This window comes from Drosophila albomicans, chromosome X, assembly GCF_009650485.2.
Source record: "Drosophila albomicans strain 15112-1751.03 chromosome X, ASM965048v2, whole genome shotgun sequence".
Classification (NCBI taxonomy): Eukaryota; Metazoa; Arthropoda; class Insecta; order Diptera; family Drosophilidae; genus Drosophila; species Drosophila albomicans.
In genome coordinates, this window is record NC_047627.2 from 3,072,085 (window position 1) to 3,216,263 (window position 144,179).

At 37.6% G+C, this 144,179-nt stretch overlaps 2 protein-coding genes across 2 annotated transcripts; one reads left to right on the forward strand and one right to left on the reverse strand.

The window, feature by feature from the left end:
• The first annotated feature begins 9,412 nt into the window (after positions 1-9,412).
• Positions 9,413-120,164, forward strand: LOC117567051 (hornerin). The gene is made up of 6 exons (XM_034246778.2): positions 9,413-10,266; positions 67,428-67,464; positions 92,903-92,996; positions 101,623-102,327; positions 103,146-105,023; positions 120,026-120,164. The coding sequence occupies exons 4-5, from the start codon at positions 101,731-101,733 to the stop codon at positions 104,970-104,972; spliced, it is 2,424 nt and encodes an 807-aa protein (XP_034102669.1). The 5' UTR covers positions 9,413-10,266; positions 67,428-67,464; positions 92,903-92,996; positions 101,623-101,730; the 3' UTR covers positions 104,973-105,023; positions 120,026-120,164.
• Positions 75,305-77,445, reverse strand: LOC117568923 (uncharacterized). Its single transcript, XM_034249836.2, has 3 exons — positions 76,507-77,445; positions 76,293-76,438; positions 75,305-75,671 (listed from the first exon to the last, which is right to left on the reverse strand). Exons 1-2 carry the CDS (start codon positions 77,373-77,375, stop codon positions 76,423-76,425), a joined length of 885 nt encoding a protein of 294 aa, XP_034105727.2. The 5' UTR covers positions 77,376-77,445; the 3' UTR covers positions 75,305-75,671; positions 76,293-76,422.
• Positions 120,165-144,179: the final 24,015 nt, after the last annotated feature.

A 144,179-nucleotide genomic window follows, 5' to 3' on the forward strand; every position in this document is an offset into this window, starting at 1 on the left:
AATTCCAATTCGAATAGTTTTGAAAGTGCAGCCCAAACGCCCCCCGGAGCTACTTACAAAAATCAAATGACGGCCGCCTCTCTATGACTATTTGCACCCAAACCAAACCAAAAAAAAAACAAAAAACATAAACGAACAAAAAGAAATATTCGAATTTGGATTCCGAATCTGAATCTGAATTGAAATCGAATTGCAAATCACAACAAAAATACTGAAGGAAAAAATGAAACAACAACAATCAAAAACACTCAAAAGCAGTTGGCAAATGATTCATAGGGCTGCCGATAAGCGATTCGACAAGCATTCAGTATCATAGGCGCACTCTGACTCACAGTCCATTCACAAAGGCTTCAATAATAATAATCTTCTCAGTTCTTCAGCTCAGTTCATTGGAAGAAGACTAGGAACTTCAAACATGTTTTAATAATTCTATACTTATTTGTGATATATGTACGTATAATAAAGATTGAATAATAATAATAATTGCAAACAAGTTAGAATCCATTTTCAAGAATAGCGAAGCAGTGCGGTATTCTTGAGAAAAATATACCAAAATCAAACAGCACGGTATTATTCTAAAAATATACCGAAATTAAAGGAGTGGCATTATTCTGAAAATATACCATATTGAAAAGGGCGATAGTATTCTAAGAATATACCACATTAAAACAGAACGGTATTGCTCTGAAAATATACCAAATTAAAAGGGTGCAGTATTGTTTTGAAAATATACCGAAATTAGAAGAGAGGTAATATTCTAAAAATATGCCAAGTTAAACTGAGCGGTCTTATTCTGAAAATATACCATATTAAACAGGGTAAAAGTATTCTAAAAATATACCATATTAAACAGGGTAAAAGTATTCTAAAAATATACCAAATTAAAAAGAGCGGCCTTGTTCTAAAAATATACCGAAAATTAACAGATCGGTATTATTCTAAATATATTCCAAATTAAAAGTGCGTTATTATTGTAAAATATACCGAAATTAGAAGAACGATAATATTATGAATAGATACCAAAATAAATAGAGCGTCATTTGTCTAAAAATAGACTATATTAAACAGGACGGTAGTACTCTGAAAATATTATATACCATATTAGTGTCAAAAATATAAATATATAAAAGGAAACGCAATTAGAAGTTGGATGTAAAGTTAGGAAACAAATGATATAACATAATATAATACGAAATTATAAATATATATGATTAAAATGTTTAATACTATACTATATAGAATATACTATAATATACAAAATACAATAAATTTGAATGTCGAAATAATGGTAAAATACTTTGCCATATATATTTTTTTAAATCCGTAGAAATATAAACTAAAGTTTTTCTTAAATGTAAAATAGAGGAAAAATTAAAGGAACACCTATTTTGTTCAATAAAAAATTAAAAAAAATAAATGCAATTAAATTAAATTATTATATACAGTCCCGAATTTATTGTATTAAGAATATGAACTTGACAATTTATTCGTTTCTTTAAAATTCTATACTTTAAAATAAATAATAATAATTTTATTTGAAGTTAATGGTACAAAAATTTGTAATTGGTACTTAGTTTTATGTAAATTATTACAAATAAAATAATAAAAATATACCAAAGACTATATTTGGTATATTTATAGGTACAGCACTTAAAATATAACATGGAATGCTAAATATACCAAACATAGTTTCTAACACTATTGATTTGTATGTGTTTAATGGATATGCGGAGAATAAATAAAGCTACTTGAATAATGTATTGTTTTTTACATTTTACTTAACAATTATTTTTTTTTGTAACAACAATTTAATGCTTGAACGAAGGTTCTTGAATTAAATTGAAGTAATAAACTAAAATGTAAACTTGAGTGAAATTCAATTTTAGGTAAATATGTATTAAGTGTGAGCGCCATAAATTGATTGTTTGAAATTACTGTAGAGCTTGTTGCCACTGTGCCTTGCCACAGCCTGTGGCAGTTGCACAAAGTGCCCTTGAAAATGGCAAAAACACATGCTCCTCGTTTTTTTGTTGTTGTTGTTGTTGCTTTTTGTATTTCGTATTTTGTGTTTTGTTTTGCTTTTCTTTTGTGCTCGCTTTGCGAAGTGGAGTTGAGTTGAGTTGAGTGCGGTGGCGGTGGCGGTGGCGTATAGAGTGGATCGAGTATTGAGTTTGTCGGGGAGCGGGAAGCGGGGTACATCGAATGGAGCACAAAAGCGGCAGCCTGGCAGCCAAGCCACAAAACGGCAATTACGTCGAGACGTGGCAATGTCTCCACGTTTCCAAAACTTGACCGTTCTTCTCCCCTCTCCACTCTTCTCGCTTTCCCTCTCCCTGGCTTGTCTTTTGCTCGTCGGCGTCTGAAAACAAATACAATCATAAATAATATGATTATGATACGTTTGGTTTTTTGCCGTGGACAGCACTCGATGATAATGATGACGACGAACATGATGAAGATGATGATGACGATGTTGACTGAAAACATTTTGCGCATGCGCATGTGAATACTTCGCTTTATATTGTATGTGGCATGAGGATAAAGATGAGAATGAGCAGCAACAGCAACAGCAACAGTAACAACAACAACAACAACAAAAGTTGCGTTGTTGGCATTCTAAAAAGATCTCGCAGTGAGAAGTCGGATCGAAGTTTGGAGTCGTTTGACAAAAGGAATGCGCTGCGCGTTTGTTGTTGCACGCTGCAAGTTGCACGCCGCATTTGCCACAGCAGCAACAACGACAATAAGAACTATGCCAGGCACCTTCAATAACTTTATGACCTGCTTCCCTCGCTCCCTCCCTCGGTCTAAATGCAACTGCAACTGCCACAGCAACAAGCTTATTTCATTATCGTGCCGTGACAATCAGTCAAAAAAAAAAAAAAAACAGCAAGTAAGAGTGTGCTCGACTGTGTGATACCCGCTACCCATTTTAAATGTAACAAGAAGAATACTAAGAACATACCAAATTAATATACCAAAAAATATACAAGCATTAAAAACCTAAGCGTATATTTTTTTCATCGAAGGGTATATTTTGTTCATACCAAATTAATATACCGATAAAATACTAAAATGTACCGATTGGTATATTTTATATATGGATATCAAGGTGTTCATACAGAGAGACAAGTGTGCTCGACTGTGTGAGATATTTTTAATAAAAATGCGGTGTTATTCTAAAAGTATACAAAAGTCATATACCGAACAAATACTAAAATATTTCGAATGGTATATGCTGTATATCAAGATCTAGGTGTTCTTATGGAAAGACGGACTACTAAATTAATATATAAAAAATACTAAAATATACCATGGGAGCGTATTCTAAAAATATACTAGATTGGTATATCAGAAAAATACTAAAATATACTGAAAGGTATATTTTGTATATCGATATTTAGGTGATTTAGACGTAACCGTTACCAATTTTTAATCAAAGAAGAGTAATACTAATAAGATACCAGTTCAATAAACCAGAAAAATACCAAAATATACCGAAGCCTATATCTTAAATCTTGCTCGACTGGGAAATATATATTATTCTAAAAATATACCAAACTATTATACCGAAAAAGCACTAAAATATACCGAAGAATTAATTTTGTATATGAAACAATCAGTCAGTCAGACGGTCTACATTGTCTAGGCTAATCAAAAATATACATACATATATAAGTATATACTTTTCGGGATCGGAGATGCCTGCTTATAATACCCTTCTATCATATGGATAACGGGTATACAAAAAAATACGCAAACAACAAAAAAAGCGGTTGCGTTTTCGACGCGTTTTCTCAGTTTTTAGTTGTCAGTTATTTTTTAGTTTTCTCAGTTTTTTTTTTTTTTTTTTTTGTGGGTTCGTTTTTGGTTTCGGTTCGGTTCGCTCGTCGTCACGTTGTTCTTGGGTGTTAGCAATGCTGTACAACATGGCTGGGGCCAAGCTTCGGGCCAGTTCCACTTCAGGCCCGGCCATGAGTAATATTTGTTTAACAACTACACAAACCGCAACAACAACATGAGCAACGCCCTTTTTTGTCAGGCCGCCGCCCGCACCAAGTTTTTTTTTTTTTAATTTTTTTTTCGAGTTTAGTTTTTAGCCCATTAGCAAGTTTTGGAGCGCCGGCCGCGTTTCGATTTGTTTACGGCTCCAAAAACTATAATTTTCGATTTTCATTTCTGCTGCTCTCGAGAGTTTTATATGCGGGCTGCCGCTGCTGCTGACCAAGCATATTAGCTATTAGCCAATGTTTGTGTGTGCGACGCGACAATCGAGCAATAATTTTACATAAATTATTAGTCATTCATTCATTCATTGGAAGCCATTGGCTGCGACGTCTGAGCTACGCATAAATCATAGATTAATAAGCTCCATTAGCTCTGCAATATTTATAATAAAAATACCAATCAGCTAAATGCTACACAATAAAATCAAAAGCAACAACCGACAAAGCAAAATACGTGTCTTAAGCTAAGAGATAAGTAAACACAATTTCTCACACGAATAGTAAAGAAATAGATGGAAATAAATTCACAATACCCAATAAACATTAAGTAAAGAAATTCAATTTCAAAAAAAATTTTAAAATCAAATGTTTTTCAAAAACTAATTTTGTGTTATTAAATAACAATTTCAAAAACGAAAATAGCATAAATTTTTATTAAGATTTTTTTGGTGATCATATAACAAATTGTTATTATAATAAGAACTCTTAATGAGGTTTTTTATGCATGTATAATTTAGTTATTTCTTTATGTAACATTTGAATAAATTGGAATAATTGGAATGCATTTTTTGGTGATCTAACTAACTAACTAATTATTCCAATAAAGTTTAAAAAAAAACAATTTTTTATATATTATTTGGTTTTTTTCTTAATGCAATAAAAGTTAAATTCGAATAATATATTAATATATATATGGATAGTTTATAATGGACGATTCTATTCTATTTAATACAAGTAAATATTTATATTTTCATAATTTTACCTAAAACAGAAATTAAAAAAAGCTTAAATTAAAATTAACAATATGCAATCTAAATATTTTCTTTCTGTATACTTTTGTATGGCAAAAAACTCTTACTGCAATTGGGCCGACAGTCTGATACATTTAAATGTAATACTTATCGATATACTTAGTATGTAATGTAAACTTTAGGTTGAAGTGTTATAGAAAATCTTTAATATAATAACGCATTAAATTTGTAAGAAATTCACATGGCAAATTTTATGCATTTTCCAATAGTTTTAATATAAAGTTGTTGAAGGTAGAAATTAAGTAATTTATGTGGCAACTCCCATGAGCGCAAAACTGAAAACTATTTAATTTAATACTATATACCATTTAAAAATACCGAAGGATATATTTTGAATGTCGGATAGACAGACTATTTAAATATTTCTTCTCATCTTTTTTAAAAGTAGAAATTAAGTAATTTATGTAGAAACATGACCGACAATATACCAATTCAATATACCAAAAATGCTCAAATATACTAAAATATACAGCAGGACAAAGTTTGATAGTCAGACAGGCAGACATCATATATTTAACTATTTCCTATTCACTTTTTTGGAGGTAGAAATTAAGTAATTTATGAAGCAACGCTCATGAGCGAAAATCAAATATATACCAAATGAGTTTATTAAAAATATACTAGAATATACCGCAAGACATACTTTGATAGTCAGACATCATATATTATATTTAACTATTTCCTATTCACTTTTTTGAAGGTAGAAATTAAGTAATTTACGAAGCAACGCAAATGAGTGAAAAACGGAAAATATACCAAATGAGTATACCACCAATATACTAAAATATACCACCAGACATATTTTGATAGTCAGACATCGTCTATTTAACTATTTCCTATTTACTTTTTGTAAGGTATAAATTAAGTAATTTATGAAGCAACCCCCATGAGCGAAAAACAAATATATACCAAATGAGTTTATCAGAAATATACTAGAATATACCGCAAGACATACTTTGATAGTCAGACATCATATATTTAACCATTTCCTATTATCTTTTATTTAAGGTATAAATTAAGTAATTTATGAAGCATCACAAATGAGTGAAAACCAGAAAATATACCAAATGAGTATATCACAAAAGTGAAAACCAAAAAATATACCAAGTGAGTATACCAAAATATACTAAAGTATATCACAAGAGATACTTTGATAGTCAGACATCATATGTTTAACCATTTCCTATTAACTTTTTGTAAGGTATAACGCCCATTAGCGATCTGAAAACTGAAATGCATATCAATATTTTTGCATAGGTAAAATATTGCATTTGAGCTGAGAGTGCGGCTTTAGGGTATTTCGATTAATATAATTTATAGTATATATCGTTTTGTTTAATTTGTTTTTTTTTCTCCCAATGACTTTTAGACGCCAGTAACGCCCGCACTTGGGTGGAGGAAAAAAGCACAGCTGTTGTTATTGTTATCTTTTTTTCCGTTTTTTGTTTTTTTTTTTTTATTTATTTGTGTGTTTCTCATTCTTATTGTTGCTGCTGGCATTTATGTTTTTTTCTTGTGCTTTTTCAAATTTGCGCATTTGTCTGCGCTTTGCATAATTTTCGCAGCACTCCAAGAAAATGTTTATTTTATTTGCCGCGTACATTTTTTTTTATTCGTTTTTTTTTTTTGGGTCAAATTTTTGCTGGTCGAGTGTTTTGTTGTGCGGTTTCTAAGCAGCGGCAAGACGGCAGCAAAATGCAACAATGAGAAACCCAATCTAGGCCCCAGCACACTAAAATCACAAAAATCAACAAGCCAGCAACAACAACAACAACAGCGAAAAAAAAAGAGAATCGAATTGAAAAAATACAAAAAAGTTCAAAGTTCGCATGTCAAATGAAAATGCAAGAGAACAAAACAAAACTGAAGCTGAATCTGAAGATCTATCGAGCTGAAAATAGTAAGAGGAACAGCTCAGGGTCGATCCACCAAAATGTTTGCAATTCGACTCGACTTGACTCGACTCAACGCTGATCTAATCTATCGCTCTGGCCAAGTTTGTTAAGCTAATTGCAGTGATCAGTGATCGCGCCAGAGAGCGATGGATATACATATATATGTATATATATCTGAATCTGTTTGTGAATGAGAATGCATTTAAGTGCCTCACATTTTAGTCGAACTTTGAATGGCAACCGTAAATGTAGTTTTTCTTTATTTCACATTTTCAATATTATAAAATTTTTCAGATCTCTTCGATCATTTAATTGAAAATTTATAGTATTTATTATTTTTTCACAGACTCACGCGCTGTTTAATGAAATTTTATATGTAGATATTTCCTTCTTGTTGCATTGTTAAACTTTTTTAAAATAAATTTCTTATATCAACGATTAAAACATCGATTTTACAAAATTTATTTTTGTTTTAATGTTTTATGAAGTTTGTTGCTCGAAACAAAATTACAGTCTCAAGGGCACAAAACACAAAATCCATACCAAAACAAAAATTTCGTAAGCTTTTTAGTTTTTTTTATTATTTTTATTTTTCAGTTCATACAAAAGTCAAAATTTTTTTTAAAACAATGAAATAAGGAACGCAAAAATAATTATTTTTTGTTTTCAGTTTGGGCACTAGAGGGTTAAAGAGTTTAGTACCAAGTGCTCTATTAATTATTTTTAATTCTATTATAAATTAATTGAAATTTAAACTGTAGCTTCTTAAAAAAATATATGATAAAATTACATTCATAGTTATACATAGAAAAATAAGAAAAATATATAATTAAATATATATATATCTTTTCGTGATGTAAACTATTTGCTGAACTATGAAAAACAATAAATAAATAAAAGAAAAGAATTTTATATATTATTCTTAATCAGAATGTTGAAGAAAAATATAAATAAATGATGATTGGACCGCTCTCAACATTTCAAATACATATTTTTTGATTAATTAAAAAGTAAATGGAAAAAGTTTTATGTTTAATGCTTAATCAAAAATAGAAAAATATTGAAATATATTATTAATATTAAGTAAGCAATTAAAATAACACAGAAGGAGTTTTGTATTTTATTCTAATCATGTAATAAAAATAATAATAAATAAATAAGTGATGATAATTGATAAATAGTTTATATATTTCGGTCTCTTTCAATACATGTAAAATATTTCCCTAACCATGAAAAATTCAATCCTTAGAGTAGAGAAATAAAAGTGCTGCCCAATTGCTTTCAGCTGACCCTTTTTTTTTGGGCAATGATACTTGGTACCGTTATGGTCGCTAGTTGGTAGTTCGTGGTTGGTAGTTGGCAGTTGGCAGTTGCCATTTGGCCTGGCCTGGTGTAACAGTAATCCAGTTGCAGTCGCTGCTGCAAACATGCTGCAGCAGCGCCACGTTCGTCGCTTAAGTCTTTTGTTTGCCACGCAGATTTATGTCATTTAGGCAACAACAACAGCAACAACAACAACAACAACGGCAACAGCAACACTACAGAAGCCACTTAGGTCCCAACATCCAGATTCCACAACATCCACAAGCAAAGCTCGTAGCCGTTTTCCAGTTACAACTTCCAGTTGCGAGTTTGCAAACTCTTTGATTTTTGTTTGTTTTTCTGTTTGCTTGTTGTTGTTGTTGTTGTTGTTGTTGCTATGTTTGTTTGTCCGTTTTCGGTTTAGTTCATTGCATTGCTCCCGTTGTTGTTGTTGTTGTTATTGCTTTTGGTATTTTGTACATTCCTGGGCTGCGTGTGAACCGGTTTTTCCAGCCGCAGTCGCAGCCGCAGCGTTGCCATTTTCGCAGAGCAAAAAATTGTTGCCCGGTTACTTCACTTCGAAAACCCGAATAAAAATTAAAAGAACTCTGCAATTGCTGCCGTTGTTGTTGTTCTTGCTGTTGTTGTTGTTATTGTTGATATGGTTGCTATATTTTCGTCTTTTGTTTTGGTAGCATATTTTGCAGTCTATCTCACTCTCACTCTTGCTCCTGCTCTCTCTCTCTCTCCCTTGTTTCCTTCTATCAGCTTGCATCCTGTTGAACCGGTTCAGTTTTAGCCTCAAACACGGCGCCCACATTCTATACAAACTCCTAGCAAAAGAGTGAAAGAAAGAGAGAGAAAGCATGCGATGCTCGCTTTAACATTTTCATAATTGAATGTTTCTTAAATATATTAAAATAATAAACGTGCAATTTACAAGCGCTATTTTTATGCCACTTGCCGCAACATGTTCGACATCCACACACTCAAGTTCCACAGCGAACTCGAACAAGCGAGCCGCCTGCTTAGCATTTTGTTGCGTTCGCTGCGTTAACAGCGTCGCCACGTTCGAAGCGAACGCATTCAAACCGCAACAACAGCGGCTTAACAGCGCCAAGCGACGCCGCTCAACAGCACAACTGTTAACGCGGCGCGAGCAGAAGCAAAAGCAAAGCCGAACGAGGCGGTCGTGTGCAACGGACGCGGTGCGGTTATTGAAAAAGAAGTTTCCCAAAAAGTGAGAGAGAGTTAGTTGTTGATGTGAAAGATTCTCATATCGTTCTTTTTGTTTTTTTGTTTTGTACACACGCAACGAAACTGAATTCGAATTCGTCGTCGGTGCAATTGTAATAAATGCCGGTCTCGCTGCTGTCCATGTAAAAACCGGTTTATTCTGCCGCGACGCCTTTTTTTTCGTCCCAACTGCAACAGCAGCAGCAGCAGCAACAACAACAACCACAAAGAAAAGAAATTCATTTATTTACACATTTTCGGACCGTCTGCGAGTGTGTTTGTGAAAGTGTATGTGTGTGCGTTGACTCCCACGCCAAGGATCGCTAGCGATATATTGAAAGAATCGAAATCTAAAATCAAAATCAACAAAATCGCGCAACGTTTAATCGGTAAAAAGATCCACAAATATTTTTTTCTGGTGTGTGTGTGTTTTTTCTAAATGAAATTGCCAGTGTAAAAAAAAAAATCAAATCAAGAGTCCAAGAGTTGTAGCAAGGCAAAAGCCAAAAGCGAAAAGCAAAAAGCGCAGCAAAAAAAAAAAAAATAAATAAATGCAAATCAAGAAGTCAAATTTGTAAAAGAAAAATAAAGAGAGCAAAGAGTCAAATGCAAATATAACAAATGCAAAACATGTGAATTACAAAAACACAAACAGACCAAGTAAACGAAACAACAAAAGAAAAAAAAAACAACAAACAAATAGGAGTGTGAATTAAAAGTAAAGGCAAAAAGTACCAGAAATCAAACACAACAACAGCAAGGAAGAAGCACGCACGCACAAAACGAAAAGAAAAGGTAAAAGCAAAATGCAATTTCTAACTGTTGTTGCTGCTCATTCACTTTGCGTGGGCAATGAACAACAACAAGAACAACAGCTAGAGTAAAGGCAATGGCAAGTGAGCTGCAGTTACCTGAGCCCATCAGGCTCTTTCTCTCCTATTGCACTCATGTTGTGCTGTGCAACTGTGAGGCTGTGTGATTGTGTGTGTGTGTGTGTGTGTGTGTGTGTGTGTGTGTGTGTGAGTGTGGCGATCAGTTCATGTTAAGCGTCGGTATTATCATATTGTCATTACAATATATCATTTGTGTTCTTGTTTTTCTTGCTGTTGCTGCTGTTTCGTGGTTTTTGCTGCAGCCCCTTTGGAAATAACAACAACAAGAACAACAACTGCAGCAACCACGACAAACACAGCAATTACAATAGCAACAACAACAGCAATAGCAAAGGCAAATGATAGTACAGTGAATAGTGGCAAAAACATATAATGAATAAGAAAAATTCGGTCGCATTATAAATATTTTATGAGTTAAGCGGTTATTAACATTAAATACTAATTGCTTATTATTTAATTATTCAATTGCTATACAATGCTTAAACATTTGCAATGCTTGCTGCATTTTTGCTGTTGTCTTTAAACGATATTCACTGTATTTTCTATGCTCTGTAATTGAGCGTCAGGCCAATAACACTATCTATCTCGCTCACTCGCTAGTTTAGTGTAGCTGCACTCACATTCACACACACGCGAATACATACGCGCTTTTTAACGGTGTTTTTGGCAGTTTTGCAGCATTCGAAAATTGGTTTTAGTTTTTAGCCGCGCCAAGTGCATGACATTTTAATGTTTCTCTCTGGGACGAATTAGAGGGATGGAAGGGGGATACAAGCGTTTGACAATGTTAAGTGCCTTGCATGTGAGTGTGTGTGCGTGTGTGTGTGTGTTGCGAGGGAGAGGGCTCTTGGAGCCTCAGGGGATTGGGGGTTTACTCCTAATGAGCCGATGCATTTCAAGTGCCGCTAAAACCAAAAAAAAAACTTCAATTTTAGTGGCACATAATGTGGTTCGGTTTTAGTTTCAATATCGAGAGTTTGAGTTTTTTCCCTGCGGTTTTTTGGGCTACACGATTTTTGCTATTTAATCCAAAAAGAAAAAGAGAGAATGAATTTATTTAAATAGGGCTTCAAAGCATCCAATACCATACGGCTAGCAGCTTTTTATTACAGTTACTTTTCCAGCTTACAGTTCTCATAAGACTTCTTGCATCGACTTATTTGTTTACGTATTTTCCCGTTGTGTGCTTTCTGTTGTCTTCTTTTTACTTATTTGCTAAGCGCTTTTTGAACTTTATTTCATTACTCGTTGTTTCCGTTGACTTGAAAACAGTTTCAGAAATATGGTTTTCTTTTTTTTGTGTGTTTTTAAAGATTACAAATCATTTAGAAATTTATTGAGATTTCCAATTACTCGGAATTGAGTCGCTTGCCGGAAACTTTGCTGCTCATTAGCTACCAAAAGATGCTCAGCTTATATTTCACTCTCGTAGAATCTTCTTGCCATCATCGCATCCCTTAACTCTGCTCTCTCTCTCTCTCTCTCTCTCTCTCTCTCGCTCCCGTTTCCCTTCCCCTTTCTGGCCTTTTTGCTCGGTCTTCACTGTGGGCCCAGCTCAATTTCAGCTGCAATTTAACTTCTTTTCAGTTGATATTTCTATATATAATTTTGTTGTTGTTCTTGTTCTTGTTGTTGCGCTTCTTCTCCTCTTTCATTTTTGTGTTATTTTTGTCTACTGCTTTTCCTTCCGCTTAACGACTAACGACTGTTTATCCAACTTTTATTACCAAGCGCCGCGTGCGACAAACTAAAAATTCTCTATTTATGTCATTTTATGAAGAATTAAAAGCGCCATCCATTTTAAATACCCTTTTGGGCAATAGAGTATATGCGATTGCTGCAAAATGTGCGTCCTGAAGTGCTTTTACTGGAATTATATAAAGATTAGCGCTGCATTCGCTCAAAGGCACAGAGATGAACAATTTTATGAAGAACTAAAAAAGCTACCGACTTATAAATGTGGTTACAGAATTACTTTTTGTAGAACTATATTCAAATTATAGCTGTGAACCAATTTTCTAAACCGGTTAAAAAGTATCTCGATTAATAAGTCTGGAAAATTTGTAATTTTTAAGATCTTATGATGAACTAAAAGTTTTGCTAACTTATGTGTCTACATTTGCTTTCTCTGATTCGGAATATAGCTGTGAACCAATTTTCTAAACCGGTTAAAAAGTATCTCGATTAATAATTCTGGAAATTTTGTAACTTCCAAAATCTTACGATAAACTAAAAGTGTTGCTAACTTAAGAATGTGTTTACATTTGCTTTTTCTGATTTGGAATATAGCTGTAAATCAATTTTCTAAACCGGTTCAAGAATATTTCGATAAATAACTCGGGAATTTTTGAACTTCTAAAGCTTTATGATAAACTATAAAAGTGTTGCTAACTTGTAAATATGTTTTCAGTTACTTTCTCTGATTCGGATTATTGCTGTGAACCGTTTTTCTGTACCGGTTCAAGGGCATTTCCACAAGCAATTGACTTTAACTTCAAGTCACTTGACTTAAGAGAATAGACAACAAAGCAAACTCCTCCCGGAGTTGAACCGGTTCAAGTGCAATCCTTTAAGGAGCTTATGACAAGCGACTTCTATCATTCGTAGTTTTACTTTAAGTGGCACAATAATTGGTTTTGATTTGATGTCACTATTTTAGTGCCACAATTGCAAGTAGCTTGGCCCAAAAGGCAAAAGGCAGCTCGATTTGCAGCTGCCCTTGGCAACAAAACAGAAAAGAGGGTAGCGAGAGGGTAGTTGTTAGAGAAGTTGGATGGAAAACGAGGGGGGGGGGGAAAAAAAAGGGTAAAGTATTTGTTTGAATGCCAGTTAGCTGCAGTTTATCCTTTTAATTGAGCGGACTTGGCTTATTACGGACATTACGAACGACGGATATTACATTTCAAATGATTTTTCAATCAGTCTGGCAAGATTATAGAGCAGAGATTGCTTGTGCATTGTCTGGATGGGAAGTGAGTTGGCTTTGATTGCTGATAACACAAACCGTTGAAATTTTCAACTGAAAAAGGCTCGACAAATTGTTTGGTGGCAAAGTTGCTGCATGCTTGGTTGCCCACAAAAGAGTTTTGTCATCTTTCATTCCCCCCTCTCGTTCTCGTTCTCACTCTCATATCTTATATATAATTTTTTTTTTGCCAATTCACTGCCAGACACTTGACCAAAGCATTTTCCCTTGTTACTGTTGTTGTCCTCCATTGTGTGTGTGTGTGTGTGTGTGTGTGTGTGTGTGTGTGTGTGTTTTCTATGTTGATGGCATAATAAGTTTGTCATCGAGTTGGCAACGCATCTGCGGTCGCTAAAGTTAAATAAATGTCAATGTCGTATTCAATGACAAGCAAAGCAGGATCTGCTCCCACCATCACCATCTCGTCGCGTTGACAGGAAACTTGAAACGCCCCGTTGAACAAATAGACATTCTGTTGAGTTGTTTATGCGAAAGTCATTTAAGAAAATACTTGGCATCTCATTTTATGCAATCATCACTGTTCGAAAGCGAAATTTTAACAAGAGAGCAGCATAATTCCTGGGAAAATTTAATAGATTAACAACGTTGTGGCATGAGTTTAGCTTTGAGAATATGCGCTACAAATATAGAAAATGTATTTCTTATGGCCATAAATTAAGTTTACTTTTGATTTTTAGATAAAGCGTAGAATATATAGTATAATAAATGTATTTAGATGTTGTAAATTCCGCATGTAATTATGATTGATTTCGTATTCTTTTCTTTAATCAAATTAGTTAAACGCAATTCAAATAACTTAAAAGCTGATATCGTTTGGCTGAACAAAAAAGAAATCCAACTGTAAAATACTATATAAAGAAGAGAGCGAAGAGAATTCGTTGCGCTTTTAAATTAATTTTGTAGTCAAATTTTCGATGAATTTTTATGAATTGTTTTGTGATTTTATCTCAACGCGAACAAAGGCCGCTGCCATTCAAATACAAATCTATCGATTAGCTAAATGGCCATATCAAAGCATGTATAACGCTTATTAACATCTTTATGCTGATGATGATGATGATGAAGTTGATGCTGTGCGATGGCAAAATGAATCAGCGTATGCTTAAAAATGTCACCCATGTGAAATCACAGAGAGAAAAAAATGAAACAAAAGAAAAGCAAAGCAAAGCAAAAGCGACGCCAAAAGAACTCTGAATGTAATAAAAAAAATAAATTGTATAAAGTGCCATGCCCGACCCTGGTAACATAAGAAATCACAGCGTTTAATCATTTAAAAGCATCTTTGTAAGCCAAGAGCCAAAAACTGGCCGGGAAAAAAAAGCTAAAAAAGCAAAAAGAATCGAGCGAGTAAATATATGAAGCAAAAAAAAAAAAAAACAACAAAAAAAAAAAAAAAGGCAGCAGCAGAAAAAAACAAAACGCGGCGAATGAATGTTCAAAGCAAAGCGGACAAGAAGCTGCGTCTTGATCTGGAACAGAAATGTTTTTTAAACACGGAAAGGGCAGCCGCATTCTACCAGGGGGTGGTCCCCTCCCCTCCCCCTCCAGTGCTGCAACAAAGAAAGCCAGCTCGATTTGTATTTTCGGGAGTTGCGACCAACGAACGATTGAGGTCAGAAAGGAAATGCGTGGCAGTCAGTAGGCGCGTGTCGTGCGTCTCCTAAAAACATTCATCTGCCTCTGCCTCTGCCACCTCCTCCCTTCCGTCCATGTCCAAGTCTGAACCCGCCCCCCGGCATGATAGTACCGCTCACTCCTCACTCCCTGTCAAGCCAACATTGTCGTCGCAGCTGCGGGCAAAGTTACAATAACTTTTGCCACAGTTTAAGCCGCTGTCGCAGTTGCCGTTGCCGTTGCCATTGCTGCCACCATGTCGGGCTGCGTATCTTGTATCTGTGTATCTGCCCCAATGCCCCTTGCCACGCCCCACGCCCCTTGCCAGCCTTGCCGCCTTGCCGCCTTGGCCACGCACACAAATTTCTTTTTGGCAGTGTCAGTGTCATTGCTACTCGAATGCATTTTAATTCGATTGAGTATCTTTTGGACAGTTTTCTCTCCTCGTCCTCCTCCTCCTCCTCCTTCCTCTCTTGTGGCTTTTTTTTCTTCTCTCTTCTTTTTATATATATCGTATTATATATTTCTTTTCTTTTTTTTTTGCGCTACGAGTTTGGAAATTTTCGCAAGGCTAGCAAAAGTTTCAACTTTATTTTGTAGTTTTTTTTTTCGTTCTTGCCTGCTTCTTTTCTTCATTTTTTAAATGGATTAAAACACGAACAAAGAAATTGAACTTGAAGTTTTTTCTGCATTTTTTTCTTTCTGCTTCTTTTTTGCGTTGTTGCTTAGTTTATTTTATTTGTTTCACACAAAAGTCATGGGTCAAATGGGCATTCTTATCCCCGTCACAGCGTTTGCTTTCGAACATTGTGATACTAAAACTATTCGGCCCACCAAAAAAAAAAAAAAAAATGAGAGAAGATCGAAGTATTGGCGAATTCCAGCAAGTCAGAGAATAAGAGAGAAAGAGAACAAATTTAATTTCGAACCCCGAGAAGTTTCTTGGAAACCAGAACTCAATAATTTTGCTAAACGATCCAGTGGAAATAAATTTGATTTGTATAACTAACAGTGAATTGAGAAAATATTACACTAATGTAAATAATTTCCATATGAAATTATTCCTTATGTATTTATCACTTATATTTAGTAAGCGTTATTTACAATTATTTAAGGGATAGTAATAACGATTGTATATAAAAGAGGCCTTGAGAGAACTCAAACTATACAAAGAATAAATTTGAAATATTTTGATATAAATTTGTTCTTAATGAAAAGAGATTCTGTGGAAAAGTGCTTAAATATTTAGAATAGCCAAAGAAAATAAAAATAAATTCTACGTTTTTGAAATCTACTTACTTTCACAGAAGCTGTTATTGTATTAGAATTATTTCTTTTTTGGAATTTGGAATTTTGGCATTGAGAACTAATATATTTGTGCTCCTATATTTATAATATTTATTAATTACATGATGTGTATTACTATATTAGAATACTTATTTATTATAATAATATACTATTATAAAATACTATATTACTGTATATTATTATATTTTATTCGTATTGCATTTCCGCAAATTGTTCTCACAATTGAATATTATATTGAAATTATTTTCTGAATAAGAGCTAATATTATATATTTCTACTCGTATATTAACAATATTTATTTATTTCATGTTCTCACAATTTCTTGACGCTTTTCATTTATTTTAGACATAAGCTTAACAGAAAATGTCAAGTTACATTTCAAGCTAAAAGTGCATCTATTTTTCTTTCATCTTGCAGGTAATTTGACCAACAGCAACACAAAAAACTAAACTAAGAAAACGAAAACGAAAACCTAAGCTAGGGGAAAGGAGAGGAGAAGTGAGAGAGGGAGAGAAACTCATTTGCAGCAGCCAAAGGTAAGTGGACAGTGGGCAGGTGGTCTGATATCTTGAGTCTGTTTAGAATTGCCACCTGTTGTCAACCAGCGACGGGGGCGCCGCCATTTGCCATTGCCATTTGCCACTTACCAGTTTTGCTCGTGTTGCCAGCTTTTGCCAGTTGCCCCGTTGCCCGGTTGCTGCTACTTGTCAGTTTTCTTGCCAGTTGTTGTTGTTGTTGTTGTTGTTGTTGCTGTTGGAAGTTGGCAGTTGGCAGTTGGCTCGCTGTGTATCTTCGTTTGGTGTTTTTAGTATCTTTGGCGCCGCTTTGTTTGCTGCGGGGTCTATCTAATGGCCGGGGCTAAGCACACGTCAAAAGTGAGCGCAAAAGTTTGCGCTTCAACTTGTTCGCAGCGTTCGCGTTCTCAGCGTCTCAGCGTCTTGGCGTCTTCTTATTTCTTTTGCTGTTAAATGGGCCGCTGCTGACATCCGTTCGCTTGTGTTTCGGTGGCTACACAGATTTTGTATCTTTAAGTTACTTTTGTGGTTCGCCCCGTGTCTGCATCCAACTGAACTTTTGCCACAGCTTCTCTCTTTCCTGCAGCTGCTCTTCTTTTTTTTTTTTAGGTTTTTTTGTTGTTCTCTTTTGTTTTATCGTAACTTTGCATCTCTAGCATTTTGTTGATGTTGTTGTCAGTTGATTTTATGATTTCAGCAAGCAACTTGATCATTAATTATTTATTTTGATTTCATTTAAATGCCAGCGTACAAATTACTTTTGATTTCATTCGACAAAATCATTCTTCTGTTCTGTTATGTTCACTTTGATTGTTTTGGCTTGGGAACTGTTTTCCCATTTGCATATCACTCAAAAGGATTTCATGTCGTTTGTTGTTTAGTTGATGGTCAAAAAGCAGCACGATTTTTGGAGAATCCAGCAGCAACCACGCAACAGGCAAATGGCAAAGTCAAACTCAACTCTGAACTCTGATCTAACAATCGCTGGAATTATTCCGACGCGACTGAAGAATTACCTCAATTATTTGAGCGATGAAAATACACATAACATATAGTACTTATGGAGTAGGTGTCAACGGAGCCAGCGGCAATTAGCATGTGCATGTTATGGAAAATGTGTGCTTCCAACCGAAACACCCTACAAATTATATGGAAATTTCACTTATATTTCGATTTTCGATTCTCGAATTGTATTTATTTTTCCGTTCGTTGTTCGTTTTTCGTTCGTTTTTTTGTGTTCATAACAATGCGAGCAGCAGTTTTTCCGTGATTTACATACGGATATTTACATACGGATAAAATGATGTGAATTTCGTGTTTAAATAACTAAACGATGGACGACGGTGCTGCCAACTTGTTGCAAAGTGAGCGCGGGGTATGAATAACAGTAATACGCTTGAAATGATTTATGCCAGAGCAACTTTTTATGGTATGGTTAGTTTCTCACCCACCTATATCTACATATAGTATATCTCTTTGGCTCTACCTGTCTCTGTCCTTCGATTTTGTTTTGTTAAATGTTATGCAAATATGCATCAGATATCTACCTTTATTTCTTTCCAAATAGTCCAAACACACAAACAAACAATTGGCTGCCCCTGCTTATCGCTTTTCTCACTTTTCCGACTCTTCTCCTCTCTCCCTCTCTCTCTCTCTCTCTCTGTCTCTCTTTCGATTGCCGCGCACTTTACTCATCGAACCATTCAAATTTAAATCAATTTGATTCTGATTAGCCACACACGCAGTTTCTGATCAACTGTTTTGTCGCCCATGCTTGAGGTTGAGGTTGATGTTGAGGTTCTTTCTTTTCATCTCCCTCGGCTCAGTTGTTTTCGGGTTCGTATTATGTTTGTATATTTTTTTTTTCTGGTGTCTGTCTTTTCTACTTACATATGTGTGTTTTGTACCTACTACACCTAGTAAATAAATTAGTTTTTATTATTGAGAACTGGTTTCTTTTGCTGCCTTTTTACACACCATCGAGCGAACTCCCGACTCTCGGACTTCTTTTTTTTTTGTGTGTGTGTGTTTGAGGCAGGCAAAAGGCAGGTTAAAAATTCTTCACAGTTCGCTGACAGAACCTGTTTAGAGTCCGGTTCTCTAGGGTTTTATATACACATACTCGTATACATATGTATTCTTATTCTTTTTGCCTGTTTGGCTTGGTCGCTTGACTGTGCCTCGCCTGGCCTGGGCCTGTTCGCTTTCTTAACACTTTCATGATTTGAATTTCAAAGTGGTTGTAGGCACGAAGACGATTCAACTCCCCCCCTCCCCTCCTCTCTCTTTTTTGTGTCTCGCGCGAACCAGTCAAGTTGTAAAATCAATTAAATGGGGGCCTCATAAATCGATGACCATCGATAGCTGCTTCCTTTTCGCTCATAAGTGCTGTACAAATTATGAAATATTATGAGCCGAGAATCAAGAATGACAAAAAAAAAACAACAACAACAAAATAAGCATACACGAACAACATTATAAAAGAATGTTCGAAGCATAAAAGAACTATGCGCTCTGTTTGCTCTTATTGTTGTGGTCGCTGTTCTTTTTGTTATTGTTGTTGTTGAAGTTTATGCGCCGTGTCTAATGACAATTTTGTAGTCATTAAATGTAATATATAGGCCCCACACACACACCAGCACACACACACACTTCATACATGTGTAAATACTCTAAAATATGCAATGTTTTTTAGGCTCGTCGCGCATCTGTGCCAATTTCTTCTTGAAAGGACAAATTTGCAATTAAATGTTGGCCATAAATTATATGGCGTCTGGGTCAACAATAAATAAATAGCAAATAAGCAATGAAAAAACACACACAAAAAAAAGAACAATAAATGAAACGAAGCTGCTGCTGATGAAGAAGTCAAAATACTCTTCAGAAAGATGCCAAGAAATTGCCATTTACTTTTTTTTGTATTAGAAATTTTAGGGTGAAAATAGCTCAAAAAGATTCTTTATGCATATTCTGGAAAGATATAAAGAAATGATAATTTAGTTGCATAAGTTGAAATGATATTTGAAATGAAATACTTAAAAGTTGAGTAAAGTGTTCGCATGAAATTTTATTCTACTTAAAAGACGATTGCTGAAGAACTAGCTCAAAATGAGTTGTTGTGTTTATTCTGATAAGAAATGAAATAATATTGAAATCAAAATATTTAAAAGTTGAGTATGTTTTTAATGCAATTATATTCTTCTTAATTGAAGATTGTTAAAAAACAAGTTTAAACAAATTTATTGTGTATATTCTGGGAATAAATTAAAAGAAAACTCCAAATTCTTTGTAAAAGCTTAAATTCCATTTCTAACATATTTTGTAGTAAGAATATGTAGTAGAATATGGAAAACGAAATGCTAAATTATATTATGCTTAAACGAGCAGTTCTAAGCTGTTAATCTTTGATCTGCTGCATGTATAATTAAATGTTTATAATATGCAATTACTTAAACAAATTTCAGCGCGTTTGCTTCACAACAAGCCGAGTTCGCATAGTTATATTCAGCGATTTTGACTAATGTTCTATAGTTAATAAGTGCAACACATTTTGTTGTTAATGATGTGAAAACTTGATATTGCTCGGGCGTTACCCCTTTATTAGATCAATTGATAATACTCTAATTGGTGAGGGTATAAAAAACACAGCACAGAACACAAGAAAAAACGAAAAAAAAAACTCGCTGAAAACGCCAAAAACCGGAGTCGATAATAAGCATGTCGCCCATGGCCAAATAGCGCACTATATAATCATCATCTACATATAACATATACATCGAAAAATAAAGTTTAATACAAGTGTGTGTGTGTGTGCGTGTGTGTGTGCTTGATGTCGATGTGGATATGGATGTTGAGGTTGAGCCTATGCTCTCTATAAATGATGATGCTGCTCATTTCTTGTGCATTGACGCGTAGTTTGTTGTAGTTGTTGTTATTGGTTGTTGTTGGCTGTTGGCTGTTGTATGTGGGCCGCTTTTGTTGTTTGTTGTTTGTTGTTGAAATGCCGCTGATAAATGAGTTTTGGCTTTTTTGTTGAAACGACGTGGGAAAATGTGCGTTGATTTACATACAAACTCGCACATACAAACAGCATAACAACATGCCAACAAAACAAATTCATATGCGACGAGCGAGCGAGTATTGAGTAGATTTATAAACACACTCGAAACACACGCACACACACACACACAAACCTTTTCGACACACTCGAACACACACTCGTGGGCATCTTGAGACTGTCTAGACCAAATCATGGAGTTTGGCTAAAAGGCATTGAACAACTTGATTCAATGAATCGCATTGCTGCAATTGGTTTGATATACATACATACATACATGTTCATGTACTCGGTATGTTTAATGCTTTTGATTTAAACCGAATTTGCCAAATAATTGCGATTGAATGGGCCAACGAGTACCCAAATGGATGGCCCAATTACTTAGCTGTCTCTCTGTCTGTCTGTCACTCGTGAGTGTGCGAAGTGAGTGCACTTCACTTTTATTTTGTGTCTCTTTAATTTTTGTTTGGCACATTGATTGCAACTAGGGTACTAGTGTATTAGTTGGTTCATTCGTTCATTTATTCGTTCGTTCGTTCGTTCGATTGTGCTGCACACTACATTTCGTTGAGTGCACTCATGAATAATGCGAGTGCACTTGTGGATGCATTCACAGCTCATTCATGTATTTAAATGTGTGTGTTTTCGAGGAATTTCTAGTTTATTCACAGCATTAAATAGTAGCACAAAGCATAACAAAATGGGTTATCAATGAATCAATGAATGCGCTAATACGACATTAAAACTATTTTTGCAACATTTCTTTAAAATCAACAAGAAAAAAATAGTAGCAGCGATTGTTTGCATCCAATATTTAAATGTTTTGTTTTATATTCGTTTGAAATATCGTAGAAGGAATGCCACAGAAATCGCTAGCGGAACGTTTTTAGCAATTTCACAAGGCTTTTCGAACTTGATTAGTATATCGATATACCAAATGTAGCCTTTGGTATTATATTGTATTTTTTTTGTGTAACAATATAGTATATTTCTTAGAATTATGCCACACTGATTCGGACAAACCTTTTTGAACTTGACTCAAATATCGATATACCAAATATGGCCTTTGGTATATTTTAGTATTGTTATGAAAAATTTTAATACTACCACATTGTTTTGCACCAACATTTTGTATGTTGACTAGTATATTGATATACTCTACATATCCTTTGGTATATTTTCGGTATATTCTCGGTATATTTATTTAGTATATTTTTTTAGAATAATACCGCACTGTTTTGCACAAACCTTATCGAACTTGACTTGTATATAGATATACTAGATATAACTTTTGACATATTTTTAGTATATTTTAAGAATGCTGCCGCACTGTTTTGCTTTTATCGAAAATGGGTAGCTTTCTTACTTATTATGAATTTCTAGAGCATTCACAGTTTATTCATAAAGAATAGCAACATATAAATAAATAAATAAATAATAAAAAAAATTCACTAAAAGGAAATTGAGAATCCGTATTTTTGCGTAAGTTTTTCAAACATTGACTTGCATTCAATTCACAAAGTACATATAGTACTTGAATGCTTTTGAGACACAATACAAACCGCTAACGCTCTGCCACGCCCACAACCGCCCACACAAACTGCATTTGCGATTCGCGGAATGTTGGCCACAAAATGAAAGCAATTTTAACCAAAACCAAAAACCAAAACAACAAAAAACCACTTAAAAAAGTGGCAGACGCATGACTTGACTTGACTTGGCTTGGCTTGGCTTGGATTACTCAATGCCCATCGCTTGGCCATTTGGCCATTAACCATTACCCATTACCCATTACAGCATACCCATTACCCATTAGCATTGCCATTACCTTATTACCTACGTGGATTTAGCGCTGCACGCTTCAGTTCAAGTGTCTGCCGCGCCCCTCATCAAATTTCGCACTCGGTTTATGTTATGGTTTCAGTTGTATTTCGTTGTTTTTTTCATCGAGTGCGAGTGGGAGTGGGAGTGGGAGGGAGCAGAGAGGGAGGTGCAACACCTTGGGCAACACCTTTTGAGCGAACAGTCGAAGCACTTAACATTCCAATCCGCCGCAAAATGTGCCGTCAAACGTGCGACGCACGCGCACCAAATCGCAAAAAGGGTTTTCCACTCTGCCAATAAATATATATGTATATGAATACACTCAAATACACTCAAGTGTGTGTGTGTGTGTGTTTGAATGGATCGTATATGGGCAAAAAGCTTTTGAAATTCCATAGATTCTCTCGCATTCGCTCTCGCTCTCTCGATTCGAGTTGAGCTCGGCTAATTAGCCGCAAATGAAGTGTGAGAAAATGTGAATGAATACCCATGAGTGTATTGAATACTCTTATAGCGTTGTAATTGAACCAGGATAAATAACCATATACCATATACGATGAGCAGAGCTGTGAGCATTACACTAGGGAGCGCAGTGTGGCGATCGAGTAATTAATGGGTAATGAGTTGGTGTCTGTCAACTTTGCTAGCGACTTGCTGGCGTTTTTAATCGCCAACTGATTTGTGTGCCAAGCGAATCACTTGCCCCTTCCATACCCCCCTCAACTTCTTGCGATTATATCCTTTGCCGTCTTGCAGTCGCTGTCAGGCCATAAATTGCGCACTTTCACTTTTGTTGTTGTTCCGTATGCGAAGTTTATCATTAGTAGCGCGCATTTTGGCCGTGTTTTTCTTCTTTTTTTTTTTTTTGCTCCCTGTATCCCTGTCTCTGTCTCTTTTGGCTGATACGCTTGTCTCTTCCTGCGCCCAGCGCCAACAAAATTGCCATTTGCCGTTGCCGTTGTTGTTGTTGGTGTTGTTGCTGTTGGCTGTTGCCGAAACCGGAAATTTTTGTCATTAGCTGGAAATTTTATTTTCGCTTCGTTTCGTTGGGATATATTTCGGTTTCGGTTTTTCTTTGCCTGCTTTTTTTTCGCCCACTTTTCGACTGTGTTTTCGAAGCTTTTCCTGACCTTTTTCTTTATTTGATTTGCTTTTTTTTTTCTTTTTGTCCCGTATTTTTGATGTTGTATTTTTTTGCTCTACTCGTTTTGTATTAGCAACACGAACAAGTCGCGCATGACGGGAGAGAGAGAAAGAGAGGGGGTACAATAACTTTATAAAGATGTTTGCACACATAATTAAATGAGAATTAAAAACTTATTACCGGTAATTGCATATATTTTTTAATTACTATTACGCAAGTAATTGCAATTTAATGTGCTGTCCACATTAATTGTCGGCCCTAAACGCTGTCCAAAATAATTGTGCATGAATTTGATTTAGTTGTTGATTTTGCAACTTCAATTTTTATATGGTTTTCGTCTTTTTTTTTGCTGATAACTTGAGAAAATCTTTTTGTAAGCTGTGCAGTTTTTCAAGTTTTCTTTTGTTACTTGCAGTTCAACCTGCAATTGATACGCAAGGGTATCAGAACTTTAGAAATTTCTGGGCTTGCTCTTTATACTCGATACCCAGGTAAAAGGGTATAATAACTTTGCACCAATACTTGAGGTGATATTTAAGAAATACTTTTAAGTGAAAAAACCCGTCTGCAGCTGTTGGGTCTTCATTGGTTTGGTATTCTTTGGTATATTATGAATGCAGTAGTTGAAATATGGCTTTTGGTATATTTGAGCATTTTTTCGATTTATAAATTTTTGGTATGTTTTTACTATAATTCCGAACTGTTTCGTAATATTAGGATATCAATAAAGAAACATAAAGAAACAGCTTTTTATATATTTCAGTATTTATTCGGTATATTATTTTGGTATAATTCCGAACTGTTTTGTATTATTAGGGTATAAATATATGAAACATAGATTTTTATATATTAGAGTATTTATTCGGTATAGTATTTTGGTATATTTCCACGGCAATATCAGACTGTTTGGTTTTATTAAGATACAAATACACGAAATATAACTTTTGGTATATTTTAGTATTATTTCGGTATATTATTATGGTTTATTTGCACAATAATACCACACTGTTTTTCGTTGATTGTAATATAGAAATACGAAATAAAGTTTGTGGTATATTTCAGTATATTTTGGTATATTTTAGTATTATTTCGGTATATTATTATGGTTTATTTGCACAATAATACCACACTGTTTTTCGTTGATTGTAATATAGAAATACGAAATAAAGTTTGTGGTATATTTCAGTATATTTTGGTATATATTTGTATATTTTCACGATTATTACGAACTGTTTGGCTTAATGAAGATATAAATATGCTAAATATAGCTTCTCGTATATTTCAGTATTTTTTGGTATATTTAATTGATAATACCGCACTGTAGATCTTTTATTGCAAATGAGTAGCGGGTATCTCGCAGTCGAGCACACTTCAATGAAGCTTTCTTACTTTTTCCTGCTTGTTTTCTTTTCGTTTGACGTTTTTTTTAATGTATTTTTATTTTGGCTTGCATTTGCTGTTGGCTTGGGATTGGGTGCTCTTGCTTTTCCGCCAACATTTTTATCGAGCTATGCGAAATAGAGCCGCTCCATCATCCCCTTGCAATGCAATGTTGGTTGGGCTGTTGCTTTATCATTTTTCTTCGTCTGCCTCCCAGTTGTTTTCTTTTTTTTTAGGGCTTAGTTCGTGGCGACTTCCTTTTGCTGCTGCTGCTGCTGCTACTGTTTGGGACACATACTCGCATTCACACTCACATTGCGATTCAAATTCACATTGCTACTGTTTGTGTGTGTGTGTGTGACGACAAATGATAAATGAATTTGTGATAAATGAAGCATGTGGCCAAAAGTTGAAAATACTTTTTACACAGTCCGACAGAGCAGATAGAAGAAGACAGAGACAGAGAGCGAAAGAGTGGATGGAGATAGGAGCCAACTATAGTGTGTTTAGGTCTGGTCGAATCCCTCTCAGCTCGTTGCACAGTTTATGATGGCATCTGTATCGAATTATGAATGGAAAGCGACGTTTTTCCTCCTCCCCAAAAACAATGACAAAGACTCATTAACATTGCCTCGCTCCACTTACCTCGTCCTTCGGCTGCTGCTGCTTCATCTTTTTGTCTCTTTCTCCTCTCCACTCGACTCACTTATTGGCCATTACTTTTTTATCTATCATTTCGTTTCGTTGTGTGTGTGTGTGTATTTTTTTCGTGTGTTTCCTGTGCTTTTGTGCTTTTGTTTTTGTTATGCAAAACTTTTGTCGAGTGATTGGCGTGATTTACTCTGGAATTGTTAAGGCGGAGATGGAGATGGAGACGGAGACGAAGGTAGAGGCGGAGGCGGAGGCGTTGTCTTGCTTCTTCCTCTCTCGCTCTCGCTAGCTGTCTTTATTTTTATCTAACCATTTATCTTGCTGTCCCCCTCTTTCTGGTCCAGTGCATGAATAGTTGCGCCACGAGAAAGTAGCCAAGCAAGTGACTCACATTTCAGACTCCAACTCCAACTCAGACTCCGAGTCAGCCTCAAACTTCGACTCAGTCAGGTGGAGGAACAAAGTCAAAACTATTCGCTTTTTGGGGGGAGTGAATGCTTTTTGAGTAATGCGGGTACCCATTAATATGAATGGTAGTTAAAGTTGTAGTATATTTAAAAGTGACTCACAATTGTAAGCGAAGTGAATAATGAATAAAATATGCATCATTTGTTACAGTAGATTGGATTTTAATGACATCACACACAACACACAACACACAACAGACAACACAACAAACAAATATTCATTTATTTATTTGTTAGATTCATGCATGTCAAGTATGAATACATTTTGTATTCAAGCCAAATGCAAATTTTTGGTCATTTCATGCATTTGATTTAAATGCTATTCGCATTCAGATCACTGAATATAGCTTGAATATTTTGACTCAATTTCATTCATACGCATTCATAGCATGGCAATTAGCTTAAAGCAATTCATAATCATTAATAACGAATACATTAAAGTCACATAAGTTATACTTTATGTGTACTGCAAAATGGTTTTAATAAATTCCAATTTTAAAGCTTTGAGACAAACACAATAAATCGAGATTGCAATTTTATGCAATTTATTTTAAAGTATTTTTTGTTTTTGAATTTTGTTTAATGTGGCGAATAGTTGAAAATGATTTATCCAGTTTATATTATCAGTGTAGAATAATTATTTTTAATAAGAAGAATACAACTAATTATTTGAATATGGATGTCAAATACAATTTTATTCAATTTATTTTCAAGCATTTTATTTTTGCATTATTTTATTCAATTTATCTTAAGGAATTGGTTCAATTTTATAAAAGTTTTGTATAATACTTAATTTTTGTTTTTTATATATGAAAATCATATAAAATATTTATGGCAATTGTTTAGTATTATACAAGAGATTTCTGATTTATAACTAAATCAATTGTCATTCATATATTTTTCATAGTTTTTTTCAATTTATTTTCAAGTAAAATATTTTACAAAAATTATAAACTTTGTTTAAAGAGACAAATACTTATTTTGACACAAGAATTCGCCAAATAATATTTATAAATAATGTCACAAATAGTACATAAAATATTTATGGCATCCGCACTAGATTATTTTCCACAAGAGTTTTCTAATTTACACAATTATTAATTAATGAGACGAATTCATATGCATTCACATCACATTTTCTATACAATTTGTTGTAAAGAATTGTATAACTTTTACTTAATGTGCTTGCAATATTTGCCACAAGTATTTTTGGCTTTTTATTTATTTTTATTTTTTTTTTTGCTGTAATGCGGTGTGTGTGGCGTGTGAATAGTGTAGCGCACTCATTAACATTCATACGAGTCGTGCATTCACGTTCATTCACATTCACATTCATTAACAATGGACTCCAATTAATGTCAACATCTGTTGTTGCCAATTTAGAAAACAGCTTTCAATTTCGGGGACAGAGCGAAGCTTTTGCGCTACGTTTGTATCGTGTGCACACACACACACTCACACACACACACACACTCACACACACACACACGCGCGGGCGTTGACAAAGTTTCCCTCTCATTGCAGTAGTCGCTGCACTTAATTTTCATAATTAAAAAAGTTTACCTTGACAACCCCAATGCTCGGAAATCCCCCAGCATAACCCATACAAATACAAATGCTGCCTCCGCCTCTGCCCCCTCCCCCTCCCGCACCTGCCCCTGCCCCTGCCCCTGAATGGACGGTGTGGTGCCCCATCCGATATCCAATTCCGCTTTTACCGCTGCCAGTTACGCACATTTGGACTTGGACGCAGTTAATGCTGGCAGCGACTGCGGCAGCGTTTTGTAATTAATTTATGCAAATATTCCAATGTGTTGCAGGTGGAGAGAGCAAGTGAAAGAGAGAGAGGAAGCAACGTAATGAAACACGGGCCAATTGCTTTGTGGTGTTGCTGCCGTTGCTGCCGTTGCTGTTGGGGTGTTGCTGCTGTTTGCTGGCCATGCGTGCATCGTGTGGCATATTAAAATGAATGACCCTTTAAGTTTGTGCCTTGGTGTTAACTCCCCCACATTGGATTAAGTAGACAAGTTGGCAAAACAGTTGCCCTCTCCCTCTCTCTCTCTCTCTTTCTATATTACCCGGAACTTGTCGTCGTCATAATAATATCGTGTATGTGTGTGTGTGTGTGTGTGCTTGCTGCAAGGCAACGACTTGCAACTTTTGCCTTTGCCACTTGCAGCACACATAGTAAATATGTGTGTATGTGTGTGTGTGTGTGTGTGTGTTTGGCAACCGCGCCCTTTGCGCCAAGTATTTCTATGTTTCTCCTCTCTTTCGAGTTTTTCTATTTTTACTATTTTTTTTTTTTTTTTTTTTTTGAATTTATTATAATATTTTTTATGTAATTCTCCCCTCGACTTCTCGGTGGCTCGCGACTTTGGCTCCTTTCAGCTGGCGTTCTCGCATGCACACAAAATTAAGCGCGCTGACATTTGCTTCCTGGCCACGCCCACGCCCACAACTACACATACTCCCCTTTTTGGCCAGGTTAAGACACACACAATGACTGCACGGTTTCGTTTGGTTTCGTTTCGTTTCGCTTTCTTGTTTCATGTTGTTGATGTTTTCGCTTTTTTTCGCTTTTTTCGGGCACAAAATTGTCAAACAAAGGACGACTAGGAAGGACTATCCGTACATTGCGAGCCTAATGACTTGAGTCCGGGACCCCAAAGCTGAAGCAGCAGCAGCCGAGTCACAGGTTTCCCCAGCTTTTGTGCTGGGGCTGACTGACTCTGACTCTCACTCTAGTTTTGGTTCTGGCTGCTGTTGCTGTTGCCTCTCAATCAAAGCCACGACTTTGGGCTCTCCCCCAAAGTGAAACAACAAAATACAAAAAAAAAACAACGCACATACCGAGAGTTGGAGTGAAATGGCAAAAAAAAAAAAGAAAAGTAAAGCACAAAAACCGAAATAAAGAAGGGAAACTAGCGAAGAGACCTGCAACTGCGGTTGTTGGCCCTTTTTATAGCCCCCGGTTGGGTATTATGATGGTGTCAGGCAGCAGCAGCAGCTGCAAAAATGCACACAACGCAAGAGGCAAGTGACAAGTGGCAAGAGGCAAGAGGCAAGTGGCATGTGGAGAGAACAGAGTCAGCTTTGATTTCATGCAACGGACAAATCTCTGCTAACATCATCTATAACTCCTTTTTAACAGTGCGATGACATTTTTTAAGAAACGCCAGTTTCTTCATCTTTAGGTTGCAATTGCTAAGCTATGAGATCGATTTTGTGATCGACATATGAATTTATCCTTAACTTGCTTAAAGTTAAATGAATCTTGAAAGCTTAACAACTTTAAATTTTATTATTATTAGCAATTATTTTTACGGTAATTCTAATATCTGAAGAGACTTGCATACAACAATTTTATTACTCGAAGCGTTCACATAACAAAATGGAGACATCTACGATCAAATTAATATTTTATTTTATTTTATGAAGTAAACTCTAATGTATGTCATAGCTACAAAGTATTTTATGAGTTTAAAATATTTTATGAGTATAAAGTATTTTATAATTATAAAGTATTTTATGAGTATAAATTATTTTATAATTATAAACTAACACATACATGTAAAATGTTTTATAAGTATAAAGTATTTTATAGGTATAATGTATTTTATAGGTATAAAGTATTTTATAGTTATAAAGTATTTTATGAACATAAATTATTTTTTAGTTATAAACTATTTCATAAATATAAAATGTTTTCTGAGTATAAAGTATTTTATAGGTGTAAAGTATTTTATGAGTAGAAATTATTTTATAGGTATAAAGTATTTTATCAGTATAAAAACTTTTATGATTTTTAAGTATTTTATGAGTATAACAACTTGTATGATTTCAAAGTATTTTATGAGTATGTGGTGCTCTACATGTATAAAGTATTTTATGAGTATCAAATATTTTACAAGTAATAAATATCAAACGATTTAGGGGATTACATACATATGTAACATATAATGCATACATTACATATGAACATAGCTATAATTTGTGTTATATGCAAGAAAGCTAATTTATTTGATAAACCATCAATGAAGACTAAAATATAATAAATGCTTCCATCTATGCTATTCAATATCGTAATATTTAAAGTAATATATCTTCTTTTAATATTATTGATAGCACAGGATTTTAGAGTAGAGTAATGTTTCATATATTCCTTAGAATATGAATAGTACGAAGAAAACAAAGAGAGAGGGAGAGAGACAGAGAGAGAGAGAGAGAGAGCAACCAAAGTGCGTTGTGCAAAACGAGTCCTTTGACAGTCCTTGTGGTCGCTTTGTTAGCCCCCCATTCAGTGGGGTTAATGCACTGCACCCTCCCAAAAAAAAAGCGAAAAAAAACACAGCAGCAGCAACAACAACAGCTGTAAAGAAGAAGCAGTGTAAGAAGGGCAAGGCAACGAGAAAGGGAAAGGGAATGGGAATGGGAATGGGAAAGAGAATGGGAGGAAAGGTAAAGGGGAATTATATAGCTGCCGCTTTGAGTCAGTTCGAGTACTTGAAAGTGTGTTGCACCCAAAATGGCAGCGCCCCTTGCTGCTAAAGAGCAAAAACAGCAGGCAGGCAGAAAGAGCGAGCGAGAGAGAGAGAGTGATTGAGAGGGGGAGAGTTGCAAACAGGACTCATATTAAAGGCTAGCAAACTATAGTTGCAGCTCGCAGACGAACGGCGAGCCAATGTTTATTTTGCGTGCCAGGGCACTTAGCGCAATTTCCGTTCACAGGCCGAGCGAACGAACTGTTTGTAAGTGTATCTTTATCTTTGTATCTCTAGCTGTAGCTGTGACTGTGTATCTTAATGTGAAGTTGTTAATGTTGTTGTTGCTGTTGCTGTGGTGCCGCATCCGCATCCTCTCAGTCTCAGTCTCAGTCTCAGTGTCAGTCTCATCCTTGAGGCCACTGCTTAATGCTTCATTAACAATTTCGTATGTTGCGAGTATCTTTCTCTGCTCTCCCACGCATCGCTGACTACCTGACTACCATCAGCGTATCAAATGGCAGTTAACCATTGCCGTTGCCGTTGTCGTTGTCGTTGTCGTTGCCGTTGGCATAAGCATAAGCAAATCGTCCGACTATTTCTGCGACTGAGACTGAGACTCAAAGTCTACCTCTCTTGTTGCCATCTTTTGCTCAAGTGGCTGCCACATATTTTGAGCAAGCAGCGGCTCATTGTCAGTGTGTGGTGTGGCACTCATTGAAATCTGAGGCAAAACGCTGCAGCTTCAAAGCGACATCAAATGTCAAGCGACAGACGCCGCAACAAACCGCCCGCGGCCTTTTTTCTTTTCTCCCAAAAACGCCGAGACAAAAAAAAAGTATGAAGAGAAAAGAAGAGAAGAGTAGAGAGGAGGAAAGAAAGCAAAGCACAGGAGGGGGCAACAAAATAGTAGAGAAAAATCACACAAAATAAAAGGGCAGGCTGGGAAGAAGAGGAAGAAGCGGAGCGAGAGTCGCTTTGACAAAAGGCTCATTGTTTTGCCATATGGCCCACGTAATCAAATATCAATGAAAAGGGATCCACCCTTCCTCCCCTCCACTCCACTCTGCTTTTAACCAAGCGTCTCTGCCTCTGCTCTCGGCATCAGCTAATTAGGCCCCGAGCCTAACTAGCATTGAGACAGCCCCCCCGAAAACAAAAAGAAATAAAATAAAATAAAAGCAAAGCCTTGCCACAGCATTTGGTTTGCCCAGCGGCAGCTTTTTGTCTTCCTAACCCAATCTCTTTTGGTCTCTGCCTCAGGCGGAAGCGTCTGTCAATTTGCCCCATGTGTCTTCAATACAACTTTCCATATGTCGCAATCGAAGTAGTGAATTTCCTCATGACTCGCACTTGAATTTTCCGCCGCGGTGCGAAACTTCGTCGTCGCAGTATTAAGTGTTAAAGAGGTGGAAACTGTGTTGATTATGCGCCTGTCCGCAAAAAAACTTTGCATGCCAAACAAACGCTTTAAATTTTACGAAACTTTTGCCAAAAAAAAAAGAAACAAATCTATTTCTGCTACATATATTGTGTATATACAAAAATAATAATAAAAGTAAAAAAAATAAAAATAAATGTAAATGTAAATGTAAATAAAGAAAGCACGCTATGAAAATTGCAGTCGTAAAGTTTAATTGTGGCTACGCAGACATGAAAGTAGCGACAGAGCAGCGAGAAAGAGGAAAAGAGTATGCAAATTTTTACAAACAGTCAACAACAACAACAACAACAATAACAAGCAGAAGCACTACTGTTGGAAAAGTTAACAACAACAGCGTGGAAAAAAAAAGAAGACTTCAAAAAGAAAACTGCATAAAATTTGCACAAGAAGTGTTAAAATTGTGCACAAGACGCATGCAACTTTAGCCAGAAGTGCAAAATCCCAAATGAAGAACGACACAACACTGGCGAAGGGGGCGAGTGAGTGAGTGGGAGTGGGTGTAGGGGGCGTGGCATGGTCAAAAGGGCGTGTCGAGAATTTGGCTAAGGAACTTTTGCGATACAATGCAATGAAAATTGTCAAATAAATATTTTCGAAATAGACCAAAAGTGCCATAAACTCGGACGATGAATGCGCAAAGGTGGAGAAAGGGTAAGGGATTGGTAATGGGGTTGCTAATGGCTAAAGGGGGAGGCGGCGCCGGTCATGCGGCAAACTGGGCAAGAGAAAGTGCCAAAAAAGAGGCAACAACTAACCAAAAAAAAAAAATATATATATATATGGGTAGTAAAGCCAAATTTTCAGCAGGTGCCTCCATCATGGACTTCGTGTCGATAGCTGCAGCTAAGGGTTGGGGGAGGGGTTGGAAAAGCACTGCCTATGCAGAATTGTTGAACATTTGTCCAGTGACATAAAAATGAACGAGTCGAGCGAGCTGCAAAAGTAAACGAAACAAAACTGGGGGATGCAACGCGACGACGACGACGACGACGACGACGCAATGCGATGCGATGCAACTCTGAACGGAACTGCAAGCGGTGGCACAAGGGGGAAGGGAAGGGAAGGGAAGGGGAGGGGAGCGGATGGCATCTTCTCTTGTGGGCCATGTGCAAAGTGCTGGCAAACAAAGTTGGCTATAAGTGCAACTGACCGTCCCAGAGTCCATAGCAGGCGTTGTGAATGCCAAAAGAGCAAAAAGTAAATCATAAAGGCATTGCCAAAGGCAGCCAGACGTCCAGAGCCAGCATTTTTCAAAGGGGAAAGAGAGAGGGGACATCGGAGAGGGAGGGTCAAGGACTGCAGCCAAGGACTGCAAACTGCGAATTGAGTTAGTACGTAAAGCAGCAGCAAAGCTCGTTGCTCGTTGCTCGTCGTTGAGGAGAGCTCACAAAACTCAACTGACATTTATGGCCCCGCATTTATGTAATATAACGAAGCTTCGCTCTCTCATATTTATTTGATTTCATTTGATTTGATTTGATTTTTTTCTTCTTCTGTTTTTTTTTTTGCAAATACATTTTACGTATGCATAAAGCTAAAAAACGAAAAATACTTATACTACTATATATAGTATGTATATGCAGCAAAAATAAAACAGAGAATTGTTGAGCGTGAGTGAAATGCATATTTCATGTGACGCTTTCAGTCTTTTCTCCGTGCGAGTTGAGTTTTTAATGCCAACTGTAAGTTGCAAGACTTATTTTATCAATTGCGTTTTAGATTTGGCAAAAAACTTCAGTGTAAGCTCCAGCTTGCTAAGCTGCTAATACTGCATTTAAGCTGTCAATGCTCTCGACTTTTCTACTGAACTGATAGCAAATTGTCAGCTGAAAATTTGAGTCTCAAATATTGCGTCACGGATTTCCATAAATAATTTGAAAGAACTAGAATTTTGTACTGCATTTTATTTGAATTTATTTAATCAGTAAATATCATTCACACTATTTTTTTCAATCTTTATATTCTGAATGATTTATATCAATTGGCTTACAGGGAGATACCCTGAGATATAGTTGATACTACATTTTATATTAAATATATATTTTATATTTAACCCCTTAAAAAGTAAATAGCATTCACAATTTTTATTTAATGTTTATGTTCTGATAGTTATGTACAAATCAATTGGTATCTCACAGTTAATACTATACACAAAAGAATTATTATTTTGTTTTTGAGTATTTTTTGTTGTATTTAATTTGTATTAATTTAATCAGTTTTAAAAGTAAATACACATCTCTATTTTAGTTTTGTTTACATATTCTTAAAGCTTCGCATTCATTGATTTACAGGGTATGTCACAGTTGCTACTGCATATATATAAAAATATGATTATCTTTTATTTAATCAGAAAATATCATTCTCCATTTTATTTAATTCTTCATATTCTAAAAGCATCATATCAATTATAGGGTATCTCAAAGTTGCTATCATATATATATAGAAATGATTTCACTTCATTCTCAAATTCAGTTAAATCTTCATATGCTGAAAGTTACAATTTTTGTTTAAAATTGATATTCAGCAAATTTTAAGTATAGATTTGTTTACAGGGTATTTCTTAGTTGCTACTGTTTTGTGGGTATCTGAGCATTTTTATGTGCTCGCCGCTCTGTTGTGCTTATAGTGTTTGATTTGCGCTTGATTTATGCGCTTTTTAAATGGCAAAGATTAGACATTTGTTTAGCAATTAATTTCAGATGACACTTTGCCATCGAGCATAAACAAAAACGAAAACAAAAACAGAAACAACATCAGCGATGAACTGCGACGCAGGAAGAAGACCCACGCGACATGCGACGCCCACAGTTTGGTAATGCTGTCTTGTCGCTGCCACACAAGCCACATGCTGCATGCTACATGCTACATGGTACATGGGGCAACATTCTCAATTCGGAATTCTCAATTTCTCCTCGCCACTTTGCCTTTGCCTCGTTCATTCTTCATTCTTGAACGTTGCCCAACATCTTTCTTTCCGTCTTCATTTTTTTCCCCTCATTTTTTTTCTTTTTTGGTGACTTTTGGTGGCAGGCCAAGCGACCAGGCGCTAATTAATTTTCTTTTAAATGGGCTGAAAGGGGCGGAAAGGTGCTGCTGCTGCCTGCCTGCCCTGACAAGTGAGTGTGCGGGGGAGTGAGATAGTGGAAGAGGCGACAGTCAGTGCCACACCTCATCAATTTGGAGTCCCTTTTTTTATGACTTTGTCGCTGTCGTTATGATTGAATGCCCCTGCAGGTGGATGGCAGTCGGGGAACACTTGATGATTATGGAGATGAAGCGACGCGAGCGAGCGAGAGAGAGATAGAGAGATGGCTATAAGAAGTGGTTAGAAGGCGATTCTGCTTTAAAGTGAAATTAATTTAACCAAAATTAAATAAAATAATGCCATGGAAATGGAAGTGGAAATGGCAATAAAAAACAAAATGGGAAATTGAGTGAAGTAAATACAATTTACGAAACATTTTACAATGTTTGCATTTGGCTTAATTAGCTTAAAAGCTGCAACATAGCACAAACTTTTACCATTGCCCGCCTCCTCACCGTTCCCTTCTCCATCGCACAGTGTGAAGAAAACAACACAACTGTAACTCTGACATTGCATAAAAGACAAACACAACAAACAGCGATGTTGCCTCTGCGCACAGTGGAGAGAAAACGCATAAAATACAAAATAATGTCACTCACAAATAAATAAATTAAGTGTTGAAAACTCTTTTATTTGAAAATCTTGCATTTCCATAGGAAAACTGCATGGAATTCCCATGGAAAATCATAAATTGTTCTGTTATCTTAATATTATTGTGAGAATCGTGCAGAATATTTAGGCAGAATCCAAAATCATTCAATTCCAAAGGAAAACTGATCGGAATTCCTATGGAAAATACAATTTTTTCTATTAATTGAATATTATTGTTAGAATCATGTGCAATTGAAAACATATTTGAAAATCACACAACTCCATAGGAAAACTGCATGGATTTCCTATGGATAATTCTTATGGAAAAGTAAATATCTTGTAATGAAAAAAATATTATTTGTGCTGATTAGAAAATGATGGAATTCCATAGGAAAACTACTTGGAATTCTTATGGACAATTCCTATGGAAAAATAAAGACTTTCTATTCACTTCATATTCATTATATTTTTGGGCCTATTATTTGGGCATTAAATAAAAGAATATTTTCGCTTTAATTTCAACACATTTTCAAGTCTACATTCTTGTCTTTTAGCAATTGAAATCTGAGCAACATGCGACTCAATGTGAGTTGACTTGAAGTCAACGCTGACGTCAGTTGCTTGACGCAGTCGAAACTCATACAGAACTTCAATTAAATAAATTATTTTATGAAATTAATTATGTATGAGCAAAAGGTAAAGAAACAAAACGAAAGAAAGCTAAAGCACAACACATAAATGCAAATAAAAATCAAAATACAAGAGATGCAAAGAATAAATCTAAAACAAAACGAAAAACGAAATAAAATGCAAAATGTTTTAAATGAAAATGTAATTAACTATACGACTTTATGCTAGAAAATTGTTTGAAATTTGATTTGAACGAAGAGTGAGATGAAAACACACAAATTACAATCAAAATGAAGTGCAAGTCAAAAAACCAAAAACACTAAAAACAAAAAAAAATAGGTTGGGGTGAATAGACTTCCAAAAAAAAAGAAGGAGAAGAAAAAAAAACACTCGTATCAGCTTATTTCATGAGAATTCAACAGTTTTGGGATTGCGCATTTGGAATAACTGTGAATCGGACATAAACTACAATCAAAAGCAGGCGATTGACTATCACAGATTCCATTTCGATTTCCATTCGCAGACGCATTCGAATTCACATTCCCATTCGTATTTGTATTCGAATATGTATTCGTATTCGTATTCGTATTCACATTGCCAATTGCCACTTGTCGCCAAGCAGAGGGTGAGAAAGAGATAGAGTGTGTGTGTGTGTGTGTGTGTGTGTGTGTGTGTGGGAGGGAGAACGAGAGTGAGCGGCAGTAAAGATCCATTGATAGGCTACCGAGAGGCAACCGCAATTCCAATCCCAAAATGCGAATGCCTTGACCCTTTGCTGTCGTCTCCCAACCCATTCCGATTCCGATTCTGATTCCCATCCCTTTCCTTTCCTGTCCCCACCCTTTGCCTGCGCTCGCCCACATTTTGGGGCATGCCAACATTTATTTTTACACAACAAAAATGTCAATGTACTGCACACAGCAGAGATAGAGACAACAGCAGCGGCAGTCGGAGTCGGAGTCGGAGTCGCAGTCAAGTGAGTGAGAAAGGTTGCAAACATTTTGTTGGCAATTTTAAAAGCGGCTTCGGATCGGATGAACCATTATGCACACATTACTTTGTGTATATACTCATATCGTATTTGTAATGGGAGTGGAATGGAGTGGATTGGAGTGAAGTGGAGGGTGTCGAAGTGGAAGCGGTAGACGAAGTCGTAGTTCAACTGTGTGGCGTGTAGTTTATTTATTTCATAGTTTTTGTGCTGCATCATCTTCATTTCCGGCAACAGCTCGAGGCCAACAACTTCCTTCAGACCCCGCTCCGCTCTACCTCGCTCTCTACTCTCCGCTCTCCGCTCACTTCTCTCTTGTGCTTGGCAACGAAAACATTTTGTTTTTATGCGCCACTTGCGTGTAGCAGCTGCATTAAGCTGCGGCATCGGGCTTGGCCATTTTGAAGTAGGCGAAAAACAGAAAAACAGAAAAGCAGGAGGAGGACCCACCACAGTCAAACACACACACACACAAACTGGGTGGGTGACAAAGTGGCTGTGATTATGGCCATGGCCAACAGTCGGCAGTCAGCAGTCGACAGTCGACAGTCGACAGTGTGTTTAATTGAAATTGCCCAACGCACGCCATGACCATTCCAAGGTGCCGCATTAGTCGTCAGGCCCAACGCCAAAGCCAAAGCCAAAGTCGAAGCCGAAGCCAACGTCGTCGTCGTCGTTGTCGGTTCTCGCTGTAATGACAATTATAAACAATTTTGATTGGCCTGGCCATTTATCAACAACAAGTGGAGCAGCAGTTAGAATGCAGAGGTAGAGGAAGACGGGGAAGACGGGGAAGGGGAAGGGGAATGGGGGGACCATAAAAAACAGACATCGAAGGCAATTTTCTAGGGGCAATTTCTCGCGCTTTTTGGCCATTTTTCACTTTTAGGCCACAAAGCTGCCATCTCACTAGAAGATGCCACAACAACGACAACAGCGACCAGCGAGTAAGGAAAGGCATAAAGCAAATGACAAATATGCTTTACACTTGGGTGGTTGCTCCTGCTTCAGCTGCTCTTCTTCTTTTTGTATTGCTGCTGCCAATGATGTTGCAATAAAATGTGTTGATGACGGCGATTATGCGGCGCATTTTGCCTCAACGCCAACGCATAAATTTTCGCCTCCAGCTCACAGTTTTCTGCTTTGCCGTGGGCCGTGGGGAGGAGGGGGGAGTGTTGTGCCGCTGATAAGCATGCAAAAAGTTCAGTGGCAGCTTTGAAAATTCAATTAAAACGCAGCAACAACATTGAACAACGGCAAACAGCAAACGGCAAACGACAACGAAGCGCGTCATGCATCAATCAATGGCATCATCAATCATAAACCAAACACAATATACAACATATACCAAAAATATATTTTATACACACATACAAATTTGTGTGTGTGTGTGTGTGTGAGTTGGTGTGTATTTGATATCCATTCATGGCTCGTGTCGCGTGGCAAAACTTTTACTAAGCAAGTCATTGCCCACAGTCCCAGTCTCAGTTTCAGTTTCGTTGCCAACAGCTATCAGCTCTCTTCCCTCCCACTTCTCCTCCCCTCTAAGCGCTGCTCAAATTGATTAAGCCTTGTCCAAGTGTTGTTGTTGTTGCTGTTGCTGTTTAGCATAGTGCATCGGCACTCGCTGATAACCTTTTTAACTTGCCGCACAGATTTCGTCAACTTGACACGCAAAATAACGCAATTTTTATGACAACATTTCAAAGGCACGTACTAAGGTGTGCACAAGTGTGTGTGCGTGTGTGTATGGTGAGTGTGATGGGAAATGAGTAATAAATAAGTCATACTTGCTCACAATTAATGAGTAAAGTCATTTCACTTGCATTGCACTTTTCAAAATGCCGGATACGCTTGCTATTACAGTATTTTTATTAGCCATTTTAGGTATTGTTGTTACAGGTAATATACAATCTGGTATATTTTGTACTCTATGGTATATTTTGAATAGCGTACGTAGTATATAAATATATATGGTATTTTGGTACATATTAGTATATACCATATATATACGTATTTATATACATTTAATGTATTTAAGTTTTGTTTGGTATACTAATTCGGTATATTTTAAGGATAATACTGCATTCATTTGCTTATACTAAAAAACCATAAATATAGGAAACCTTAATAATGTGTGTGAGCAAGTGTATGGTTGTGTGTGTGGTGAGTTTGCTGGGAAATGAGTAATAAATAAGTCATACTTGCTCACAATTAATGAGTAAAGTCATTTCACTTGCATTGCACTTTTCAAAATGCCGGATACGCATGCTATTACAGTATTTTTATCAACCCTTTCGGCATCAACTTTCTCTTTTGGCATTAAATTGTTCGATATCTTTTGATTTTAATACAGGATGATACACAATTTTGTATATTTTGTACTCTACGGTATATTTTGAATACAGTAGTAGTCAAATATATTATTAAGCACTGGTATTTTGGTATATTTCGATACTTATCATATATCTAAGTATTTATATATATTTACACATATTTTATCTTAAGTACACATATTTTCATTATATGAAATTGTGATTTGGTCTAAATATGTTTCCCAAAATACGTTATTATGGCACCTTAATAAACCTGTAGAAACTAGATGAACTGCAATTATGATAATTATTTTATGAGTTTTTATTACCATCAATAAAAAAAAAGAAAAACAATTACTGTTAGTTTTGAGCGAATTTTGAAAAACTTTAAAATAGTTATTATTATCGTAGCTTATATTCAAATTTTGTTTAGTATTTCGATAAGCGCCAAAAATTGCAAAACAAACTTTATCTGGAAACAAACGCTGGGTAAAATATTCTACGCAAAATGTTGTAGTCAAACTTTTGAAATACCTGAGATAATATTGTTGAAATATGCGAGCAGACCGTCGGACTTTTGTGTTGATACAAAATGAATATTGCAACAATTATGCATGTAGACTTTAGTCAATGATTAATGAGGTGATTATAACATAAAGAGTACAAAGCTAGTCGTAGTTCTCTCTTTGGATTGTCACTTAATTGGCTTTGTCTTTTTGCCTGCAAGTCAATAAACCGATATCTGGCAACAATTAGTGGCAAATCGAACGGAAGCCATTTGATATGCTTTTGCTCAGTCAGCAGATAAACATTGTATTTGCATCTCGTATGTTTGTATTTCAGATTTGTATCTTTGTGTGCAACTTTGTGTAACTGTAACTGAAAACTGTGAAGCTCAACTGTATTAACGCATGATTATTTCTCTTTTCTCTCTCTATCTTTGCAGGTATGTTACAAATAAAACAACATAGCAACAAAGTTACGCAAATATTTTCATGTAAGTATTCTCTTTCTTTGCATGTGTGTGTGTGTGTGTGTGTGTTTGTAACCAAATTAACGGCAAAGTGTTGTGTGTAAGTGCAGCTGGAGAGATGAAACGTCGAGCCAACATTATTTTTTTTTTGCATTCCTTTCGTTATTCTTGTCGCTCTACGCTTCGGTTTTTTCGGGTTTTGGGCTCTGGCCATCATCATCATCAACAACAGTAACAGTAACAAAGAGAGAGAGGGAGAAGGGGCAAGAGCTTGGGAGGGAGCGAGCGAGAGGCAACACAATCTTTGTCGCACACAACTATCTGGCTTCTCACATCGTTTAGCTTTTGTTGTGCTGCCCAGACACTCGCGGTTTTAATGTGTTTTTAATGTTATTTCCATGACATGCCGCCAACATTTAAGCTCGGGCTCGGGCTCACAGACGGACAGTGGCAAGAGCGAAAGGGGGCAAGGCGAGTGCAAGAGCGAGAGCGAGATGAACGCATAGTTTGTTGCACGCTTTTCGCATAGCATAGGTTTTGTTTTTTTTTTTTTTGTGTGTGTTTTTTTGCCTTCTTTTTTGCTTTAGCTGAGCTGCGCGCCCACATTGCCACCGACAACTGAGTGAGTGACGACCTGGCCCCTATGCCACAATACGTTGCAAGTGAGGCAGACCAAAAGCGAAGCACGAAGAACGAAGAACGAAGCCAAGTCAGCCAAGCGAGTCTGCAACTTCTCTTCTGATGCATTAATGTGCTACGAGGAAATATTTTGCATATTTACTTTGAAATCTGTGAGAAATAAGTTTACATTTCGTCTGTCTTTCTCTCTCTCTCTCTCTCTGTCTGTCTCTTGCTTTATCCAATCTCTTTTTTCTCGAAAAAGACAAAAATTAGCAACAATTTCAATTTATTGGTCATGTCTGTTCTGTGTTCTGTGTTCTCCGACTGTCGCCCGGTTTCGTCTGCCATTTCCGGCTTCAACATTGTCAATTTGTGGCAGCCACTTCAAAGGCGCCCCCAACTACACACACACACACGCACACAGTACAAATCTGTTTCTGATTTTCTGCTCCACATCGCTGTCTCTGTCTCTGTCTCTCCCTCTGCCTCTGCCTCTGACTCCTTCGTCTGTCTGTCTGTCTGTCGGTCCAAGGCTATTTAGCATATGCCCAGGGATTTGGCTACGCTTCGCTGACTTGAAGATGTCAGCCTCTTCTGACTGCTTGGCATGCCACCAAAAAAACGGGGGCGGGGCAATGCGGGGCGGAGACAACGCCTCACATATTTATAAGCTGTAAGGCAAATTTGATTAAACAAATTTATTATTTATTAAATTCATTATGCATTTATACATATGCTGCTGCTGTTGCTGCTGCTGTTGCTGTTGCTGCACTTTGCTTCGCTTTAAAATTTGCGTATCATTTTAATATATTCAATTGAATTTGCTGTGCTGTAAAATATTTGTGCACTTTATTTATTTGAGAATTCATTTCACAATTATAATGATATTTTTGCCGTATAGCAGCGAATGACTTCAAGTTGAAATTGATTTCAATAAAAGCGCTTATCGAATTGATTGGCGAAACCGAACAAATGCGCAACTTTTGTGCCAGGGTTGCCACCCCCACTCATTCCACTCTCTGATGGCTGTGTTATTGTTGTTCTCTCGAGTCCTTGCAAATTGCCTACAAAAGTGTTTATCCAACGATTTTTTTTTTTTCTTCGACTTTGCGCTTTCGCTTTTCTCTTTTTTTGTTGTTGTTGTTGTTGTTGTTTTGCTCAGTCTTTTGGTCAGTCACGCAATTAATTTTGCACGCTACGTTTGTGGCTGCCCTCGCTGCATTGTGTGGCATGTCCTTTTTGCTTCCCCATCCTTTGTGCTCTTCAGTTTTTGTGCTTAGACGAAACGAGCCCATTGCCAGCTGCTTATCCTTATTATTAGAAAAGTTTTATGCACATATTTTTCTTGTTCTTCGACCTCCCCCTGTTGTATGTGTGTGTGTGTGTGCTTCACCTACAAAATGTTAACACGCCCCCAGACTTCGAGAACGCCTCTTTGTCGTTTGGGCTACGTGACTTGTTTGCCAGATGAATGCAAAACAGAAACAAACACACAAATTCGAATAGAACGCAACTGGAGAGAAGAGGAAGAGTAACACATATCTACCATATGTGTGTGTGTGTGTGTGAGTGTGTTTGTGAGTGTGCGACGGCTGGAAAAACAGCGGAAAATCAACAGCAGAGACGACGATGATGTCCCTCGTTTTCATAATGAGTTCAAATTGCGGCCCAATAATTGGTGGCAAGTCGATAACTTGCGGCGTCTTAATCATTTTATCGATTATTCACATATTCGCATTCACATTCGCATTCGCATATTCATATTCATATTCATATTCGAATAAGTCGTTCAGCTTTTAATGCATATTAAACAGCTGTTAAAATATACACATCAATTGCAACAACTTGAGCGTGAAATAAAAATACAACCATCAAGAAGAGCAAAAAGGATAAGCACAACAACAACAACAACGACATGAGGGCGGCGGCTGGATAATGAGCCTAAGGATACTTCAAGGAAAATCACATTTAAAGCGAAAAACGTTAACAAAACAAAACAAAACACAGAAGAGAAGCAAAAGAAAGAAAAAAAAACAACACAACACATTATAGAACAAACAAAATACAGCAGCAGTAGCAGCCTTAATGTATTGAAATTAAATAAAGACAGCAGACAGACAGAGAGAGAGAGGGAGAGCGCGAGGGAGAGGGAGATAGCTGGCAATTGGCAGGATAGCAAATGACAGGAAAACGCTGGCAAAGGATGAAACATTGTGCCGAGGCGTAGCTTGCATCCCCTCTTTTGCCCCTTTTGCCAATGGTGAGAATTCACGCATACATGCACTTTCACACACACACACACACATCCACATACGAGCAGGAATGAGCCGATAGTTAGAGATGACACTCTGATCGTGAATTACTATTTTATTTAAATATGCATTCGAGTTGGAGTATTTTAGAAACTTAACTAACTGCTAAAGAAAACGCTGACTGATAAAATATCGATAGTTTTTCCGATTACTCTAAATATGTTTACAGTGTTAAGTCGGTTTTACTTATTGATCGTATTTATCAAACAGTAATGTCAAGATACATTCCCCATAAAGTAAAGCGCATATGTATAATATCTCATTCATTTGATACTATCGATAGTAATGTATCACCCTTTGTATACTCCCCTTATTTATCCAGTTATCTATTAATTATTATTAATTATTAATAGTTATACATATCATAAGAGAATAGAGTATAATCGATACACATCGATAATGAGTTATATAATATTTGCTTCATTTGATACAATCGATAGTATTCCATAACACTCTATGAATTCCCCTTAAGTAGTCTATAGCTCACAAAAGTTGCACATATCAATTGAGTGAGGAGTGTTATTGATACACATAATGGGTAGAGCCACATTGTGTAATACTTTCGCCATTTGATACTATCGATAGTAATCGATTACACTTCGCAGTGATAGCAGCATGTCGGACGTTTGATAACAGCATGTCTGTGATTGAATAAACATTAAACCATCTAAGATTTCGCTGCGTTGTTTGTTTAATTTCGTGTGACATTAAACTAATAATCGAGCCACAGAGAGAGAGAGAGAGACATTGATTGGCTAGCGATAGTCTCACGTTACCATCTCTAGGCGATCCGCCGTTCCATTTACCTGTTCCTCACTGCACTCTCGCTCATAAAAAGGGAACGCTTTCAAGTTTCTGTTGTTGTTGTTGCGGCTAAAATTACAAGTAATTGAACCGAGGCAACAACAGCAGCAGAAGCAGCAACAGCAGTCGATGGGACGAAACATGTGTGCGGCATCAGTTAAAAACAACAAAAAAATGAAGAGAATTAATGTAAAGAAAAGAAAGAGGAAAAACAGCAGGCACAGGATGCAGTTGATGCCGCCTCTGCACTGAGCTCAATACCCCGTGACCTGCGCCCTCGCCAGAGCTAAATGTAACAACAACAACAACAGCAGGAACGACAACAAGATAAACATGCATAAATAACCCAAAACGGTGTCTGCTCACAAGGGTGGCCAAGAGGCAACGTCCCAGAGGAAGGGGGAAGGGGGAGAGTTGCTCAGACTCGAGAGCTGATTTCGCAAATGCAACGCAACGCGATCAATTAGCCAAGACACGCACCAGCTGCCAAGGATTGTGTAACGGTAACACTAAACCCAAGCTCAAGCGCAAACCCAAACCCAAAGGCAACGCCTTCTGTAAGATGAGCCACTTCGATGCACTCAAACACACACACACACACAATCCTATCTGTTTGGTCTTGTTTTGTGGTAATAAACCATCAGAAAACGAGGTGCGAGCTACACGCATTTTCAATATCCAGGTAACTCGAGAGGTGCAAGAGAATGAAAGAGAAAGATTTTATAAAAACAAATCATTGCGATGTTATTCTTAAAATATACTAACAAATATTTAAAATATACCGAAGCCTATATTTGGTATGTGGGTATAAAAAAAAGGAACAATTTTTATTTTATTTTGTTATATAATGAAATATTTTTCTTTTAACTTTCCAAAAAACGTTTTTTTTAGATAACTTTGTTATACTTAGAATGCAAGTTGAACTGGGATTTTATATTAGGTTTATTTAAACAGATTTTTTTTCAAATCAAAAGTTTCCAAAAGTTTGCAACTAAAGAGAGTATATGACTAGGTTTTCTTCGAAGAATGATATAGATCATTTTGAGTATAGTGCAAACGAAATATATATTTCAATCAATCAACATTTTTTCATTAGAATTCATAATGAACACATAATAAACACCATTTTATATTCGAAAAGCAGAATTATAATGTTAAACTCGATTATTATGATATTCAATTTGCTTCAGGGAGTAATAATGTTTAATAATTTACAACGAGAGTTGAATTAACTTTCATATATATAAATATCTAGGTGTTTTTCTTGTTAACTCTGGCAAATTATTTACACTAAACTGTAATGCTTTCATAGAAACAACAATACCTCCATAATAATAAATATTTGTTGCAGAGCATTCAATTGCTGGATTTTATAATATTGAAAATGCCTTTAGGAATTCCTCTCTTTCTCAAAATATAAAAATATAATAATCTTCTGTTGACTTGCTGAAGAATTTGTTGCGGTTCTCTCCACTGCCACCCAAAAAAAAAAAAAAAAAAAAAAAAAAAAAAGAAGGGCTAGTTGGGAGTTGCAGCTTGTGCTGCACTATGGCCACGCCCATCGACTGGCGATTGCTAGAATGAGGGCGCATATTTCACGCTCAATTAAATTGCCGGCCAGTTTTTGTGCAACATTTTTGCGGCCACCCCGTTTGACCCCAGCGAAGAACTGTCGACCCAAGCGCAGTCAAAAAGCGCAACCTGTCGGAGATGCCACAGCTGACCATCTGACCAGAGCTTTTCCAGCTGCAGTCTGCCAGTCAGCCAGCCATCCCACGTGGCCCAATTCACAAACCCAACCGCCCACCACCTGCCTTTCTGGTTAGTCTTTCTCTCTCTCTCTCTCTGTGTTGTTCTCTGTCTCTTTTTGGTAGTGACTGCAATTTCTTTGGCTGCAAGCGGGGAATTTAATTCACATTGATTGCATTTCGAGCGTCGCATTGCGTTGCATTTTAAATAATGCCAACGGCTTTTCGAAAATATTTTGTGGCTCTCCCAATTGCAAAAAGAGGTGAAGAGGTGATGGGGATAGGGGATAGGGGAATGCGGCAATGCGAAATGGGGCCTGTGCATCACTTTAATTAAACAAATGCCAAGCCGAATGGCGTCAATTCAATTCAGGCATACCAAAAACGTTGTGCAGCAATATGAGCAACGCGTCCCACTCTCAATCCCAATCCCAATCCCAATCTCAAACCCAATTCCAGGCACAGATTGCCAGCAACAGTATGCGTAATTATGAGCTGTTGCCTCTCATCTTTTTCTCTCTCTCCCTCGCGTTTCTTCGTTCGCTTTCGGGATTAAAGCCAATTGCATAATCGCTGTCCAGCACACAGAGCGAAAGGACCGGATAGACGTTATCATTTATCAGAGGGCGTAGACGTTTGCTGACGACGTTGTTGCAGGCGCTAATAAACAAAAGTCCTTTTAAGCATAAAACAAATTACAACGCCATGAAAAATGTTTACTTGACACCGCCACGTCGAGTTGACGATGCTCTGTAATCTCTCATTTCATGATTAACTAAAGTGCAGCTGCAATTTTTGCAGTTTTCAATAAAATAAATATAAATTTGCAATTATGAATTTATGCTTGAATTGCAATTGACAAATTTATATATTCATTGCATTCGGTTATTTCTAATATTTCTTTGCATATATACTTTAAATATCTTAATAAATTCTCCAATATATCCTTAGTTTGATCTATCTTGACTTTTATCTAAAATTGAATTTACTGTTGGCAAACTAACTTTTTCTATATGTTTTGATTTTTTGAAGTATAGCTGCAATTTTATGTACTAAATATAAATTTATGTTTTCTAAGTATGGCAAAATGTTCCACTTTTTGCAGTTTTCAATACAATAAATAGAAATTTGCGATTATGAATTTATGCTTGAATTGCAATTGAAAAATTTATACATTCAATGAATTGAGTAATGTATGTTTGGCTTATAAAATTGTTGTGTAATTATTATTTTATTCGTATAGATATAATTTTAATATCTTTACAAATTCTCCTTTTGACTTTTATCTAAAATTTAATTTTAAATCTAGACTTAAATTTGCAATTAGTAATTTTCTCTTTCATACTTAATGAATAATAAAAGTGCTGATGGATTAACAAATATAAATTTATATTTACAAATTCTTGCCTGAATTGTAATTGAGAAGTTCTAATATTTGTGATCTCACAGTCAAGCACACTCAACTTTAGCTGTCTTACATGTTTGAAACTAAAAGAAATATAATAAAATTATCTCAGTTGAGCGTAATCTTCACGTTTCTCGAGATAATAAATACTTTTTTGATACTCAACATATCTTTGATCTGATCTAGCTTAAATTTCATGTTAATTTTTCAAATTTTCATTCCAATTTAACGAAGCATTTAGCTAAACTTGGCTTATAAAATTCATACACTTTACTTAAAATAAATATGTAAAATATATAAATATAACATCTATAAATATTGCATAATCGTTGCATCGTTTCTTCAAAATCAATCCTTAGTTCGATCTTAGTTCACTTTAATCTCGAGTTGAATATCAAACAAAATAGATTTAACGAGACGATGGCAGGAAATGAATTTCCCAAGAAAAACTGTCAAGTCTATTGAGCTAGACAAAGAGTGGCTGGCCTTGACAACGAGTCGACTCAACTCGATAGATTGTATTACAGTTAGAGTTACTGAGAAATGGGATCTTGGGGTGCAATGCTGGATGGAATGCTGGATGGAGGCTTCTTCAGTGCTTAACAGCTCATGAAAAACGAAACGAAACGGGGAAACGAGCTGCTATAAAATGCACTTACACAGAGCTATGGAGCTACTCTTTAATAAGATTATCTCATGGATTCCAGGGTATATAATTATGGGCATGCAAGGCAAGCCAGGCCACAGCTTGTTCCATACTGGTTGGTCAAAGTTGGAGTTCGAGTTGGAGTTGGAGTCAGAGAACCAGTTCGGGCAGCTGTCTACTTGGATTTTAATTATGGACATAATTATTTAATGAATACGTATGTGTGTCCCAGTGTGTGTGTTCATGTGTGTGTGTGTGTGTGTATGTGAAATGTGGGTGTATAATTATACGCTTTGGGCGTTGTAAATTGGCGAGTAAAAAATTGTACAAAAAAGCAGCACGCAACACACAACAAAAAATACAAAAAAAGCGGGGAAAATCAATTTAATGTTGATGGAAATGAAATCATCTTAAAATTCATGCAACGTTTTTCATAAATCGACGGTCGTTGTATAATTTTAATCATCAGCAACAACAATGCGAGAGACGGCAGCAGAAGCGACAGAGAAATAATAATAAATAAACATATAATAATTGAAAATACAATTAGCATAATTGCAACGCGGCAGCAGCAACAGCAACATCAACATCAACAATGGGATAGGCGTCAACACGCCCACAAAAGGCCCAAAAAAATATAATTAACATAATTTATATTTACACATATTTAGCGAGAGTTTTCTACATTATATTGTAGTACATTTTTTCATCATCACTTTTTGTTGGAAATAATAATAGTGAAAAGCAGCTATATGTAATTGTTAATAAGCAGAGTTAATTAGCGAGGGTTACGATTACCAATACTATAAACTATTAAAGGGCTGTTAAACATTTATGCAGAAATACATTTATTTTTTATTTATAATAATTTCATTTGAATCGCTTTTAGTTGTTTTGTCATTGATATTGTTTATCTTGCAGTCAGCTTCGAAGCACATATCAAGTTAGTCATTATTTTTGCAACAAATACAACAAATTTTCAGACAGCCAACAAAAAATAGAGAGCAAAAAAAAAAAAGAAAAACGACACACCGAAAGGAAATAAAAGCAATAACTGTTGGAAAATAAATACCACGAAATATTGCCATAAATTTTGCGCATCGGTTTTTTTTCTCGCTTTTTTCCTTTTTCCTTTAGCCGATAAATTTTTATGAAATTTGCCTTTGCCGCTAAATCAACAAATCGCATATTGAACAGTTATGAACCGCACAGAAAATAAATAAATAAATAATGCTATTTTGCATTACAAAAGTGTAACGCAAAAATTGATAATGCTATCGATTGAACCAAACGAGCGAATGAAATAAAAACCAAACCAAACCAAACACAAACACAAACATTAAATGCGAGTTTCAACTTTTGCAATTCGTTTTGTAAAGTTGACACACACACACACACGAATCGTTCCCATTACCGTTAAGTGCATTAAGCGATGTCATTGGAATTTGTATGGAAAATGCCATTCAATCAAAATCATTGTCAAAGGGGCATTAAAGTCATCAGCATCAGTTGCTGTTGCTGCTGGACGCATTTGCTGCTCATTTAGCCACAAGGCTAAACCTGCTCGCTCTGGACTAACGTACGTCCAAACATTCCTTTTCTCTGTTTCTGTTTGTGTTTGTGTTTGTGTGTCGCAGTCTGAAGCTGTACGTGAGCCAAAAATACCAACAACAGAAACAACAGCAGCAGCAGCAGCAGCAGCAACCAAAAAAAAGGCTACCAAAAACTTTTGAATAACAAATGAAGGCTGCGACTGCGGCACTGCCAAGACCTGAGCGGACTTTTTAAGCAGCCGCAGCAGCAGTAGAGAAAGATTTGCAGTTGTTATTGTTGCTGCCATTGCCGCTGACGCTGCCGCCGTTGTTATTGCCACAGAAGCCACATCCAAAGTCAAAAAGTTAAGCACACAACGCGGCGTATACGTAATCTGCGGCTGTCTGATCACTCACACAGCTGCTGCTGCTGCTGCTGCTGTGGCCTCCGTTTGCCATTCGTCTACCAGTCTTTCCACTCTGACTGTCTGTTTATCTGTCCCCCTCATCCCCCCTCTCTCCACTGTCTCGGCAGTCCGTCTGTCGGTCTGTTTGTTTGCTCGGTGGCATGCTGCTTAGCTTGATACGCCACTGAGTAGCAGATTAGTAGCGCTTATGCTTGCACCTACTACGTGGCCGCTACGCAAACATACTACACACGCACACACATATACTTGTACACACACACACAGTGGCAGACAGAACTGTGCACACACATATGACTGAGGAGACAACAAAACGCGAAGAAGAACTCTGGCAGCTGGAGCTGGAGGAGGCTAAGAACTCGCCTGCATACTCTTCTCTGGCTGCCCAAGATAATAGTCCTTCAATCGTGCTTAGCTGCAACTTCTTGCTATCGATAGGCATAATGCGCTTATCGATTGCATGAAACATGACTTTGCAACGCTTCATTATTGCCTACATTTAGTGGCCAATAAAAGTTGTATTTTTGCAAAATTACCAAATAATGACACTTTACATATTCATTATATAAACAGAGTTCAACTTAGTGGCCTATTCTTTATCGCTTAATGGCCTCGTATGGAAGTTAAAGCGAAAAGACGTTAGGAAATCCTCATGAATTTGACCATTAAGTTAGTTTTAATATTAAATATATACCAACAAAAAAAAGGAAGGTTTCTATGCATTTTTTTTGTTAGTATTCGTATTAAATGTCGTGATGCCGCTAAGTGCAAAAATATGTAATTTCGTAATCATATCTTTGTGTGTGCCGTTAAGTGCAAAAATATAAAAAGCATTTTCCAACTTGTAAAAATGTTTTACAAGTATTTTTATTGTTTTATAACAGTGACTGATAAGTGAGTGGCCCTTAAGTGCAAAATTACGTTACGCCAATCTATGACATTTTATTAAAATTATTTGAATGCGTGTTACTGCTAAATGAGTTTTCCTACCTAATAAAAAGTGGCTGCTAAAATTATGTAATTAAAGTGGCCGTTAAACGAGATATTGCTTAAGTTATTGAAACATTTGTTTACAATATTTTCAGCTATAAAGCAAAAAGAAAGATTTGTTCTCTTTGACAGTAAGAGCATTAACAGTGGCGCAGTTACGAATGTGCGATTTGGTTGGATTCGTTGCTTTTGGCGCTTTTTGCCTGCCTGCCTGCGTGCCTGCCTGAATGCCTGTTATCCTGCCACGTCGGCGACGTCTTCTTGCTGTCATCTGATCTCTGGCGTTGCTAAGTGGCCCGTTTCAGGCCCCTCCCTCCCCTCCCACTGCTTTGAACATACACCCGCCATGACATGGCTGCTGCTGCTTCTTCATCGTCTTCTGGTGCCTCGTCTTCATCGTCGTCCTCGTCGTCGTCGTCGTCGTCGTCATGGTTGTCTGTCGTATGCGTTTGGAATTTTTGATTTTGCCACATTGCAGACTGCAGTCAATATGCAGTGCTTGCTGCCTCCCTTCCCCCCACTCTCTGCTTGGCTGCCGCCAGCATTGACTACTGTGTTGGCCAGCGCTCTTTTTTTTTACTTACTGTGTTTGTTTTTCGCTGTGTGTGTGTCGTTTTTGTTGCCAGCAGATTGAATTTTGATTTGGCGGGTAATTGAACTTTTACTACAGCAGCAGCAGCACCAGCAGCAGCAAACGCTCCGATTCCTCAGTGGCTCTCTCTCTGGACTTGTCCCCTCTCCTCTCCTCGAGCGTTGTGGTTCGTTGGTTGGTTGGTTGCTTGCTTGCCTCAGTGGCTGTTGTCCCAACTCTGGCGGCATGATTAATGGCTGGCAATGCGCAACGCACGATCTACGTTTTTGGCCTCATCATAAATTATTAAACAAGTCCACTTGACACATGCACACACACACACACACACACACGTACACTGACACATAAGGAAGAGAGCAATATAAATGACCAGAACGAAAAACAGCAGCTCAGCAGCAGCAGCAACAACAAAACTGTACAAAACGCTGAGACGTTCACAACATTTTTGGCATACCCCATGCACCGAAAACGGTAAAAACGACATGGCTAAGTAGCCAGCTATATAGCTATACTATATAGCTACAGATACTGATGGCCACCAGAGGGCCACAAAGAGCTGCAGTTGGAGCTGAAGATGGACTTGGGCCTCGTCTCGATTGCAAGCTGCATGTATAAATGATGATATACTTACTTATAAAGTGATCAACGTTTTGTATAAATTGGCAAAAGCGAACTAAAGGCAAGCCCAGGCAGGCTGCAGCTCAAGGAATCTATATAGGAAGTTGCGACTCGCCCTGTTGCTGCAAGTTGCATGCTCCCAGTTGGCAAAATAGCCATGCGCAGCAAACCGGCCGTAAAAACATACATTGAGAACGTGTATTTATCTCTGCTTTGTGTGTGTTTGTGTGTGTGTATGTGTGTGTGTGTGTGTCCAAGCTAATGTCATTTGATGCCACTTCTTGTTCTGCTGGCGATCTCCGCTGCTCGCCAGCAACAGCAACAGCATCTTTAATGTGGTATTTATGAAAATGAACTAGACGTAGATGGAGATGGAGATGGAGATGAAGATGACGATGAAGATGGAGAGGCAGATGGAGACCAAAAGGGAGACAACAACAACACACACAACAGACTCAAGTCGAGTCCCCAATGCCAAAAAGATGTCAGCTGTGAGCTCAGCCTCAGTTTCAGCCCATTGTTAGTGGCAGCTTAAAGCTTCTTGCCTCATCGTTGCTTTGCTTGCTTGCTGGCTACACGATTAAAGTACAAATTATGTTGCACATGGGAATCACAATTGGCAGCGGCAGCGACAGCATTGGCCAAGTTTACAGTCTTAGATAAGACAAGCAGTTGATGTTGGTTGGGGCCACAAATGATTAAGGCCAAAAACACGCGCACTCAAAATTATGGCACAACAATAACAATTCAATTGTTGAATTCATTTAACCAAAATGCAAGCAATTAAATGAAGTTTTAAGAGAGAGAGAACAGCAATTATGGCTGAATATTAAGCGGAGTTTTAATTCTTGGTGACTTTAATTGCAGAGAAAGTCACGGCAAAGTTTTGATAAGTAATGCAAGAGTTAAAGAAATGCAAATATTAAGTGTAAGCGGAAAAGCTTTTGAGAAGTTGTCGAAGGCGTAAAAGAAGCAGAATTATATAAATAAAATAATGTATATACTAACAAAACGAAAATTAATACATTTGTGCTGTGGAAAAGACCATAGATATACCAAATTTAGTCTGTGGTATATATTTGTGGTATATTAATTTGGTAAATTTAAAAAATAACGCACTGTTTTGCTTTTAATGAAAATGAATAGCAACCTTCGGTATATTTTAGGGTTTTTAGTATATTTTTTTATTTATTGAAAAATACCGCACATATAATTTAGTATATTTTAATATATGATTTTTATATATTTTGAAAATACCGAAATGTGTTGCTTTTATTGAAAATGTATATTGACCTTCGGTACATTTTTAGTATTTTTAGTTATATAAGATTGATATATTTAAAAAATACCGAAATGTTTCGCTTTTATTGAAAAAAGAGAGTGGTATACCAACGATAGCTTTCGGAATATATAAATATTTTTATGGGTATATTAATTTGCTATACTTTAAGATTAATACAGCACCGTTTTAATTGAAACTTGATAGTGATATACCATAATATGGTCATATATTTGCTATATGTTAGTATTTTTTTGGTATATTTGCAAAATAATTTCATGGTTTCATAATGTATAGTAATATGCCAAATACAAACTTCTACATATTTTAGTATTTCTAGTATATTGTTTCGGTATATTTTCTAAATAATACCACGCCGTGCTTTGTTCTTGCCCCGATTAAATCGATTTGATCGCGAGAGTAGCGAAATGCCATAAATTGAAGAGACGTTAAGAAATTGCCTTGAGTACTCGAGTTGAACAAATTAAAGTTATAATGGAAATTGATTTGCTATAAATCCGTTGAAAACAAGGTGGGGAATAAAGACGATATGTGTCGGCTTGAGTCGAGTGCAGATGCTGTTGCTGTTGCTGCTGCTGCTGCTTTGGCTGCCACTTCCACACGTTGCGAATGACACATCGAAGGCGTGTCTGTTTATTTGCTGTCGCAACTATTTAGTTTCATATCTTACGCTTTGCTTGGCTATCATAGCCCATCAGGCCAGCACCTTTTGAGATGATATCCAATTGATAGCTGCCCCGCAGCAGCAGCAGCAATGCAGTCAACGATGCGGCGTTGCATTCGTGTTTGCAACATGAACAAGATAAGAGTCTCATGAGTTGCATGTAATAATGATGATGGCAACAGAAGCAGAAACAACAACAGCAAAGAAGGGAAGGTGAGGCAGACAGCGGAACCGTCACTAAATTGTTGGCGTTACGATGTTGCAACTTGCTGTTGCATGTTGTGTTGCTTGTTACTGGTTGTTTACCTAAGCGTTGAAGCTGCCCAATGACTGAGAACTATGCGAACGACAGACAACAGAGGACAGAGGACAGACGACAATGGGGCGCGACAAGATAAGACGAGTTGCTGCCTGATGATGATTTCTGCCCGGCAAAGGCAAAAGCAAAAGCTAAAAATCTAAAAAGCAGAACAGAGGAGAACTCAGAAAAAATGAATACATGATAATAATAATAATAATAGTAATGACAACAACAATGTGGAATGCATAAGCAACGACAACGATGAGCAGAGACAACCAGCTTAAGAATGCCAAAGAGCTGTGCTGTGCTGTGCTGTGTGCATGGCGAGCAGGTGATATTGGATGACAGCTAAAGTTTTGTGTCCTGTCTGTGTACCGTGTCCATGTCCGAGTCCATGTCCGTGTCCGTGTCCGTGTCCGTGTCCTTGCACAGCGAACTCCTCTCTATCTCTCTCTCTGTTCGTCGTCATGTGGAATGCCAATTTAAATTGTATCCCAAAGGACAAACAGTCTGGGACAGGTGGTTGCTTGATGATGTCCACTCGCTCGTCTCGACTTCGTCGTCGTCGTCGTCGCCTTCGTCTCTTGCCCCACTCACTGATTTTTGTGGCATAGACAAGCTTTGCCACTTGCTGCTCATCTGCTGGCCGTCTTGACAGAAGCTCAGGACACCGCCAGCTCCGCTTTTTCTTCTTCTGATCCCATCTTTGCCTTTGCCTTTGCCTTTGTCGTTGTCGTTGTCGTTGTCGTCTACTTACCTATTCGAGCCGTGTGTCCTGTTGCCTGTTGTCCAGAGTTGCGCTGTTGTCTGGTCGCTCGAAATTTATGGGAAAATAACTTGCTGGGAATTTATGAAAACTGCGACGCCATAATAACAATAATCAGACTAAGTAGTGACCGCTGTCAGACATAAACTCTGTTCAGATAAACCTCAAGTGTTTCGCCTTCTTCTCTCAACTTTTCTCTGTGTCTCTGTCTCTGTCTCTGTTTCTCATAAAATGCTAATGCTAATAGCTAGAGTTGAAGACAGAGTGCTGCAACAATTTTTAACGTGACCCGCACAGCTTAATTAGCAAAATGTCGCGACGCGCAAGTTGATGATGAGCAAGAGACGACGACGACGACGACGACGCATTAAGATAGTAAGTTTTGTATGTATGTAGAGTTGACTTTAGTAGTTGCTGCTAGTGTTCAGGGTTGTCGCCCGGCCAATGTGAAGCAGTTGAATTTGCCCTTGCTGTGTGTCTCTCGTTGACTTTGCTCTTTTGGCACGGCGACAATACTGAAACTAAACTGAGAGATACTAACTAATCGCATTTATTTATGGGGTCAACGTTGGCGACACAACGACTGGGCGACAACTCTTGCCAAAGATGTGTGTGTCTCTCTGTGTGTGTGTGGGAGACAGTTCATAAAAGCAAGCAAGAAAAAACGAGTGAGAGAGAGAGAGAGGGCGAAGAGGTATTTCAACTTAAACACTCAATGCAATTTGATTAGTCATTTTCATGAACGTAGTTAAAACGAACTAATTAAAACGAATTTAAATATGCTGCCAATTTCATTTGAAGGTTCATGGCAAATTGCTATTGAATTGTGATATACCAACGAGAAATTTTAATTGCCGATCCGTTAATAAGAATCGCAATGGAAGCTTTTAATGCTTTGGAATATGTTTTAAAAAGAATCTTCAAGAAAGCTTCTAAAATATCTTTAGCAAATCAATTTATGAGAATCGTCTAGGGAGCTTAATATGCTTTGAATCATCATTGATTATAAGAATCATTGAGAACACATAAATGCTTTGGTACATCTAATTATGAGAATCGCTGAGAAAGGTCTAGTTTGTAAAATTTCTTTGCTGCAGCAATTTATGAGTATCGCTGAAGGAATTTACAATTTTTTGGTACACTTATTAATGAGAAACGCCAAGAAAGCGCAATATTTCGAAATTTCTTAGGCTTAGAATGCTTTTTGGTGCTCGTGTTCATGAGAATCGCTGAGAAAGGCAGCATTACTAAAATCGTAATTGACAATTTTAAAATAACTTGGAAAGCATTTGAAAAATGTTGTTTTATATGGGTTTTCAAGGCCTTAGAGATTATCTTGTAAATTCATATATTTTAAGAACACTTTGGTAGTGATGAACATATCGATGATAATGTATATATTATCTGTGAGTTATTCCAGATTGAAATGCTTTGCTCGAGTTTCTTAAATTTCTTTGAGAATCGCCGAAACTAAAAATCATTGATACATATATTAATGAGAATCGTTCAGGACACTGAATCGCTTTCGTACAGCTAAAATTTCTGAACTTTAAGCGAGCGGTCGCTTGATCAATAGTTTAGACAAATGAATTCCTTGTTCCGTTTTCGCTTTCGCTTTTAGCATTCCATATTGAGGGTCAGCCAAGCGTAGCTCCTATGGCGATTAGTGAATCTGAATGTGAATCTGTGACTGCAACTTGTAGTCATTTGTAAATTTTTGTTGACAGTCTCACCTGTGTGTCTCAGGTGTGCTGTCTCCTGACTTGCGACACACTCAAAGCGCTCCACTAAATCGCTGAGCCGTGTCCCTTGTGTGAATGTGTGAATGTGTGTGTGTGTGTGTTGATTGCTCTCGGCTGTGTGCAAGACATGAAAAATTATAATAATGACCAGACAGGCAAAACTCGCGACATACAAAAAAAAGTGACAAATTTTTTGGTGCATTTGCCACAACTTCTCTCACTCTCTCCTCTGTCTGTCTATCTGTCTGTCTGTTTGACTGTCTGTGAGGCAGGTTGGGTCAGGTCGCTGGCCTCCTGTTAGTTTTGTGTGCTGCATTTAAGCGCAAATTTTTACTCGTTCTTGACATTCATTGTGCGACAACGATGGAGACGACGACGACGACGACGACGACGACGACGGCGACGACGACGACGACGACGACGACGACGACGACGACGACGACGACGACGACGACGACGACGACGACGACGACGACGACGATGGTGGTGAAATGGTGATGTGTTGCAGTGGCGTTTTACCGGGGTCCAAAAACTGCCAACTGACTGGCACTTGACATGCAGGCAAACGTGTTGACTCCGTTCATGCATTTGTATGTGTCGCAACTTTTAATGAGCAAGCAAATGAAGTGGCTGCCACCGCAGAAGCAGAAGCAGCAGCAGCAACAGCGAGTGTCGCCATCAGCGACATAAGCCCCCAATGTTTGCACTCCCTTTCCTCTCCACTTTCCACTGCTTCTGGCCACCATTCCACACTTTACACTCCACACTTGCCACTTGCCACTTGCCAGTTGCCACTTGCCTTGTAGCTGCGTCTCCATAAAAGTTTTGTGACAGTTTTTGCATCGCCTTTTTCTCGCTTCTTTTGCATTTTTGTTTTTGTTTTCGTTTTCTTTTTTTTTACACTTTTCAAAGTCAAATTGCGTGTGTGTGTGTGTGTGTGTGTGTGGCAGCAGCAGCAGAAATAGAAGTCAAAAAGGCAGCGGGTGTAAAACGAAAAAAAGGGAACAATGCAAAAAAATGAATTTTAATAGAAAAAACTGAAAAGTTTTTTACAACGCGTAAGCAAAAACAAAAGTTTGCTATACGAGCCTGCATGTGTGTGTGTGTGTGGCTGCCACTTGATGTTGCCCTTTCATGTGGCGCTGCTTTTGCCCCCTTCACATTCATATTCACATTCGCATTCGCAGTCGCAAATGACAAATTAATGCGACGCTTGGCTTTGGTGTTGGCATTTCGTTTCATTTCACTTCGTTTCGTCTCGTTTCCCCTCTCCACACCCCTCTTGCTATTTGGGTGGGCGTTGCAAGTTGCAAACACTGTTTCTGACAATGCGTGTTGCAAACTATAAATACACGAACAACAACAACAACAACAACAGCAACAGCAAACAACAAAATAAATGCTGTTTCGTGTGTGGCGCCATCTGTCGACAGAGGCATTAAAATTGACAATGTTTTCGTTTTGCTATGATTTGAAAATTTCTTGTTGCCATTTTGCTAGCCAGTAAATCGCTGCATTTTGGCACACAAGAAGTTTTTCCCTCCATCCTTTGATGCTGAAAATTTCAACAAAATCGGAAAACTACTTTGAGAGGTTACGAAAGAGTGCTCGATAAGTGTGTTGAGATATCAGGGCTTAAGTAAATACAATTATCTATTATTATTATTCTCATGCAATTGCAGCTACTTTGGCGTAATGCTATTTTCTCTTTTTCAGATCATATATTTATATATACTATACGTAAATTCTGCCCAATCTCACTCAAGTGCCACTTTGCCAGCAGCATTTCAACACACGACTCTCGACTCTCGACAGTCGACAGTCAAATCAATTTGTTGGGTTCAAAAGCAAAGCTCAAGTGCGCGCATATCTCCCCATATATCATAATGATGAGCATCCGCAACAAAAAAAAAGATTCCCGAAAAAAGAATAATATAAGATGTTGAATGTTGATCTCGCCCCGAAAAAAAATCTGTTCTTTGTTTGCTTTCTTCTCTCTCTCTAAAGAGATCTCAGATGTGTGTGTGTGTGTTGGAGTGTGTATACTTAATTGATTAAGCGTGAAATAATTTCTTTTGATTGACTTCAATTGAAATGAATTATTCTTTAATTGGCAGCCACGACGTTCTAAAGCGGCATGCGCCTGCGCGCCCCAAAAAATAAAGTGGAAAAAAGAAAAACAACATACTATACCATAGAAGAAATATTTGTTAGGTGCTGCCACTCCACAAGCTTATCTATTGCCCCCATTCCCATTCCCATTCCCATTCTTTTGGCTTGCGCCTGCTGCTGTCATCAATATGAATTGTGTCTATGCGGCACAGTGGCAACAACAACTTTGATTTGCTGCCGCCGCCTGCGACGGCTGCTTCACAACCAAAAAAAAAATATACAAAAATAAAATAAAATGTTGCAAAATTTGCAAAAAAAAAAAAAAGGAAAAACAGAAACATGGAAACACAGAAACACAGCAAAACAAAATCAACTCAAAACAGACAACTAACGACAAGCCAGCCGCTTTTTGGATACTCTGCTGCTGCTTCCTCTATTGGTTGCTGCTGTTGTCGTTGCTGTTGCTGTTGCTGTTGCTGCTGCTTTTGTCGTTGTCAAGAACAAAAATAATAATAAAATTTGCTGTCGCTGCGAATATAAACAGGCAATTTTTGTGCGCCGCTCCAAAAATGCCACAACAGCAGCAACAAAACAACAACAGCAGCAGCAGCAACAAGAGGAGGAGCAACAACCAACAACAACAACAGCAATGACAACGACAACGACAATGGCAGCTGTTTTTAATGTCTGCACGGGCCGCCTAATGGCGCTCAACGGCCGCCAAAAAACGGGAGGAGGACTACGACAAAGCCGATGATGGTGACGACCCCATTGCCACTTGCCACTTGCCACTTGCTACTTGCCACCCCCTTCGCCACACCCCCCCGCGCGTTATCGATGTAGGCGTTGAGCCACCAGCTTGCGACCGAAACGAAAGCAACCAGGAAAAAAAAAACGGAAACAGAGCAGAACTTTTGCCCCGCCGCGGCGTCTGTCTGGGCCATGGATTTGTGGCTTAAATTGAAAATCATATGCTACAAGAGAACAGCGCTTAGCTGCTCTTCATCCTCATCCACATCTTCAGCACACAAACAGAGGCAAAAGTCCAGAGCCATCCAGCTGCTTGTCATCCTTGGGACTGCTCGTTCATTCGCATTCACAACTCACATTCACAATTCACATTCACAATTCACATTCGCATTCGCCTTGCTTGCTCATTGTCAGTTTCATAATCGTCAGGGGCCAAGTTAAGTGCCAAGGCATTTGCCACAGCCAAACGTTTTTTTAATTGAGTATCCTCTGAGTGCGCTCATGTGTGAGCTTATTCACTTATTCACAATACACTCACTCCGCTCACTCACCATCCATCCATTTGCATTCAACTGCCAACTGCCTCAATTTAAGAGCACATCGTGAAGGCGACTTAAGTAGAACATTTCATTACCTATTAACAGTGGTCATTTCTGTATTCTTTTATTTAACGAGATTTGAGTTTGATTATCGAAGAGTGTAATCAAGAGTGTAGCCTATATAATTAGCTAATTGGAACATATCGAAATTAATTGTTCTTGTTGCAACGTTAACAAATATAAATTCGAGTGAACACAAAATTATTTTATTTTGTATTTATATGCTTTTACATTTCGAATTTCTAATTATAGAATTATATTATTTTTAATTTATTTATTCATTGTATTCACAAATTTATTTATCTTTGAAAATCCTTAAATCACTAATTTATTTTATTTCATATTATTTAAATTCGCAAATCTTGAATTTTAATTAATGTATCTACAATTTGTACTTTGAATTTACATTTTTCAATTATTTATCTACTTTGTTCATTTAGTGTCAATATATCTTAGAGTTTACTGTCTTTTATTCTACATTTATTTACTGTATCTACAAATTTAATATATTTTTTATATAATACCTTTGAGCATTTTCTTTCTTCAATATCAAATTTATTTTCGTTATCCACGAAACTTTATAATTTATGTCAATATATGGCATAGTTTAGTATTTTTTCGTTATACAAATTTGGCATATTATTATAGAAAATGGGCAACGGGTAGTTCAAATTCAAGCTCACCAAATACATCATTTGGTATATTTTAGTATATTTTCGGTATATGAATATGGTATATTTAAATTGAAGATGTGTATTTTTCATTCGACCCCAACAAATATATCATTTGGCATGGTTTAGTACTTTTTTGGTATATTCATTGGTATATTTTAAATCGAAAATTGATTGAACATTCAGCTGTAGCTTTCTTATTTGTTATGTGACCGCAAAAGATCAACTAGAAATTTGAAATGAGTTTTTTCAAATATTCTTCAATCTCAGATCTAAGTATCAACTATTTATGAATGCAGCTATCTATGTCAGCAATTATATTTATGTATTTTAGCTACGTCAATTTTTTGTTGCATCTATCAATCAATTTCGCCTTTTTAAGCTTTTAACTCAAATCTACACAATTGTTTATTTATATTGGCTGAACTCGTTTATTTGCTTTAAAGTCACTTGGATCGATATCAGCAATCAACGCAAGTATTTTGAACACACATATCAAAAAATGGGAGCAACGTTTGCTATGTGTGTTTTCCTACTTTGAGAGGCAGAGAGAGAGAGAGGGGAGAGAAAGAGAGAGAGAGAGAGAGAGAGAGGGCAATGGCTATAAAGAAACAAACCCCTAAACCATGTGCATAATTAACGTTTACCGTTTATGAATTATGCAGTTGTCAACAAAAAGCAGGGCGGTCAAATTTTATGGGCGTAACCAGAGAGGGAGGGAGGGAGGTGGGAGGGCTTGCAGTGGATGCTCAATTGAGGGTATTGCTTGTTTTTCTTCTTTTTTGTTCTTTGTTTTTTTTTTTTTTGGCTGGCATGACATAAGCGTTTAAATAATACAAAGAGTCCAAATTAAAACACTGAAAAACTCCCGAGCCCCAAAATGCAGTACACACACACAGGTGGTAGAGGGAGGGTGGGTGGTAGGGGGCATGTGTGTGTGTGTGTGTGTTTGGCGGAGGGAGGCAAGAACGAAAGCAAACATGTGACATATGCGGCAATTAATGCCGTTAATTATTAAAGTTAACACCCAAAAGCGACATGCACAAGTCAAATAAATAAACACGCAGCCAGAGGGAAAGTCATTGGCTTGAGCAGCACCCCCCTCCCCCCTCCCCGCCCCGCATTTGTGGGCTGCCCCACTGTGTGGAAAGTAGCGCGTGTCCCCTTCAATGAGAACCCAAAAAATGTGGCCCCAACAATTAAGGACAATGCGTGCTAATTTCAAACGAAAAACTCTGGAGCGTCGCGCGACTGAAAAACGCTGCGGTGCTGCCCACCTACGCAAAGTGCCACCACACATTGCCACAGTGCCACAGCGTCGCAGCAGCAGCAGCAGCAGCAGTGCCACATAGGCGGCGGCATCAGTAATAATGATTTTTATTTATAAACTGCGGCGCAGGACGAGCAACAACAAGAGACAGAGTCTGAAGCTAGCAGGAGCCATGCGTGCCACATTGGGATTATGTTGGGTGGTGTGTGTGGCAAGTGTGTGTGGCAAGCGTAGAAGGGGCAAGGACAGTTGCCACATAAATAATTTACACGCTTGGCCCAAGGCAGACTTGTTCCTGTTGTTATTCATATTGTTGTTATTGCTGGCACTGCTGACATAATTTTATATATACGTACATATATACAAACATGGTACATATCGTATCGTATCGTATCGTATATATATAAAGTCTTCTCGCTGTTCTCCCCCCTCCGTCCTCTCGCCTACTTGTTTTAGGTAACAGGAAAGGCAAAGGCAAAAGCAAACAAAACTTTGGCAATTTTCTGCAACTTTTTGGCTTCCACACTTATTTTATTTTCTATATTTTTCCTACTTGTTTCGCATAAAGGGAATTTTTGTTTTGTTTTGTTTTGTTTTGTTTAAAAAAAAAACCCAAAGGAAGAGGAAGCAAGAACAACAATAACAGCAACATTAATGTATGTATAAGCCAAGGGTTGACTGGGTTAACTGTCCTCTGAACTCGACTAAGTGCAGCTAATTCCAACTTAAAGATAGATTTAAGCGTTGGCCAATTGGGGGGAAAAGACCTTTGAATATCTTAAGAAATCAAATCATCAAAACATGTATCAAATTTCATTTTTTCTAATTAAAATCTGTGAAGCTTGAATAACTCGTAAAGAAGCGGCTATCGAGCATCTTGCATCTGTCGATCATTTGTCTTTGTCACATTTGGAGTATGGCAAGATGTTTACAAAACAGATCTATTAAAGACGTTTCAAGTTTATTACGTTATAATCTGATTACCAAACAGCTTGACAAAGTTACGAGTTACAATTTTGTTGAGTTATCAATCTTTCGCTTACAAAACTCTTCCTTGGAACTGTGGACAAAACCCTTCAACCCTTTTAGCATAATCAGATACAGATACAAGTCAAAGATGTTGTATCTCTTGGCAACCATTTGTCATTGTTTTCAGAGAAAAAGAGAGAGAGAGAGAGAAAGAGAAAGAGGATTGAAAGAGATGCGACTTGGGACTGCACTCGACGCTGCATTTCGATGCGATCCAATCAACTTGTGTGGGTTGTGCTCCCCTTTCTTTTCTGATTGCACGCTTTCTGTTTTCTTAAATATTATTGTTAATTTTTATTGTGCTCTTGTTTTTGTTGGGGAACTCTTTTCGACGATCACCAAAAATTTGAAAACCGGCAGCAGTTCGAATGATGATGAGGATGCTGATGCTGATGTTGATGGTCACGGTGATGCTGATGATGATGATGATGATGTTAATACCAATGTCGATGGCGATTTCGATCGAGTCAGTCGGCCAACGCGTTCATTAGTTCTCATTAAACAGACAGAGCTGCGAGAAAGAGAGAGAGACAGCAAAATCGAATCGAACGAAACGAATGATAAACGCATTTATAAACAAAGCATTTTTCAACCGAAACCATAACGAACACTCTGGAATTCCGGCACTGTGACAAGAGACAGTTGCAAGACACAGAGACAGACGGAGAACCGAAACTGGTTTTCGCAGCGTGGTAAACAGTGACTTCTGTGCAGCCTAATGAACTCTATTAATAATGCCTCTGGCTGGCGATATACTATATAAAGTGTGGAATATATTTATATATACATATATATCTTTTTTTTTTTTGGTTATTGCAATAATTCTTGTGAGCTGTTCGTGGGTGGCCCGTTGATTGAGTTCAGCGAGTCACCAGCGATTAAATAAAGTCAAACGTTATGAAATATCGAAAACTCTTCATTTTGGAAACTGAACTAAGGTGATATAAATGCGTGGGTGATGTAAAGAGAAGGGCAACAGTTGAACTAAACGATAGCAAAACGTGCTTACAGATAAGAAGATATAATAAATTTATGTTGAGTAAAAAATTTGTTATTTAATTAGCATATTTTATATATGCCATCACAGAATACAGACCATTAAGCATTGTTTTTATACCCGCTACCCATAGGGTAGAAGGGTATTATAACTTTGTGCCGGCAGGAAATGTATGTAACAGGTAGAAGGAGGCATCTCCGACCCTATAAAGTATATATATACTTGATCACCGTCAACAGCCGAGACGATATAGCCATGTCCGGCTGTCCGTCTGTGTGTCTGTCCGTCTGTCCGTCCGTCCGTATGAAACACTGGATCTCAGAGACTATAAGAGATAGAGCTATAATTTTTTTTCGACAGCATTTGTTATGTTTGCACGCAGATCAAGTTTGTTTCAAATTTTTACCACGCCCACTTCCGCCCCCGCAAATAAAAAAAATCGAATAACAAGCGTAATTTTAAAGCTAGAGTTACGAATTTTGGTATATACAATAATTACTATAGTAATTATGATTCCTGAAATTTGGTTGCGATCAGATAAAAGTTGTGGAAGTTATTAAAGAAATACTTTTGTATGGGCAAAAACGCCTACTTACTAGGGGTCTAATTTGCTTTGGCCGGCAATCTGGTATATTGTGCCGTCTACGGTATATTTTGAATGGTGTACTATATCGGTATACCAAACATATTATTTGGTATATTTTTAGTATTTTTAATAGTATTTTCGGTATATTTTGAAAATGATACCGCAATATTTTGTCTTTATTAAAAATAGGCAGCGGGTATCTAACTTTATTATTATTATTATTATTATTATTATTATTATTATTATTATTATTATTATTATTATTATTATTATTATTATTATTATTATTATTATTATTATTATTATTATTATTATTATTATTATTATTATTATTATTATTATTATTATTATTATTATTATTATTATTATTATTATTTTTATTATCACTATTACTATTATTTTTTAGTTATTTATTATCATAAAATGGAATCTTACATTTCATTATGACTTATTTTACACATTTTTGATTATTTGGTATTACTTCTTTTATTCATTATACCACACTTAAACGCTCTCATTGCGTATTTTCTGTGATGATATTTGATGAAAACACTTGGATATTAGCTGCATAAGCTCGTTAAGAGCCGCACACACACATATTGTGCTTAGATATGTTTGCACACATTATTTGACAGCTTGTCTCGCTCATGATGCTCTCTCTCTCTCTCTCTCGTTAGAGGTGGAGCAGAGAGTCAGCAATTCACGTAAGCTGGCGACAAAGAGCCTTAAAAGCTCACAGCGCCTTTGTGTGGCATCAAATGGTAAGACTGTCAGGCTTAGACGACGCAACTTGGTTTAACATTGACGTTGTTATTTGTGTAGTGTGTGGTGTGTGTAGTGTGTGTAGTGTGTGTAGTGGCCAGAGCCACACTGAAGTGCGTTTCGAGTGCACTTCGAATGCATGAAAGGGAGAGACAGACAGATAGATGACTGCACTCATAGTTGAAGTCGAAGTGCGGCCAATAAACTTGCTGTTGTTGCTGTGTCGAATGCATTTTTATAACAATTTAATTATATTTATGTCGTTTATAAGCGCACAACTGTGGGAAGCGTTCGACTGCGCAGCCATTGCGAGACGCATTCAAGCCAAAGTAATGCAAAGGAGTCCCCCGCTCTCTCTCCCTCTCCCTCTTCCACTCCCTCTCTCTCTATATTCGATGGCAATGCACATAACGGCGTCCATTACACGCAACAACGGCAAAAGCAACAAAAGAAAATGGCGTCTGGCGACAATATGTGTGTGTGTGTGTGTGAGTGTGAGTGTGCAGGGGCGAAATTATTTTTATTATTTTACACAATTTTTATATGAGAGCCAAATGCGATACAACAAAAGAATTTTACAACAAGGCATAAATATTTAGTATATTGCAATTGCCATTGTTGTTATTGCTCCTTACAGCTGTTGTTGCTGTTGTTGTTTTTGTTGTTGTTGTTGCTGTTGTGGCTGCTCTTGTATTTAATGAGATTTTTGAACTTTTTCATAAGCGCCTTAAGCGTCGCTCTGTCGAACATCAAAAAAAAAACGCAAATATTCATTTTAATACTTCAATATTCAGTATTTATTTCGCTAATAAATATTTATTCAACAATTATTAAAGTCGCTCTACCTGAATATATTTAATTTAGTTACTAACTAATAAACAGCAACAATTTTATAACATTTGACGTTTGATGACTTGACAATTCAAAAATAATTATGCTATTGATGAGGTGACAAATGAAAAAAAAAAAACGGTTGCAAACAAACAACATTCATTGCAATTAAGTGTGCAAATTATTCCAAATTAAATGAAAAGAAAACCACAACGAATACTTTTGCAATTCTTTATAATTATTACAGTTTTATGCCCCCCTCATATATAGTAAATATGCCTAATTAATTAATAAATTACAGCACATATCTGCAGCAATTTGTTTATGTTTTTGTTTTTGTTTTTGTTGATGCTGGCAATTGGAATTATATTGAGCTATAAGTGTAATTACGCAAAAGCACTCGAAATGCAATTGCAATAGACTCTCATTAGCATCCGGTTTAAAAGCCAAATGTCAATATTATGCAACTCGATCAAATGTTTTTTTGCCAGAGACTAATCATGAAATTTTCTCTCACTTCTTTACTTGCAGAGTGTGGCTTAAAGCGGCTTAAAGTGTTTTGTTTGTGGTAAGTTTCTGTTATTGGCAAAGAACACTACGTTTGCTCTCTCTCTCTTCCACCTTCTATCCCCCTCTCTCTTGCTTCGGTTGTCAGACAGGCAACTGCTTATAATAATAACACGATTTATCAAATGCACGTAAATTACAATAAATTAAAGACGAAATTAATATTAATGACAAAGGCTGGCCAAGACACAAACACACACACACACACACACACACACACACACACACACACACACACACACACACACACACACATAGACATGAATATACACGCACACACTTAAACACACACAGAGACGTGAATGTTCTTGTTGTTGTCTTAGACAATTGCCAAATTAAGTGCATAGTTGACTTCCTCCCACCCATCGAAAGCTCATTTCCATTTAACTACATCTGATCATAGTATGTGTGTGTGTGTGTATGTATCTGTGTGTGCGTGTGTGTGTGTGTGTATCTGACTGCAACTTGACATCTTAAATATGAAAATCGTTCTTTTGATTGCAAATTTGCTTATTTGCATTGCATTTATGAGAGAGAGCCAGGTCGGCAGTTAATAAGCCCCCGATATAATAGTGCAAAATGCAAAGCCAACAAATCGCCAGGCGATTGAACTGCATTTGTGGGGCCAAGGGTTGATTGGTGGTGGTGGATGGTTCAATGGGGTGCTCAAGGGGTGACGTTCGTTGCAATGTTATGCGAATGGAGATGCTCATCAAGCGTTCCCATCGACAGCAATCACGTTATGCATCACTTTGCATTCGCACTTCAGAAAGTGCAACAGTGATGAGAGATATATGAGAGATATATAGAATATAATATTTAATATTATTTCTTTAATATTTATATATTTGTTCATTATAGTTTAATATAATATTTTATTACTGATAGATACGCAAATATTATATTAGAAAAATGAATGTAAGATCAATCTACAAATCTTCTGCTATTTCACATTTTATAAAGTTAATTTTCCTATAAATACATTTTATCCAGCAAGAGTTCTACATTCAATTTCAATTTCTTAAAAAATCATTTTTTCTAGAGCGAATTTTAAGTTTTGCATTCTACTTTCGAAAGTTCAACAGTGATAAGAGATTCGAAATATTTATTTAATTTTATTTCTTTAATATTTATATATTTGTTCATTATATTTTAATATAATATTTTATTTCTGATAGATACACAAATATTATATTAGAGAAATGAATGTAAGATCCATTTAGAAATCTTCTTGAACTTCAAACTTTTAAAAATTCATCACCATTTTTTATTGTATGAATTCGAAATTCTTTTTGATTGCTTAAACTAAAATTCAAAAATATTTTTAAATGGTAAGAATCATTTTTTACAAAGAATATGCAATGGCTTATTCTAGAAATTAATCGTTGCTAAAAGATTATCTTCCCACATAAAAAGAACTCTTTTAGCTCTCTGCGGAAAAGTTAACGTAAAATTCGTTAGCATTTTCCACAGCGACAATTACTTGGTGCTTAGAATATCATTTTCGCTTAATCAAATGGAACTCTTAAGTATTTATGTGTTTAGATGTACTGTATTTGCAACTATTGAGAAATCTGTCATCATTTGAAAGCTTTTGTCACAGTCACCGATTGCAGTCACGGGATTTGACTTGGCGGTCCGTCGATTGGAGACTATCAGGAATATCAGCACAAAATTGCGCCACAAGCTCGAGTTCGAGTTCGAACTTTGAGTTTCGAGCTGAAACTGGCAAATTTTGCATATTTAATGAGCTGCAGCTCAGTCGTAGCTGCCTTCTGCTCTATCTCTGTAGTCTAGTATGTATTAGAGTGCGCCCTCTCTCGTGTGTTTGTATTGGCATACACACTATATACATACATATATGTATATATACCTGTGTGTACAGGACTTTGAACAGGCTCAACGTTGTTGCTAGGCTTGTTGAGTTGCAATTTGGCTAACAAATTATGCAACACAGCAACAAGCCAACACAAAGGAGCAGCAACAGCAACAAATAGCGCTCTACTGACCCAACTGCCAACTCCGGAGATCCTTCCCTCCTCGCTTCCCCTGCATTCCCCCTTCTTATCATCATCCACTCCACTCGCTTTGACTTTGTGGCCTCGTCCGCTGTTCCCATCCGTCCGGCCCCATGTTAAATAATTGTAATTTATGGCATTTTACACAAATAAATATATGGAAATCAATAAATTTCAAACACACACACACACACACGCACACGCACGCATACAATCAAAAGCAAAAGCACTTGCATGGCCAATTTCCCCAATAGACCTGCGCTCGGTTCCGTTCAGTTCAGTTCGGTTCGGTTCGGTTTGGTTTTTGGTCAGCAGTTCATTTACACGCACTATAAATTGCATCCAGCTCCCCAGTTAACAGTGCTCTCTCCCCCTTACACCCTTTCCCCCTTCCCTCCTGTTCCACGATTGCGGCTTTTGAGTCATGCATTTCGTTTATTGTTATTTGGGTCTTTAACAATTATTTGATGTTGTCCGAATTAAAGTCAACTGTTACTCACGCCCTTCCACTTCCACTTCCACTTACACCTCCATTTGCCCCTCTCACCTGGCTTCTCTCCCTGAGGGAACTCCACACATAAATATGGACACAGGCTGCACCTTTTTTCAATGATTGCATTTTGACTTTTAAATATGCACAATATTTTGCATTTCAATTGCGGTTTTTCACTCCGCACAACAAATGTTATAATAACTCTGTCAATTTGTGTGTGCACAACGACGGCAACAGCAGCAACAACAACAACAACAACAGCAACAGCAACGTGACGAGCTGACAAATTGCGTGGGTGACTCCAGCGGTTGCTGTTGCTGTTGCTGTTGCTCTTGGCGATTTAAGCTCGGACATTGCTGTAAGTAAAGCCATGAAAATGATTTGCAAATGTCAAGTATTGCCAATAGTACCAAAGAGTTCTTAAAACCAATCAATTTATGCTGCCTATACACAGAAATAGGTTAAATACTTGGAATATATTTTTTATGATACTATATTAAACATATTATTATAATATATGTATATTCCAACAAAAAGTAAAAAAGGAAAGGAATATGCAAAATGTCAAGATTTGTCTGGTGGAACATTTTTTTTTTTTCAAATATATCAATTTATTATACTAAATTGAATATGTAAAGTGTATACACAGTTTATAGATAGGATATTGACATATACATATGTACACAAGTATATTTATATATAAACTAGAAATAAATCAAGTGCAAAGAGTAAGAAAGCTATCAGTTTTGAATTAAATAACATGCTGCAGTATTTTTCTTAAAATTTAATAAACCAATAAACCAAATATATCAAAAAATACTATAAATATTAATATACTTTGTTAGGAAAATCGGTATACTAATATACTACACATAATGCAAATATACTGTTGAGTACAAAATATACTAAATTGTTGAAAGTCAAAAAGATTTCGATTTATAAATCTTATAGTAAATAAACGTTTAAAACCTTCCTACGAAACCAAAGTAGTGCGGTATTTTTCTTAAAATATACCGAATAATATACCGAATTATACTAAAACAATATTATACCAAGGTATTTGTTAGGAATATCGATGTACCAATATACTATACCTAATGAAAATATACCGTAGAGTACAAAAATACCAGATTTATCAGAAGTATATATCGATTTATAGATAAATTGACATTAAATACCATGCTATATATAATATATGTATATTATTTAATGATATATTTTGCTTTGACTCGAATACAATAAAACGCCTTTGTTCAAATTTGTAAAATATTATGATAAGCCCAAAAAAAAAAAAAAAACAACAAAAATAATAAAGAACGAATTGAATATCATTCTAATTACGATATCACTTTAACCACATAACAGATATTCGGAAAATGCAAATAATAACTCAAAGTGCGATTGTCAAAGGCTGCTCTAAAACAAATCAAAACTAATTTAGCTGCACAGCAAAATAAAAAAAAAAAAAAACACAAACTAAATCAAATTTATAAACCATATGTATATGTATGTATGTGTGCATATATGTATGTATGTATGTGAACAATTGAACCTCGCAGTGCAATTTTGCATTAATTTGTAGAGCCGTTTTGCAAATGCGTTATGAATAAAATAAAACAATTCCAATATTTGCACAGAGACACACACGCACACACACACGGAGACACACGGAAAGTGTTTCATCAATTTTTGTTGACTTTTTTCATTTAGCATTTTATTGGGTTTTATTGTTTTGTAATGGTTTTTTTTTCATCATTTGCTTTTCGGCGGTTGCGAAAAGAAATTGCATTCGTTTGGTTTTTCAATGTTTGCTTTTACGTTTTTATTATGCGTGTGTGTGTTTGTGTGTGTGTGTTTGTTTTATTTTTTGTGTGTTTTTGTCATTAAAAATCGAAATTAATTAAATTGTGTCAAAGCTATTAAATTTTATTGTCATTTGGCGATAAATAAATAAATGTGCAATATGCTTAACCCCTACGCTCAGAGTGTTTTATTGAATTTGATTTTCTCTGAATTTACGACCCGTGTGTGGTTAGCAGTGAGAAAGAGATAGACATAGTAGATAGTAGATAGAGATAGTGTGCTTAAACTTCAACCTCTCTCTCTCTCTCTCTCTCTGCTCGCCCCGCTTTGGGTAAACATAGGCTGGTCTTGGTCTTGGGTTCGGCTCCAGGTATTCAAAGCTATCCAAATGTGCTGTTAGTCACCCTTTTTGGGGGGAGTAAGTGTGTGAAGAGTGTATGTGTGTGTGTGTGTGCTGTATGTGTTGTGTGTGTTATTGCCGCCGCCTGGTGTGAAAAGTAATTATGGCGCCTTATGACAGCCGGTCAACTTCCAACTTCATTCAACGTCCATTAATTTGGCCACACTTCACTTCAAACTGGCCGCACTTGAAGCCACCCTGTGATGCCCCTCTGCACCCCCCTCCCCGCCAACACTCTCGCACCTTCTCCTTCTCTTACATCAGTCAGCTGCGCTTGTTGCACTTCGTCTTTGCCTTTGCCTTTGCCTTTGGTTTGGCCACACGTCTCTCGTTTTTGCCTTTTTGTTTGTTTTCTTTTTATGTGTGTTGGCTCAGCTGGACGTTGAGAGGGCCTGCAACATGAGTCAGACAAGGGAGGGAGACGGGGTGCAGGGGGCACATTCCATTGCTGGTCACGTATGATGACCCAAATGTGTACCTCCTTCAACCTCAACCTCAACTTTAACTCCTCAACTAGAGTTCTTCGCTGCCTTGCCACATGCTTCACCTTCTCTCTGTCTCTTTCTCTTTCGCCCTCTCCTCTTCTCTTCACTCATGTTTGGCTATGTGTTTTTAATAAAATTTATTACACTCTCATATGACAAAACCTCCTCCTCGCTCCGCCTAATAGAAAAACAGCAGACGACGCGGTGGAAGCAAGGGAACCTTAATTTTTATATGCATTCCTCGCTCCAGCTCTTCTTGCCCCTCCCGATTGTATCTGCCTCCTCGTTTCGGCCCCATAATTATAACATAAAATTTTTTATTGAAATGCTGAGGCATTTTCATTTACGTGTTGATCCAAGCGGGTGGAGAGGAGACGAGAGGAGAGGAGAGGAGAGAACGTTAACGTTTACACGCAACAGACGCATGTGTATTTAGTATTAGCCACACAAATGAAATAGAAGTAATAAACATTAATTTTATTAATTTATTATTGCACAACACATGGAGTTGTAGTTTCAGAAAGAGACGGAGATATATGTATGGTGAGATACATAGTATATCAACTGGCCGATTAGCGAACGCATATCTTTAAAAATGCATACAGCAATCAGGCAAATTTAATTTGTTGGCTGGATTAAGTAAAACCGCACAGCAGATAAGCAACAAAATGTAAATAAAAGAAGATATATCACTCATTCTTGATTGTTCGAGTTCTCAATCCCTTATTTATCGATAGTTTGTAATTACTATCGATTGAGAACTTAAACTATCGATATGTCTTATTTAGTCTCACAAAAAAACAAAATGTAAATAAAAGAACATATATCACTCACTCTTGATTGTTCGAGTACTCAATCTCTTATTTAACGATAGTTTGTAATTACTATCGATTGAAAACATAAACTATCGATATATCTTATTTAGACTTAAAAAAAAACCAAATATAAACAAAAAAGGTATATCACTCGTTCTCGACTGTTCGAGCTGCCAAATTAATTAATAGTTTGATTACTATCGAGTGAGTGCTTAAACTATCGATATATTTTATTTTCCTTGATTCTACTTACATATGTATGTAACTACAATAATGAGACAATGAAATGATTACTCTAATAGCCAACGTATATTAAAAGCAAATTAAATATGACTTTTTTTTGGCAATTATTACAACTATTCAAAATAATTATACAAATTAATTGGACAACAAAATGTCCGAATTACGAAGAAAAACATTGTATTCATTTTGTAAGCTAAAAGCTAAATTTGTTGCCAAATTAAAACAATATCATAAAGCGTATAATAGAAATATTACAATAGAATAGAAATTAGCAATAAAAAAAAGGGGAAAAAACAACAGCAATGAACAAAGCAAAGAATGAAAAACAAACAACGTATGGCAATGACAATTGCATTGTGCAATATTTATTTGTTAGCTTAATTTATGCAGTTCGTTAGACATTAGAATATGTTCCGAGACTGACAGCTGGAGAATGGAGTGTGTCTGACTTTTTACCATATATGGACTGAGCAGATACATATATACAAAGCTTATTTAATATATGGAACTTTAGTTTAATCGATTAGTTATTCATTTGACTTATGATTACTTCCGTGTTTTGTGTGCATAATTATGCAGAAATCAGATTTATCAGCGGTTTATTATAATTGCAGAATTGCTTTCTTATTTTCCCTTAATCTTTATATATTATTCAACACTTAAAATTAAGTAATTTCTTATTTATCCCTTTCTTCTTCTCCCTTAACCTTTATATAGTACATTATGGAATACTTAAAGTTTAAGTTTAAGTCTTAAACTATGTTAAAGTTACACATTATGCAACACTTAAATAAAAGAACTATACAACACTTAAAATAAGTAATGAAAGGCATTACTACTTGTGGGTCATTGATGCTAGAACTTTGTAGAACAAAACAAACTAATTAAATTTGTACAAACTAAATATAATACATAAATAACCCCTTCTACATTACATAGTCATAGTAGAGGTAAATCTGATAGATGCGATTGCAAGCAAAGCTTTAGTATGACACGAAACGAGCTTATGTTTGTTTCTTTTCTTTTGCACTTCCAACATCATTGTTGCATTAGCAAACGGGGCAGAGCTCATTACGTGAGGCGAGGGAAACAGCGCACAGACAGCTCGTTTAATATCTGCCACACAATAGCAGATGTGTAATGGTGTATGGAGTGCATCAAATGGCACCGCAATGCACCGCAGTGCAACGCACACGCCAATGTTGCATTAGCACCCCCCACTGTGCTCCTTCTCCCTCCACCCTTCTTCCCCGTCACCTGTGAGGCAGCGTGCAACACAATCTCCGCTTAATGAAAAATTGCCAGCGCGTTATTTGTTTAATGCGCCTCATCAAACAAGCAGCGTTGGGCATTTTTGCCTTGGTTGAGACATTGATCCATAGTCAACCGCAGTTCCCCCCTTTCACCCCTTCTCTCCTCACCTGATCCCCCTCTCAAGTTGCACTCTTTGATCCACAGACAGGTGCCGGTCTCGGCTTTCAATTTGCTTTCAATCGAGCAACGTTGAATGTTGAAAGCGAAACCGCCAAAAGGCGTCATTGGAGAGGGCGGGGGCGAAAAAATGTTAATAAATTATGCGCCAGCTTATTGTTCATTATACATTTACTATATTTATAAATATATAGTATTATAAGTACATATGTGAAAACTTAGTAAATGAATCCATCGCCTTGTGAAGCGCTCTCAAATGTCACGTTATAAAAAACCATTTTCATCTTTTGCTGGCAACCACAATCGCTTCTCTCCCTTCTCCGTTCTCCTTTTGGTGTCGGTTGCGCTTTCGTGGTTTCGATTTTTGTGACTCTTTTGGACATGTGTCATAAAGGAACGCGAGGCTCAAGTGAAAATCAGAAAATAATTAAAATTCACACACTTTATAATAGTGTAGACAACAACGAAAACGCAACTTGCGGCATGTTGCAACTTCACTTCGTGTCGACTTCAGTATGTTCTGCAAGAATTTTTATGGCAAAACAACAAATTAATTATGAAAAATAAATAAATTGTAATAAATAATATAGATAAATAAAAATTAAAAATATCATAAAATAATATACCGGAAAAATATTGAATTGAAAAATATAGAATTGAGAATCAGAGAGAAATAAAAAGTTAATATTTTCTTAAAATATACTAAATTAATAAACCGAAAAATAGTACAAAAATACCAAAATCAAGAATTGGTAGAAGAAAGAAAAGGAATAAGTTGGTATTATTCTTAGTAATACGAAATTAATATACCAAAAAATACTAAAATATACACAAATGCATGTGTAATAAATAAAATATACTAAGAAAATGTCCAAATCAAGAAGTGATATTGAGTGTAAGAGAGAAATAAAATGTTAATATTTTCTTAAAATATATTAAATTAATTAACCGAAAAAAATACTACAAAAATACCAAAAGAAAGAATTGGTAGAAGAAAGAAAAGAAATATGTTGGTATTATTCTTACTAATACGAAATTAATATACCAAAATATACTAAAATATACAAAAAAAAAAATGTATGTGTAATAAATCAAAAAATATAAATGAATAATATATTATGTGATTTTAACTTCTACTCACCTGAGAGCGCTTCGTAAATTTTGATTTATTAAACAAGTAATATCAAATAAACTATTTTATTTGTCCTTAGACTAAAACTAGGAATTTTGTAGGCATTTCTGGCGAAAGTTGCAATAATGTTGCAAGCTTTCTATTTTCTTGCCGATCTATAGAGAGGAAAGGAAGTTGGGTATTATGCTATAACTATATGTTTGAGTACCGTTATCACACTCACTTGGGCAATGGCGGCTTGTAGTTTATGCGGCGATTCATGCGCTGCTTGGCCTCTTCATTGCCGATCGTGGTAGTTTGAAAAGTTGTATCAAATTTCGTACCGCTGTGCTTCTCCCCGCACCATGCCACGTGTGAATCGTAAGCCTTTTCATTGAAGCTGCGACCGCAATGGACGCAGGTTTGTAACGCTTTGTTGTAAAAGTTTGGAACAAAGCGGCGACTGACCAACGGCGGCTCCGACTTGGGCGGCGAAGATCGCTCTGATGCCGGCGATGATCGCACGAATATCGTTGATGATCGATCCGTCGATGGCGGCGATCTCATTGATAACGGCGAAACTCGCGCCGATAAAGGCGAAGATCGCAACGATGTCCGTGCCACGCGGATAATTTCGGCAGGATCTATGTTCATGCGCATCAGCGAGGACTTGCTCAAAGCTTGCACGCGTTTATCCTTTTGGGATGGCACCGTTTGTAATTGGACCACGATCATCTTCATTTTCACCTCTTGTTTATTTCCATCCTGATCAGTAGGCTTCACCTTCTTATTGGCCACTTGCTTCTTCTTATTCTGAACTTCAGGCCTTGGTGTCACCACATTATTTTCCACCTTCGTTTCCTTCTTATCCTTCTTTTGCTCCATCACCACCTGTTCCTTTTTATTGTTGGGACATGCCATCGGTTTTTCAACACGCGTAAATTTATAGTCTTCTTTGTCGTTTTTCCATCGCTGTTTGATCGAGTCGAAAACTTCTCGTTTCTTCGAGGCCTTCAAACATATAGCAACGTGGCGTTTCAGCGAATATGAATCAAAAGTGCGTGCACAGTGTGGGCAGGGTTTCAAAAAACTAATAATTGTAGATCGATCCATATCGAAGAAAGTACAGAATTATGTAGAATGCACAACCTTAAAAATCTCTAAAAAAAAAAAAAAAAATAAGAAACACAAATTAAATGTTCCTACTATATTAGATAGAAATTTACGAATGAGTTCCAAAGCATCTATTTGCTTTAGATGCTCACATATGCTAGAAAAATTCTAGACTACTTTGATTGAGAAATATGAAATGCAAAAAAAAAAATAAATACAAATACAAATACAAATGGCTTTTATAATTTTCAATATCTTTGGTAAACTGTCTCTGCTAGTCTTTTCATACCAAATTTTACATGATTGGATTAAGAACTTCTTAAGTTAAACATAAATTGATTTGAAAAAAAATTTATGAAATTGTTCAGGATTTTTGTAAATTGTAGAAAATTTGAAAATAAAATCCATCGGAGTAATAAATTAATAGTTCTACAGATAATTTTTTTATCAATAGATGCTGGAATCAAAAATGCCTTATATCCGCATTCTGGCTCAAAGTCATAAAATGCACAAATTTTTGTACAATTGCCAGACTAGGAACGAATGTCCCTAAATTCCAAGGTAAAAAGATTGCATGTTAAAGCTGAAGATTGTGATAGGGTAAACTGAATTAGACTGAAGTCACTCTGATGAATTAGATAGGGAGAAATATTCGTGTTGCAAGAGATACTCTTTCATCTCTTACTCGTTGCATATTATTCTCATGTTCGATAAGGCTCAAATTTCAACATCGTAGGCTTTTCTTGCGATACGCTATATACAAACATACATATATAACCCATTATTTTGTTGAGTGCAGCTCTACGCAGCTGCGATCCATTGGCGTGTCAGAGACTGACTGACTGACTGAGAACTGCTTCAAGTCGTTCATTGAATTGAATGTTGAAATGGAATTATAAGACAGACAACGTTTTATACACAAAAATTATGGGCTCTGTCCGGGCAAACACTTGACAGGCCCAGACACAGATCTCCCTCCTCGCTCCTACTCCAGCATCTCTGTTTGGTTCCGTTCCGGGTGCATTTAACGAACGCATTTTTCATCTCTCCGCTTGGCCGCTGCTGCTGCTGTGAAGTGATTTCAAAATGATTATTTTTTGACACATGGGGCAACACCTGCATCGCATTTGATGGCTCTGCTGCTCGATGCTTGCAGCTGCCACAGATCCGATGCCAAAGAGCCCGCCTTCAATATGCATGAAATGCTGTCGTTGTCGATGTCGATGTTGATGTCGATGGGGAGAGAGAATACAAATACATATAAAAGTATCTATATATGTATATACGTGTGTGTGTGTGTGTGTGTGTGTGTGTGTTGTGTTTGTGTATAATTATATAATTTGACTGCTGCAATTATGTTGTTCTTCGTTAATTGAAATGTAAACGTCATCATTATGATAAGACGACGTCCAGGCCGCCTGCTTCACATCTGATGTGGGGCCCCCGTCTTGTTGCCCCCCTCCACTCCTCCTCTCCTTCCACTCTCTTGTTGTTGCCATTGTTAAATGCTGACGTTGACGTTGGCGTGCACAAGGCGAAGCCAACAGCGACGTCAACAGCGACTGCGACTGCGACTGCGAGCGTGTCAATTCTATTTGTGAGACACGCGAGCCGCCTTCGCATTTAATGGCAGACTTCCAGCTCCAGCTCCAGCTTGGGCTCCATTTATGAATAGGCTTGTCCAGGGTTGTCAAGCGTGGCGCATGTTATTGTAACCACCATTTAGCTTATCGATAAACGAGCAACTTTTATGAACTAGACCGAAACCGAAACCAAATCGAAACCACATCACACAAAGCATTAAATACAAATTAATAGAAAAGTCTTTAGCTGCAAATTCTTTTTAGTAAACATAAAATTAATGTTTATGATTAGTAAATGTGATTTGCAAACTACATTGTTATTTATATATCTCATATAAATGAATCTTATTTATTTGGAATAACAGGCAAACAAAAAAAATTAAACGAACAATTAAAGTTCTTCAATGTCAAATATTATTTTTAAATTTTATATAAAATTAGGCACCTAAGTTTTATGGTTATTATTAATGTTTATTTGCAAATTCAATCATTCTTATTTTCCGACAAAATGTACAATACTTATTATTTGATTGATCAAGTTTGATTCAATGCAATGAGCACAAAAACGCCGACTTCAATCGTGTCTTAGGTGTCTTGGCTGACAGTCTAATATATTTGGCATATTTTATTCTATTTTATAATGTACTATTTATTTATTTATTTTATTTTATAATATATGGTATTTTTTTGCATGTAGTTCTATATCAATGTACCAAATACAATCGTTGGTATATTTGAAGTATTTTTCTGTATATCAATTCGGTATTAAAATGAATACCGCACTTTTTTGCTTTCAGAAAAAATGGTTAGCAGGTATCTCACAGCCGAGCACACTCGACAATAGCTTTCTTACTCGTTTTTATTGTATTGTACCGAATACAAATCCTTATTGTAATGAAATGAGTCAGAGCGGCTGAAGCCTACAGGCTTATTTTTATTGTTATTGCTTCTTGGCAAATAAAAGTATTATTTATTATTCACATACTAAGAACAAGTAAAAAAATTATTTAATGATTATTAGGCGAGTGACTTAGCAAAGTTTTAGAAAAAAATACAATGTGTTTAATAAAGTTATAAAGTTATAAATTGCCAACTATATTTTAAACATTTTAAAATTAAAATTTATGATTTTTATTATTGCTACTGAAGCTATTACTAAATATCTAAATTCTACAATAAACAATAATTAGTTGTTTAAAAGTTTTACATACAAATAGAATGCCGGTATTTTTATATTAAAGAATTTAAATATAATTGTATATTGATTTAGTTGGTTTTAGACGAGGATTTTAAGGAAAAATATGTACGAATATTAATTCTAAAGTGTATGATTGCAAATTATATTTTAATATATATATTTATATATTAATATATTTAATAAATAACATTGGGCAATTTATATTTTTTTTTAATTCTTTGCTAATTTATAAAAAATATAATATAGTGTGTATATATAATTGCTGTTAAATTCACAACATAATTAATGTGTGAATTGCTCTTAAGTTTTGAAGAGCTGACAAATAAATATCTTAAGCGTTTGCTGTCTCTTCGTTTTCTTAAGATCTCATTCGCTCCGTCTGTCTGTCTGTCTGTCCGTCCGTCTGTCTGCTCGTCATTTCCATCGCAAGCACGTGCATGGAAATTTGAAGACAAACATATGTACGTATAGAGCATATATACGCATATCGGGGAGTCGTACATTTATCGATAAGGGGAAAATTAAACAGCAGACGAACAAAAAAATGCTCATGAAAAGCAAATAATGAGAGCGAGAAACGTGCGTTCAATGGCATGGAAATGCCGCTGCCACGCCCACGTCTTGGTAACACCTTCAACACAGTCTGTCTGGTGGTTTAAATGAGTCAATCTCCGAGCTCAGACATTGATTTCAAATGCGAGTTTGCAGCGCGCTTTGAATGTGTCGCCCAGAATGTTGGAGGCGCAAAACTTTGCACCTCGCTGCTGACATGATAATGGAGGTGTGCAGTTGTCTGTCAGGTGCCAACGTAGTCGGAGAAAATTCCACTCTAATTCAATTGGAAGTGGCATGAGTGGCAAGTGAAAAGTTTTCTGCCACGGTTGACCACTGGACAGTGGGCGTGGCAGTAGTAATGCAGCAGCAGCAGGAGGCAGTCGACTTTTGTGGTTGTTACGTGGCCTTGTCGAGTCTTTCATTTGTAATAAGTTGTCTGACCATTTCTTGCATTCCTCTCTCTCTCTCTCTTCAGCTGTCTCTTTAGTCCTGTCTGCAGACTGACCGAAAATAAAATGTGCAATCTCGTAACGAGGGGCATCGCCTTCAATTCTGCATTTATACGCCTTCCTCTCCACCTTCTTACCTGCGCCCACGTCTCCGTCTCCGTCTCGGTCGACGTACGTGACATTTGGCGGCGCCACAAAAGCACGTAAAAGAAAATACTCTGTAAATCTGTACGTCATTTCGTTTCGCTTTTTTTCGTTCGCCCAACTTTAGTTTTTGCTGGCTGGCGTCTTTGGTCTTGCAAGGTTGCCCAGACTTTGACTTTGCCTTCTCGGGCTCGTCGTTCGTCCTCATCCTGTTTCATTTTCATTCTCAACGTCTTCGTCTGGTTCACTTTTTTTTTCTTTTTGCGTTTCTCTTTTCATTGCCGCCTTGTTTACAACTGCGTCGCCGGCCAAGCGCAAAAAGTGTTTGTTGCCGCAGGACGCAGGACGATCGAAGCAGGTTCAAAAGGGGGGCAAGCAGTTGTCCGCTGCTGAAGCTGCCATAAATTTTGCTTATCTAAACGGAAAAATACAATTTGTAATTGAAAATATTTGTGCGCACTTACACACACACAATCGCACACACGCCGAGAAAAGTTGCCGCTAAGTTTTCCTTGTACTTTTGCCCATAGTTTTCTTCCATTTTTTTTCTGGCCGTCGGCCTGCTAAAGTCAGTTGCCGCAGAACAAGATTGAGACGGCGACAGCAGCAACAAGAACAGAATGGGAGAGAGGGAGAAGCAGGGGGGACAGCAGGACATTTCGCCAAATGGCCGCTCAATTTTTAATGGCTTTCCGTCTCTTTATTTAATTGCCACTGCGCTTGGACGTTGCAAGTGGCAGTGGCATGAGAAAAAAGGCTCAACGATTATCTCATTTACTTATAACTATTTCTTATTCAAGCTGTTCGCTGTGTTCGCCGCCTGACATGCCATCAATCTGCTCCTTTTTTCTTTGTGCTCCTTAAGCTGCCTTTTGAGCAAAATAATGTCAAAATCTAATGACAAAAAATTATCTTCATTTTCACAGAAATATATCATATTTTGTTTCAAGGCAGCTGAATTTGTAATTAGTTGACTTTTCAGGAGCATTTATGCTCTAAGTGCCTACTTTTAATATTCGTTAATTCAGAATTCATTATGATTTATTGAAATTGTCTTTAACTATTTTGAGCTGTCTTTTTAAACCGTTCTTTTTATGGAAGAGAATTGTCTTCTTTCTCATAGAATATCTTATATATATTCATAATTAGATGACTACTTATAATCATTGAATTTTCCATTTTCAACAATTATAAATATAGGGGAATTTGTTATGATGCCAAATAAATTCCAATTTTTAAGTATTGAACAATGCCATTTTCCATTTTCTATCTTTGACTTTTAGAATTGCAATTGTCGATTATCTGCGACTTGTCAAACATTGTAATATTGTAGTTTGATTGTTGCAAAAACTCGCATTTAAATCATTTAATCGCTGTTACAGTCTTACCTCGGCAACAGGGAAACTTTTGTAGAGTGCCACAGAGATTATTTAGGAAAAGTTTTAATTGACTTGTTGCCATTATTGTTGATATTGATTTATGTTTAGCGTAGAGTAAAGTTTAGCAACTTGGCATCGATACTTGCACACACACACACACACACACATGCATGTATATAGTGCTATATGTATCGAGTAGATCGAGTACAATTGAGTTGCTCCCTGCGCTATTTGAGTTTGAACAAATTGCTCTCGCACTTTCTGTCTCGAACTGCAAATCGTTTTTAATGCGTTCTTAATTAGCTTCTGTCGTTGGGGGGAGACGTGAGAGAAAGAGTGAGGGAGAGAGAGCTGCTGCTTTAGTTGAAGTTGTGGCACTTGTTCGACATTTTCAATTGGCCGCATTACTTGAGATGAAGTCGAAGCAGCAGCAGCAGCAGCAAACAGCAAGTGCAACGTGGAATGCCCTTAAACCACAAGTGTGGCGCCACTTGGCAGCAGTTGCAGCTACGCAGCTACAGTTACAGTTACAGTTACAGTTACAGCTACAGTGGCATACATGTGCTTACACACACATCTCGATAAATCCGCAGCTTCGTTCAATGTTGAGCGTTTTAATTGTTTGCCACTTGGTTGGGTAAGCAGCAGCAGAAACAGCAGCAGGCGGAAGGCGGAAGGCAACCGCAACCGGAAGGGCTGCTGGAGAGTGGAGTGTTTAATAAGGCGGTGGCGGAGGAGAAGGGGGCGTGCCCAAGTAGCAAGTGGCAAGGAAAGTGGGAAGTGGTAAGTCAAAGTCGCAGCTTATGGCACCTTGTGCAACAAGTTTCCTTTAGCTCCAGCTTCCTTTTATTTTCACCTCTCTGTCTTTCTCTCTCGTTCTCGTTCTCTGCTGTTAGTCAAAGCTTTTAGCAGCCGCAGCGGCACATAACGTGCTACACACACACACACACATAGAGACAGAGTGTGTGGCAGATTATGTATGTACTTATGTACTTATATTCATATCCATATCCTTGCGCCTTGTGTGCCAGCTGCAGCTGCAGCGGCAGCTGCCGCAAATTGCGGCACGACTTGTGGCATGCTCCACTTTTATTAACTTTTTAATGCAGCGCAGTTGCCCCTCTATCCTCTATCCTCTGGCCTCTCTTCTCTTATCTGCTGCAAGAGTTTTGCTAGCTTTTATAAGTTCATGTCTAGCAGCTGCTGAGCTCAGCTCTGTTTCCTGCAACAGCTTTTGCTCCTTGATCTCTGCCTGCTGCCTGCCTGCCTGCCTGCCTGCTTGCCACAATTCCAACTTGCCACCCTTGGTTTGCCTTCCACAGTTTGCTGTGGCATTTTTGGTGGCTTTTGGCTCATCCTTGGCATGCAAATGTTTCAGCTACAGCTACAGCTACAGCTGCTGCCTCGCCATCCACATCCACATTCACATTCACATCTTCATCTCTGTCTCCATCTCCATCTTCACTTGCATTTCGTAGTTCGACTGCAAGTCAACTTCTGTCTCCGGCTGCTGTTTGCTTTATTGGCTCAGCCAAAACTTTTGCAAATTAATTACATTTTATTGGGCTGCACTTTGGCAACTGGCAACAAGGCAACTGCGAACTGGAAGTGGAAGCTGCAGATGCAGATGCAGCCAAGATCTTCATCGCTCAGCTGGGGCAAGTGACTGCCTCAAGGGTTAAAGTTCACAGCGGCCATAACCATAATAACTTAATGCTCCCAAAAACAAAACAATAACACTAACAATAACAATCCAATGTGATAACAACAACACGATGACCAGAGAAACGTAGGGAGGGGGATGCGGATGAGGAGACGCAGCCCTCTCTTAATACAACATGAAAAACATGCAGCTGTCAGAGAGAGAAAGAAAGATAGAGAGAAAGAGGGAGGAGCGAGCGAAAGCGAGGCTGCGAGCTGTTAAAATGCATTTTATGACTTTCAAATACGAAAGCTCATAAAAAATGTGGCACGAATTGCTGGCATGTGGCAGGGGCAGGACTGCGATGGAGAGGAGAGAGGAGAGAGGAGAGAGGAGAGAGAGGGGGGCAGCATTGACATAAAATGCCAGGCAACCAACAATCATAGAAACAAGTACTTACTACGTCGACACCAAATGCGCGTTTTTATGGCTAATCAAACCTTTGCCACAGACACCAGCAATGGCAACAAACGGCAAAAGCAACAGCAACAGCCACAGCAACAGCAACAACAACAACAGCAGCGACAACAGCAAACGGCAAACAACAAACAGCGACAGTGACTGACAGAAAATAAAGCGTTTCCACTGTGTCTGCAGCAGACAGAAGACAAAAGAGCGTTAACTTCCACAAAGTATCGCTTCGATTTTCAACAAATGTTTTTCACATTTTTCTTTTTGGCATTTTTTGATACCCAGCAAAGCAAAACAAGTGAGAATTTCAAAATTTAAAGTACTTGTCAGACACTATGAAAATTCTATTTGGTTAAAGATTGATGAAATCTAAAACTTATGATTCACAAACAGCTTAAGAACACAACTAAAGAGTAATGAATAAGGGTTTAAGTGTGACCAAATTAAATAAAATACAAAATACCGTTCAAAGTGAATAAAAGTATTCCAAACAAGAAAATAATTTGGATATTATTTGGACTAGAAATGCTTAACACAATTTGCATATAACACTTATTTCAACTGCATATCAAGTTTGTTAACTTTAATAACTATTTCATATTAAGACAAGTGGGATAACATAGTAAGTTCTAGCGCATGAAGATCAAGTTTGCTAGCTAAAAATATAATACTAATAGATTTTTAGACTTTTGATCTAGTTTTAATAGTCCAAGATAAGATGCATTATTGCTATTTTCTGAATAGTTTAATCATAAATTGTTGCTTGCATATGAAGTTTGATAGTTAGAGATATGTTTTTGATAGGTTTTAGGAGAATATTAAAACTAAAACACAAATTTTATAATGAAATTGTTTATTAAGATAAAATTTGTTGGTTATTACTTAATCTCAATGACTATAAAAACAATGCTAGATCAACACAATTTAAATTTGAAAATTTATATCTACTACATGCAGATATAGCGCCGTAGAAATGATTGTAGCCATCAAAAGTTATATATATATACAAATATTTTTTAATTTTAAGGATTATTCTTTTGTGCACATATTTCAACAAAGTTTTGTTTTTTGTTATTTATTCGGTTGAATTTGTGTGAAGTTTTTGCGCTTAATTTATTCAGCATTGTTGAGACTGCAACATAATGCGGCACAGTGGAAAAACTGTTTAAAAAAGCGTAAAGTGAAAAAAATATGAGCATTTTTTCATGTTGATGATAATGCACCAGCCACAGCAAAAGCAAAAGCAACGGCATGTGTTTGTATACATGTTGATTTGTGTGTATATATGCATATCTGTCTGCCCGTCCGTCCGTCCGTCCATCTGTCTATCTGTCTGTCTAGCTGTCGGTACTTGTAGGAGTGCCAGCTGTTTATGATGCGTTTACGACACGTCACAGGACACGTACACGTGCCTAGGCAGAGGAGGAGGGAACATTGAACGTGGCAGACAGCAGAGAGCACAGCATCGTTAAACGGGGCCAGGGTGGGAAGGGGAGGAGTCGTAAAACTAACGGGTGTCGAGCTAAAATAATAGTGCGACCGACCGACGGACGGACGGACAGACGGAACGCTTGTTGTTGATCATTTTGTTGTTATTGTCGTGATTGCAAAACACGCAAATTGTTAAAAAACAGCCAGAAAAAAAAAATAGAAAGCCGGGGGAAAAAATGAAATATATATGTACGTTTGGTATAGTGGGAGAAGCCCCCACACGTTGGGCGCCAAGCGTCGCGCATAAAAATGAAAAGCGAGCAAGAGAGCGAAAGAGAGAGAGAGAGGAAAAAATGAATTTATTTGATTCGTTTGATGCTCGTAAAAATCAATGAAAACATTTTCGGGCAGCCGCTGCCACCTTTTGCCAATCTGTCTATAAGGGAGCACCACGCCCCCCGCCCACACCCTGATCCACTGATCGCATATATGTGTGTGTGTGTGTGCTTTTGGAGCTGTTCCAATGAAATGCCGTCGAAAAGTTTTGAGCCAAGTTTCGTATGAAATTTGTAACAGCCTCAAAACAAACTATAAAACTTGAAGTTTGAGTTTCTTTGAAACTGTTTTTAGTTGTTTTTTTCGTGTTGTTGTGCTGTCTGTCTTCTTCTTTTAGTTGTTTTTTATGTTGTAGGTAGAATGGAATGTGTTTGAAGCCAGTTAATTGGATTAACACTGCAGAGATGTGCGTGCTGTGTTTGTGTGTGTGTGTGTGGGTGAAGTGAAATTCGATTTATGACCGAAATGATTTAATTGCCAAAATGCCAAAGAGATGCTGATGCGGATGCTGACAATGGCAATGGAGGGGAGAGGTGAGAGGGATTACACTCTGAGTGTTCATTTTACAGTTAACTGCTTCAATGAATTAGCTAATGAGATCGCATTAAAAATACAAATAAATACAACGACTTGAAAGCAAAAGCGATTGCAGACCCAAAATAAAATAATATCTGCCTTATTTTTTCCTAAATCAAAATGGGATATAAAAATAGACTTTTATTTTCAACCTCGATTTCAAACTTATTTAAAGAGCGATCCAATGAGCAACTCTTAATTAAAAAATGACGATGGCAAGTCTTTAATATATGTCGAAATAGACTTAAGTTAGGCTCAGCATACGTTGAATAACTTTTTAGTTCTTCAATCTCTTTTTTAACTCTGGGAATGCTAATTGTAGAGATAATGTAAAGAATAAAATGTTGTTTAGTTGCAGAAGAAAATAAGTAGGAAAGCTACAGCCGAGTGTGCTCGACTGTGAAATACCCGCTATAAAAACAGTAAATTATTACGGTATTGCTCTTCAAAAATGTCAATTTAATATACTGAAGAAATACTTAAATATATTAAAGGCTGTTTGATATAAACAATAAAATAATGCGGCTTTACTAATAAGGAAAAATACTAAAAATACCAAAGGCTACATTTGGTATAACATAAAAGTAAATTACAGTAATGCGGTATTACTTTTAAGAATACCAATTTAGTATACTGGAAATACTAAAATATACCAAAAACTAAATTTGGTATAAAAATAAATACCATATTAAAGAAATACCATATTAATATGATGATAATAATACCGAATTCTAAATTTGGTATGTCGATATACACATAACAATATGCTGTGTTCAAACGGACGCTGTTCAAGATTGTATGTATATCATGAGCTCTGAGATGCCTCCTTCTACCTGTTAGAAACACTTGCACAAAGTTATAATACTCTTCTATCCTATGGATAGCGGTAGAAACAAACACATTAGAAGTTCACCAATTAATGTTGTCTCTTTTGATATTCGGGTGTAGCAAAACTCTGTGAAATTAATGTTTAATGAATGTCAATTAACAATTGAAAAATATTGCGCATTGGCATTGTATGAATGTGCGAACAAAAGAGCAATTGAATAGAGTACCAAAAGTGATTGTATTACCTCCTGTAACCTGTTACCTGTTACTTCTGATCGTTGCCTTTGTAGTTCTGGTTGTTGTTGCTGTAGTTGTTGTTGATTTTCGAGTGCTCGCAAATGAATTGGTCGCTTTGAGTTATTCTCTGTGTGTCCATTGTGCAGACCGTGGACTCATGCAATGTAATTAATTTAAGTAAACCATGTTCAAATTAGTCGCAAAGAGGAGGACCACGATGCGGAATCAAGTGAATCAAAGTTGTCTGGTAATTTGATCAGTGTTTCCTTCTTTCATTCACCTTTTTCCGTCGTCGTTGTTGTTGTTGTTGTTGTTGTTTCACTAGTGGGCCAGGGGGCGTGGCATAGGCAGGGTCGGGGCAGTTCGCATCAACACACATTTTGCCAGCAAGTCGAGCATTCATTCTGATGGGGCTAATAAGTTTTGCGGACAGGTAAAACTGGCCTGGCCGAGGGCTTCTTAGCTCAGCCCTTGGCTTTAACTTTGACTTTCACTATGGATTTGCCTTTGTCTTTGGCCCTTTTTTTTGTTTTTGTTTTTGTTTTTGCATATGCCAATGGAATCCCATCAAATGTAAACGTGGCTCAAGTTGCCAGTCTTTAATTCGCATGTGTGTGCGTGTGTTGGGTTTGTGTGTGTGCAACAACATAAAATTAGCTCAATGAGCATTTGTGCAATCAAGTGATTTTAAACAACAAAAATTGGGGGCTGCCTGTAATCGAAGTTGAGCAGCGCAATCGCCAAGCAACCCTTGAGAACCCCCGCAAAAAAAGGGTTGTTCTCCTTACCCCCTCCCCTCCGGTCCGCACTCGTTGCCTTAACTGCGTCCCTGAATATTTATTCGTATTCTTGCCAGGATCTCAGGCTGTGGCAAATAAATTTCACACATATTTGCACTGTGCGTGTGTGCGCGTGTGTGTGTGCAGTCAATAACTTTTCGGCACAAGGTCGTCGTCGTCGTCGATTCATCGTCTTGGTTGATTGTACTGGAAGAAATAAAATGAGTGCACCCTCAACTTATTCAAAAGGAAATACTCGCACTCACATCGCAACGCATCGCACTCTGACTCGCAACTGCTTTTAGCATATGCGAAAATGCCATGTTATGTATGCTTAATTTTGTTGTGAGTTGAAAGCGGCGTTTTATCTGCATGTAAACAGGCGCAGGACAATGCCAGTGTCCTTGCACGTGACTCATGCGAAGAAAAAGGGTTCCCTCTTATGTGAGTGTGCCACCAACCCACCCACACACACACACACACACATTCATTCATTCATTGAACTCAGTCAGTGAGTTGCCCCTTCTGGGTTCTGGGCTTTTGTGTAGTTGTGGGACTTCAGAATCGTTCGGTTGCCCTGACGATTATTGCAGTTCAGATCATTGGACAACAATTGTAAATTGATTAGAGCGACAAACTCACCAATTTGCTGCCATATCAAGTTCCATCATCATCATCGTCGTGGGGTAAACAACTCTTTGAATACCTCTGGATGACTCATTGGGCACAATTCCCTCGCAATTTTTATTTTTAGTTCAATTATTAAATCAACTTTTCACATTTCCTTCATCTCAGCATCTCAAAGTAGCAAATGCTTTTTCTTCACCAGTTAAATCGATTACCTTATCATTTCAAATAACGAATTATTATTAGATTAATCAATAGTACAAAAAAACTTTAAGTAGCCACTACAAAAACTAAATAAATTACATCAAAGTGTGAATATAAAGTAAATTAACTTGTGCAAAATAAAATATAAAATTAAACCATATATGAATCCTATAAAAAAACTAGTAAGAAAGCTAAGCCATTTTCAATAAATGCAAAACAGTGCGGTATTATTCTTTATTATACCAAGTTAATATACTGAAAAACATACTAAGTATACTGAGGTCTTTATTTGGTATATTGATATAATATTAAATTCAAAATATACCATAGAGTACACAATAGTTTAGATACTTAAAAATATTCTTTTGTATACTAAAAGCTGTATTTGGTATAACGATATTCCATTAAATTTAAATATTTATAGTACTAAAAATACTAGATTGACAACCAAATACCAAGTTATTATACTGAAAATGCTAAAATATACCGAAGTCTCTAATTGGTATATCGATATACTGTTAAATTCAAAATATACCATAGAGTAGTAAATATACCAGATTGTCAACAAAATCAATTAAGCACCGACAGCATATAAAATTATATATGTAACATAAGTTTTAGAATTTATATCTGATCGCAACGAACCAGGAATCATTAGAACTGTATAGAATATTATCTATTTTGTTTTTTAAACAGCGCTTTAATTGCAGTTCAGATTGTGCATTTTGAAAAGCTCATTTTAAACAGCATTGAACCAATTCAAAGTCAAGCATTATGGTAAATTGATTGAGCTTTAACTTGTGACATATATTAAAGAGATTACGAAACTAATCCCATTAAGTCGCTTTAAGCTCGCCCTCTGATTCCATTCATCAGCTTTAGTGATTTGCACTCTGATTTCCAGCTGAATGAGCTATACACATGTGTGTTTAAGGACTCGACTTTAAATTCGTGAAAGTCTTTGAACGTTTTTTTCGCTTCTGCTAGACAAAACATTCGAATGTGAATGCGAATGTGAGTGTGAGTACTTATTATACTATTGCAAGTGGCACTCGCTAGCAAGCAAACTTGCCATGTTCTCTGCTCATCATCATCATCATCATCATCATCATCATGATTATTGTGGGTTACTTTCATTGCGTTGCCTTTGCTTTCTTTCTACATTTTTGACAATTTTCTGTGAACTCGCGTCATTTGCGAATGCGAATGTGAATGTGAATCTGACTGTGAATGGGAATGGGAATGGGAATAGGAAATGGTGGGTGGCAGGCAGGTGAGTGAAAAGGGAAGAGGAAGGAGGCGCTGTGGAAGTGGCAACAACGTTAGCTTGTCACATTTGCCACAACACGATTTCCTTTGACTGCCAACCTTTTTCTTCTCCCTCTCGCTCTCTAGTGTTGCGACTCTCGTTTCACCTTCCTATGCCACACACACACACACAGTGCTACAGCTCCTGTTTCTGCAACCAAAAAAAAAATAGAAAAGAAACGAAAAAAAGAGAAACACACATTCTTATTTATTTCTATTTTTATGTGTCACACACGGCGAAAGGAGCCACACGCATTTATTTTGCTGCGCATTTTCACTCCTTTCTAGTTGGTGTTCTCTCCTTGTTGTTGTTGTTTCCGAGTTGCGAGTCCTTTGGCATTTTGCACGCGGCACGACGACAGTCTCCCAATTGTGTTATAAATTCAAAAATGAATAACGCACGTTTGCCTGTGGTTTAAAATTCTATTTTATTTTATTGCCATTGCCAAACGCCTTCTGTCCCTCTCCCACACTTTTCTCTCTCTTTCCTTCTCTCTGTCTGTGATGTCCTCATTTTGGCTACCACTTTTGCTTGGGGTTTTGGTTTCATTTCGTCGCGTTGCGTTTCGTTTCGTTTCGTTTGGTTTCCTTTGTGGAATGCTTTCACTTTCCACAACTGCCAACGGAACTTTTCCACAAAAAATATGGAACACTCTGCCAGAGTTCGCTCAATTAAAACCATTTCGAAATATTTCGAGTGGGTCACCCTGTCACAGTGTCGAAGTCGACACTCGAGACACCCTGTGCCGCAGCGATGCTTCTCCCTCCGCCAGCCTGTCACATATTTCAAAAAGAGCCTAAGTATTGCCTTTTGTCTGCGAGTTTTTAAAGCTGCTTAAAGAGTTGTGACTGCCTGCCTCTCCTCTCTTCTTCTCTTCCCCTCTCTCCTTACCCTATGCTCTGACATTTTTTATGAGCTTTACTTGGCTTCTTCTTTAATGTTCGTTTTTTTTTTTTCTTTTTTTGGTGCTTGTGGCAACACTTTTTACCATTTTTTTGGCACATTATTTTGTGGACTTATTTGAGCAAAAAAAGAATTTATTAGCCCAACGCGGCTCAATCTGAACACTCTTCGCGTTCTTTGCCCTTTCACTTTAAGTGCTTTTGCAGATAACATGGCGTGCAGGCGACAAAAGTGTCAGAACCGCATAAATTATGTTGCTTACGATAAGAAATAACTACTCAATATGAAATTGTGACTGAAAATCTGTTAAATTAAAACCAGATTCTCTCTCTCACTCTCTCGTTCAAATGTCAATCACAAAGTGAGGCATAAAGTATTCGGATATTCAAAAACTAATTGACATGAACTACTCGAGCGAGAGAGACAGAGAGAGAGAGAGAGAGAGAAAGAGAGAGATGAGAACTTTTCGAGTTTGGGCTAACATTTAATTACGCATGCAATTGGAGAACTGAAGGATGTTGAGAGAGTGTTTTCTTGACAACTTTTGCAAGAGTTGCCTCGTTGCCTAGTTGGGCGCATGCTATTGACAGCCACTGTAAGCTGCACTTATGTATGTGTGTGTCTGTGTGGGTCTGCTGTCATCATATTTAAATAACTCAATTTTGTAGCTACCCAAAAAAAATCTTGCACATCTGACATCTTCAATTTGCTGTAGTTTTTTTTTTTTTGTGTAGTTTTGCTGATTCTCTTGCAATTCGAGTTACAGTTACAGTTACAGTTCACTTGATCCCTTTGGCTTTGGCTTTGGCACACAGTGGGTGCTGCAAGTATACGCATGCTAATTAAATTATTTTCCTTTTCTCTATCTCTTTGCAGCTCACATATTTCCATATTCATAAACACTCAAAGGACAAGAAGCAGCAGCAGGACTCTCAACTCATATCGCAAAACTTGGCTTTTCAGCTAGTTGGTAAGTTGAGCATATCTACATATATACTGGCCTTACTTACACGTGTGTGTGTGTGTGTGTGTGTGTGTGTGTGTGTGTGTGTGTGTGTGTGTGTGTGTGTGTGTGTGTGTGTGTGTGTGTGTGTGTGTGTGTGTGTGTACACTTGGTTTATTTTACCGTTTTATCAAAGAGCATCACAACAATGACAGCAACAACAACAACAACAATAGCAAGCAGTAAACTTATTGGAATTTCAAAATGTCGACATTGACATGCGTTGAAAACGTTGTCAGTTTGTTCCCTCTACTCCCCCCTCCCCGCACGCCAGCGACCTCCTCTTGTGCTGACCCCCGCCTCCTTTTTATTATTTTTTTATCTCAGTTTTATTGTATTTTATGTCGCAGCCAAAGTCAACCAAAAATCGGCTTAAAAATTCGAGAGCAACAATCCGAAAGATGCGTATCTTGTAGCTTTTATGCGGCTGCCGCACGCATTATGGAACTGTCCCCCCTCCCTGTCTCCATTCTTCTCTCCAATTCCCTCACTCTCTCAAGATGTAACTGAAGATTTTCATTTTCTATTTCATAAAGTGTCGCTGGGGTCAAATGAAGCTGCAAGCGTATTTCCACCTAATAGCTGCTCTCCCTCTCTCTCTCTTTCTCTTTTGTCGCTGTCTCGCTCGCACAGATATGCATCTGAGCTGCTTTGTGTGTGTGGCATTTTATTGTCATTGTCTGTGGTTGGGCTCCACGTCTCTCCCTCTCTCTCTCTCTCTCTCTGTATCTGCGGCCTTTTGTTAGGCCAACTAAATCAGTCAACAGTCGACGGCACAGATACAGATACATTTACCCCAGATACAGATGCAGATACGAATGTATCCGTAATTGCGTGCTGGCCATGCAGCTGCCTCTTTACCTCTTTGCGTCGCCGCTCGACGTTTTGTTTATGATTTGTCAAGATTTTAATCCCATCGAAAATGTGTTTTAAATTGCAGCGCCTACGATAAGAATTGGGCCAAAGGTGGGAAAAGCAACTCGCTCGCTCGAAATAAACCTGAAATTTGTCGCTGGCCACAAGTTGCAAGAGTTGCGTAAGAGGAAGCGAGGGAGAGAGAGAGAGAGCGAGACAGGGAGACAGGGAGCCAGACAATATGTTATGGTGACCATAATTTGAAACAAAAAGACGAACTCCTCTCCGCCTGTCTGAGAGGAGTGCTAATAAATTCACCTTTTATCGCAAAATATTGTCAACATTTGCGAAAGACAAACAGCTAAGCCCAATCCCCACACACACACACACACACACACAATTACCTCTTCGCTTTCCGCCTGCGTCTGGAGCACATCTTCATGGCGCGGTTATGTGTGTGGGAGGTTTTGGCAACATAAATCTCTCTCTTGTTTCCCCTCCCTCAGTCACAGTCTCAGCCTCATCCTCATCCTCTCTCTCTCTCTCTCTCTCCCCACTTCTCGTGTGCTCACGCTCGCTGACTTCTGATTGAGGGAAAGCCCCCGGAGAAGCTACAGCAACAACGACATCCTGCCGCCTGCCGTCTGTCTGTCCGTCCGTCCGGTTGTCTGTCTGTCTGTCCGGGTGTTGATTTTTGTCAACCTAATACAAAGCGCAAACAAAATTTGTGTTGGCATTTGGTTAGATTTGCCATTTCTTTGCTTTTTCCTCAGCTTTTTTTCTTGTTCTTTTTTTGTTTTTGGTGCTGGCGGGAAAAGCATCAAAACAATGGGAGGACCATATATACATATGTATATGTGTGTGTGTGTCTGTGTGTGTGTCTGTGTGTGTGTGTGTGTGTGTGTGTGTGTGCGACATATTAGACTCGACACTAGCAACAACAAGTTAGTGTTGATAAAGGATTCCATTTTGTATTTTCGTCTTGGATTTGCATTCTAGGAAAACTCAATGTACACTGAGCGCCAAAAGTTAATGCAAATTAGAGCGAATTATTACCTCAAGTAAGAGTTGAATAGATTGATTTGGGATTTGAGTTGATTGGGCTAGACAAGCATCCATGCAAAAAGAGAGAGAGAGGAAATTTTAAGAAACTCTAAAATACAAAGATTGGAAAGGAAAGCGAAGCAAAGTCAGGCAATACTTTAATATACCATTTCATTGCTAAACTTAAAAATACAAAAATGGGATAAAAGAAGCGACTAAAACTAATTCCAATCACTAAGTTTTACAAAAATACATATCTATGCCAAATTTCATTAGAATAGCTGCCAAACTGAATGAGTAATTTGAACAGAAAACACAGGACAGACAGACAGACAGACGGTTGGATTAATTCAGCACATATTCTGCTGATTAAGAATTCATATAGTATGTATATGAGAAATTATAAAAGCTTTTGCTAGAGTATTAAGGGCGTCAGCAATTGAGCTGGTTTATCTGTCTTTCTGTGTGTCTGTCTGTCTGTCAATCACTCGCTGCAGCAGCACATCAATCAATCAGGTTAAAGAGAAATAAATGTTGCAAGTCGAATTGCAATATGCATTCATGCAGTCATTCATGTTGCACTCATTCAGCAAACGAGTATTTATAAAATAATGAAATCGACCAAGAGAAAATGAAAACAGACAAACAGGCAAATAAAGCAGGCTGCGCAAAAAACGAAAAGCTGCAAAAGAAAAACACATGCGCGAATTTCGCTTTCATTAAATACTCGTAGTTCATGCTGCTCTTGTTGTTGCTGCTGTTTGGTGTGGCACACATTTCGCTGCTGCTGCTGCTGCTGTTGTATTGTGCCAAAACTTCCACTCGAGCCAGCCACTTGCAACCCGCCCACACTGGCGAGGCAAACAGACCAAGTTGAGCCACCCAAAAGCATGCCACAAGCAGCAAGAACAGAACAACAACAGCAACAGCAACTCCAGCTGATGTACATATGTTAATTAAAGTCATTACGTGGAGAGGCATGCTGCATGCTGCCTGCTGCGTGCCACAAAATGAAGTACCTTGCGGCGCCGTGTGCCGATCCTCGTCTCAGCTTTTGTGTTTCCTTTGCCAGTTGGCTAGTTGCCTCTTGGGCTCTTGGCTGTTGACTGTTTGCTGTTTGCTGTTCACTGGCCAATAGAGTGAATGGCCCAATTGGCCAATTTTCAGAGGCAAGGTAAATGAATGTCGAACTCTCTGAATGTGAGCGACTGTATGACTGCCTTAGTAAATGATTGACTGACTGAACGAATGACTAATGAATATGAAAAACTAACGATTGATTAACTTAAAGTGTGATGGAAATGACTAACTTATAAAAGTGAAAAACAATCGATTCATTAACTATAAGCGCAATTAAAATGCTTGGCTTATTGACTGAAGGATATAATATAATTAAAGATTAATTAACTGACTAAAAGATTGAATAGTTGATGGACTAGAAAATTAAAAAACTAACTAAGTGATTGAAAGAAATTATTCTTGCATAGAATAAAAACTGATTGAATAAATAAAATGGACTAGTAAATGTGAAAAACTATTGATTTACTTGATGTGTGATCGAAATGACTTACTGACTGAAGGATTTAATATACTTAATAATTCAATTACTAGGTGATTGATTGATTAACCAGCATCCCAAACGACTGAATGCATGATATACTAAATGATGAGCTTAACAATAATAATACATGTAAAACACTTAATTATGATTACTTATATAGATTAAAATGATTGAACTTCGAAATGAATGATTGACTTAACTGACTTAATGATTGAATACTTGTTAGACTAGTAAATGGAAAAACTAACTAAAGGATTGACAGAAACTTCAATTGCATAGAATAAAGTACTGATTAAATAAATTATTTGCTAAGAGATTTTATTGCGGCGACTGATTGATTTGTTAATTGTTACTGATTGAATGATAGACTAGCAAAAGAACTAACTGACTGAAGGAGTGACGAAATGTATGATTGATTGAATGAATATTTTACTAGATTATTGAATTGAATTGATTGATTGATTGAACTGAATAACTGATTGAATGAGCGATTTATTAGATGATTGAAGTAGGAATAGACCGATTGGTTATCTAAATTGTCAACTGAGTGATCAAAATAACTAAAAACCTAGTTGGCTTACATTAACTGACTGATTGAAAGCCTGACTCGCTGACTGACTGAATGACATCATAATTCAATCAATTAGTAAATGAGCAGCGTTCGCTTGACATTGAATTGAATAGATTTTGGTGTGTATGCGAATTTCGAAAACAAATTGCGAGTTGCGAGTGGCATTATGTGAAGAGTTGGCTGCGTGGGGCACGTGTCGGAAAAGCATTGTGTTCGACATAATGGAACATGGTGCATGCCACATGCGACATGCTACAATCTGAAAGCCGAATGTCGAGTGTTGTTGCGACGACGACAAACAACAATACATGCGTAACATTTTCCAGTTAAAGTTTTACAGTTTTAGGGTAGACTCGTGGGTGTTTTTTGGGTCTCTTAATGATGTGCAACATGCACAAAATGTGTTAATGAGTCGCACGTCGCTGATAAGCAAAGTGAGATACAAATACAGATAGACAGAGGCAGAAACAGAGAGAGAGAGAGAGAGAGAGTGACAGTGACTAGTGAAGTAGATAAATGGCAGATGGAGACTGGATGTCTGGCAATTCATTTGAGTTTGGCGACTCTTTGATTGACTTTCAATGGCAAAAACCTGTTGCCCGCTTTGGGCTATCCTTGGGCTACTTTTGCTTTTTCAAGCACATCGACAAATCGCAATCGCAATTGCAATTGCAATGGCAATTCGGTACTGGCAACAGCAACGGCAACGATGAAGGCGAAATTGAATTGCTGCATGAAATCGAATTGGCCAACAGCCGCCACCATCTCGTGTATCCATAAGATACAAGATACAAGATACTCGTAGTCGTAGTCGTTCACTCGTTCATTCGTTTCACTGGCAACACATGCTGTGCTCTGGCCATTTAATACATGCAGCTGCTGCCGTTGCCGTTGCTGTTGCTGTTGCAGCTGGAAAAAAAAACTAAAAGAAAAAACATTAAACGATAGAGCCACAGCTAAATTGCTTTGCTTAAACGCAACGCCCACACACACACACACCCACAAGCTGGCATAGAAGAGATAGACTAAAGAATGAGAATCGGAATGAGAACAAGTCCGGTAAAGTTATCGATGGCAATCGATAATTAACAATGCTGCCAACTTGATTTGAATGAAAAGAAAATACAGCAGTTGAAAAAACTTTGTAAAAATATTGCACTATATTGAAATTGAAATTTGTATTTGGCAAAGTTTAGCAAAAAGTTTTTCAAATATTTAAAGTGCTGATACTTTCATTACTATAGTTTTTCGGGAGTGGATTAAATTGAACCCATGTCCGACTCAATTAAGTCTTTTAATTAACTCGTGTGATTGCTTTAATTAAAACAGCATCAAAACAAATATGTGTATTAAAATTTTAAAATTTGCACATCTGCATCGCTACATAGCACAAGTAATAAATTAAAAAATGTAAAACACCCTAAAAAAACATGTGTGTATTCATGGAACTGATGTCAACTGCAGAACAACGCTTTAATTTCGCTTTAAAGAAGTTATTTGCCTAAACTTTATGAATTTCCCCTCACATTTAGCAATAGCGATTTAGTTTTTCCTTTTTCTATACTCGCCTATCCTTAATGAACAAAGGTATTATAGGTAATAACAGTAATATGCAAACACAATGTATTTTATGACTTGAATAAAGCATTTGTATATTTTACGTATTTTTGGTATATGAAATTTGCATGATTACACATGTTTTCGGTATATTTATATGGTTTATCGATAAAGCCACCCATGCAACGCTTTAATGTTTGGTATATTTAAGTATTTTTTCGGTATATTAATTTAGCAAAGTTTGCCTTTCAGTATATTAATTTGGTATATTTCCGCATCTTGTCGGTGTATTTATATTGTATATTTTATCGATAATACCGCCTCTGCAGTGCGTTATCATTTGGTATATTTTAGTATGTTTTCGGTATACCAATTCAGCATATTTGATTTTTTCGGTATGCTTATTTAATAATATATTTAATATTTATTTAATATATTATAATAACGATAACGCTTTACGCTGTATTTTTTATTGAAATTGAGTAACGAGTATCTCACAGTCGATCACACTCAACTGAAGCCATCTAACTTGTTTTATTCTTTTACATTTCGGACCTAATTGAAATATTCATTTGTGTGCAAAAGTTGCTGGAGTGCTTTCGTGTTGTTGTTTATATTTTCTTTAGTTTTTTGTGCTCGCCAAACTCAATCAGCCAAATCAAAATGTTGCCTACAAATAAACGCCAATTGTTGACTAGCTGTTGCTGTTGCTGTTGCTATTGCTAGTGAAATGTCTATGCAAGACCACAAACAACTCGTTAAAATTTGCATGTGAAATGCAATCGCCTAAAACAAAAGCGGCCCAAAAATAAAGCCGACAAAAAATACAACGAGGCGAATACGCAGTTGGCTCAACACAAAAGCAACGTCCAGTTTTAGTTTAGTGAGTGAGTGAGTGTGAGTGGAGAAGGGGAAAGGAAGGCAGTGCCATAATAAAAGCAGCTACAACATTTTAGCCATGGCCACGGCTATCAATTTGATATATCAATCAGCGTGGGAGAAAAATGATTGCCTGTTGTCTCTGTCTCTCTCTCTGCCTTTCTCCCTCGCTTTGTTTGTAGTTCGTTATTGCTGCGAATGCCCAAAAAACAAAGCGAAATAAAAAACAGAATAGACGAGTTATACTGCGATAGATAGATAGATAGTTGGTTAGGTGGAAAGGGAACAAATCTGCAATTTGAAATCGGAGTTTCTGTTGCAAACTTAATGCCAGCGCAATTGCAGCACATTTCAATTGCTGCTGCTGCTGACTCTGCGACTTGGCCTTGTGGCAGGCCATGCTTCAGTCTCGTTCTTCCGTTTCTCCTTCTCTCTGCTCTCTGCTGGCTGCCTCAAGGATTAGCTCTTTGCTTGCTGCCCATAAAGGGGATCTGTATGCGCCTTCTGTGCTCTGATTGATTTATGGTCACGCTCATAAAAGTGGGTGGCCAGCGGCGAGTCAGCGGATTACCAACCGATGCTTGGAAGGAGAGAGGAGGGATAGCGAAGTGCAGAGTGCTGAGTGCGGAGAGCAGAGGGAGGGACAGTAAGAGGGAGCGACGGTAAAGCGGCTCAGGCATGAAGCAAAAGAAGAAACAGTGGGAAGATGTCAGTTTTTTTTTTTTTTTTTTTTGGTTCTGCTATCAGTCACACATGCACAGCAAAAGCAGACAAGGTGACAGACTGCCAGATACCCTAGACTGATCTACACCATGTTGGCTTGCTAAGTGTATGTCATCTGAGAATAGTTATTTTTTGAGGTTTCCACAATTCAAAGTCTTGCAATAAAGAACTTATATTTTAGAAATTTCTAGTACAAATCATAATTAATTTGATATGTAAATCAGAAATAAACTCCTGGGTAAAAAATTCAGCTTCAGCAATATGTCTTTAAAGAAATTAATTATTTGTTATATTTCTTAATAGTTAATTTATTAGCTTCAATTCGAATTGTATGCTTATTGTTGAATTACAGACAATGAAGTTTCATATCCTTATGATTATTTCAAATAAATCGAAATGTATTACAACTATAATTATATGCTTATTATAATGATTCCCAATTCAACGCAAGACTTTTGATGTTTAAAATAACAAGATAAATTCCTTGAAGCACAATAATTGATTATTAGGATGCTAAAAACAGATTAGATTTTTATAATATTTATTTATATATGTCACTTTCTAATTTGTAGAATATTATAAATTGTCCTATAATGATTTCCCTTCAAAACTTCATAAGGAATCAGTCAATAATATCGATAGCAGAGTTACTATCGATAAATATGTTACGCAACTCTGCAGCCAAGTTTTGTGTGTCATTTAGAATTATGAATGCATACTCCCTCCACTAGCAGCAGCAATTGTGCAGGGTATGGTAAAAGTTTTGCCTCAGCTCGGTGGCTGTTAATAGCTTTAATGCTGTTTTATGGCATTCGTCGAGTGGCCAGGCAAATGCTACTGAGCCCTGTGAACTGCCAGTGGAAGGAATAAGGGGAGAGAGAGGCGCAGGGAACTCTGCTAACTGGGAACTCTGAGAGCTAAGAGCTAAGAGCTGAGAACTGGGACTCTTGGCATGCCAACGCCAAATGTTTTACATGCGTGTTGCTCTGTTGTGCTTATTGCTGTTGTTGTTGCTGTTGTTGTGGCGGCAACAATGTTTTGTTTGGCGGTCGCATAAATAAATTGGGATTGGGATTGAAGTCGAGGAGTCCGCTCCTCTTTTCTTTTTTTTTTGGTTTTTGGGTGCTCTCTTCCCCCCCGTTGGCTCGTCTGGATGGGCAAAGCTCATAATTCCAGCTTTTATTTGTGGGATTTCGGCATGGCATGTCAGTCATGTGTCGTTCTCTCTCTGTGTGTGTGTGTGTGTGTGTGTGTGTGTGAGTGTGTGGAGTGAGTGTGTCTGCTCTACTCCGCTCTGCTTCGCTTTGCTTGGCCCATCCGCCCGCATGCGCATTCGTAACGCTTTCAATTCCCAACGCTGATTAATGGCTTTGTTTTCTCTTCTCATCTCTTCTCTCCCGCAGATGATGCGCTTCTTTGTCAGCGCTTGAGTATCGCGAGTGTCGTTAGTGTAACCGATACCGGAATACCTGAGTGTCCCCATCATCATCAACAGCAGCAGCAGCAGCAACATGTATCCGGCCAGCGCCAGCAGCAATGCCGCCGCCGCCGCTGCCGCAACCAAGTTCCAAAACCGTTGTGTGTCGCCGCAATTCGCCAGCTTTGCGCCGCCACCGCCCTCCGATTATCCGCCGCCCCAGCAACAGCAACAACAGCAGCAGCAGCAACAGTTGCTGTCGGGACAAACCACCGCGGTGGCTGTGCACAGTGCACCGGGACACGGCTCGATGCGACATCTGCAGCGCAACCAGGCGCTGACCATGAGTGGCCACGGACATGGGCATGGCCATCCGGGACATCCAGGTCATGGTCATGCCTCACATGGACATGGCATCAACATGGGCATGAATATGGCGATGGGCATGGGACATGGCGCCGCCACATTGGGACATCACCATCAGGGTGGCCATCGCGGCGATCTCATATTCCCCGATGACATGGATAGCATTGAGTTCTGCATGCCAGCACCGCCATCATCCTCGTCTTCATCGTCACAGCAAAACGGGGAGCTGCTCCTGCTGCAAGGTAGCCACGGGGAGGCATTCACGGAGCGACGACGTCGCGGCCACAGTCGACGCAGCAATCACAAGATGGATGTGGAGCAGCAGGTAAGATTGTCATTGGGATTATATATTTTTATTTGCTACCTATTTCCTTCTTCCTGTTTTCTATATTTTTTCCTTTATTGCATCGCAATCTGTCTTGCTTGCTGTTCATTAATTTCCCATCCTTAACTACTTGAATGACTAAGTTGCATATCTCTTTTGACTCTTGATCGCTTACCTCTAATCATCTATTCTCTCACATTCTATTCTTAAATTTTTCCCATTTTATTCTTCACATTACCTTTAATTTTTATTGATTCCACATCTGTTTAACCCGCACTACATTCATTTCGAATTTTCCTTTCACTTTTCTATCTCTATCCTTAAACGTTTTTAGTTTTTTGTTTCATGCCCAATTGTTTAGTCTTTGCTTCTGTTGACTTGTTTCTTTGTTTTTATTTCCTTATATATTCCCTCCCCCCTTTTCTTTCATTTATTGATCTCTTTTTGTGTTATCTTACTTTCGCCTTTTCTATTCTTAACGATTCGCTGTTGTTTCATTTGAAACTTGTTTACTTTTACTTCTCTTGCGATCAGAAGTTGACCTTCCCCATTGAACTGTGCTTATTCAGGTCTCTCTTTCATCTTATATTCCTTAAGCGTTGCTCTTCGCTCCTTCCCATATATGTTCTTATCTCCTTATATTCCTTCTTTTTCTACCCCTTCATCTTGTCTTCATAACTCGTTCACTCATCACCTTAATTCTCTTTATGCTCATTCTGTAACGCCCTCACTTAACTTCCACTCACCTTTCAAGCAATGTCTTCAAATTATTCACACTGTTTTCTCAATCTTCATCTTCCTCTCCTTCCTGGGCACAGGTGAAGTGGTCGCGTAAGAACATCGCCGCCACTATGGAGCGCTTTGAGCCCACCACGAACACACAGTCGTCGTCGTCGACCTCCTCGCTGGACTATGGCTTCGCCGCTGGCGTCATGACGCCCAGCAGCAGCAGTGCCACGCCCTCGCACGGCGCTGGCTCCGGCTCGTTGGGCATGTCCTCGACGCCCTCGCTGCACGTGGCCTTCAACGGCGGAGGCGGCGCAGCTGGCGGCAGCAGCACAGCCAGCGGAAGCGGCGGAGGTGGAGGAGGAGGAGGAGCAGCAGCAGCTGCAGCCGGAGCACCATTCAATCATGTGTACTCGTATGCTTACTACGAACCCGGGGCAGCCAAATGTCATACGAATGTGCCCGCCCAGGGCAACGGTCACCATCACAATAACCATCACCATCAACAGCAGCAGCCGCAGCCGCATCCACACTCAAAGAGTCCGCCACGCAACTCGATACGCGCCCTGCTGGCGAAGAGTTTTCGCTCAAAGTCATCGTCGCACAGCGGCCAATCGACATCGTCGTCACCCAGCGCCGAGGAGCGGGATCGTCACACGTACACCACACGCTACGGCACCACCGAGAATCTGTACGAGGAGGTCAGCGATCAGAAGATACGCAAGGTGCTATCCGACAATCGGATCGCCAGCTCTGGTTCGGGCAATGTCAAGGAGGAGCTGCGTCGTGTGCAGCACAATCACTTCCGGGTGCTCGACGAATTGAATCTGTCGCTGGAGGCCCTGATCATGCCGCCCACGCCGCCCGACATCAGTCCCAGCCACGGCGGACCGGCCAGCGCCAGCGCCAGTTCCAGCGATGTGCAGCACGAGGCGCCAACCACAAGTCACAGCAGCGGAAGCGGCAGTGGCAGTGGAAGTGGCAGCAACAGCGGCTTTGGCATGGGAATGGGCATGAGCATGGGAATGGGAATGGGGGGCATGGGTGGCATGGCTGGCATGGGCATGGGTGCCATGGGCAACAGCTCGTCGTCGTCGTCATCGTCCGCACAGGCGGCCAAGAATCAAGTGCTGGCCACAGGCCAGCGGCCACGTCGCGGCGGTTTGCTGGGCGGTGCGGCGACAAGTGCCGCATCCAATTCAAGCTCGGCATCGCATGCCAGCTTGGAGAATCTGTCGAGCACATTAAACAGCATGGAGCTGAAGGATCATGCGCATAGCAGCTGCATCAATCCGGAGTTCGATGAGGGCGACCTGGACAGCGGCTTCAGTGGCAGCGGCAGCAGTAGCGGCGCCAGCTACAATGAGAGTCTGCGCTACTATAAAACGGGCACGCCCACCAGCCACAGCCACAGCCATAATCACCACAGCCATAGTCAGAGCCAGAGCCAGAGTCACAATAACAACAACGGAGGAGGCGGAGGCGGAGGAAGCAACAGCAACAATAATAATCACATACACACACTGCCGCACAATCTGAATCGCAGCTGTCGATCCTCGACCGCATCGGGCACATCCACATCGAAGAGCAGCATGGCCAGCTGTGGCGAGGATCAGGGCATTGCTGGCATGGGTCTGGGTGGCATCGGTGGCATGGCAGGCATGCCGATGGGCGGTATGCCCATGACCATGACCCCAGGCATAGCCATGAACATGGCCATGGTCGGTGCCCTGCCGGAGTCGGCGGCGTCCGTCTCCCCCTTCAACTATCAGCGTCGTTGCTCGGCGGATCAACAGCGGGCCTCGGGACGCTCGATGGCCTCGACTGCGGGATCTGGTTCCGGAAATGGAGCTGTGGCCGTTGCTGCCATGGCGACTGGCGCGAAACCCAAAAAGAATTTCTGGACCATGAAACCGTGATGCTACAAAAAGGCCCTGCGACACATTTGCAAGAAATGGAGCATTGTTATGGTGAGTATTCTTTTTTTGGATGCCATTCGAAAACTATAAAATAAGACAGAAAATATTTGTAAATTTATTAATATGAGATTACATATACATACATATATATGCATATGTATATTTATTGATGTGTGAAAAGATCGCTTACATTTTGATGCGTCGTTTGACTTGCACATCTCGGTTCAAGTCCGGGGACAGTGATAATCTTGAGTCTTCATTTTTTTTTCACATTTTTGTAATATGTACTTTATTTGGTTCAAACTGAAAAACATTAATGTACAGTTCAGTTAAAATGTAGTATTGCAATTTATGCAATATTCATTGTATTTAGCAGGTAAACAAATTGCACAGGGTTGTATTTTCACACTGATCAAAACAGAGTTGTATTTTGGCACAAAGCTTCGACATTTGCAGATTTTCAAGTCTCACTAAAAGTTAATAGTTATAATTTTCTTCCAAATTAATTGTGTTAAGCTTTTAACTTTTAACAGTTGGCAATGATCCTAGTAATTATGCAATTGCAATAAAGTTAATTTTCAACTTGACAATAAATATACTTTTTATACTAGCTTAAAGCACAGGGTTGTATTTCTACACACACAAACAGAGTTGAACATCACATACACGCTGTTTTGTTTTTGTTTTTGGCCACTTGCAATTTATGAAGCAAACATTTAATTAATTTAAATTTCTAGATTCTATAGTTTTGTATTAAACTAATTTTTTTTAATTTTATATAAGACAGTCTGGGAGGCTTTGAAAGTGTTTACAAGGAAAGAGTAACGATCTTCATCTCGATATTTGGATCTCATTGATCTGTGAGCTGCGTTGTAATTCCCAAGTTGTAATTTGACACATGCTCAGTATAAATAGGAGCTTTTATGCATCCCTGACCAAGGGTCGGTCGCCCGTCTCACAGTGTCAAGGGTTGGCGACAATCCTCACTAATTGTTGCGCTAAGGGCTTCTAAAGTCTCTGTTGTAAATGTTGTAAATATACGTGAGTGAAATTGTACACACATTACACATTACATTCAGAGCCTTATAATCCCTCAATAGAGTTAAGTAAAAAGTAGCAAAATTTAGTTAAATTATTTCACTGTGAGACCAGCTCTCTATGGGGAGGGAGAGTAATGATCGACTTTTTGCCTTTTTTATTAAAAAAAAAATCTTTTACGCATTTTTGTCACTATTAATATATGTGTTAATATTAATCACTATTATATATGTGTGTATATGAATTCTCTCTGTGATCAATGCAGATTTTGTAGATATGTCGCGATAACTGTTTATCACACACAGTATCATAATAAATTGTTGCAATTGCCGCAACTTTTATTTAAAAGCCAACGTTAAATGCTGAGCATATCGTTACCGCTTAGCGCTATCGTTATCGTTATCGTTATTATTATGTGCAACTCCCCTCGGAAAGTTCGCGAGCTGCACCACGAAGTCTGTCTCTTGGTGTCCGTGTCTGTGTCTGTCTAACTGTTAGCAGCATCAATTTCAACTTTTCAACTTTAATCATAATAAATTTGCGGCATGGCCCAGACCCTGAGCGAGAAGTGGTGGAGGAGGGTGAGTGGCGGCACTCTTCAACTGCAAACTCAAACCCTCGGCTCCATTTCAAATCAACGAGCCACTTCCGCTGTCGCAGTCGCAGTCGACGTCGCTGCTGGCGTCGCGAAGCTAAAGCCAAAGAGCCGGCACTCGCATATTCCCAAGATAATAAATTTATTAACAGGCCGCCAGAGCAACAGCAACAACATCATCATTATCTGCAGCGGGCAGCGCTAAATTCCCCACACCCACCGACCTCTATACTCTTTTTTTTTTGTTTTTTGGTTCCCAACCCCGAAATGAATCAATTAAAACTGATTGAACTTCATAGATTTGTTGCAGCTTCTCTCATCTCTTTCGCTCTCTTGTTTTGTGGTTGGTTATTTTTATGCTTTCCACTTGCAACTGAAACTGGGGTAATACCGGATTCGGATTCCGATTCGGACTCAGATCCGGACCGCATCATCATCTGGGCTATGTGGGAAGATTGCTCTCGGACAGCGACAGCGACTGCGACGGCGACTGCGGCATATGCCCCCATTTCGCATCTTGGCCTGCCACAGGGATTACCAGCCTCATGAGTGTGTGTGTGTGTGTGAGTGTATTTGGCCATTAAGGCGCCTGTTGAAATCGAAAACCCAATAACATTAAATGTCTTTCGGCCTAAGATGCAATCGCTTCCAGCATTTGCCCTCTCGTATCGATTTTCTTCAACGAGAAGAGAAGAAGACACGACACACGCACAATGAGAGCATGAAATGCCCCCATTCAATGTTCAGCACCCTTGTGAATAATGCTGTTATTCATTGCATTTTGTTATAAATCTGTCAATTTGCACAATTGTGCGTGCGCTTTGTGCATTCGACAGGGTCAGGCCGGAAAAGCCGTGCAAGGAAAAGACAGAGAGACAAAGAGAGTGTGTGAAAGAGATGAGACTAAGGCTGAGTTCAATTCAGAGTTGTTGGTGAGGGAGGGTGAATCAATGCAGACGACACTCTGAGGCTGGCCTGAGGACTCGACTCGACTCGGCTCGAGACTATGTACATCCGTACTCACATTCACATTCACATTCACATTCGCATCGACATCCGCATCCGCAGGGCGAACGTAAAAAAGCTGTTGCAAAATGCTCTCGTTGCTTGCTTTTGTGCGTGTTTTGATTTATAGTCGAATTTTGTGCCGAGGCGCAACTAATTTGCCTCGAGTGTTAAGTAGCATGCGAAAAATGATGTGCGTGTGTGTGTGTGTGTGTGGAGAAAGGGATAAAGGGGGAGGCGGCAGCATCATGTGGTGAGTGCATGGAAAGTGCTTGGCAGGGTGGCAAGCTAATGAAACGGAATGAACCGCATGCATATTCCATGTTTACGTCAATATCGAAGCCAGCTGTCCATCTTTCTGCTCAATGCTTCAAACTAGTTGCATGCAACATGCCGCATTTTCGTATTTTTATTGTAAAAATCATTTAATTGTATATACATATGTGATGCTCAAACTAATTATGTAATTGCAATAATGCCAATTTTAAAATGGGCAATAAATATACTTTTTATATTAGCTTGAAAAATACTAAGCGCAGGGTTGTATTTTCACACGCACAAGCAGAATTATATTTTGGTACTCAATAGAATGCAATAAATGCAAAAATGTAATTGTCTATTTGCATTTTTTAATATTCTTCAAAATTAATTGTTTGTTGCTATTAAAATAGTTTCCCATGCAACTGCATTGGCAATAACTACAATTTTAATACTAGCTTTAAACACAGGGTTGTATTTCGACACACAAAAACAGAGTTGAACGTCACACACGCACTTTTTTGTTTTTGGCCACTTGAATTGATGCGAACATCTGCTATGAATGACTGTGACTGTGAAATGTGATAATTAATAATTAGTGTACGTTTTTAAAACGCTCTTTTAAAAAAAACAGCTTTTCCCCAGTTACTTTGATATCCGTATTAACTCTGTTGCATGTGTTTCTTTGTTCAGTACTTGATTTGACTTTGACTTAGCTATGTTGCAAAACGTTTTAAATATTGTCAAATCGCCTGTAACCAATGTGCTACTAATAACAAATGCAGATAGAAGGAAGAAGGCGGCGACTAAAAGGGAGCCACATCAAATGCCAAATACGAAAATGAAAAAGAATTTCGAATGTAAAAAGGACTGGTATCAAGAATGGGACAGGAAAAGTTCTCCGATCGCCGGACAATGTATACGGAAGCAGGCGGGAATGGGAGTGGAGTAGAGGGAGAGGTGGGAAGCGGATGACGAGACAGAGCTCCATATGTACGCAAGGAAATCGGGCATAAACATTCACTTAGACAGCATAAAAAGAAATGAGCAAATGGCACAACACGAAATGCCAAACATTTCAATTGCAAAACGAACAACGAATTTGTCAGTTCTCGTTGTTGTTGTTGTTGTTGTCGAAATCGAAGTCGTAGTCGAAGTTGTTGTTGTTGTTGTTATTCTCGCATTGCTACCACATATTTTTGCAATCTTTTCTATTTTTGTTTGGTTGCTGCTTTCTTTTTGATTTGTTTTGTTTGCCAAATTCGACGCACAAGTTGCCAGCTTCGATAAGCAGCCCGAGACAACAGACAACAACGGTCATAGAAGAGGGCGGAAAGAGAGATGTAAACATGGCCAACAAATTGAAGCTGAAGCTGAAGCTGTAGGTAAAGCTGTGGCCGAGGGGGAGCGGCGGGGTTGCGAAACTGTTCCGGCCAGCGAGATTTAGCCATGCTGATTAAAATTGAATGATGGCCAGAACGACAGCGACAGCGACAACGAGTGACATAGAAATTGCTATACAGTTGAGCTAACGGAATAGAGCGAGAAGAGAGAGTGAGTGAGAGAGGGGAGTGAGGGGATAGCGAAAGAAGAAGAAGAAGCTCGATCCAATAACTCGGAACTAGTAGACGAAAGCGGCACAAGGACAGACCGGCGATTGGTTTTGCGTTTGGCTTGTGTTCATGGTCGTCATGCCCTTCAACAATTACACACACACACACACATGCAAGCAGCACAAAAAAAAAAGAAAAGGGAAAAGAAACAAGTCAAAGTAGAAGAAGAAGCAGAAGGAAACCTTAACCCACTGATGGCGCCCGGAACGAAGCCAAAGCCGGAGACATAACATAATAAATTTGCGAGACGAGACCCCGCAACGCATTTGGCACAGTGGGGCAAGTGGGGCCAAATGTGCTATGAATTATTCAGTGCAATTTGGTGCAGTTTTTCATTATATAAATTCTATTATGAAAGGAAAAGCAAATTTTAAAAAAAGGAAAGAAGCTTTTAATTTGTATTACAAATAATTTGAGTATATATAAAACTCTAATTTTATAAGACAAAATGATAGTACTAAAAAAGGGATACCAGAACAGTTAAGTAAAGCAAAGAATTTATAAGATGACAAAAATTCAAAAATATCGACTTGTATTTTTTGACTATCGTGTTTAAAAATATAGATTTTTTGATGCAGGATTGTTACTCACTTAATATATATATTATTAAAGTTAAATATTGTTGTGCTTATAAAAGCAATTCCCAATTGATAATAAAAAGAAAACAGAAACATCACATTTTTATAAAAGTAGCTTATTGGGAAATTAGGTAAAAAGTAAATAAAATAAAAAAAATGTTCAAAAACAATTCTGGATTTGATTACTGTGCTAAATTAATAGGAGATTTCTCAACATACAATTGCTATAGATAAATAAAAGCAAAACCATATTTACAAAATATATTTGAATAGAAGTTTCGCATTATTTGGAATGAATTTGAATAAGTGATTAATTTAATCAATAGATTTGAATAAAAGATTTGCGTGTTTTGGAACCAAGGTGCAAGCTGGCAGGGCGCCAAGCGCAAAAACGGAATGGGAATTTGGTTGAGCCAGGGAGAACGCTAGACGATGCTTGCCATGGAGTGGAGACAGAGGCGGAGGCGGAGGCGGGGGAAAGCGGACAATGGAAGTAGAGTAATAATACGAGGGTGGCTCAACTGTGGCTCAACGGTGCTCTTGGTGGTTGCTGCTGCTTCTGTTGCTGTTGCTGTTGCTATTGCTATTGCTGCTGCTGTTGGCGTGACATTGTCAGCCTTGGACTATAACTGCGCCCTGTCCTGGGGGTTGTGTCTGCAAATCACCCACCATTTGCTTAACTGACGTTCGTTGTTGTTGTTGTTGTTGTGGTTTTCGAAACTGCGTCGTCTGCGGGCACAAGAAAAACTGTAGTAAATAATTCTTTAAAGATTTAGAGACACTTGGAGAACAGATGCGTTGCCAGCAATTGCAAATTTTTATGAGATATACGCCCAAGACACATCGAGCAGAGCAAGAGTATCAAGAGGGGTGGTGACTCGATGTCGATGTCGATGTCGAAGCAGAAGCCGAAGCCGAAGCGTGCTTGATGCTGCGTTTTAGCTATTTTTGTCAGCGAGCATCGCTCTCATTCGCTCCTTCGCTCGCTTGCTCGCGTTTGCCATAAGCAGAGGCCACATATCAAGATTAATTTTTTCCCGAGATAATAAATTCAATGCAGATTAAATGGCAGACCATTAAATTATCGACTCGAAGCTGCGGGACGCTGAGGAGCAAGGAATTAAGCTCATCTGCACGCAGAGTGTGCGTGTGCTTGTGTGTGTGTGTGTGCGATGGTGTGTGTTGGTGTGATCGGTTGAGTATTGTGATAGCACGCTGTAATTACGTTTATACGAGTATATTAAGGCTTTAGCACCAAACTTAACCAACTGAAATAATCGCAATAAAGCTTTAGCCATCTTATAACAAATTAAGCTTACTGCATAAAAAGCTTCATCTACTTGAAAAGCTGTTTATTGTGACGGAATAGTGTAAACCGTTTCTTAAGAGCATTATGAATAGAAGATTTACAATATTTTAATTTGATTGCAAATTAAATGCTCAAAATACTTCGTCAGCTTTTAGAGTTACATGTATTTTTTATAAATTATAAATTGGTTTAATAATAGTTTAGTTTAAGCTGACTCCATAAAAAGCTTCTTCAACTTGAAAAGTGACTTGTGACTGAATAGTTTCTTAAGATTAGGAACCGTTTCTTAGATAAATAGAATCATCAAAACGTTTTTACTAATCAATTTGATTACCAATGAAATGTTTGGAATACTCCATTAGCCTTTAGAATTACAAATGGAATTGCTGAAATGTATTTTTAATGAATACTGTGGATCAAAGCGTGGCAGGATAATTAAAAGGTGGGTTTGAGGGATATTTCATATTCCAACTTTAAGCTAAGATCATCTAATTAAACTTGTGCAAACTAGTACGAACCTGAATCGAGGTTCAGCGCTGCAGGTAGCGCGTTTCTTTTTTTGTTCTTTGGTGAGCTTGTCGGAGCGCAGTTCCATTGAAATCGAAGCAAATTGAACTGTTGAAGTCGCAGCAGCAAAACACGGCAAACAAAAGGCAGACACATCAATTAATGTGCGTGGGGAGAGCGATGGGGAACATGATTGCATAGTTTTAGGCGTTGTGCGCTGTCTTTCCCCCTCATCCTCTCTCTCTTTGTCGCCGCTGGCAAACTGAGAGAAAAAAAGATGCCTAAGAATGTTGCAGAGCACAGAGCAGAGCAGTTAAATGCATGCGACGCGTTGGCAGCAACAATGCAAGAGACAATAACGAAAGCGACAAGCCACCACCACAGCAATAGCAACAGCAACAGCAAGAACAACAACAGATAGCAGCCACGCCCCGCACCGCACCGCCCCGCACCGCATCACCCGCAGCACTCTGTCGCTATCTGGCACATCAATCAGGCTGTGCAAAAGCGTCTCAAAGTCAATTTTTTGGCAAACAAACAAAACGATTGACGAGATATCGAGGACACCGCGAGCGACAGAGACAACAAAGTGTGCACAAAGAGAGAGTGAGAGAGGGGGAAGATGAAGGGGAAGGGGGAGGTAGAGCGCCACAATCAGTGGCGCAGCTAGAGTCGGCCTCAGTTAACGTTACAGCCACAGCTGCCGCAGTCAACTGCGCTTAATCAACGCTTGATGGGCGAAACAGCGAAAAACACAGCAACAACAACAACAACAACAACAAAGAAATACCAAAAAACCAACAGCAACAACAAAAAAAAGTAGATAACGAACAGAGACAGAGAAATCTGTCAAATGGTCGACTGATTGGAAAACCGCGTGCGAAACGCGCGCAAATCGCGCCCGCTTTTAATGAGACGAGATTTGTAGAAAATGCAACACGACAATGCCACACACACACACATACGAAAGTGGCAAGTGTGTGTGTGTGTGTGTGGTAGACTGAGGCAAGCCGCGTTGACCGCACAATCAGTTTCCGTTTCCGGTGCAGCCGCCATTTTGTTGTTGCTGCTGCTGCTCCTGCTGCTGCTGCTTGGGCTAATAAAACAAGCAACACCTTTATTTTGCCTTCTTTTTTGGCCAGCGTGTTGTGTTTGTCAAGGAGACGATGGGGAGGGGAAAGTAGCTCGTTGCGGTTGTTGGACTTTTAGTTTGGCAACGCAACGCGACGTGTGCTTCATTAACTGTACAAGTAAAACAGCAGCAACAACACCAGCTGGTTGCAATCAACAACTTCCAGATACTCCGCGAAAGCAGAGACTTCTTTTTTTTTTGTGCTATGTCATTTAAAACGAAGAATTGTTGAATGCTGTAAATACCTCTAAGCATATTGTGTGTGTTCTAGTATACGGTTATTAATAACCCTAAAGAGAGGAAGCACAAATGTGTGTATTTTGCCTTCTTTTCTAATATAATCTTTGATATACCACGAGCATACTTTTTTGTTATCAATATTGATTATTAATGCAAAGTTAGCTTATATTATGTTAAGGCCCCCTTTCTAATGAAAAATGTGCAGTATTATTTTTAAAATAATAAGTAAATCTATATACTACTACATTCACAATATACCATAAAGTGAAAAATATACCAGATTGTCAATCAAACAAATCTTAAAATATATAAAATTAATATGCCGAAGGCTATATAACTGATAAATCGATATACTACTACATTCACAATATACTAAAATAATATACCGAAGAATATATAATCCTTATACTACTACATTCACAATATACCATAAAGTAAAAAATATACCAGATTGTCAATCAAACAATTCTTAAAATATAGCAAATCAATATACTGAAGGCTATATAACTGATAAATCGATATACTACTACATTCACAATATACTAAAATAATATACCGAAGAATATATAATCCTTATACTACTACATTCACAATATACCATAGAGCCAGTAATATATCAGATTCTTAAAATATACAAATTCTTCAAATATACCAAAAAAATTTACCGAAATATATATATTCGATATACTACTACATTCACAATATACCATAAAGTGAAAAATATACCAGATTGTCAATCAAACAATTCTTAAAGTATAGCAAATTAATATACTGAATGCTATACAATTGATAAATCGATATACTACTACATTCATACCAGATTATTAAAGTATACCGGATTCTTCAAATATACCAAAAGAATATACCAAAGAATATGTATTCGATATACTACTACTTTCACAATATACCATAGTCAATCAAAGCAGCTATTTTTGAGTCATTTTAGCTTTTTCCTATGCATAAGAGAGATAGATAATAAGGTAAACTGTTAGCTATACATTTAACTACAGATTCATTTAATAAATCGCAACTTTATTGGATAGTGAAGCAATACAAGCAAACAAAAGCAATTACCACGCAAATTGAGCTCATATTCTGAAGATATATTTAACTTGAACAATATTGTAATATATTAATTAACTTTTGCGCTTTTTCGAGCATTCTGAGCTGCTGCAGACTTTACAGGGTATAAAGCGAGTTACCACTTTGTTTGATGTTATTGCTGCTGTTGTTGTTGTTGGTGTTGCCTCTTCACACCTATATTTGTGCAACGGCTTTTGTTTGACCTGCCAGAAAGAGGCAGAGAGAGAGAGAGAGAGAGAGAGAGAGAGAGAGGCGGAGCGGCCTTCTCTCTGCCTGCAGTGCGTTGCTTGCGCTTCGTTTTCGCCGTGCAGCATAAACAACGGCAGACACAAACAAGCAACAACAACCGCACTGCTGACCAACTCTGTATGTATGTATGTGTGTGTGTGTTTGTGTGTGTGTTTGTTTGCATATTTACTTGGGCTTGGCACAGCGCGCATTGCCATGCAGACAACCAAAGCCGAGAGAACAGAGAACAGAACAGAAAAAGCCTCCTCCTCCTCCACCTCCTCCACGTCCCCCTCCTCGTCCAGCAACAGTCTCAAGCAATTCTGAACTGCTTCGTTGGCAAACTGTGGGGCAACAGCAATGGCAATGGAAATGGAAAATGGCAATGGCGTCAATTTATGGCCTGTCAGAAATTGTGCACCAGTCGAATTGCGCGAAAAGCGCCTTCAAAACGCTTTAATGGCGATGCGCCCAAAAAAGTATGCTACGAAATGTGCGCACTAAAGTAGGCAACACTTTTTCTTTTTCTACTTTTTTTTTGGTTTTGCTGTGTGCTCAACGAAATGCAGTTGGCCAAAGTGAAAGCCAATATGTGAAGAGGCAGCAAATAAAGCGAGAGTGAGGCCAGTGTGGAGTGGGAATGAAAAGAAAAGAGTTAAACAGATATAGAAAGAAAGAGGGAGGAAGAGAGAGAGTGTGTGTATCTTTTAATTATACTATTGTTATGAATAATTTGAATTAAATTCACATGGTTTAAATAGAAGACAACTTAGTTTAATCTTTACGGATGAGAGGGAGAGAGGAAGAGAGTGAGAGAGAGAGAGAGAGCGAGAGAGGAAGAGGAAGAGAGTGTGAGAGAGAGAGAGAGTGTGTACAAGAATCTGACTTTTAATTATGATGTTGTTACGAATAACATAAATTCATTTAAATATAAGACAAATTAGATTAAATTTTTCACAGATGAATTCATTAATAAAAGGTTTTGTGGGTTTATAATATGCACTTCTTATCTTAGATATTAGAATACTGTTTGCCTTAACAGATTCTTCACTTAACAAAGAACAAGTTGTCATTTTAAAGCGATCACATTTTATGTTTTTTTCGAGCACTAAGTGAACCAGATTCCAAATATTTAGTGCCTGCTGTGCGCTTTGATTAAAGCATAGTTCAGTTCCCTTCAGCTCCCAATTGATGTCCCAGCTTGCCCCTCTTTTCCCTTGCTGGAGAGATGGTTAAAGGTTCAATGTCGCATTTTGACGGCTTTTGACTTTTGGTCGCTGTCGCTGCTGTTGTCATTTTTATATTTATATTGACGCTTTTGATATATCCATCTATAGGTGCGAGTGTGTATTAGTGTGTGCTGTGTGTGTGTGTGTGTGTGTATATGCTGCTGTCTGCTGTCGTTGATTGTCTGGTTGCCTATCAGAGCGTCTGTCTGTTCGCCTATCCGTCTGTCTGGGCAACCAATTGCGAAGGCCTCAGCTGCGTCTCATTCAACCATTCACGCATTCATTCCCTCACTCATTCACTCATTCAGTCAGTCAGTCAATCATGCAGCCATTCAATTTATCGTTGACTTAACTTTTTGATGGTTACAAAATGAAATTTATGAAACCCAAACAGCGCGCAGCTTGCACGACCTGCAAATACCCTAACTCCACTCAGCTGCCAACTCAGCAACTTCACTTTCGTTGCTTTTCGTTTTGTTGTGTGGTTATATATATTATCTGTGTGTTCCTTTTTTTCGGGGGTCGGGGGTCCGTCTCCCAATTCATTGCCATTCATACGCTTACATGCATCCATCAGTAGCCAGTTGCCAGTTGCCAGTTGCCAGGAGGAGCTTCGTCTCCATCTCCATCTCCATCTCCAACTCCAGTTTCAGTTTCATTTTCAGTTGCTGGTCTGTTGTCTGTTTTCGGTTTTCTGTTCTCTCTTCTCTGGTCTGGGCGCTGGCAGCGTGTTATCTTTGTGGTCGCATCTATAATGGGTTTTGTCACGTCGCAGACGCGTCTGCCAGCCGATTTGCTACCCCCACCCCCCCCCCTCTATGTGTGTGTGTGTGTGTGTGTTACCTGCCCTGTAGCCATCAGGCTGTCCATTCTGTGCGCCTGTTTGCTGAGGCATGAAAAACGCACGTCGACATCAATAAACTTAAAACAAAAAGCAGTTTGCCCAACCATCCGGTGGACCAACATGTGTGTGCCTCTCCCTCTCTCTCTCTCTCTCTTTCTCTTTCTCTCTCCCTCACACACATACTGTCATTGTCTCGGTATCTGGCGCATTTGTATTTCATTTGGCTGGCTGTTTAAGCCGCTTTTGGGGAGTTCTCTCTTGTCCGTCCGCTTAATAACTTTGGCGCCAAATGTCAAATGCGCTGCCCCCTCAAAATAACAACAACAGAAAGGACTAATAACAGCTCCTCACATCTGTGTGTGTGTGTGTGTGTGTGTGTGTATTTGGGTGTTTGTGTGTTGTGGCAAGTGTATCAAATTGGCAGCCCGTTACGGTGTTGACTCTTCACAAATTTCCAGCATAATTGTTAAAGCTCGCAATGCGGTCAAGTGACGAAGCGTTGGCAAGACACAAGTGGCAAGTGGCAAGTGGCAAGTGGGTCGCAGGCTGTTGGCTTGGCTTGACTGGCTGGCTGGCTGGCTGGCTGGCCAGACACCCAATAAAATTATATTGTACATGCATGCAACAATAAATAAATTAGAACAAGGTGCCACACGAGGCAGCTGCTGCTGCTGCTGCTGCACAGCTGAAAATTGAGATCGCTAGAGAAATGCGGCTAACACATTTTGTTTTAGCCTTTTAATAATAGACTGGACCACAGAGCAGACAATGGCCAAGAGATTTGTTGCCCCCGCCTCACCTCTCTTCCTCTCTTCCGGCGTGGGTTGAACTAACCCTGCGTCGTTGTCTGCGTTGCCAGTCAGATGCAATTTATTGATAATACTTATGTATGCGGCTTCAGGGCCATGGCAGCAACAGCAACAGCAACAACTTCACATGCGACCTTTAAGCCGCTCCTTTACACAGGAGCGAAGAGCGACAAATGCAACAAAACATTTGCCAATTTGTTGCGACAAAATTTTGGCAACATTTTGCTGACCATCGAAGGCAAAGTTTGCGGCAAAGCAGATGGGGCAACATCGATAATTGACTACTGCTGCACGAAGAAGGGGACAAAGAGCGAGAGAGAGAGAGAGAGCTGGGAATTAGAGAAAGATAGAGAAGAGAATTAAGAGAAGACCTTGTGGACACAGATATTAGCGCATTAGTTGCAGTACTTCAATAAATGTAGAAATCTGTGCTGAAAGAGACAAATTAAACTAAAGGCATTGCAGCAACTGAAAACAAGTAAGAAAGCTACAATCGAGTGTGCTCGACTGTGAGATACCCGCTACCCAATTTGAATAAAAGCAATATATTTTGCGGTATTATTCTCAAAACATACCAATTATACTACAAAAATACTAAAAATATATTTTGGGGTATTATTATTAAAATATACCAAATATACTAAAAACACTAAAAATATACCAAATGGTATATTTGGTATATCGATATAGTACACCATTCAAAATATACCATAGACGGCACAATATACCAGATTGTCAGTCAAAACAACTCAGACCCCTAGTAAGTAGGCGTTTTTGCCCATACAAAAGTATTTCATTAATAACTTCGACAATTTTTATCTGATCGCAACCAAATTTTTAGGAATCATAAATACTATAGTAATTGTTATATATACCAAAATTCGCAATTCTAGCTTTACAATTACGCTTGTTATTCGATGTTTTTGATTTACGGAGGCGGAAGTGGGCGTGGCAAAAATTTGAAACAAACTTGATCTGCGTGCAAACATAACAAATGCTGTCGAAAATTATAGCTCTATCTCTTATAGTCTCTGAGATCTAGGTGTTTATACGGACAGACACACAGACGGACAGACGGACATGGCTATATCGTCTCGGCTGTTGACGCTGATCAAGAATATATATACTTTATAGGGTCGGAGATGCCTCCTTCTACCTGTTACATACATTCCCTGCCGGCACAAAGTTATAATACCCTTCTACCCTATGGGTAGCGGGTATAAAAAGTGTGAAAGAAAACGATTTGAGTGAAATTAAAAAGTGGCTTAAAGCATTTCATGTGCCAAATGCACTTCTTAAGGGAAAAATTTGTAATACGAATGTTCTTTTAGTATTAAAATACCAAAAGTGAAAGAGAAGAAAGAAATATGTAGATTATGAATAATTTATACTGTATTAAGATACTAAAAATGTGTTTTTGAATCTCCTTTATTAAGTATAAAAATACCAAAAATTTTAGTTTAAAAAAATTAAAGTGTTTTTAAAGATTCTTTACTTAGTGTTCAAAATACCAAAAATTATAGAGAAGAACGAATTCTTAGTTAAAATATGGTTTATTTGGTATTAAAATATCATAAATAGATAGAGATAGTTTAAAGATTGTTTATTTGGTATGAAAATACAAAAAATTAAAGTGAAAAATTAAAATTGTGTATAAAGCTAATTTATTTAGTATTAAAATACCATAAATGATAAAGAAGAAGCAACTGTGTTTTTAAAGATTCTTTATTAAGTATAAAAATAGCAAAAATTGTAGTTAAAAAAAATTAAAGTGTTTTTAAAAATCGTTTATTTAGTTTAAAGAAGTTTAAAGATTATTTATTTAGTATTAAAATACCAAAAATTATAGAGAAGAAAGAATTCTTAGTTAAGATATGGTTTATTTAGTACTAAAATACCATAAATGACAGAGAATCAACAAATGTTAGTTTAAAGATTGTTTAAATAGTATGAAAATGCAAAACTCTAAAAACATGTGTATAAAGCTAATTTATTTAGTATTAATATACTAAAAATTATAGAGAAGAGAGAAGTATTAGTTTAACGATTCTTTATTTAGTATTAAAATACCAAAAAAAAAAAAAAATAAATAAAGAAGCAACCAATTTTAGTTTAATAATACTTTATTTAGTACAAAAATACCAAAAATGATAAAGAAGAAATAAATGTTGTATTTATTTTCTATTAAAATACAACAAATTATATAGAAACAAGAAATGTTAGATTAAATTTGGTTTATTTATACCAGAAATGATAGAGAAGAAGAAAAATTTAGTTTAAAGATAGTTTAGTTAGTATTAAAACACAAAAATTATAGAAAATAAATAATTGTTAAATTAAACATGTTTTTTTTTAATAACTAAAAGATTGAGAAAATTTTAACAGATATGAAAATAGATCTATAAAAGATGCTCGATAAGTCTAAGATCGATCTCAGTTTTAAGCTGGTAATTCGACTTCTCAAAGGTGTCGAAAATGCAAAATTCTTGTCCACTTGCCATTTAAAAATGCAATTAAAGTTTAAGTATGCACTTACCATATGGACGAATCACTCAAATTAATGAAATGTTTCTCTTTCTCTGCAGGAATACAATACAAAGACTGCCTCATGCCATGCCATCCACTACTATCAACCGCATCAGCATCCACATACGCATTCGCATTCGCATTCACATTCGCATCAGCATCAACATCAACATCAGCAGCATCAGCGTTATCGGCAACCACACAAGTACCACAACAGCAACATCATCAGCAATAGCAACAGCAACAACAGCATCACAAGCAGCAGCAGCAGCAGCAACAACAGCGGCAGCAAAAGCAATTTCAGCCACAAACAGGCGAAGCAGCAAAAGCAACGCTTTGGTCACACTGGCCACCACAGTCGCCACTATAAGTATGATGCCATCGAGGAGTGCTGCCGTCCGATCTTTCACGAGCATTATGGTTCGTTTGCGGACATGTTGTGAGTGCGAATCGAGCGATGGAAGCGGAACGCAAGGTACCTACCACAGACTAACTACAAAGTGTTATACACCCAAGACGATAACGATAACGATAGCGATGAATGCGAATGCGATACCGATAACGATACCGATTGAAAACGATAGATGGAGAAATGGATACTTAGGTAGTTCACTGCAGCTCGGCATTTAAGAATCAAGTAGTAAATTTTATGAATATTAAACGATAAACGATTTGAGTATTGAATATAAAATATCGATATATATGTAGATATATACATATGTATATCGATCATAATACCATATATATCTGTATGTATGTGTGTGTAATCTTTCGCAAAATGTGCACAGAACATGTTGAGTATATATATTCAAAATATATGTATTAACCATTGATATCTGGCAGATCGGGCACGCTATACGTCTATATGCTATATATTTATTCATGTACATAAACAATTGATAACCATACCCCATATATTTATACATACATATAAATAACCTATAACTAATGTGAAAAGCGTTTTTTTTTTTGATGTGTCGGAGACTTGAGCTGAGAATTGGAATGGAAATCGAGAGAATTGTTATGTATATCTAAATATATATATATATATTATTTTTTTTTTTTTTTGTGAACTAGGTCTAAAAAGTAGATTCGATAAAAGCAAAAATACGAACGAAATGAACGAGAAATATATATATATTATAAAATATGGAAAACATATTATCATACACATTAATATATATGGGATATATAAATATATATATATATCGATAACCTTAAAAATATATATATATGAAATATAAAAACATATAAACATTTTTTTTTTAATTTATAAACTAGCAATGCTTGTACATAGAGATAAACGATGAAATATATTGATGGCAAACATTTTAATAATAAAAATAAATACATATATATATTATAAATGTTTTTTTTTTATTATTAATATTATTATTACTATTACGATAATTACTTGGTAAAGCTTAAGCTCTGAGTGTTAAATAAAAATGTAAATAAACTGGGCATGTTAACAATTTAATTGACGTGCAGCCAACAGCAAAAAAAAAAAACAAAAACAAAAACAAATGGAATTATAAAACGATAACAAAACAACTACAAAGAGAAGAGAGAAGAGAAGCAAAGCGAAAGCGGAAGCAAAGTAAAAGCGAACTATTTGTGTTTGTTCAAAGCCTGTCAACTTTAAGTGAAGCGCAAATAATAATAATGATAATGATAGAAATGAAATGAAATCAAGTTTAGTAACATAATAAATTAAAAAACGAAAAAATACGAAAAAATAAATATATATTCACACACTTACACACATAGTTGGCGAGTTGTTCACTTACTTATTGAAAAATGTGTCTTAAAAAATATATATGTGTAGATCTAAAGCTACAGTTAAACATACATATGATGGATATACAAACAAACAAATACAAAATACATTAATAGAGAGCATTGCAAAAGTTGTCATTATTATTGTTCCCTTCTGTCTCGTTCTGTCCTGTCCTGTCCTGTCCAGTTCAGTCCTGCCTAGCCATCTTATCGTGTCCCAATCCCCCTTTCATGTGGTGCAACTAACTGAAACTACGATTAAGAATTACAGCAAAGATAAACTATAAAGAAAAAACACACACACTCGATGGCAAAATAAATATACAATATAAACAGATCGATAAAGAGCAAAATGGCTGAAGACGCATGTGAAAGTCAAATTGGAAATGAAAATGAAAATGAAATTTAACCGAAAATCACAAACAGGAAATGGAAAATTTAAAATGGAAATGGAAATGGAAAATTCGCTACACATCCAGCAAATTCGCCAAATCAAACAAAAAAGAAAAAAAAAAACTTAAAAACGAAAAAAAAAGCAAAGTCAACGCCAATTTCATTGCAAATCGCATATTAAAACAAAACAAAATATGAAACTAATAAAATGGCAAGCAGAAAATATAAATAAGGAAATTTTAAAAATGAATTTGTAGCAGATATAAAGAAAGCAAGCAAAACAAAACAAAACAAAATACACTCAAAAGAGAATTCCGAAAGCAAAAAGCCGAACGTCGAACCACAGCAGAGAGAAAGAGAGAGATGGAGATAGCGATAGCGATAGAAAGAGATGCATAGATAGAGAGATGACCGCTCAGCGAGGCAATATTATCGCAAAGAAATCATTGCATACTTTTGGGCATTCATACAGAAACACACACACACACACACACACACGCACACACAAATGTATATCAAATTTAAATTTTAAATTCTCAAACTGTGCAGTGTTTTAAATGTCTAACATAAACGTAAAGCATAAAAACAAAAAAAAAACACAAAAAATATATAAATAAAAAAAAGAAGAGAAAATGAAATGCATTAATTATTGGATTTAAATAAATAATAATGAAGAGAATACGAAGAAAGAGAGACACACAGCATAACTAAAACCACATAAAGCACAAGTGCAACATCCCCCGCCCCCACACACACACACACACGCACACACACGAACATAAGTGAAATGATTTATGAAACTGTTTGCGTTCATTGATTAACTAGTTTCTTCCATTTGTCGTCGCTATACATAATAATGATTAGTTATATATTTATTTTTTTCTTTTTGTATGCATTGCTATTTAAGTTAACTAGATTTGTTCAGTTTTGTCTTATACTTGAAGAAAGAAAAAAAAACAAAAAAAAGCTTAAAATGTGATATTTTATAAAACAAGAAAAACTATGAACCACAACAAGAAGCAGAAGAGGGAAAGCAAGAGGGAGCGAGAAAGAGAGAGAAAGAGAGAGAGCGAGTGCAACTAAAAAGGGCCGCCCGAAATCAGTTAAGAAACCGAAACCGAATAAAACCGTCTGAGAATCAAACACAAAATAACAAAACAGTAGAACGAGAGCAAAGGCAAGTTATGGATAAAGTAGACACACATACACTCAAACACACACACACACACATACGAAACAAAAAACAAAATGAATGAGAAACGTTTGCAAATCGCAACGAAACGTTTTGCACATTATTGTCATTAAATTATGATTATTATTGTATAATTTAAGCAAAAACCCAACTGTAAGTAACGTTATGCATATATTAATTATTAAAGAAAAACAAACACAACAAATGGAAACTCGTTTTAAAACTATAATTAATTTAATGAGAAATTTAACACAAAAACAAAAAACAAAAAAGAATGAATAAAACAAAACGAAAGTCGCAGAAAACTTAATAAAGATTTAAAATGCATAACAAAAATGTTTTAATTCAACAACTTCTTTTTAATTTATAGATTCTCCCCAGCTAATTTTGTGCAATTTTTCAAATTGCTCAAAATACATTTTGGTATGTTAAGCAGTCTATGTTATCGAAGCAATTGCTGTTAAGTTAGCAGCAGTTTGGTGTGTGACGCTCTCGAACACAATCCACACCATCCACGTGGAACATGTTGCGACATGTTGCAAGTCGAACACGTTTGATTGCATACTTATTACAGGTGGCAGTCGTATGCTGCATACTTTCGGGCGGCATTTTGAATGCCACACGTTTTGTTTTGAAAAGTCTTGCAAGTTTGAACTGTATTGAAGCCTGTCTTGAGGCACACATCAATTGACATTTTTCCCCAATTGAATTGTGATGTTTGTTAATAACAATTGCATTGAAACATTAATTCTGCGTTTGGTTAGAACATCAAATTATTTAGCACAATGCACTAGAAGGAATTTGCTTGAAAGGCTTCCAATCAATTTTTAATTTATAGGCTGACAGTGAGAGAGAATGGTATTATAATTTTGTGGCAATACAACAATTATGGAAGAGATAGAAGAGAAGTCAGCATCTCCACATTTCACAGTCAGGAACAATTCAGTAGATGAACATTTAATTCAGTTGTCTGCCTGGATAATTATTGCTGTTGATTACGGCAAAAAAGTGACAAGAAAAAAATGAAAATACCAGGCGAACATAAATCGGCAGCAAGCAATAATTCAGCAAGTTACTTGCTGAACGAAAAGCGCCATCTTTTGTTTATTCATATAGCCTCAAAGTATGCCACAAATTTGTTAAAACACATTTCTCTGATCTCGGAATTTGAAATTTTAAAGTATGTACATATAGAAATTTAAATCAGTTAACATAGCAAAATATTTATTTTGTATTATATTTTATTAACTGACTGAATTTCTGTTTTGTTATTGATATACTGGTTAAATTATTTAATAAATAAGTCTAATCTAAAAAAATCTGTAATTCTGCTTGCTTGTTGAGTTATGCTTGTTTGGTATTATATTTTAAAAAATGATTTGACGTGATTCGTCTGATACATGCTTAGAGTTTAGCTTGGTCAGTTGATGAAATACCAGACGAACATAAATCAGCTGCAAGCAATATTACAGCCACGGTTGCCACTTTTGGTACAAATGTACCAAAACTGGTACATTTTTTATGCGTTGGTACATTGTATCACTTCATTTTCATTTTGGTACATTTTCAATATGCCTGCCTTTTATGTTCACACATTTTAACAAATGAGAGACATTTGTTCCACCAGACACAAATTTTATATCAGTTAGAAATTGAACCATGACTAACACTGGAAAATATCGCATACAGTCGATTTGCGACGTATTGTGTCAATTGATAAAATATATACCATATGCGCCAATCTAAGGTCCTATCACTATGTAAACAGTTATATATTGTGAATCACAATTTGTGAAATACAAAAGATCTTTCGTGAAAAAATTTGTGGTACATTTTTGCTAAAACTGGTATATTTTTTCAAAATTTTGGTACAAAAAATTTTTTTGGAATGCCAACCGCGATTAAAGCAAGTGACTTGCTTAAAGACTAGCGCCACCTATCGTTTGATACGACAATGACGATTTTCATTGGTACAGCCTTAACGTATGCTACATTTTTTTTGCATTGATCTCCGCATTTTAAATTTAAAATTTCAGAAAATTAAATCCTTTAGTATTGTGAAATATTTATTTAATTGCTTACTGCTGAGTTATGTTCGCCTGGTATTTCAAATAATGATTTGGCACTTTTCAAGTGGCGTAAGTGGCAGGTGACATAGCAGGCGAACATAAATGAGTAACAAGCAGAAAGACAGCTTAAATTCTGAAAATATGGACATATAATCCATAGTGGAAGGACCATTGTCGACTTAGGGATCAGAGTTATTCGCATTCGACTTTTCAGCTGCTTGGCCAGCTGGAAAATCCGCTCGACAAGTGCAGACGTTATTGGGACTGAGAAGGAGAGCGGGATTATTCGAACTTCAAGCATTGAGTCATTCACATTTTGAAGTAGACAGTCGCATTATGCAACAGCTTGTCTACTTTGCCACTTGCTCAACTCGCTGAAGCATCTATTATTTGTTCTCTCCTCTGCTTGCTACTTGCTACTTGCTACTTTTTGATGCCACTTCTATTCATTTCGTTATTATTATTATTATTACCGCTTTGGCAGGCGCTTTTTAAGTCATTTCATTCATTATCTAGTTTTTTGGTCGAAAGTAAAGCAGTGGGAATTTCTGTTGGATTTTAAAGCATTTTTTGGCTTGCTCGTGTTTGGAGTGAGTTTTGGGAAAGTTGTAGAGGGAGAGAGAAAGGGAGAGAGGGAGAGATTGAGGCAACGGAGTCGTTGTTGTTTGTATCTGTAAAGCAATTAATAATAATTGGCCCTAAAAACCCCTTTTCACTCTATGTCAAATGCGTGCATGTGTGTGTGTGTGTGTGTGTGGGTGTGTGCGAGTGTGCAGCAATAACAACAACAAGTAAAGCAAAGCAAAGCAAAGCACAGCTCTGGGTCAGAGTGAACGCAGACCGTTGGGGGCATTGAGTTGGCGCAACAGCAGCAACGAGCGGCGGCTATTTGCAAATATTTACAACATCCGCTGCTCGGGCTACACAAACAAAACCAACCAACACAGTGTGAGCTGGGGATGGGGATGGGGAGATAGAGGGATAGAGAAACAGAGTTTCGAATTGCCACACACATGTGACTTCAGCGCGCTTTAGCAAATAAAAGTTCTGAAATGCGATTATCTTGATGAATTGGAATTTGAATTTTAATTCTCTGCTTTTGACCAACAAAAACAGATACAGATACACAGCCAGTTAGCCAGCCAGTCAGCCAGTCAGCTAGCTAGCTAGCGACAGATACAGATACGGATACAGCAAACAGTAGCAGCAGCAGCAGCAGCAGCAACAGCTATAGATACAGATACAGCAGGATATACTAAACAGCCACGCAGTGTATATTCACCCTCCACCCCTCACCTACTCTCTCCTCTTCCGTTCTCTGTGCTCTTTACAACACCCTCCAGGCAATTGGCCGCCACACTTGTTTACCAAAAAGTTCTCGCATTTAGCATTTACATTTGCTGGCTGCAGTCAGTTGAAGCTGAACGGGATTTGGTGTGGATTCAGTTATGCTACAGTTGCTGCAATCCTAAAGAGGGAAACAGAGAAAGCGCGGAGGGGGAAGTAGAGAGAGAGAGAGGGGAAGGGGAGACAGGTGTAACATCATCAACGGACATCAAGTGCCACGCTGGCATTTTCATACCTCTTGTAATTGCATAACTGTCGAGGGCGTTTATTTTTGTACCTGTATCTGTATCTATAGCTCCCCAACTGTATCTGTATCTGTATCTGTGTCACTGGCAATTCTCAAAAGCATAAAAGTCAAATTTGTCGCATGGCCCACGGAGACAGCAACCGCCAGTGCCGATGCCGATGCCGTTGTCGGAGCCAGTGCCAGCAGAGCCGCCAGTTTGCTATTTCCCCGAGCAGTCGCTGGCTGCTCACGCGTGGGGACTGTGAGAGAGGGGGGAAAGAAGGGCGGAAGGGGAGCTGTGACAGGTGAATGTGCGGCGAGACAGGTAATTGGCTTTGCTATCCGTATCTCGGGCATATGGTTGCGATTTAGATACGCACTCTCTCGCTTTCTCTCGGTCTCTTGCTCTCTTGCTCTCTTTATTTGACCCCTCAATCCCTATCCCATTCCAAATCGGGAATCGGGAATCTGCAGCTCGAAGCTGGTCCGGCGGTTGCTCAAGGCTCAAGCAAACACGAGGGGGATCGCTTGCTACTTGCTGCTCCCTAGGCTCGTGTCATGGCCCCTAAATGGGGGAAGCTGCCCACTTGAGTTAGACACAACAACACAGCACGAGTTGAAGCAGATACAGAGAGAAGTAAAGGAGTTGAAAAACTTGGGGGAAAATCTGACTAATGAACCCCGTCTTGAATTGTGTTGCGTTTGGGTTGCGTCCACTTCACAGGCAAACAACAACAATCTTGCGTTCGCTTTCATTGTGCAACGTCGAAAGCTGCGTTCCTAATTGACACACATCTCAATACAGAATATATTGTAGAATTGTGAGGCAGTAATAATCTTACGCATTTCATAGAACTTACCGCATTCCTCTCGTTAAAACAAAAAGTATCAAAACCAAAAATATCAAAAGTGAATTGTAAATTACAGGATAATTCGAGAGCTATAAGGACAATTTAAATGCTGATAGGTTACACCCAAGCGCTTCGATTGACGCGACTTCTTAGGATCGAATAGAATATCACCGAAATATATGAGATTTACAGTAAAGAAAACATTCTTTGTATCTTTGCTTGTTTGAAAGACATTAATCCCTTGAAATGTGTCGAATTCGTAAGTCCTTGACTTTCTTGCAAAACATTTGTATTATTCATTGCATACTTTTAGGGTGCGGCAAGGGTGATAACAAGGTCTAACTCTATTGAATGGCATCAAAACAAAATGATAAATGGTGGAATAACTCGAGAAGAACAGCATGCAATACAATGATTAGAATGTCCTTTAGCATAGAGTTAGCTCTCATCAACAGACTTCGTTTGACACAGGACCCGAAAGGACCAGATAGAAAGGGTTTTTTTATTTCAGGTCCTGAATATTCAGCGATTCAAAAACTCACCAGAAATGCTCTCAGTGGAGGATGAGAGCATTTCTTGTGAGTTGCCTGAAGTTCGTCAACTCAAAATAACAAACTGATACTGATGATTTTCTCTAATTTTCGATTGAAATATTTGATCTAATTTAGAAGAATTAAATTAAAAAAATTCAACAAACTTGATCTGTGGGCAAACATAAAAAATGCCGTCGAAAAAATGTTATAGTTCTATCTCTTATAGTCTCTGAGATCTAGGTGTTCATACGGACAGACGGACAGATGAACATTTGTAGATCGTCACGGCTGTTGACGCTGATCAAGAATATATACATAGACTTCCATAGGAGCTGTGCTGCTATCGGAAATATCATCTCAAAAATATCAATACCGCCTATTGATGTATCGATATTTTGATATATTCCCGGCATCCCTTGTCTATTGTGAGGCAATTAAAGGATTGTTTCGCACATAAATTAATGTTCCTTTTTTTTGGAAAAGAATCCTGCAGCTAGGAGACAAGCATAATTATCCCGGCTTCATTTTCTCTGCACTTTTGGGATTGAATTCGTGAGGGTTTTTCAATCAATTTGCGTGTGGCTCATTACGAGCATGTTTTCATTAGGGTCTCTTCCCCGTACCCGTCCCCGTCTCCCCCTCTCAAGACTGTTCTTCCTTTTGGCGCTAATGACAAAATGTGGCAAATACAAGGAGTCGGAGTTTGATGTCGACGACAAGCGGCAAGTTGATGACCGCCGCCCACTTAGCCAAAGTATTTATTGTCCAGTTTTTACAACATTGATGCTTGCCACGTTCCACCTCCTCTCTCTCTCCGCCCTCAAGCATCGGATTGTCACACAGCAAAGGAAGCCAAGGAAAGAGGAGGGAGAGGAGGGAGAAAGAGAGGGGACCAAAGTCCCTCTAATAGGATTCACTTTGTTTATGTGCATGCTAATTAGAGCCAAAAAACACATTTCTGCTGCCTTTGGTTAATTGATGAAGTGAAAAAGCTGCCCGGCTTCCGCACCACACACACACACACACACAAACACACACACACAACAAGCAGCAGCACAAGAAGATGGAAAATAAAATGAAATACTAAAAAAAAAAAAACGCAAAAACACTTTGAGGTGGTGGCAGTAAAAGTTATCGGGCAAATGACACTCCCAGTTCGAGTTCCTCAGTTCACAGTTTCAGTTTCAGTTTCAGCTTCAGTTTCAGTTTTGAGCATTTGCCCCCCTCCGCTCTTTCCTCCTCGCATATGCAAATGAGCTCGAGCAGAGGCAACAATGATAAATATCGTTTTAAATGACAAACAGGCAAAGATGTGCCAGGGCAATAATAAACCTGCAAAATTAATTGCTTTTAACCGCATGGCGGGCAACGGGCAAATGGGCAAATGGGCAACGCTGGCCCAAGCACAGCGTGTGGGAGGCGGTGGCAAACCCTCCTTACCCCTCCCGCCTCCTCATGACCCACTCGCTTCTTGTCTGCTGCCTATCGCAAAACAACAGCAGAAGAAAAAAGCAGCACAAGTTAACAGAACTTGGCCAACAATTCAATGCTCTTCTTGCAAACCTAATCAAGAATATAGCATACTTAACTGCGTATGAAAGTAAAATACAGAGACAATTTCAAAATATTCAAAATAAATAAATACAAAATTCTACACCGTATTAGAGATATTTATTTATTTATTAAAATTAATTTTAAAATTAACTGTATGTATCACGTATAATAACTCTTTATTTTTGCTTTTTTTTAATAAAAAGAGTGCTATTTAATTCAAATTTAAATTATTAAGAATCTTTCTTCTGTTATACATTTTTACTTTAATTTCATTTCACTTAATATTATTTAATAAATTTAAATTTTAACTAAAAATTAAAAGTCTAATAATCTATTATATTAAAAATTGAACTTAATTTTATTATAAAAAAAATTAAATATTTATAAACAGATATTTTCTCAAAATATTGAAAAGCAATTTTTAAATTCAAAGTAAATTAAAATAAAATACATTTCAAAGAATGAAATACAATTTATGAGGTATTAAAAATAATTAATCAATGAAAACTGAATAAATTGTTAAAGTGGAATTATAAATTCTATATTGCGTTATTGACAAAAAAAATTAGAACTAAATTATCTGCAGCTTATATTAATCTAAATGTCTACGAAATATTTATATCATATGTATATCGATAAATGCTAAGAACTAAGAACTAAGAAATTCATTAAGTCAAATTACAAAAATACAATATACATTAAATTCAATTGTTAAACATTTAATTTTAATATAATTTTTAAATCACATCAATTAGTCTTGTGACCAAATAAGAAATACAATTTTTATCACCATTAAGTATGTTTAATTATAAATATAAATAAATCCAAATTTTCTTTTATTTTTCAATAGCATATAGATTTATCGAAGGTGATCAAATTTATGGTCATAGGAAAATATGGATCTTCTTTCTGACTATATCAATTTATTGTACTTATAATAGCTTATAGGTATATAATGTAGATTACAGTTTTCTTCGCATTCTTGACTACACATTGCTTACTATATTATATTCAAAATGTAATCCCTCAGAATATAATTTCTACCAAGTTTGAAGCTCAGTCAAAGTACATAAAATGTTCTCGATTTAAAGTGATTAGGGATCACTTTCATACTTTGTGAATAACATCAACTTCAGCCGTAGAAAGTGTATTCAAAAGCTAGTGAATGAACTCTCAGGTGGAGAGAGGAAGAAAAGCGATGCGAGGACTTGGGATAAATGAAATTAGTTGGAAACATGTCGCCTCATTAGCGCAGAGCAAAAGTAAATCTGCATGGCATTAATGAGCGCATGCCAACACATCACAACTCCCCCTCCCTCACCCTCGCCCTCTTTCTGTCTGTGTCTGTCCCTCATCATGTCTTTGGGCAGTTGATTTGTCAGGTAATTGTCTGGCTAATTGGTTGCATCAACTTGTGACTGCGCCTATCTCGATGTGCTTGTTGTTGTCATCTTCGGACGTCGCCTCAAGCAGCTGCTCCACTCCGTTGCAGCTCTCATCTGGACAATCTGCTTGCCAATCTGCCCCCTCCAGCTTCTCTCCTCTCTTCGAGTGTGGTCAATTCCGCAGTGCGAGTTGTGCCTGCGGTTGCTTGAGGGGAGGGGAGGGAGGGGAGGGGAGGGGAGGGGAGGGAGGGGAGGGAGGGGAGGGAGGGAGGGGAGGGGAGGGGAGGGAGGGGAGGGAGGGGAGGGGAGGGGAGGGAACAACTCTCTGGCTCTCGTCCTGGCAATTATGGAGGGCAATTAACGCGCCTCGTAAAAAGCACAAAAACCGACACAATTATCGAGACAGAGAGTAAAAAAAACGTGAACGTGAAGTGAAGTGAAGTGAAGTCAAGCCTCCATTTTGCAGTGCAGCAAAATTTATTATAATTGGAAATATGTTGAACAAGCGTCAAAGACAATGCCAGAAAAGAAAGGCAAAAAGAGAATAATAACAAATAAACAACAGCAAGTCGAGCACAAAAGTTGCCGCAAAGTTGTGGCACCCACTCACACACACACACACACACACACACACACACACGCACATACAGGTGCAACACGTTGCAAGTACAACAGCTTGTGTGGTGGAGCTTTCAGTGAGTGCTCGCTGCATCTTTGGCCATGTTGTGGCATTGATTTTCAAGCAAATGTCATTGACCACATGCCGCTGCCGCTGCCGCCGCTGTTGCCGCATGCCACACGTACAACAAAGGGGCGTTGCAAGTATGTTTGTGTGTGTGGCAAGTAGAAGCAGAAGCAGAAGCTGAAGCTCAGGCTAGCCGCAGTGAGCAACCACCAAAAGTAATCATCGCAAACGTTGTCGCTGATGCTTGTTTGCTCAGAGTGGGGGGGGGAAGGGAGGAGGAAGGGGGAGTGGCTAGTGGCGTCCAGCTGTGCAGCGAAACTATGACGGCCTTTGGCCTCCAGCTGCTGGACAAGAAGAAGCAGGAGCAATGCGATTAACGTTTCAATATGCGACAGTTGCACCATGGAAATGGCAATGGAAATGGAACATTTACTCCGTCCAAGTCGGAGTCGGAGTTGGAGTTGGAGTCGGAGTCAGGGTTGGAGTTGGGGTCGGAGCTGGCAGCATCAGCAGCAGCTTGGCGGGACCGCCTGTGGATTTGGATTTGTTGTCCACTGTGGTGGCGATTGCATTCATAGAAAACATTGCGCTTAAGCTGCAGCTGAGCACGAGATGAGGCCGAAGCAGGGGTTGTCCTTCCCATCTTCCTCTCTTCCTCTCTCTCTCTCACGCTCTCTGCTGTCTTAAGCTGTTATTATGCAGGGACAAAAGGTCATTATAACTTGACATAGAAAGCAGACATTCTTTCCCCCTCTCACCAAACAAAGCACTGCACTTTTAGCCACTGACCATGACAAACGAACAGTCCTCGGATCAGAGGAGGATAGGGAGGAGAAGGAAGAGGACTCGCAGCGAGTTGATGACGTCGCCATCTGTTATGGCAACGGTCAAAGTCTCAAGCGCAATAAGCCATGAGACTCTCTATGTTATGACATTTTACATAACATTTAACGCACGACGTAAGCATCAAGTCTCTCTCCAGTATTTCATCTATTGTAACGTTTATTTTTTTAGTAGCTTAGCGACTTACTGGCAAAATAAACTATGCATCCAAAATGTTTAGAGCTTTTTTATAGCTATTAATTAAAATTAATTCAAATATTTTGTATATTAAGCAGACTAATATTGCTGCTATTCGCAATTCAAATCTGATAGCTAGTTTGAACTGGTTTGAAAGAATTACAATAGCCGAGTAATCGAAAGGGCTGACAAATAAAGGACAATCTCATTACATTTACGTTGTCCCATAGTTTTTTCTGGCGGCTATTGCTGAACAAAACAACATTCTTAAATAATATGTGCACTTGACAAAGAATATTTACTTAAAAACGTTACTTCTAAAAAACATTCCACGTTTTCTATATGTCACTTTATTTTATATGATGAATATTTTCATAATAATTTGCAACTCCTAAGACAAGATAATAAATATTTTCCCAAATATATTACAATAAATTCTCAATTACTATTTTATACAAAACTTAAAAAGTGGTAAAAAAAACAAGTTGAATGTGCTCGACTGTAATACAAGTATAACGGCTAGCCATTTTTAATAATAATAAAAAATATACCACAAATATACCAAAGTGTATTTTTGGAATAGTTTTAAAGTACTTCATTAAAAATATACCATAGTGTTCAAATATACCACATTGCGAGCCAAAGCAGCTCAGACTCGATTGTCATAAAAAAGTATTTCATAGATCACGTCTAAAATTTTATCTGATCGCAACCAAATCAATACTGTAGTTATAGATGTTCCAATCCCGTCTATTATACTTAGTAGTTCTTAATGTGTCGCTATTTAATGGTATTTTTTATCTCATTTTAAATTTTAATAAGTAATTACACAATATATAGCATATTCTCATTGACTTTTGAACATTAAAATGAAATTACGCTTTTCTTTTCTATTTTAGATTTACTTTATTCAAAAAAGTTCGTAGAACATGAAGTTGATCTTTTGACTCCGGTCTGTGGTCTGTGCTCTGTGGGTTGATTCTTTTACATGTTCCAATTACGTAACGTTACATTGATGAATGACGTCATTACGTGACATGAGATTGTTGCCGCTTATTAACAACGTACCGAGTTTTTCAATTAGTTCCGTGTTGCTAATAATTCAAAATGTTTCCGCTGCCAACGGCCATTTCGATACTTTCAAACAAAAGCTGATGCATGCCACCGCACTTTTAATACCCGGTCCAGTCGAGTCGAGCTTTATAATGAAATGAGTATCTCTTTCTTTCTTTCTTCTGTTCGATTCTATAGATACTAATGCCAGTGAATTGAAATCTCTCAGATTTAAAGACGCAGTAATATTGTTTTTATTTAAGATCAACAGAAATCATTTTAATATTAATATTATATTTATATTTTTCTTTATTTATTTTAAGTATAATTTGTTATTCAAGTATTTACTCATTTTGTAAATCAAATATACTGTAATTATTTCAAATTAAAAAACTTTACTATTATAGCAAGATAGACTTTAAATAAAACAAACATTATATAAAAAGAAATGGATTTATTTAATTTATTTCATTATTTTTTTTATTTGCTTTGTTGAAATTTGTATGCATTATGTAAAAAATATTTTAAAGGATTTTTTTGCATACTTATTTATTATTTTTTTTTCCATTATTGTCTTATGTATTTTTATATAATTTAAGTATACATTATAAAAAAGAAGAATTTTATTGTATTTTGTATTACATACTTATTTATTTTTTTGTTATTATTGTTTCGAATTTAAATATAAAAAGTAATTTCATTATTCTCTTATATATGTATGATTTTATTTAGTAATTCTTTATTATTTGGTTTTTTATTTAACGAATTTTTTATTTTAATATATATCATTCATTTATGTCAACATTATAAAAATAGCAAATTATTTATTTTTTTTTGTATACCCATTTTTATACTTATGTGTTTCATTATTTATTTTGTATTTATTTTATTTGAGACAACATTATAAAGCTAGAAATTCATTTACATTGTTGTTTATTGATTTATTTATATATTTATTTCAATATTCATTAATTTTTAATTGTTATTCATTTAATTTCTTTTGTATTTCCGTCGCACAAGCAAAATTCTTGTGAATTAATGCGCAACTCACAGCATTATATTTATATTCATATTAACGTTGGTTGAACTCAATTCACTTTATTCATATTTACTAATTTTATAGAATCAGAATTTTAATTGCATTTCATTTATTGAACTATTAACAACATTTTCAACAATTTAATAAGAAAATGCTAACTAACTGATAGATTTGCATTCTTGCTTCTTGTATTACCAGGTATTACGAAGTCGGTTGCACTCGTCAATCGCATTCTTACATGCTAGGCATGTTCACAGGCTTTTCGCACATAGAAGCACACACACACACACACGTCTTCCCCCCTCTCTTTCTCTCTCTCTGCTCTGTCGCCTTTCCGCTGCTCGTCGCTGACTAATTAATAACTAATGATGTGCAGTGCGCTTATTAGGACGCTTGCATACATTATCCTGTTCTAATATCATTATATTGTAACTGGCATGGAGTTGCAGTCCTCCCCCTCCACCCTCCACCTATAACCTCTTCCGCACATTGTGCCCTGTGGACCGACTAGCTGGCTAACCGACCAACTCCGGCCTGTCTGCCTGTCTGAATGCCCGGTGACTGTCTGGATAGTTGGCTGCCTGGTTGCCTCGTTGGTTGAGTTGGCTGAGTTGCTGCATTGTCAGCCAGCGACACATTGCACACACACGCACACAAAGAAATGCAATTATGACAATCAAAGTGGACAAATGCAGTTGCAGGCCCCCCTCTTCACCCCCCCGCTTGAAACACCCACAACTTCAACAGAGGTAAAAGAGGAGAGTTAACTGTCAGGTGCGAGGGCAGAAGAGTGTTGCTTGATTGCCTGGTTCTGTCTCGTTGTCTCGTTGTCTGCTTGTTCGCTTGGCTCGCCTGATAAATGACAGCTGCAATGGCCAGCTCTCCCTTCTCCCTTCATCCTCCTTCCTCCTCCCCCCTCGCCCACTCTACACACTTCATTCGCTCCACACGCAACTTGACTTTGACTGCGGCGGCTGCTTCGAGTTGCTGTAAAAATCCACCTGGGACACTTTGATGCTGACAGCCACATCGATGTTGAGGGCGGGCGTGACACGCACACAAATGTCAAACTCACACACACACACACACACACACACACTTGCACACACATTCAATTGTAATACATTGACATGCAGACAGCAGAGGCTCAAAATTTAGAGCTCATTTCACAATTCAAGTCAATTAATAAGAGCTCTTAAAACTGAAGTTGAAATGCTTTACAGAGCTTTCATATTTTTCTTGAATGTAGCCAACAAATATTAACATAATATTTAACAGAGAAAAACTTCTGAAAATATACAGTATATCAATTATCACACACTAAGTGAAACAATTATCTGCAATGTACAATATAAAATAAAAATGCGGTTCAAATTTATTTTCATCTTAACGTTCGAGTGTCTCAACGATTGATCGCTATGTAATAAATATGCCCATAAAAAATATGACCATATTGCGTTTTAAATATCTTTTACTTTGTTATATGGTCACACTTTATCATAACTGTCTTTTTCTGTACATTTGGTGGGTTGGACGTGCCGCTTATATCGAAAATAAGTTCATTATAAATATTTACTATATTTATATTTATTTGGAAACGAATATTGACAATCAACTACTATATTTTATTTTTATTATTTTTGATAAGTATATATGATAACAGCTATAAAGCGATTAACTATTTTCAAGAAAACAGAATGTTTTTAGACTCACAAACTATCTGAAATGATAGATTAGCTAAAATACACTTACGTTAAAAGATTTAGAAATAATAAAATGCGTAATATGATCTGTAACAAAGGAGACAATTTAATGGAATTGTTTTAAATTATGATTTGTAAAAGTTATGAATTACAGTATGAAATAATGATTTGAATTTATTATTAAATACTCAATTTAATTCAATTATGAAAAATCCAAAACTAAAAGTTATGCTAAAATTTAAGTTTGCGATCAGATAAAAATTGCAAAAGTTTTTCAGAAATAATTTTCTATGGTCAAAAGCGGCTGCTGCTGTCGAGTTGACATCTGGTATATTTGGTATATACATTTTAATATAATATAAAATTTCTTATATTTCGTTTATTTTGGTATATTCATTTGATATATATTTAGAATGATTTCACACTGTTTTACTTTTATTAAGAATGGGTACAAGATCTATTTAGATATACCAAATCGGTATATTTTTGTATATTTTGGTATATTTGTAGAATATTTTCGCACTGTGGTATATTTTTGTATTAATTTGGTAGATTTTTGAAATATTTTCGCACTGTTTTGCTTTTATTAAAAATGTTTAGCACAGACAGTAGATTCTATAATTATTAAAATCAATTTTAAAAAGTTACACATTATTTTTCCAATACTTATTATTTAATTAATTTTCACTACAGCAGTTATGCTATTTATATTTAAAGACAAGCTCGCATCGACTACATACAATGACAATTTATTCTCTCAATTTGTGAAAACTAACAAAAGTAGATGCGATAATAAGTGTTTTTAATTAAATGGACTCTGCTGTAGGATTTTAGAGTATATTTCGAGTATAGCAACATTTATGTGGTCAGTTATTTAGCGCTGTGTGTGTGTGTGTGTGTGTGCTTTAATTTTAACCTGGGGAGCTCTCACCAAAAATGACCTAATAATAAGCTGAAGTTGAAGCTAAAGCTAAAGGAGAAGCAGAAGCAGACTTTCCCTGCTTGCCCTTTGCCAACTACATAGTTGTGAGCGTGGCATTTTGAAGGCTTTTGGAGCCGCACATACTTTAGATAAGCTCCATCTAATTTGCAACTAATTGCAAGCCATTAAAAAGCACTCCCCTTTCCCTCTAGTTGAGTTGCCACTTCAGTTGACTCATCCACTTGTTTTTCATTGCGTTGCGTTTCGTTTCGTTTCGTTACATTACGTTTTTCTCGCCGTTTTTTATGTGTGTGTGTGTGTGTGGGTGTGTTTTCATTTTGCGCAGTCGCAAAAGCCCATTTTAATCCGGTAATTAGGGCATAATGAGCTTTAATTAACCGCTAAAATCTAAAAAGCGCGCATAAATAACCAATTGACAGTCCGGCACTTTGCTCACGCTCCCTCACTCTCTCCCTCTCTCTATCTCTACTGCTGTCTCGCCCTCTTTCGCTTCGCTTTTGCATTGCAGCGACAGCGCGTCGCGCCCATAAATTGAATTATGTTAAGCCTCGCATAATGGTCAAAATAACACGCAATTTGCGGAGACCCAAAATGCCCACGACAAACGCTCGCAGTGCTCCACGTGCCACGCCCCATTCGGAGGACGGAGGGCGGAGGCTCAAGCACACACACACACCCAGTCACACTCCTACACACACACACACACACACACACACACATTCGAACTCGGGCAAATCGATGAAAAGGCGAGGGCGCCTTTTCCGCTTTTCTCCTCCTCGCAATTCTCGTTGTTGTGCTCTCAACTTTCATTTCCCTCCTCTCCCGGTTTCCCACACCTGCCACTTCCGGTGTCAATGTGTGCGTGTGTGTGTGTTAATTTTGGTAAAATCACTTAATCCTTTTGAATATCGTTCGCCACTGGCGTGACACCTTAACCCACAGCGAACCGCACCGAACCAAACTGAACTGAACTGAAGCTAAAGCCAAAGCCAAAGCCGAAGGCAAAGCCAAGAGGCGCCATTTCCACATTAAATGACGCGCAAATTTACATTACAACAGCAACAGCAACAGCAACAACAACAGCAACAGCTACAATCGCAGCTACAGCTACAAATCCTCGACTCCGTCAAACGTCGCTTCCCCTTTTATCCAAGTCATCGACATCGGCATCGTCATCGCATTAGTGACGCTCTGCAGATTTCTCTGCTCTTCTTTTTTTTTGCTACCTAGGAATGCGTGTAAATTGACAACAACGGCGACAGCAAACAGCCACGGTGAAAGTGGTGTGTCAACGACTGCTAAATACCCTGTAAATCATCAAACAGCTACTCTAGTTAACACTTTTCAAATAGACGAATCGAACGAAAAAGAAATAAATGAAAGAAAGAAATTTGCATTTCAGATTAATAACAAATTATTACGAAATTCAGAAAAGTACTTTTGATAGTTAAATACTACTGTTAATTAATATAATAATCATTATTTCGGAAACTTACTATTGGTAATTAAAATACTATTAATAGTATAATAATAATATATTGATGAATAGTTAAAACACTTCAAAGATCTAAATCCGGCGAAAAAACACTCTAGAGAAAACAATAATACAATAGTAAATATTAAATACAAATAAATAAAATTTGCAGTTCTAGATTAATTAAAAGATATTTAGAATTTATGAAATGAAGTATTGATAATTGTCAAATTTTCAAGCCGATTAAATTTGCGCAATGTAACATTCAGCTTAGAACTAAGTATGGAAAACATCTATTTATGTATACTATATTGTTATACATTTTTATATTGTATATAAGTTATAAGTTTCTAAATATAACAGAGTACATTTCAATTTAGGAAACTTTAACATTTCTTTCGAATTTAATGAAATAAATAATAAAACAACATATTGTAAGTTAATATTGGGACTAGCCAGCTTGAGCCGTAGTTTTATCTGCATAGAGATTCATTTCGATATAAATAACATAAAAAAAGAAAATCTTAATAATTGCTATCAATGTGATTAATTTCATTCTCTTAAGAGCTGATCAATAGCAGCAAGGATCTCAGCTTTCTCGATCAGTATTTATTACAAATTTACCTGCGAATCTATAATATTCGTTTCATCTGGTTTTTACGATACACTTTGCAAGTCATTTCTGTTAGAGTTGCCAAAATCTTTCGCACTCACAAAAGTAGTTAATGCTGCACTTCTTTTTGGTCACTCGAAGCCAATGCGACAGACTAAAAAGTGGAATGTCAACAGGTAAAATACGAGGCAACCAAAAATATTGTTTGAAGAGCTCCAAATAAATAAAAAGACAAAAGCGATTTATTATTATTTATTTATTAATTCTAGCCACAATGTCTTTAGAAAGTGAGAAAATTAAGTTAAAAAATGTGACGATAGGACAGAATTTAAAATTTCAGAATAATGTATTCAAGAAAAAGGTTGTAACGATAATTTTGACTCTTGGTTTATAAGTTTGAAATAAAAACACACAGCAATTTATTAATTTTCCACTACTTTAACTATTTGTTCTAGCCAGAATGTCTTTACAGGAAGTTAGAAAACTAAGATAAAAAGTGTGACCAAACGACATGACTTTATATTCCTTAATAATGTATTCAATAATAAATTTGATACGATATTTTTGTTATATTATATAATGACAAGAATCAGAGATTCACCTGCTAACAACAGTAACTGCGAATGAGCTGAATATTCAAAATGAAATTTCAAAATCAGCCAAAGGCTGATGGTTAACCAATTGCTGCTACTTTAATTCTATTCCTTGGCTAGTGGTAATCTGATTTTGATATTCATATTCCGACTGACAAATGGATGGATGGATGGATGGACATGTTGATGCCGCTGGTTGCGGGGTATCACAGCAACAATCTGTTGTGCGAGACGTCACTGACCTGGCTACAGCTTCGCAGATCCCCCGCAGCAGTTGATGCTTCCTTCCTCGCTATATTCTCCGCTCTCCACTCTCCGCTCCACCCTCTATAAAGGGCATTCCTGCATTCTTGGAAACCCCCCGCGTTGCTGTTGCCCCATTGGTGTCCCCAGCAAGCGTATTACTCTATTAAATTTAAATTAAAAATTGATTAAAATGAGCGGCAAAGCGAAGCTCGAGGGAGGCGTCAAAAAGCGCGAGGTACTTTGCCACACAGCTGGAGCTGGAGCTGGAGCAGAAACTGAAGCGGCAGCAGGAGTTGAAGCCGGAGGATACACACAATTAACGTTGGCTTTCTGGCTCAAATTGAGAGCTGCCCCTGGACTTGCCACACTTGCCACACACTTTTACATAGTTGCCGACCGCACAAATGCGTTGCGGGCAAAGCGACTTTTGCCACACAGCTGGCCAAAAAGAGTCGAGTCGAAGTCTGAGTCTGAGTCAGAGATGGAGATGGAGTTGTGTATACTGCTTTCACTTCTAGCCTGCGTTTTGGTAAATTAAATTTGCGCATTACGCAAATGAGCAGCGCGGAGAGGAAAGTGTGATGAAGGGGGGCAGTGGGGGAGACGGGGCAAGGGGAAGGCGAGCTGGCCAAAAGTGCAGGCAGCGAACCCAAACGATGTGACGACGAACCCTTTCTCAAGTGAAAGCAAAGCATGCCGCCTAATGATCCCTGGCCTTTAAACTCCACGCAGACAGCAGAGAGTAAACATACCGGGCAGAGGGGGGAAAGTGAAGAAAGGATGGTGGAAGGGGCGGAAGGTGGAAGGACAACCTGCTCTAATGTCCTTTTGTCAGTCAATGTGCTGCGATTTGATTGGATTTTTGTGGTTAGACAACTGGAAATGTGTGAATGTCTTTCGCTCTGTCTGAGTGTGAGTGTGAGTGTGAATGCGAATGTGAGTGCTGTTGTGAGTGTCAATCGAATGGCGACGAGTGTGTCCGCCACCAATAAATAGTATTTTGCCAACTGTCTTACATTGTTACGTTGTTTGCCATCATTACGCTGCGGCGTTGTGCATTTCGCTTGAGCTCAATGTGCCAAGCGAAACACTCTGCGCACTCTTACGTCATTAGCTTACAAGACTTTCGAACGTCTGTCAACTTCTAAACTTACAGTTCGTTGCAAAATAAATCGTTTACTTAAATGGATTCAAAACATTCTCTTAGTGTGAATTACTTTGTTTCGAATGTCTTTACGTATACGTAATTTTCGTTCTAATAATATCCATAGCCTTCAAGCCATAAACTACTTTGAATAACCCAAATGCATTTAAATATAACTACTGATCATGTAATAACATTAGTATAACAAATAATAAACCTTGGACTTTAGAAATTTCACAAGAATTGTTTATATACTATAATCCAAACACTTAAATTCAGCCACTGATCATTTAATAACCACAACTGAAATAATAATATAATTATATAATAGTATAAAAGTATAAAAGTGTTAAATTAACTTTCATTTCATAACAAACATAACTAAATGTATATATAAATACACATAAAATACATATTTGAAATATTTATCACAAGAACAATAGTTATAAGAATGATAAACAAAAATAAGTTAATTACTGTAATCTTTAAGCTATATTCAACACTGAAACTTTGTAATCGTTACGCACAACTCAACACTGATATAAAGTATAATTTAGTATAAATATCAATAAGCACTCTAATTCCAGCTGGAGAGATTACTTGGCCTTAAAAAACAGGTCAACGCCATTGCCTAACACTAAACATAACACTTCAAGTAAGTTATCATTACACAACACTTGCAATAAGAATCGAAAGCAAAAGATCAGGAAATCGATAATAAAGCGACGCTTGAATGATCGAAACTAGAAATGTTGCGAATAAGGGCAATTAATATGATTTGTAAAAAAAAAATGAATCATTTTTATGAAAGAATATAGTAAATGAATGAACTTTATAAAACTTGGTGGATTTTTTAACTTTACAATTGTTGATATAATTAGAAATGTTTGAATAAATATAATACTGCCTCGATCCTATGAATTTTGCACCATAGTAAGAGATGAATAAATGTTATAATATTATCATAGTTGAAGAATATAAACCTAATGTCTTGTGTGTCCAATAAAAGTTATATTTATAAATAGCAAATAATAAAAAAAATATATTCAAAATAAATGCTACACAGTTATATTTCCTTTGCTCTTTTTCGAATTTTCCTCGTTTATTACTAGTTTAAATTACTAACGAATTGCCTGTCTTGCGTTCAATGTCTAAAAATATGCACATTGTAATTACATCTTGCGTTGCGTTGAATGGATTATGTGATAGCTGAGATACCCGAGAATAAGAAAGAGATAGAGAGCGAGGACGACGAGGAGGAGGACGAGGACGAAGCTAACCCTTCGAGCAGAGCCACAGCCAAGATGTTTTCTTCGTTGTCTAATGATGTCTGCTCGACACGGTGAAAAGCGCTACGATGAGTGGGAGATGGTGAGGAAGGGGGGGCGATGAGTATGAAGGGAATACGGAATACGGATAATGTTCTTGTCAGCAATGCGCCGTGATTTGATTGAATTTTTGTGGTCTGTGAGTTGATGAGTGCCAGAGAGTCGAGGTGGAAGAAGACGCTTAAAGATTTGCGTGTTCTTTCATTTTATGTTTTAATTAAAAAGTGTCGCTTAGTGTGAATGTCCATTTGACTGATGCGACAAGACGCTGAGCTGACATAGATACACACAGAGCGAATCACAGTGGCAGATTGAGATGGAGAGTGAGAAGAGGAGTGGTGGTGGGAGAGGGGAGGTAGCAATTAAGCCGCCGTGTTGCCCTCCCGCCGCTTTGGCTTAATGAAAACGATTATCGACTGGGATGAGACTGCCAAGGCGACTGGCGAATGGGCGGCAGGGCGGCAGTGCGTCAGGGCGTGGCCAATGGGCTACAAACTTATTGCTTTACAAATTCTTTAATAAATTAAATGTCCTCTGCCAGCGTGGCCGTTGTGTATAAATGAATGCCATCAATGCCATCCCGACCTCCCGTTGATTGAATGTCCGGGCAGCAGCAGCAGACAACTGAGGAAAGGGCTAAGCCAGGGGCAAAGGCAAGGGGAGAGAGTAAGACAGCTCAAGTTTATCATCAGTTATGTGTCCCAGAGCCCGTATTTTTGCGCAGCCTAGCCGATGGGGCCGTGTGACTAGCCCTGCTGACTCTGCTCTGATGGATGGCTAAATGCTTGAGTGCGCCAAAAAACATGGACAAACCTGACACCAACTTGTGAGGAAGGGCGAGAGAGAGAGGCGGTGTCAAGTAGCCAGCGCAAGTGAAGCGAAGCAAGCAGTGGACTGGAGAGGGGAGGGAAGGAGAGAGGAACGACAAGGAGACACTCAACGATATACAAAATTAAATTAAATGTAATTTGTCGTTGACTATTTGCGGCCTGCGACAGCGACGCATTTGTCAAATGTGCCTTAAGTCTTAGTCGGAGTCCGAG

Bases quoted from the DNA above. Each gene is read 5' to 3' on its own strand.
- LOC117568923 (XM_034249836.2), bottom strand. From the start codon at position 77,375: ATGGATCGATCTACAATTATTAGTTTTTTGAAACCCTGCCCACACTGT.
- LOC117567051 (XM_034246778.2), top strand. From the start codon at position 101,731: ATGTATCCGGCCAGCGCCAGCAGCAATGCCGCCGCCGCCGCTGCCGCA. The intron at 102,328-103,145 runs GTAAGATTGTCA...TCCTGGGCACAG, and splicing joins AGATGGATGTGGAGCAGCAG to GTGAAGTGGTCGCGTAAGAA.